Source organism: Chiloscyllium punctatum, chromosome 21 (genome assembly GCF_047496795.1).
Source record: "Chiloscyllium punctatum isolate Juve2018m chromosome 21, sChiPun1.3, whole genome shotgun sequence".
In the NCBI taxonomy this organism is placed as follows: Eukaryota; Metazoa; Chordata; class Chondrichthyes; order Orectolobiformes; family Hemiscylliidae; genus Chiloscyllium; species Chiloscyllium punctatum.
Window position 1 is genome coordinate 1,986,451 of NC_092759.1, and position 137,375 is coordinate 2,123,825.

The window sequence follows — 137,375 nt, forward strand, 5'->3', positions numbered from 1 at the left end:
CAATCACTGAAGGTGCTGGATTCTGGGTGATCCTCACTTCTCCAGGCTCTTTGTGGAATTGAGGTCCTGCATTCCTGAGCCCATTGCCATTCACTATCCCTGAATCCACTTCCTCTCCTCAGTCCCTTTCCTTAAAGTGTGGAGCCCAACTCTGGGACTGAGGCATCCAGCCAGGCTCTTAATTGCAGGAATTCTGAGTTTCTCAATCAGCTCTTTCCCGATTAATGACCATAAGATGTAGGAGTAGGCCATTCAGGCAATCCAATCTGCTCTGCCCCACAATGAGATCATGGCTGATCTGATCACCCTCAACTCCACTTTCTTGCTATTATGGCCTAAGTTACCAGAAGCTAACTTTAACTTATTAAACAATCTCAAGGACACTGAAACAACTATTTTCAACTTTATTGCATGGAGCAACCCTGTCAAATTAGGAAGTGAAACTGCATCAACCAATTCTCAGGGCTCGTTCCCGGATTGAGGATTTAAAGTTCAGATGAGACTGCAAAAAGCAGAAGAGGTTTTCTTAAACAGGCTGGAAGTTTGCAATGAATAGGTCCTGAAGCATCCAGAATTGCCCCAAACCTTTGATCATTTTATAGCGTTTCTGTAACGATATTCTGTGCTAGCAAGACTTATTTTAATCTGATCGGCATCGCAACTGAATCATAAAAGGTTATTAAAATGGCTGCCCTGGGCATGAGCCAGGCATTTCACTGAACTCACATGATTTTCTGTCAATGTACGCAATCCCCCCTTTCTCCTCTCTCTCTCTCTCCTTCAGTTACTCTCTCCCCCTCCTCCCTCTCTGTACCTTCTCCCTAACCCCTGCCTCCCCCTCACTTCATTTTCACCCTGCACCTCTGCTTTCCTCTTTCCCCTCCCCTTCCCTGCTCCTCTCCCCCTTTGTACCCCTTCCCCATCTCTTCCATACCCCGTCCTCCCCACTACTCCCCCTCCTACTCCCCCACCACTTCCCCCTCCCCCCACTCTCCACCCCTCCCCCTCTTCTCTGTACCCCCTGTCCTCCCACCACTCTTCCTCCACTTCCCCCTCCCCAATCACTCCCCCCCCGCTCTCCCCTCTCCTCTATACCCCCTTCCCTCCCACTTTCTCCCTTTCCTCCCCCTTCCACCATCCCACTCCCTTCCCTCCTCTCAACCCCTCCCTCTCTCACTTCCCTCTCCCCTTTGCCTCCTGATGCCCCCATCCCCCTCCCTATCCCCGTCTCCTCTTGCCCCTCCCTGCTCTCCATTTCCCTCACCCTCCACTTCTCCCTGCCCCCTACACCCTGCCATCCCCTTCCCATCCCTCTTCCCTGTCCCCGTCCCCACTCCCCCCGCCTCTTACCCCACCATACGCTTTCCCCTGCCACCTCCATTCCCCTCCCCCTCCCACACCCCTTCCATCCTCTTCCCTTCTCCCTTCCCACTATTCCCTCCCTTTCCGCCTCTGCTCTCCCCCTTTTCTACCACCCCCTCCCCTCATCTTTCACGCCCTCTCCTTGGCTCCCCTTCCCTCTTCCCACTCCTCCCATAGCCACACCACTTTCCACCCTTCTCTCTTCCCTCTTCCCCCTTACCTTCTTCCTTCTCTCCCTCTTCCCCCACGTCCCCCTCACCTTCTTCCCCCAATTTCCCTCAGCCTCTTTTCCCCTTCCCCTCCCCATCTTTCTCTCCCCGTCCCCTCTCCCCCTCCCTCCCCATTTCCCCCCTCCCCCACTTCAATCCCCCTCTCCCTCCCACTCTCACCCTTCCCTCCCCATCCCCCCCATCGCCTCCCTCACCCCTCCCCACTCCCCTTGCCCTTCCCCTCCCCTCACCCCTACTTCCCTCACCTCTCCCACTACCCGCTCGCCCCTCCTAATTCTCCCCTCACACTAACCCACTCCACCCCTACCCTCCCCATCTCCCCCCCTGCACACTACCCATTTCCTCTCCCTTGCCCTCTCCCCACCCCCCACTAATCTCCCCTTTCCATCCACTACCCTCTTCCCATTCTCCCTAACCACCCGCCCCCTTCCCTCTCTTCCCCCCCACTTCCCTTCTCCTCTCCCCCCCCCCCCTTCCCTTCTCCTCTCCCCCTCCTCGTCTCTCTCCACTCCCGTCACTCTGCCTCTCCCCCCACCCCCACCCCCCGCCCTTCCTGTCTCTCTCTCTCTCTCTCTCTTTCACCGTCTCCGCACACAGACACATTGTTGATGTATGTGTTCCGCAATTCACACAGGAAGTTGTGCAACAAGAAGTGGGCCGGTCGGACGGTAAGTGACAGAAATCATCTGAACTCTAGTGAAGCAAGAGAACTCTGGTGTTTTAGCTTTCTCCTGGTCGCTCGGAGAAAGCTAAAACACATTGCCCGTCAATATTCAGAGCTGGCTCTGGGAGGTCGACTGCAGGGAGAGATCACCCCTTTGAGCAGAAGGACGGGAGGAACTGACTGAGAAGCTGAAGGACCGTGCACCGACAGAGAGTGAGCCGATCTGGGACCCCACTGAAGCAAGGGATCAGCACATTGGTTGGGTTTGACATTAAGGTAATCTCATCCATCTCTCTCCCTGACGCGCTAGAGTGAATTTGTGGTTGGGGAGGGGTGGAAGGGCGCAACAATAGAGATGGCCATTCGCTCCCCCCCCCCTTCCCAACTACCTCTTTGGCTCAAGTCGAGAACCATAGACCACTCTTGGCCATGTGGACAGGAAGGGGCGCAGGGGCTGAAAGTCAGGGTCAGTAGATGTGAGGCTGGAAGAGCACAGCAGGTCAGACAGCATCCAAGGAACAGGAAGATCAACGTTTCGGTCAACAGGAAGGTCCAAAAGCTTTCATCAGGGCTGGGGAGGGGGAGCCCAGAAGTCTATAGAAGGAGGGGATTTGTCCTGGGGGTAAGGTAGATGGGATGATGGTAGGTGGAAGCAGTGGGAAGGGTGGACAGCTGAGCAGGATAGGTTAGGTCAGGTCAGGGAGGCAAGGAAGAGGGGGAAGGCTAGACATGGAATTAGGCTGCGGGGGAGGGTGGGGGAATTTTGAAGCTGCTGAAGTCAATGCTGAGGCCACTGAACTTATGCCCGAAACGGTGGTTCCCCTGCTCCTCAGACGCTGTCTGACCGGCTGTGCTTTTTCCAGCATCACGCTTTTTGAGACCTTGCTCAGCAGACCATGGGATGGACATGGCACCGGAGAGGAAGAGGAGGGGGAATTAAGGCAGATGGTAACCAGAAGGTCAGGTTGGTTGGTGCAAACGGAGTGCAGATGCTCAGCGAGTCTGCGTTTGGTCTCCCCCTAATACAGGCTGAAGGGGACTCTCAATCCTTATTGTCGTTGTGGGCGGAGGGGGAGGAGGGTGTGGGGCAAGAGTGCAGGAGATCTGAGGATGAGGCCATCCTCAATTACTGAGGAAGGGAAACTGTGGTCCCTAAAGTAGGATGATGTCTGGGATGTCCTGGAGTGGAATGCCTCATCCAGATGGGGCAGAGGAATTGGGAATATGGGCTCCCATTTTGCAGGCAGGTGGATGAGTGGAGGTGGATTCGAGATAGTTGTGGGGAAGGTTCAGAGGGATATGGGCCAAACGCTGCCAACTGGGACTAGATTGATTGAGGATATTTGACCGAGTTGGACTGAAGGGTCAGTATTCGGGCTGTAGGACTCTATGAGAGGGGAAGGGGACAGGTGAACAAACGAAGGGTGAAGCAAGAGGAGACGTTACCACCCAGCGAGTGTTTAGGGTCTGACGGGCAATGAGGTGGGGGTGTGTGGAGCAGGTTCAACTGAAGAGGGGACAATGGTTGTTAGGGTAGGAGGGGTGTGCAGGGGGAAATGGAGGCTGGCACAGAGAGTTATGCAGCATGGCACTTTCGGAATGGGCTGAACGGCTAACTGAAAGCTAACCTGCTGATTGGTTGACATCTAGATCATGGCGACGCAAGAGCTGGCACCACCACCAGAAGGCACAATGCAGGGCACCGCCACCCTCCACCGGCAGCTGGATCCCAATGAGCTCCAGTCCATCATGCCCTTGCTGAACTTCAACATGGCAGAGTTTGTGGCACAGGTGGAGGAGGAAGACGCAGCCTTTTGTCGGCAGAGGGTGAGGGGCTACAATGCTCGGATGAGGAGCGAACTGAGGAGGCTGAAGAGCTTCGAGAGCTACCCGTCGTTCTCCACCTGGAGTCCCGAGGAGATGGCGGACGCGGGTTTCTACTATACGGGCACCAAGACCTACATGCAGTGTTTCTGCTGCGGGGGAGTCCTCTCCAGCACCAGCCTCACCAAGACCCCGTGGTCGGAACACAGGCAGTTCGAGCCCGACTGTGGCTTAGTCAAGGCACTGGACGTTGGTGATGTCCCCAAGTATGCCTTGCGGGTCCAGCCACCCAGCAAGATCCTGCAGAGCCAACGGCAGCAGCTAGTGGAAGAGAGGAGCCGGCTGGAGAGCTTCGGGAGCTGGCCTTTTTACGCACCAACAGAGCCCGCTCTGTTGGCGGGAGCTGGGTTTTTCTACACAGGTGACCACTGGTGGGATAGAAACGTACGGGAATTGGCCGTTAGAATCACACACCCCTCTCCGGCTGTGTAGGCATCACTGGCTGGCCTGACATTGTCAGTCCCTAATTGCCCTTTGTGAAGCTGAAGGGGGGGGTTGGTGCAACACTTTCTTGAACCCAGTTGAGTGACTCCATTGGGCCATTTCAGAGAGTGGCTGATTAGGGGCCAATTGCTGAGATTCTCAGGGTCACATGTAGGCCCCAAACAGGCAAGGGGAAGTGACAGCCCGCTGCTATCGTTGCTGGACTGTCCATCCAGAAACTGCGGTTATCTCTTGGGGACCCAGGTTTGATTCCCACCTTGGTGGGATTTGAACTTGATGTTAAAAATCTGGGATTAAAAACCGAAAGATGACCATGGGACCATTATTGGAAAATACCCTTCATGCCTTGAGGGAAAGAAACTACCATCCTTATCCGGTCTGGTCTACAGGTAACTCCAGACCCACAGCCCAATGTGGTTGACTCTAAACTGCCCTTCTAGGCAATAAATGTTTGACCTGCTGTTCAACAAATTAAAATTCCCTTGCCCTTTTTGGTGAATCAGTTGGGGTTTTTAATGTCACTCCAGCTCGGGACGTCCCCAGCCGCAGTCCAGACTGAGAAGCAGACAGTGTCCCCCACCCATGGAGAAGGGGAGGAGGTGGGGAGGGCTAAGCATTTTATAGTGGGAGCTTTCGGAAGAGGTGGCAGAGGGATGGGGACTCGCGGGATTGTGGGAGAGTTCAGGGAAGACAATCTGGGAGGGCCAAAGCGAGGGGTCAGTACGATATCGATTTCAAGTGCACAGGCCATGACTACTCCTTATCTCCCCTCACACGACAGGCAGCAAGGACCAAGTGCAGTGTTTCTCCTGTGATGGCAGCCTTGCCAACTGGGAGGAAGGAGATGACCCATGGCAGGAACACGCCAAGTGGTTCCCGCAGTAAGTGGACTCTTCATTTCCTCTCGGATCCTCTGCGTTTTTCCGGAGCACACACTTCCATTAGAGCGAGGCACTATCCCAATGGAGACCTGAGCGTGAAGGCTCCTCGTTCCACAGGAAGAGGCGGTGACCTCTCGAACCACACCCGATGCCAGGCACAGCAGATATTGGCCACAGATTTGGTGAACATCAGGCCAACAGCTTCATGCACTGCCCAGGCATGGGGTGTCAACACCGTGGGTCCCTTGGACATGAGGGAGTGAGGGTTCTGTGTGTTCCCTGGACATGGGACTGTGAGGGTTGCGTGTGTTTCTTGGACATGAGTGAGGGTTCTGTGTGCTCCCTGAACACAGGGGAGTGAGGGTGGCGTGTGTTTCCTCAACACGGGAGAGCGACAGTTCTGCGTGTTCCCTAGACACGGGAGAGTTAGGATTCTGTGTGTCCCCTGGACACAGGAGTGTGAGGGTAACGTGTGTTCCATGGACACAGGAGAGTGAGGGTTATGCGTGTTCCTTGGACATGGGAGAGTGAGGGTTGCATGTGCTCCCTGGACACGGGAGTGTGAGGATTCTGTGTGTTCGGTGGACACAGGAGAGGTAGCAGAGTATGATTCCTGGACACAGGGAGTGTGCACTGTGTCCATTGTCCCCTCCCAGAGTGACAGCGATGCAGTGAAATCCCAGTTTGGGGACCGACGTATAATTCTATGGTCTGATCCCACACTCCAATGGCTCTGTTGTCTTTCCAAGGTGCGAGTATCTTCAGGGACAGAAATCCGAGGAAGAAAGGGACCAGTACTGCCGGAGCTACATCGGATTTCCTGGAGTCACGGTGAGAGTTTCACTGAAGCACAGACGAGGCCATTCAGCCCAATGGTGCCAGAGCTGGCCTCAGTAAATCCTGGGAGAGCTCCTCAGGTGAATTGGATGCCCCAATCTGTTTGAGATAGGACCCACAGGAGAGAGAAGGGTTCTCCTCCAGTCAGATGAGGCAACAGTGACGAAGCGCTAGGTGGCAAGGAGTTACATTTCACTCCTGGAGTCTTACACAGATGTAGCGTGACAGGAAAGGCTTGGCTGCGCACGTGTGGCTAACTGTGAATCTCTCCTGTTCTCCCTGCTAACATGCGCCAGATGACATCACAGGCTGGTGCCCTCCAACTAGTTAGGTGCACCATGGGTGCTCCGCACTCGGCATGGAGTGGGACTCCATCGCACAGACCCCACGCTCCCAGCTCAGAGGTGGGGGCACTACCCACAGTGGCCAGAACTGGAAAAGGCTCTGGCAAACAGATGTCAAGAGGTAGGGTGAGGGCTGAGACCATTCTGGGGAGTCCATTGATGCTTTCCCAGCCAGCAATCCCCAATTCCACAGAAGGAATCCCACCTTCTTCCATGGGACCCATTGGGCATCTTCCCAGGTGCCAATCCTGACACAGATCTGACGGTTAAGGGTGGGGGTGGGGGGGCTCCCCTTCTCCCAGATTTCCTGAGGAGTTTCTGTTTCCGCAGGCCGCCCACTTTCTGAGCCTCCCGGCATTGGATGACCTTCCCCCATCACCATTGACCTGCAGCGAGGATCCGGTCTCACGTGAGTTGGCTTCAAGTCCTTTGGGCAGGGGGATGGGGCAAGATGGTGGGGTGGGGGCCAGTCCACCCACCCTCCGCAACCCAGAGAGTGGGGGGACATTGGCAGTGAAGGGAGCACCCTCACGACACTGTGAGATACTCATCCTCACGCCGACCAAATTTGGTCCCCTCATGGAATCACACTTCACAGAGGAGACCCTTCGGTCCATCCGACCTACCCAAGTCCCACTTTCCCGCAACCGCCTTGAATGTGATGACGCCTCTACAGGGAGAGACTGAATAGGATGGGGCTATTTTCCCTGGAATGCCAGAGGCTGAGGGGCGACCTTATACAGGTTTATAAAATCATGAGGGGCGTGGATAGGGTGAATAGACAAGGTCTTTTCACTGGGGTGGGGGAGTCCAGAACTAGAGGGTCATAGGCTTAGAGTGAGAGGAGAGATTTAAAAGGGACCTGAGGGGGCAACGTTTTCTCACAGAGGGTGGTGCGTGTATTGAATGAGCTGCCAGAGGTAATGGTGGAGGCTGGGACAATTACAACATTTGAAAGGTAGCCGGGTGGGTACATGAATAGTGAAGATTTAGAGGGATGTGGGTCAATGTATATTCCACAAACACACCACCCTCTGTGTGAAAAAGTTGCCCCTTTGGTCCCTTTTAAATCTTTCCCCTCTCACCTTAAATCTTTTTCCCAGTAGTTTTGGACTCTGCTGCCCTGGGGAAAAAGCCTTATGTATTTACCGTCTATCCCATCATGATTTTACTAACATGACGAAAAGTCAATTGTTGGGAAAAACCCATCTGACTCGCTAATATCCTATCGGGAAGGAAACTACTGTCTTTATCTGGTCAGGGCCTACACGTGATTCCAAACCCACAGCAATATGGTTGACTCTTAACTTTACTCAGGGCAATAAATCCTGTGAATGAGTTAAGAGTTGATGAGGAATTGTGCAAACACTGTCATGTTGCATGAGAGGGCCACCTTCAGGAGAACATTTGTATTTCACCCTTGAAATTTTAAGAAAACCTTATTTCAGAGGGAGATCTCAAGATGAAGGGGACATATTTTAGGGTAAGAGAAAAACATTTTTAAAAAGACACGAGGGGCAACTTTTATATTCAGAAAGCTGTTCAGTTCCAACTTTTCAAAGGTATTGAGGTAAGATGAATAAGAAAGGTTTAGCAGGATGTGGGGCCAAGTGCAGGTAGGTGAGACTAGTTTAGTTTGGGATTGTGGTCAGTATGGACTGGTTGAACCAAAGGGTCTGCTTCCACACTGAATGGCTTTATCTGCTGTGGCAGGATTTGAACCTGCACCCACCTCCCCTCTGCCCGAACATCATCAGGGTCTTTGGAGTAACAATCCAGTGCTAATACCAAAAAGCCATCAGTTCTCCCTGATCTTGAATGTTCCTGCACTGAATCTGCTCTAATTCTGTTTTCATTTCATCTATAAAGATCTTGAAAACATCAGAGCAGAAATTAGGCCATTCAGCCCATCAAGTCTGCTCTGCCAATCAATCATGGCTGATAAGTTTCGCCATACCATTCTCCTGCTTTCTCCCTGATAAAGATCACAAAACTTTGGAGCAGAAATTAGGCCAATTCAGAGTGACACCTTTCCAACTTTCTGTAGGTTCCATAAACTGCTCACTGAGATATACAGAGTTACACTTGTCCGTCCATTCCCCAGTGGAAACAACTCTGTGATTCTCACAGAGTCCCATCACCTGCTCGGGAAGGGCTCATTCTGAGGTGCATTTCCCACATATCGTCGCACCCTCATTGAGTCTGTCATCCAAAGGCCCAAGCTTTGGACACTGTGATCTCAGCCCAGACCCTCCTTGGCTCATAACGGTTTTCCTCTCTTCTTCATGTGTGATTAGGGCCAGACCCTGGCTGGGGTTGGAATATTTTCGTGGCTGAGAGGACCCGGCTGGAGTCGTTCCACACCTGGCCATCATGGTGCAGCGCCAGCCCGGCTGAGTTGGCAGAAGCTGGATTCTTCTACGAAGGTTAGCGGGATTCCAAGCTGGTGGGCATCATCGCTGCTGGGAGCTACAAAGGGTTGGCAGGGGTCAGGGAGTGAGGTGGGGATGCAAGAGAGAAAGGTTTGCACTTCTGTAGAGCCTTCCGGGTAACTGGTCAGCGAACCTCACGACGCCCGGTTAAGATTAGCCATGCAATTGTGACCCGATCAGCCTTTGCTGTGGGATAAATGCCAGCCCAAGGTGGCAGTGTGGGCTGAAATCTCCCGCCCCTCCCCGGCTCTCCTTCCTCCCAGTATTCCTGAGTCTCTCCCCTGTTTCCCATGGAGCGGGAGGTTAGTGCCCGGATCTTGGCTGAAATTCATGGCACTGGCTAAGGAGGTGCTGCCGTGGGGTGAAGTAGGGCTGGCAGGGCGAAGTGGGCCAGGTGCAGTGGGCACTTGCATCGTTGGTGCAGGGAACAGGGCACCGTCTCATAGCTTCTCTCTTTACATCTCCAGGTTTGGGGGACAAAATTCAGTGTTTCTGCTGCGGCGTTCATCTACACAAATGGGAGGAAGGGGATAACGCTTGGACGGAACACCAGAGACACTCGCCCCAGTAAGGAGAAACACGAGGCTGCACTTGTTCAGGCCACCACACGTGCACATGCCCCAGCTTTCAGATAGAGCAATCAGCTATAAACACCCACTCCAGAACCAGTGTCTTCCTGCTGGAAGTGGGATTAGTTTGAGGGGGGGGCACTCAGGCCAAGGGGTCTCTGGCTGTACTGGAAGACCCTCAGCAATCTCAATTCAGATTTCACACTAAGGAAGGAATTTTTTTTAAGTGCAGCAGGTTATCACTCCTCTCTGGACGTTTCCTCAATCAAACTGCTCCAACTTATAGAGTCATAGACATGTACAGCATAGAAACAGACTCTTCGGTCCAACCCGTCGATGCCGCCCAGATATCCCAACCCAATCTAGTCCCACCTGCCAGCACACGGCCCATATCCCTCCAAACCCTTCCTATTCATATACCCATCCAGATGCCTTTTAAATGTCGCAATTGTACCAGCCTCCTCTGGCAACTCATTCCACACACATACACAATGGTGTCAGTTTTTTTCCCCCCTCTCCTGCACTGACCGCACCATGTGCTTCCTTTGTCTGTTCTTCTTACTTTTAAAACCGCTATTGTTTTGACTTTTTTTCCCCAAAGTTCCAAAAAAATGCATAGCATATAAAACAGTAATTGCTGCTCCTGGAATTCGAGGATATCATCTCCAACACCTAAAAGATCTCAAAAAAGGATCAGCTGTTACAACCAAAACTTTTTCCCGTCCTCCATCTTGGATTACCCAGAATCCTCTCATGAAACACCTTTGGAGCTAGTGAGTCTTGAACCACTACCACTACGCTACCAAAGCCCTGAGTAAATGCCCTGAATATTTTCTATTATTTTCCACTGGATTTTCCCTGTGTCTGCTTTTATCTTAAACAATTTTTCTAACCGACTTTTTAGTTGTTGGTTTTGAACAGGGCTTTTTAAGGGTGTGAAAGCATCGTAAAGTAAGACAGCACAGAAACAGACCCATCAGTCCATGGTGAATGTAATCCCAAACTAAACTAGTCCCCACCTACCTGCTCCTGGCCCATATCCATCCAAACCTGTCACTTTTTGGAATTCTCTTCCTCGGACACCAGTGCAGGATGGGTAATCCAATGTACCCGAGGCCTGAGATTCTGGTCCACTGGGAATTTTATACAAAGGACAGCTTCTTTCCCGTTCTTCCTCTCAGGTTGTTGACGAACGCAAGAGATTCCAACTCAAACTGATTCTGATTTTGCATTCCAGGTGCCCGTACCTTCAGGCGAGAGACAAGGACGGCGGAGATGTGGGTCGGGTGCGGATTCAGGAATCATCCCCCACCATGCCGGTAAAGTGGACCTGTCCCTTTGCCCCCAGAAGTGGACAGTCTCTTTCAGGGGCTTGTTGGCAGCTGGATGATGACAGCACCCACACCCCCTCCCCCCCAAAGCCCACTCAACCACCAGTTCTTCCCCTTTGACCCTGACAAAAGCCGCCAGGGGCACGTGAGAGTGACTCAAAATGTTGATTTTCCTGCTCCTCAGATGCTGTGCTTTTCAAGCACCCCTCTAATCTAGACTCTGGTTTCCAACATCTGCAGTCCTTACTTTTGCCCAGAGTGACCCTGACCGCAATCGATCTTTGCAAGCATACTCCCGCCATATGCAAATGGTTAGCAAGGACAACATTTGTTGGCCATTAGTTGGGTGCCAATGTTGGTGACAAGGCTGGCTGGGCCAATGAGACTGGCCATTTGGATTGCCTTATGTTGTTAACCTACTCAAGAGGGCCCTTAATTCAACACTGCACTAGGAGGAATCCCCCAAACCCCTTCCTCAGATAGTGTCAGCCCTGGTTCCATGTTGTAGTGTTGGGACAGGTCTTGTACTATCTAGGCCAAAGGTGGCACAGTGGTTGGTACTCCTGTCTCGTGGCACCAGGGACCAAGATTTGATCCCACCCTTGGGTAACTGTGTGGAGTTTGCGTGATCTTTCTGTTCCTGTGTGGGTTTCCTCCCACAGTGCAAAGATGTGCAGACCCAAAGGGTGGATTGGCCATGCTATATTTCCCCACAGTGTCATAAAGATGTGCACACTAGGTGGGTTAGCCATGGGAAATGCAGGGCCACAGGTTTGGGGCTGAGGTGGTTGAACGCTGTTCAGAGGGGCGGTTTGAACTTGATGGGCCAAACGGCATGCTTCCACCCTGTCGCTCTTCTATATCCGAGCACCTTTCCTCGCATTACCAATAATGGCCTAGGTACAATTGCAGAAAACCTAATACACACCCAAACTATTGAAGGGGTGGAGGCAGAGCTGACAGCGCTGGATGAGGGAGGTACAAGTTTGCTTAATGTTCTTAGCCTGACACATACAGAATGAGGAGCAGCTAGCATGATTAGATAACTTCTCACCAAGTGATCCACGGATAATATACCTCAGGAGTAGGTGGGACTTGAACCCAGACATTACCACTGGGCCACAAAAGCCCTCTGTTCACTCTCTATTCGCTGGAGTTCAGAATAGTCAGAGGGATTTCTCAGAGACAGGGTAAAGGCAGGAAGGATGTTCCCAATCACCGGAGGAGTCTAGAACCAGGGGGGGCACACTCTGAGGACTGAAATGTCTTCACCCAGTGAGTGGGGAGCCTGTGGAATTCTCTGTCACAGAACGTGGTTGAGACCAAAATACTGAATGTTTCCGAGAAGGAAGTGGATGTAGTTATAGATTCAGACGCACAGCACAGAAACGGACCCTTCAGCCCAACCCATCTACGCTGGTCAGATATCCTAAACTACTCCAGACTCATTTGCCAGCAGTTGGCCTATATCCCTCTAAAGCCTTCCTATCCATCTAATCATCCAGACGCCTTTTAAATGCTCTAATTATATCAGCCTCCATCACTTCCTCTGACAGCTCATTCCATACACCCTCTGCGTGAAAATGTTGCCCCTTAGGTCCCCTTTAAATCTTTCCCCACACATCCTAAACCTATGCCTTCTAGTTTTGGGTTTCCCACCGCACGCGAAAACACCCGGTCTATTCACCCTATCAATGCTGCTCATGATTTTATAAACCTCTGACGCTCCAGGGAAAACAGTCCCAGCCTATTCAGCCTCTCCCTACAGCTCAAACCCTCCAACCTTGGCAGCATCCTTGTGAATCTACTCTGAACCCTTTCAAATTTCACAACATCGTTCCTATAGCAGGGAGACCAGAACCGAATGCAGTATTCCAAAAGTGGCCAAACCAATGTCGTGTCCAAACCCCTGTACTCAGTGAACATCCCACCTCCAGTATTCAATACGTTACTCTCTAGAATATCCAGCACAGCAACAGACTTGTTGGCCCTGACTCTGTGCGTGTGTCTGTGTCAGAAAGAAACCGTGAGAGAGAGAGAGAGAGACTCCCATATCTAAAGCGACCAAAGGTTATGGGGGAGAAAGTGAGAACATGGGCCTGAGTTGGGTGATCAGTCCGTGATTATTCTGACAGGCAGAACAGGCCCAAGGGGCTGAATGGCCTCGTCCTCCTCCTAACCCTAACTCACTGAATGGTGGAATAGGCTCGAGAGCTGAAAGGCCTACTCCAACTCCAACTTACTATATCTTAATGCACTCTTGTCTGAGATTTGTGCAGCTTGAAGGCATTTCTCACGGTGCTTGTTGTACAATTGGGTCAGGACTCCTGGAGCTCTGTGTGACGTAAATCTTGTCTCTTGAACAGGATGTGGAAACCCAGGAGAAGGAGGATCCCTTTGCTGGAGGTGAGTCTGTCACAACGAATTGATCCCCTACCAATCACTGCTGATGTTCCCCAGAGTCTCTCTTACATACAGCAACTAGTTAGATGGTGTGGTGTGTTAATGTCAGTGTCCAGTCTAATGTGCTGGAGATGTGGGTTCGAATCTCACTAGGACAGATGGTGCAATTGGAACTCAATAAATGCTGGACTCAGTAGCTGACCTAATGGCAAACACTGTCTATTGCCATAAAATCCCTCTTGCCCATTCAGGAAGGAAATCTGCCATCCTTACCCGGTCTGGCCTACATGTGACTCTAGACCCAAGGCCAATTCGGTTGACTGCTTTCTGAAATGGAGCAATTAGGGATAGATAATAGTGATGTCCACAGCTCATCAATAAATATCAATGCCCCTACAGTGCCTCCACATCCTGTGGCAATGTAGGCTTCCACATCTCAAGGCATGTTTGATGACTGTGTATCTTAGCCAAAGAGGGAAATCCATCACAGTCTGTCGCTCAAACTGAACAGAACCCGAATTATGATCCAAAAGAGAAAGCAAACCTGAAGTCACGTGTAGGCCAGGCCAGGTCATGACAACAGATTCCCATCCTGAGAAAGGATCCGGTTGGGTCTTGAATGACAATGGACCATCGTCACCATGGTCACTGTTGTCAAGAGTGGTCCCGAAGTGACCACCCTACAACTGGTCCAAGTGAAGGATTGCCACAGGAATGAGAAGTGGCCATTCCTCCCCTCTCTGTTGCTGCTGTCCCCTGCTCCTCCCTCACAGCCCCATTGAGAATTGTATAACCCCCTGGCAGAAAGGAAGCCCATACAGAGAGAGGGAGAATGTATGGACCCATTCTCTTGCCCTGAACTCTACAATAACGCCAATACTCCAACCCCCTAATCCAAGTGAAGCAGACCCCCCCCCCCATCCCAAGTTAATCCACACTGCCGACATTCTGACAGCTTTAGAAGCACGTTTCGGGCGATGGGATGCCCTCCGGTCGCAAACGGTGCTATCAAAATGCAGCTCTCTCCATGCTCCATGAGCAAGAGTCGGGCATTCCATAAGATGGCGGGCCGATCTGACTTTTAGCCCTAATAATCTTTCACCCCCTATTTACCTCCACCTTAAAAAAACAAATCTAAAGCTTCAGCCTTTGCAGGAAGGAAATTGCAAAGATCCACAACCTTGTGAAAAGTAAAAATGGTTTCTTCATCTCTGTTTTAAATGGGCGGCTCTGAATGTTTGAACTCTGACCCCTCTAGATCTAGATTCTCCCAGAAGATGGACCATCCTTTCCACATCCGCCTGGTCAAGTCCCCTCAGAATCTTATAAGTTGTATTTAAGTCACCTCTGCTCCTCCACACCCAAGAGGATAGAGACCCCTGGCCTCTCTAGCCATTCCTTCATCAGGCTAACCACACTTTTCAGGTAGTAAACCTTCTCTGACGCCTTCCAACACATTAACATCCCTACCTGAATATGGAGGACCAGTGATGTACACAGTACTCCTGCTGTAACTCACTGATGCTACATATCAGAGAGGCATTAACTCACTAATCTCTTGCGTTCACTCGTCCTCCCAATAACATATAAAATTCGAAGAGTTTTCCTGATTATTTGTTGTCCCTGCATGCTAACCTTCGGAGATTCCTGCACAGGGACACCCAGATCCCTCTGTTTCATCACTGTGTGTGTCAGGTTTCACCTGCTGTGTCGCGTCTCAGAGTCATACAGCATGGAAGCAACCAGTCCATGCCGAACATAATCCCATACCAAACCAGTCCCACCTGCTTGCTCCTGGCCCATATCCCTCCAAACCTTTCCTATTCATGTACTTATACAAACATCTCTTCAATGTAACTGTGTCCGCATCCACCACTTCCTCAGGAAGTTAATTCTACACATGAACCATCCTCTGTTTAAAACATGTGCCCCTCAAGTCCTTTTCAAATCTTTCTCCTCTCACCATAAAACTATGCCCCCTGGTCTTGAAATCTCCCAACTTATCCATACCTGTTATGATTTTACAATAGCACATCTCAAACCCCTCCACTCCAACGAGAAAAGTCCCAGCCTATCTAGCTTTTCTTTGATTTCAAACCTTCCGTACCCAGCACAATCCTGCTAAATCTCTCCCGTGTCCTCTTCAGCTTAATAATATCCTTCCTATAACAGAGCGGCCAGAACTGGACACAGTACTGCAGAAGAGGCCTCACCAACATCCTGTAAAACCTCAACATGACTCCTATACTCAAAGCATTCAGCAATGAAGGCATCTGTGTTAAATGCCTTCTTAACCACCCAGTCTAAATGTAATGCAAACCTCAAAGAATTATGTACCTGAATCTCTTGGTCTCTCTGTACTACAACACCATCAAAAGCCTGAATTTTAAATACAGTCATAGAGATGTACAGCACTGAAACAGACCCTTAGGTCCACCTCGTCCATACTGACCAGATATCCCAACCCAATCTAGTCCCAACTGCCAGCACCCGGCTCATATCCTTCCAAACTCTTCCTATTCATATACCCATCCAGATGCCTTTTAAAAGTAGCAATTGTACTAGCCACCACTTCCTCTGCCAGCTCATTCCATACACGTACCAGTGTCTGTGTGAAAAAGTTGCCCCTTCGGTTTCTTTCCACTGTCACCCTAAACCTATGCCCTTGAGTTCTGGAGTCCACCACCCCAGGGAAAAGACCGCGTCTATTTATCCTATCCATGGCCCTCATGATTTTATAAACCTCTATAAGGTCATCCCTCAGCCTCCGACGCTCCCAGGGAAAGCTGCCCATGCTTATTCAACCTCTCGCTATAGCTTAAATCCTCCAACCCTGGCAACGTCCTTAGAAGTCTTTTCTTTCTGAACCCTTTCATGATTACATTCCTTACAGTGTGGAAACAGGCCTTTTGGGCCCAACAAGTCCACACCGACCCTCCGAAGAGTAACCCACCTAGACTCATTCCCCTACATTTACTCCTGACTAACACACCTTACACTATGGGCAAATTAGCACAGCCAATTCACCTAACTTGCACATCTTTGGACTGTGGGAGGAAACCCACGCAGTCACAGGGAGGATGTGCAAACCCCACGCAGACAGTCGCCCGAGACAGGAATCGAACCTGGGTCCCTGGCGCCGTGAGGCAGCAGTGCTAACCACTGAGACACCGTGCCCCCCCCCCCTCATTATATCAGTCCTGCCAGTGTTTGTTTTGCTAAAATGCGAAACCTCACATTTATCCAGATTGAACTCCATGTGCCACTTTTCTCAGCCCCTTGGCCCCCATTTGATCAAAAAGCATCCAAGGAACAGGAGAATTGACGTTTCGGGCCGATCGACGTTCCTGAGGAAGGGCTGATGCCCAAATTCTCCTGCTCCTTGGATGGGATTACAGAGGGACCCTGATCAAATGGGGAGAAAGTGAGGACTGCAGATGCTGGAGTATCAGAGCTGAAAATGTGTTGCTGGAAAAGCGCAGCAGGTCAGGCAGCATCCAAGGAACAGGAGAATTGACGTTTCGGGCCGATCGACGTTCCTGAGGAAGGGCTGATGCCCAAATTCTCCTGCTCCTTGGATGGGATTACAGAGGGACCTTGATCAAATGGGGAGAAAGTGAGGACTGCAGATGCTGGAGTATCAGAGCTGAAAATGTGTTGCTGGAAAAGCGCAGCAGGTCAGGCAGCATCCAAGGAGCAGGAGAATCGACGTTCCGGGCCGATCGACGTTCCTGAGGAAGGGCTGATGCCCAAATTCTCCTGCTCCTTGGATGCTGCCTGACCTGCTGCGCTTTTCCAGCAACACATTTTCAGCTCTGATACTCCAGCATCTGCAGTCCTCACTTTCTCCCCATTGGATCAAGGTCCCTCTGTAATCTGCCACCTTCTCCTGACGAGATGCCACCTTCCAAGGAGGTCCATTGACTTTTTGTCTTATATATTTTTTTGTAAACAGGGATCCCGTCCAGTGAGGGGGACTGGGCCGAGACCGTCAGGGGGATGAGGAGGCGTCTGCGGGAGCTGTACCTCTCCTCCGAATTCGCCACCGTCTCCTTCAACGGCTGCGTCTCCGTCGACCTCCGCCGCTGCTACGCGGAGCCGTGCCTGGCGCTGAGGGACCTGGCGGGCAGGGAGGTGCGCCGCCTGGTCCTGCCCGAGCTGCTGCGTGACCTCCGCCGGGTGACCCTGCTGGAGGGCGAGGCGGGCACGGGCAAGTCGGCCCTCCTCAGGCAGGTGGCGCTGCTCTGGGCGTCCGGCCGCTGCCCCCTGCTGTCCCGCTTCGCGCTGGTGCTGCACGTGCCCGGCGGCGGCGCGGGCCCCGCCCCCGGCGGGCGCTGCCTCGCCGCTCTGGCCGCCCGGCTGGGCGAGCGGCTGCTGGTCCTGCTGGACGACTCCGGCGAGGCCGGCCCGCCGCCCGTCGAAGAGGAGGAGCTGGTGCGCGCCAACCACCGGAGCGGCGGCGCCGCCGTCCTGCTGGCCCTGAGGACCGACAGGGCCGCCGGCGCGCGGCGCTTCGCCGACGCCGCGGTCTCCGTCGTCGGATTCCCGCTCTACAGCTGCGCGCGCCTCCTGAAGGCCATGTTCGCCCACGACGTGCCGCGCCTGCGCAGGTTCGTCCAGGACATCGGCTATTCCGAGACGCTCAGGGGGGCCCTGAAGAGCCCGCTGTTTGCCCTGGCCCTCTGCCAGCACTGGGTGAGGGAGCCGTTGGACGCCGGCGTCAGCTGCGTCACTCTGTTTCGCGCCTTCCTGGAGCACGCCGTCGGCCGGCGGGGCGGGGCCGAGCCGGCGAGGACCACCCTGGCGTCCTGCGGGCGCCTGGCGCTGACCGGCTTCCTCGCCTGCCGCCGCGACTTCGCCGACGGCGACCTGCACCGGGCCGGAGTGGCCGCGGAGCCCGCCCTGGCTCTCGGCCTGCTCAGCAAGTTCACCGCCCAGCGGCTGAGCCCCGTCTACCGGTTCCCGCACGCCTCCTTCCAGGAGTACCTGGCCGGCACGCGGCTGGGCAGCCTGCTGGGGTCGGAGGTCGCGGCCGAGCGGGAGGAGGGGTCCTCCGCCCTCAGCCGGGCGCGCACCTTCCTCGAGCTCTTCACCCGCTACCGTTACCTCCTGGTGTACGCCGCGTGCCAGTGCGGCCAGGCCGCCTCGCTCATCGCCGCCCACGTCCTCGACCTGGCCGGGAGGCCGTCGTCCTTCGACTGCGGCGCCGACACCAGCCTCGCCCTGGCGCACCACCCCGACTTGGAGCCGTACCGAGACCTCTTCGTCCAGTGCTCCCGGATAATGGAGCCCGAGCAGCTGTCGGACGTGACCACGGGCCTCCTGCTGGACTTTGTCCTGTTGCTGACCAAGGCGGAGACCCGGGCCTCCATCGCCCCGGTCCTGCGGGGTTTCCTGAGCGGGAAATGCTTGACGGTGTCCACGTCTGGCCACCACCGGCAGAGCACGTTCGAGTTCCTCAAGGTGTACCCCGAGATGCTGGCCGTCCTCGGCTCCCTGCAGGTCTCGGTCAGCGGGACCAGGAAAGCGGCGGCGACCAGTTACTCCGAAATGGCGCAGGCCATGAGCCACTTCGGCGTGCCCAGGGTGGAGGAGGACTATGCGTCTGCCTTCCAGTCCCTGGAGCGAACGTTCCTCAGCACCCGGGAGAAGGAAGAGCAAATAAGCAGCTTCGCGGCCCTCGCCTGCCACAGCATCCCGGACTCCTTCGTGGCGACGCTGGCCTCAGTCGCGGCCCCCCACAAGGCGCCGGCGCTCAAGCTCCACGTCCACTCCGTCGACGCTTTCCGGCGCGGGGACTCGGAGCGCCTGCTGCGGCTGTGCTCCCTCTCCGACCGCGTCGAGCTCACCGTCTGGGACGCTGACGGAGCCCTGGGCCAGCTGGGAGAGGCCGTCGCGCGGCGCGGCGAGAGCTTCCGGGCGCTGTGCCTGCACCGCACCGCGTTGAGCCACCGCGAGCAGGAGCTGGTCGCCGCCATGAGCGGCCTGGAGGCGCTGGAGCTGAATTTCGACGACGACCAAGCCCCAGGTATTGAGCCGTGGCATTGACGTGGCGCCGGGCGCTGCCCATGTTTGACCAACCCGCGCGCCGGGGCGGGGTAGGGGTTTGCCGGACAGTCACCCAACTGGGGACGTGCAGGGGGAGGTGTCCAAACTGGTGGCTGTCAGCTTGCCCCTTCGGTAGGGGGGACAGATGTATAAAGTGTTTGAGAAGGCATATGGGACACTACAGGTTAAGAACAGGGAGTTGCTGCTGGAACTGTATAGACTGTTGGTTCGGTCACACTATGAAGCATTGGCATCCACCTTTATAAGAGGCATCTGACAGCACTGGAGTGAGTGTAGAGGAGATTTACTAGGCCGTTGCCCAGTCTGGGGAAATTTACTAGAATGTTGCCCGGTGTGGAAAGATTTACCAAGATGTTGCCTAGTCCTAGGAGATTTGACTTCGCAGGATGCTAGGCAAAAGTGAGGACTGCAGATGCGGGAAACCAGAGTTTTTAGGTCAGAGTGGTTCTGGAAAAGCACAGCAGGTCAGGCAGCATCCGAGCAGCAGGAAAATCGAAAAAGGACAGCAGGTCAGACCTGATCTGATCTGAGCAGGATGTTGCACAATCTGGAGAGATTTACCAGGATGTTGCCTGTGATGGAATGTTTCAGTTATGAAGAGAGATTGGACAGACTGGGGTTGTTTTCCCTTAGAGCATAGGAGATTGAGAAGGGGCATGATTTAATGGATAAAACAGTGATGAGGGGCATTGACAGGGTAGGCAGGAAGGAGCCTTTCCCCTTGTTGGGGGGAAATCAATGACCCAGGGAGGCATAGACTGAAGCTGAGGAGCAGGAGGTTCCAAAAAGGGACATGGGGACCAGATGAAGGGCTCCTGCCTGAAATGTCGATTTTTCTGCTCCTTGGATGCTGCCTGATCTGCTGTGCTTTTCCAGCACCACACACACTCGACTCTATGCCAGGTCTCACAATCAATTGGAAATGTTTGGAAGTCCTTTGGTAGATTTAGCCACTGATGCCATGGGAGATTTGGTTAAATCTGGCACAGGAAGTCATGATCTGTCTCCATTTGACGACACATTAGCTAGTAGTTAGTCAAGTGCCAGTGCAGTAGGGGGCAAATATGTCTGTGGCACGTGTTTGCCGATCGTAGGACTTGAGATCAGAGTCATCGAAAATGTAAGCTAGGGAGAATGGCCTCTGGGCATTTTTTCGGGGAAACAGTTACTGCTGTTAGGAAGCGGGTTCTTCAATTTGGGCTCAGTGGTTCAGGGGCAGTTGAGAGTGATGATTGACAAGGCAGCTAGGGAGATCCAGGGGCTAGCAGTGTAGGAGTGTTAGCCTTTGCAAATTGGCCAGCAAGTTTGATGTTCAAGTATCCGAGGGCCCAGTCACATCTTCCAGGTCAAGCAGCACTTTATCTACACTTCCCACAATCTAGTTGTAGAGGTGTACAGCACGGAAACAGGCCATTTGGTCCAACTGTTGAGAGGGAGGTGACAGCCTAGTGGTATTCTCGCTAGATTGTTAATCCAGAGACCCAGGTAAGGCTGGGTTCAGAATCCACCACAGCAAATGGTGGAATTTGAATTCAACAAATAGAAAGGTCTGGAATTAAGAGTCTAATGATGACAATTGACGATTGTTGGAAAAACCCATCTGGTTCACTAGTGTCCTTCAGAGAAGGAAATTGCCATCCTTACCTGGTCTGGCCTACACATGACTCCAGACGCTCAGCCAATGTGGTTGACACTTAACTGCCTCTGGGCCATTAGGGATTAATCTATTTCCATTTGCCAGCATTTGGCCCATAATTCGTCTAAACCCTTCCCACTAAAATGCTCTTCAAATGTTGTCAATGTACCAGCCTCCACCACTCCCTGTGCAACTCATTCCATATACATCCCATTCACTGTCCAGGTTCTTTTAAATCTTTGTCCTCTAACTTTAAAACTATGCCCTCTAGTTTTAGACTTCCATCACCTTGGGGGGAAAGAGCTTGCCTATTCACCCTATACCCCCAATAAGGTAACCCTTCAGCCTCCAACGCTCCAGGGAAAGTAACCCCAGCCTATTCAGCTTCTCCCTGTAGCTCAAATCCTCCAGTCCTGGTAACACCCTTGTAAATCTTTTCTGAACCCTTTCAAGTTTCACAACATCCTTCCTATAGCAGGGACCAGAATTGCATCAGTATTCCAAAAGTGGCCTAACCAATTTCTGAAAAGCCGCAACATGATCTCCTATGCTCAATGCATGGACCGATAAAGGCAATCGTACCTAACGCCGCCTTCACTATCCTGTTTACCTGCGATTCCACTTTCAAGAAACTCTGAACCTTCACTCCAAGATCTTTTTGTTTAGCAACACTCCCCAGCACCTTCCCGACTATTTACCAACTACTACATTCGCTCCTCACAATGTGGTCTTCTCTAGAATGGGGAAATGAAGTGTAGGCTGGGTGACTGCTTTGCGGAACATCTACGTTCTGTCTGCAGAAATGGCCCTGAGCTTCTAGTTGCCTGCCACTTTAACACACATCCCCGTGTTCCTTGGGCAACAGGCTTGCTACAGTGCTCCAGCGAAGCTCGGAGAACAGCTCTTTGATTTCCGCTTGGTGGAGTCTGCAGGACTCAATGTCGAGTTCGATAATTTCTGGGCCTGAGTACCTTTCTCCCATGTCCTTATCTCCCCCCCCGCCACGCACACCAAGTCTTGTCATCATCACTGCTACCATAGACGCCCCATTGTCAGTCACGAACTGTCCCCATTGTTTCTTCAACCCTAATCACTACCCATTGCTTTTCCTGCATGTCTTTGAACTAGGGGAGGAAACTGGAACAAACCCACACAGACACAGAGAGAACATGCAAACTCCAGACTGTCACCCAAGGCTGAAATTGAACACAGTTCCCTGGTGCTGTGAAGCAGCAGTGCTGACCACTGTGCTACCAAATGTATTTACTCTGCCTGGAAATGTAGGGTAGCTGAAAATGTGGTGCTGGAAAAGCGCAGCAGGTCAGGCAGCATCCAAGGAGCAGGAGAATCGACGTTTCGGGCATCAGCCCTTCTTCAGGAATGAGGAAAGTGTGGCTGATGCCCGAAACGTCGATTCTCCTGTTCCTTGGATGCTGCCTGACATGCTGCGCTTTTCCAGCAACACATTTTCAGCTCTGATCTCCAGCATCTGCAGTCCTCACTTTCTCCTGGAAATATAGGGCAGGCAGGTTCAAGAAGGGCACTGGATGATGGAGAGAGTGTGCAGGGATATGGGGGATGGCCACTGGGTAACAGAACTGGGGTAGGCACGAAAGACCAAATGGCCTCCTTCTGCCCCAGAATACCTCCATGACTCTGCAATAGCTGGCTCCAGAGAAGTGACCAAAAACTTGATCGAAGAGATGAGAGGTTTTAGGGAGCATCCATGAAGCCGGGAGAGAGAGAGACAAATTTAGGAGAGGGGGAGATTCCAGAACCCAGGATCCAAGCAGCCAAAGGCATGACCACTAACGGTGGAGTGAGGGGAATCTATTGGGGGATGCTCAAAAGGCCAGAATGGGAGGAAAGGACCAGAGATCTCAGAGTTGTCAGGCCTGGAAGAAGTTGCAAGGGTAGAGAGGGGCAAGGCCCAGAGAAACGAGGATGAGTTTGGAATCCATTGCTGGATTAGGAAGTAATGCAGGTCAGCGATGGGTGCACTGTGTGATAGGATACAGGGACCAGGGCAAGTCCAGGTTGGTGGAAGGGAATAAAATGGCCACACAAGTAAGGAAAACCTTGCAGGTAACTTTCCTGTTCGAAGTTGCCAGTTCGAATAGTTAGTTAGCGCTGTGGCCTCTCAGCACTGGGGGCCCAGGTTCGATACTGTCTGTGTAAAGTCTGTACACTCTCCATTGTCTGTGTGGGTTTTCATCCCACAGTCCAAATATTTGCAGGTAAGGGCAGATTGGCCATGCTGAATTGTCCCATAGTGTCCAGGAATGTGTAGGTTAGGGTGGTTTGGCCATGTTGAATTGTCCCATGGTGGCCAGCGATGCACAGACTAGGTGAGTCAGCCGTGGGAAATGCAGGGTTATATGGTGAGTCTGGGTGAGATGCTCTTTGGAGGGCTAGTGTGAAGTTGATGAGATGAATCGCCCTGCTCCACTGTCTAGGGATTTTATATTTTCTTCCCCCCCCCACTCTACTGCTAACTGCGTTAATAATTCTATAATGATACGAAGAGTGCATCGGCTTCTCATGATGAACTAAAGGACCAATCTCTTTGTGGTAGAGTACCTGCTGAGCCGATTGGACAAGTTGGAACACCTGAAAAAACTCAAGATCGAGGTGAAGACTGGTTCGTCTCGGAGAATCATTGACCAGATTTCCAAGGGCTTAGCGACACTGCAGAACATGGAAAGCCTCACTTTGTCTGGAGTCAACTGCATGCAGGATTCTTCAAAACTCGGTAGGGCCCATAGTTCTTTAATAAGTCAAACAAACATGAGGTCCCCAACCCTGCTGTACTACCTATTCAGCCTCTCTCTCTAGCTCAAATCCTCTAACCTTGGCAAAGCCGTTGTAAATCTTTTCTGAACCCCTTCAAGTTTCACAACATCCTTCCAATAGGAAGGAGATATGAAAGGTTTGGAGGGATATGGGCCAGGAGTAGGCAGATGGGGCTAGTTTAGTTTAGGATTACAGTCGGCATGGACTGGTTGGTCCGAAGGCTCCATTTCCATGCTGCACACATCCCCTTAAGGAAATGCTTGAGGAAATATTCAATAGTTTAAAAATAGATTGAGAGGCTGCCTGACAGAGGTTTGGTTACCCCGTGGAGAGATGAAATGCTTGACTTGGAACACAAACATCTGCTGTGATCCTACTGAATGGCAGAGCAGGTTTGAGGGTGCGCATCTGCCTCTAATTCACATTTTTTAAGCAAGCGATTGTCAGCAATCCATTGACAACAAAGTAACCCCTCGGTGCATTTGTAAAGAATGACACCAGTTCCTGCTGTTATGGACTAGTTCATACCCCCCTCAAAATATTTTAAGAAGGTAGCCTAGACCCTAACTTTTTCTTATTTTAAAGGTAGATGTGAAGTGTGTTGCAGATGCAATGCAACTGGTCAAACCACTCAACATTAAGAAAAACAAAATTTATTGAAACACTGTAGTTAAAATACAAAGAAAGAAAGAGGAATTTAGAATAACAACAGATTGGGAATTTAACTGAATAATAGATACAGTAACTGGTACTAATTAACTGATCCAATACAGTAACATCCCATAAACATGCCCCTCGGCAGAAAAAGGTAAATTCAGACACAGATTCTCACATGCAGTTCTCCAACCCAGGAGGAAGAAAACATTTGTGAGAAAATTCAGAGAGAGTAGCAGCCAGGAGACATTCACTGGAGCTCTCAACTCTTGAGAACCCAATGGTTTCTGCTTAAAGCTAAACCTAAGAACTTCAAATAAGCTAGGAAGCCTGGTTTGTGAGAGCTGGCCACATCCATCCAAGCTGCTTCTATTGTTCCAACTTTAAAAAAACACACCAAGGCCTCATAAGCTGTTTACCTTCTTAGAGACAGCTCTGCCTTATAGCCTCTCTTCAAACAAAAACCAGGACAAAATAAGCTCTTGAAAGGCGTCGCATTGTCGCAATCTGTCCCTGTCACTGTCTCCACAGCTCACCACCTCCAGAATTTTTCGCAGCTCCGAGTCTTCCACCTGAAGTGCACCAGCAGCTTCCCAGAGTTTGAGGATCTCAGCCAGGCTTTATCATCGTGCTCGCATCTGGAGGAACTAGTGCTAAGTGCGCTTCACCTGTCTCCGAATGAAACTTTGGCGTTCAGTAAGTGAACTAAGGTCTCAACCCTGATGTCTTGTCTGGTTTGTTGACTGATTGACTGGTTTGTTCATGAGCTCACAGGGAGAGACAAAGTGACTAGATTGACCGGATGGCCACAAGTCACTCCTACGCGATAAAGAAAGTTGCGTGATTATGCAGATTGCAATCGATTAGCAGTGAGCAGACTGTTAATTGCAGGAGAATGAGCAAGCGAGGCAACTTGCCAAGTCATTAGCTTCATTCACGTAATGTCTGGACAGCATTGGTTAGTAGCTGATACGCAAGTGTTAGTATACAATAGATCCTTGCAAAGAGATGAATAGGTCCATGCAAAGAAAAGGATTTGTTTATCAGGTATTAGTACCACTGCAAGGAGGTCCCAGCACAACTGCTCGAGCTTCCCTTCTCAATGGTCTCCATTACTGTTGCTGTCTGCTGATGGAGGTCCCATAACACAAACTCACCCAGTCACACAAACACTCACACATAAAAACTCTCACATGCACATTCTCATACACACTCTCTCTCACATGCGCACGCACGCACAAACACATATTCACTCTCACAACCTCATTCAAACTCTCACTAACAAATACACTCTTACCCACACAAACACACATGCACATACACATACTCCGACACATGCATCAACACACCCCCACCTACACAAACTCTCATACAAACATGTACACATACACATGCAAATTTGCTCTCAAACTCACATACATATACTCTCACGCATGCACAGTCACATGTACCCTATTAGCACACACCCAGAGGTGTACCTGCAGCAATAAGTTGGACAGTCTCTCCAGGAGAATGCACATATGCTGGCACACAGGCAAACTAGTGTACGCACACAGAAAACCTAAATGCAGAGGTACTCAAACACGCACTGACGCACATTACAAACACACATACTGTCCCGAATCCTTTAAGGAGAGAGTGGATGAGGGAGAAAAAGATGGAAGGATGCTCTCTCAGGGGTGAGCTAAGGATCTTAAAGGGAGTGGGGAGGTTTTGTGTGGAGCATGAGCACCTGTAGAGAAGGCAAGGGCTGAATGGTGTTATTCTGTTCTGTTATTTTTCCCATTACTCCTCTATCTTCTAGCTGCTTCACTGAGCAAACTCCAGAACCTCAGAGTATTGGAAGTTCCAGGCATCAACTTTTCAAATGCAGAGGAATCAGAAGCTTTTGGTAAGTTGCTTTTATCCTGATCTGCGATGGTGATTAGTAGATTGACATAGATTAATCCATTGGAGTCTAGGGGTGAGGTGATTTTTGATGTTTTCTGTTCCCTGCACTCTTCTCATTTTTCTTTTCCAACTTAATTCAGTCCCTTCTCCCTCTTCTGCTGACCTTCATAGTCCTTAAGGAGCAGCAGGTTTTGGGAACATTATCCCCAGCAAGTTCCCCTCTGAGCCACTCGCCATCCTGACTTGGAAATATATCGACTTTTCCTTCAGTATCACTGGGTCAGGATAGCTCCCTTTCTAACGGCACTGTGTGGGTGTCCCTACACCACGTGAGATTGGAGTGGCTCAAGAAGGCAGCTCATCACCACCTTATTAAAGGGGCAGTTAGGGATGTGCAGTAAATGCTGGGACCAGCCAGCGATGCCCACGCCCCACGCTGAATTAAGAAAGAACTTCCAGCTTTGCCTGCTCCATGTGGGACCAAATTCTAATTTCCTTCATCCCCTAATTGGGAACATTACTCAGGAAATCCTGATTGGATTTCCTAAGGGCAATCATAGTCTAGAGCCTTTAGTTCTGCTTGTATGTACCTGTCTGTGTGTGGCTGTATTTTGATTTTTGCTTAAATTTATGTTCTCTAGTTCTGGACTCCCCGTCCCCAGGGAAAAGATTTTGCCTTTTTACCTTATCCACGCCGCTCAGAATTTTGTAAACCTCTATAAGGTCACCTCCCACCCCCGGCCTCCGACGCTCCAGGGAAAACACCCCTGGCAACATTCTTGTAAATCTTTTCTGAACCCTTTCAAGTTTCACAACATCTTTCCGATAGGAAGGAGACCAGAATTGCACATTACTAAATTCAAATTTGATTGGAGTTTGGTATCTGGGATATAATTTAAATTGATTGGCTGAATTTGAATTTGCTTTTGTATCATGACAACTCATCTGCATTATTGGTTTCACAATGAAATGTTACCATTTTAAATTCTTTCAGCACACTGTGTGCCTCTCTAAGTCCATGCCAGCTTCCAGTCTCCCTTAAAAGTACAGTACACATTCCCTTTGACATATTGCTATGAAAATGTAGAGGCCAAGTGAAGGAGTTAAGTAAGGAAAATTGAGTGATTTGAGTGAGGGGATCAAGTGAGAAAGATGAGGGAGAGTGAGAGCATCGTGTGAGTCAAGTGAAGATGTTGAATTAAGATGCTGAGTGAAGGAGTTCTGTAAGGTGTTCAAATTAGGTGACGTGGTGGGGGGGGGGGAGGTGGGGAGGGGGGAGAGAGGTGAGAGGTGAGAGGTGGAGGGTGGATAATGTCGAGTGAGAAGCTAAAACATTGTTTAGGGACAGCAAAGACTGACCTGAATTGGGAGGTAAATTCAGAAATGATGGAGATGATTAAGTAGCTTTAGAGGGAGAGAATAAGGGATATTATCTGGTTAAAATGGGGAAAAGAGTGTTGTTTTGGAATCATTCTTCCCAAATGTGAATTTTACTCCTCTCCTAGCTCGTGCTGTTGGCTCTCTCGCACTGCTGGAAGTATTTCGCCATTGCTACAATGATGGAATAATCACTGCTGTGTCCCAACTAACTCAACACTTACCGAACCTGCAACACCTCAGGGAGCTCTCCATCAAAAAGATCATGGACGACCAGAGTCTGTTAGAGCTGGGTGAGTATGTTGTTGCAGTGTTGAACACTTCTGTAACAACCATAAAGGGTTTACATTTACTGAGCACCTCTGAAATAGCGCAAGATCTCTTGAGATGGTTTGGCACGAACTACTATTGAGCAACATGAGCTCTCAACTGTGTTGGGAGATATGAAAAAAGCTGACCAAATGCTCAGTCAGTGAGGAAGGTCCCAGGGAAAACTTTTTTAGGAGGAAACGAGAGAATCCAATCAGTTGGAGGAGGGATTTTCAAAGATCCTGGCAGCTGGGACCACAGCCATAAATTGCAGAGTCAGTAAAATGCAGGCATCCCAAGGGACCATGATTGGAGGTGCACAGAGAGTTGTAGAGGCTGGATGAGGTTAGAGAGATAGCGAGGGTTGTTGGGGCTAGAGGAGGTGACCGAAGTAGGAAGGGCTACAGGGCTGGAAGAGGTTACAGAGATATGGAGGTGTTTAGGGGACAGAGGAAGTTACAGGGGTAGGAAGGGTTGTAGGGTCTGGAGGAGGTAACAAGGATAGGGAGAGGTGTAGGGCTGGAGGAGGTAACAGAGATAGGGAGGGGTGTAGGAGATGGAGGAGCTTACAGAGATAATGAAGTCTAGGGGCTGGAGGAGGTTTCAGAGGTACGGTTGGATGTAGGGGATGGAGGAGGTAACACAGATAGGGCGGGGCGTTGGGGAACATATAGGAGGTTATGAAGATATGGAAGGGGTATTGGGGCTGGAGGAGGTAACCACTCCAACACCAGTACCCAGGCTAAATCTGAGGGTTCCAATGCAGTTGTTGGAATTGAAGTTGAATTTGTAAATCTGGGATTGAAAGCTTGTCTCTGCGATGGTGACTGAAACTATCATCAAATTGTGTGAAAACCCATTTGCGCTCAAATTGTCCTTTAGGGAGGGGAGTCTGCCATCTTTTCAGTCTTGGCCCACACGTGATTCCAGTCTAACAGTAATGGAGTTAACTCTGAACCAGGGTTGCTATGAGAGGGCCAAGTATTTCTGAGGGGGTACTGAGGGACGGCAACAAAATGCCACATCTGATTTTAAAAATTGCAAAATAGTGCTGCTTCTGCTTCGTGAATTGAATCAGAGTATGACTTCCCTTGAGATATCACTGTTCTGGCCCGCATTTGTAATTCCTCAAAGTTGGTGTCCTTTTTAAAGAATATTGGCGTTGGAGGCAGGTCAGAGAAGGTTCACGAGGATGATCCCTGAAATGGAGGGATTGTCGTATGAGCAAAGGCTAATCAGTTTGGGGTTGTAGCCCCTGGAGGATAAGTCAGAGAGTTGTACAGCGCGAACAGACCCTTTGGCCTAACTTGTCTATGCCGACCAGATACTCTAAATTAATCTAGTTCCATTTGCCAACATTTGGCCCATATCCCACTAACTCCTTTATTTTCATATACACATCCAATCCCTTTTAAACGCTGTAGTTGTACCAGGTTCCACCATGACCTCTGGCAGCTCATTCCATATGCGTGCCACCCTTTGTGTGAAAACGTTGCCCCTTAACTCCCTTTTAAATCTTTCCCCTCACCTTAAACCTATGCTTTCCAGTTTTGGACTCCCCTACCCTGGGGAAAAGACCTTGGCTATTCACCCTATCTATGTTTCTCATGATTCTATGAGACTTGATAAAGGAAAGTAGTCCCAGCCTCTCCCTAAAGCTCAAAACCTTCAACCCTGGCAAACATCCTCGGAAATATTTTGTGCACCTTTTCAAGTTTAACAATATCTTTCCCTTAATAGGGAAGCCAAAATTTAATGCAGTGTTCCAAAAGTGGCCTAACCAATGTCCTCTACAGACACAACATGAATTCCTAACCCCTGTACTCAATGCACTGAGCAATAAAGGCAAGCGTACCAAACACCTCCTTCACTATCCTTTCTACCTTCAACTCCACTTTCAAGGAACTATGAACTTGTAAGGTCTCTTTATTTGGCAACACTCCCCAGGACTCTATCATTAAGTTGTGTAAGTCCTGCCCTAATTTATCGTACCAAAATACAAGGCCTCACATTTACCTAAAATAAATCCCATTGAAACATCTAGGATGCTTAGAGGACCTGACGGGTTCAATGCTGAGAGGATCGTTCCCTGCATGGGAGAGTCTAGGACCAAAGGGCACAGTCTCAGAATAAAGTGGCACAATTTAGGACTGACATGAGGAGGAATTTTTTCATCAGAGGGTTGTGAGTCTTTGAAACTCTTTGCCAGAGAGAGTTGTGGGGGTCCAGCCCTTGTGTATATCGAAAACTGCGTGAGATAGATTCTTGATCAAGGGTTACAGGAAAAAGGCAGCAAAATGGCCGTGAGGATTGTTGAATCAGCAGTGATCCTATTGAATGACAGAGCAGGTGCAAGCGGCTGAATACCCTACTCCTATTCCTATTTCTTCTGGTCTCCTGAAAGTTACCTCATCTCTTACCAACTAATTTTCTTCCAAACCGTGTTCTACCCCACAGCCAAAGCAGCCAGAAGCGGTCATCTTCGGAAACTGAATGTTCTCGATCTGAGCTTGAATGAGGAGCTCAGCGACCTGGGCTGGAGGGATTTCTTCCTGACCCTGGATGACATGAGCGAGCTGAGGGATCTGAATATTTCCCGTCTGTACACCAACCAATTGAAGCCCCAGGCAGACACGTTCAAGGCCTTTGTGCAGTGTGTCTCTCGGCTCCCGGCCCTGGTGATCATCCGCATGCTGAGCTGGATGTTGGATGACATGGACTTCAACTTGTTCAACTCCATGAAGGAGAGCCACCCCCAGTCTCGCCGCCTGTTCTTGTGGTGGCAATGGGCGCTCCCATTCACGCCTATCATCCAGGCCGACGAGTAGAAATGGTTTAGGGTGTTGGCACATGAAAGATGCACCATTCCAACGGCTGCTTCCCTTCCCTCACCATCATTCCCCCAACCCTAACCCTGGCTAAAGAATGTTGAACCAGAGATTTTGCCCTGGGATGGGGAGAAAGATGAGTTTTGAGAAGATTTGTAGCTCAGGTTGAGGTTCTGAATGTAGCTTTGTTCACTGAGCTGGAAGGTTTGTTTTCAGATGTTTCACCACCATACTAGGGAAAATCTTCAGTGAGGCTCCAGACTACTCAGACCCCTTGGCATCATGGTAGCCCACAAACTCACCAACACACTAAAATAGCAGCACATGGACTTGGAAGATCCATACAGATAACAAGCAAAACTAATGTTATTTACAAAATACCTTGCAAGAACTGTAACAAATACAACAGTGGACAAACAGACAAATAGAAAGTGGGATGCACCAGTAGTGCTTCATCTGGAGGCTCGCTGAAGATGTTACCTAGTATGGTGATGAAAGGTCTGAAAATGAACCTTTCAGCTCAGCGATCAACCTACATCCATGAGGAGAAAAGGTACAGGCAACTATTGGTAGGGTGGAAGATTAGCTGTGATTTGACATGAATGGAGGGGTAGCCTCAAAAATGCACTTCTACTGTTCTTAATGTTTAAAGGTTTAAAATGATGTAACCGTGTGGGACCTGCTTTTCCATTGCTACTGTAATGAAAGATGTGTGATTTGCATATCAATATCATTTGTTTTAGACTTTGGAGTTTAAACTAATAACATATGGGTATTTGTTCTTGTGAAGGGTTAAATAATTAACTAGGTCATAATTAACTAATTAATATTATAAAGCCATGACTTTAAACCTATACGTGCCTCATGTACTGTCCGTGGAAGTTTGTTTATATTTATTTGGGGAGAAACAATAGGAAAAAGAAAACATTGAAAGGCATTATCTTGCTTCTGTGTTTAGAATAATCGGATTAATTTCAACATAGAAAAGCCAAGAGCTTGGAAAGCGTTTGGGCATTTTAAAGGGGATCTGACTGAATTCAGATGGGAGTGTTGTCTCTCCTGGACAAAGCAGATTATTCAGAGCAGTTAAGGATACATCTGTTATTTAATGCTGAGAAAGTCTAAGCTCTCAGTCATGTAATTGGGAGAGGTAAAAGACCTCGCAGCTCTCCAGACCTGAACTGAGAGAAAGCAATTAAGTTGAACCTGCTAATTTGATAGGGTAGGGAAATTTATTGGATTTTTGTAATGTTGGAGATGTGATTTTGTTTTGTCATTTGTTTTTCTTAGTTTTCTCTCTTTTGTCCTGGTTTATTTTGTTAATAAACCTTTATTATAAAAAGCAAATCTGCAACCTTAATTACATATGAAAGACTGCCCCCTTACATTATAGTAGTAACAAGATATGATCTATCAAGCATTTTGGTACAACAAGCAAGGAGAAAGTGAGAACTGCCGATGCTGGAGATCGGAGTCAGATTCCTGCTGAAGGACTTGTGCCCAAAAGATCCATTCTCCTGCTCCTCGGATGCTGCCTGACCTGCTGTGCTTATCCAGCACCACAGTCTCCACTATAAACAAGTGTAGGGTTTATACAATTAAAGGCAAGGCCTCGGGTAGTGTTGTAAAATGGACGGACTTAGGGGTGCAGGTACATAATCCTTCCAAGTTTATGTCACATATAAACAGAATGGTTAAAAGATATTTTGCAAGTTTGCCTTCATTGCTCAGTCCTTTGAGTGTCGGAGTTGGAATGTGATGTTGAGGTTGTACAGGATACTGGTGACAGCTCGTCTGGAGTACTGTGTCCAGTTCCGGCCGCACTGTTATAGGAGGGATATGAATTAAGCTGGGAAGGATGCAGGAGACATTTACCAGACTGTTGCCAGAAATGAAGAGTTTCATTTGTAAGGAAAGGCTGGGACTTACTTCACTGCTCCCAAGGGAACTAGCCCAAACTCTCACACCTCACTCTGTTTCTTACTTACTATCCTGCCATCCAGCCATTCAATGCCAGCCCTGCTGCAGCTATTGATCAACGGCACGGGGTGGGGAGTTAAAAATTGCGCAATGCCAACAGGTTGATTTGGAAGCACTGGCTTTCGGAGCGCTGCTCCTTCAGTGATGCAACCTGATGAAGGAACAGCGCTCCAAAGGCTAGGGCTTCCAAATAAACCTGTTGGAAACTTGGTGTTGTGTGATTTTTAACTTTATCACCCCAGTCCAACACCATCACTTCCACGTATGTCTGTCAATGATCTGGGTGAACATTGGGGCTCTCTTCTCTCTGCAATCAAATGAAGTACAGCGATGCATAGACACTCACTCTGCAGCTGCTTTTTTTGGCTGAGAGCTCTAAGACAGCGTGCTGCTGCCTTTGCCATGGGCATTGGGGAAGGGTATGGGCAGCACACATTCACACTCACACACACACACACAGACACAATCGGCAAAGTGCGGATTTGCAAATCGTCCTGGAGCAGTGGTCGCTCAAATCCTGGCAGGAGGAGGATCGGTGTCAACTTGATCACAAGGTCACACTCCAGTTTTTCATGAATTCAAAACACAGCCCTTACTCTTAGGACTGGGAGTCTAACCCACACCTCCAGGGGAAACTGCGACCTGAATGCAGCGCCTTAGACCGCTTGGCCATTCAAACCAATGCTAGTCACTGGCTCCACAATGCTCACTGGAAGTCTCAGTCCAGGCAGTATCAGTCCACACATATCTATCAAACGTTCTCACGCACACATACATTTTGCAGTCTGTTGCTTTGTCAGGCAACGGGTGCACAAATATTGTCAAACAATTAATTCACCTCCATCATGGTCCTTCACAATCCGGTCTGGTCCATCAACCGAGGTTGAATAATTTCACATGAGTTTTGTTAGGTTAGCTCCCCTCCAGCGGGGGGGTTAGTCGGCGATGAGGTGAAGCACTGCGGGAGATGGATGGAGAACAGTGTTGGAGAGATGGTAGCTCTGCTTCACACTGGGCTCAACAGGGAATAGGTTATTGCTGGAGCTTTCTCACTCACTCAGTGATACCTTGACATACCTCCCACTGGCTCATATTGTTGTCCATTCCCAATCCATCCAATCCCCTCAGCGAGAACTCCTTCCCACCCCCACCCCATGCCAGCCCGGACTAAATGGGCAGAACGGTCACCTCTATGAATACTAGAAGGAGCTCCCCTCCCATACAGCATTTCCAACATTAGTGCGATTTTAAAAAAAACCGGAATGATCGCTGGGGCAATCACAGGGACCGACCTCACAACAGCAACTCATGAGCAAGCACCCAGCATCATCTCTGGCTGGCTCAGTTGGCGACAATGTGAGAAAACCTTGATCTCAGGGGATGTGGCTTCAAGGCCCATGATGGGTGGCTGATGCCTTTTGGAAACACTCACCTTATTTCCATCAGCTCTCGAACCCACTCTGCGATTTCCCCTGACCTCTCACTGACCCTGCCTCACATATCCTGCTCTCAGGAATCAGCTCTCCGCTTCTGATGGCGGGTTATGAAAGTTTTGACCAATTTCCTGAGCGAAGGGAAAAACAAAGCATCGTCTTCCCACCCAGGATCAAACTGGGGACGTTACGCGCGTGAGGCGCACATGATAACCACTATATTATGGGAACTACGTTACGTTTTAAGGCTTTGTTCATGTCAATTTCGGCCTGGGGGGCAGCTCTGCACTTCAAAGTGAACAGATATCATCTCAGCTCCGGGACATTGGCTGCGTGCAGACTGATACCCCGAGAGTCTCTCTGTGTCTATATCTCTTTCTCCCTCCCTATCTCTCTGTAGCTTCCCCCGCTTTCTGTATCTCCATCTCTCTCTGTATCTTTATATTCCTCTTTTTTTCCTCTCTGTACAGGGCCCTGGTGAGACCACACCCTGGAGTATTGTGTGCAGTTCTGGTCTCCAAATTTGAGGAAAGACATTCTGGCTATTGAGGGAGTGCAGCGTAGGTTCACGAGTTCATTACGCTGAAAGACTGGAGCGATTGGTCTTGTATACCCTTGAGTTTAGAAGACTGAGAGGGGATCTGATTGAGACATATAATATTATTAAAGGATTGGATACTAGAGGCAGGAAACATGTTTCCGCTGATGAGTGAGTGCCGAACCAGAGGATACCGCTTAGAAAGAAAGAGTTGGATAGAGCTCTCAAGGATAGTGGAATCAAGGCAGGAACAGGATGCTGATTAAGGATGATCAGCCATGATCATATTGAATGGTGGTGCAGGCTCGAAGGGCAGAATGGCCGGCTCCTGCACCTATTGTCTCTGTCTAGATTCTTGTCTCCGTAATCTCCCTCTCTCTCTGTTTGACTCTCTGTATGTGTACCTGTCTCTCTTCCTCTGTGTGTGTGTGTGTGTGGTGGGGGGGGGGGGGGGGGGGGGGAGGAGAGAGAGACGGACAGAGAAAGAAGTTTCCTTGGGCTGAGGAAGTGGGCTGAAAGTGTGAAGAGAACAGAGTGGAGTGGAGAAGGAGCCCTGGGCTATCTTTTCCAAGATCACTCCTTATTTTCGATAACCCAATCTGATCCTCACAGGAAAGTGAGGCATAATGTTCCCACCCAGAATCGAACAGGGGACCTTTCGCGTGTAAAGCGAACGTGATAACCACTACACTATGGAAACAACTTGCACAGATAGCCGTTGTCCATGCCCCTGTCCACCTTGTGCGCGTTTTGCGATTCACTGTGAACAAACACATCGTCAGTTCCAAGACAGACGCTGTGTTCAAACTCATCCACCCGAAGTCTGTCGATGTCTCTGTATCTCTTCCTCTCTTTCTGTAGCTTCCTGTCTGTATGTCTGTCCCCCTGTGTTTCCCTCTCTGTCTCGATTTCAGCCTCCATATCTCTTTCTTTCTCTGTCTGTGAGTGTGCGCGTGTGTGTTTCACTGTTGGGACGGTGTCGAGAGATCTGTGTGAATGCTGCAGGTTGTGAGTGTTTGCGGTGACTGTGTGAGAGGGAGGTGGTTGCAGGTTGTCCGACAGCAGGAGGAGGAAGAACCTTGAATGAGTTTGGTCCAATCCAAGCATTGGGTTGTAGATATTGTTGGTTTCAATTTCCGATTCATCTTTCCCTCTCCCTCTCTGTATCTCCCTCAGGAGGAGGAGGAGCCTGGATGAGTTATGTCCAATCCAAGCTGTGGATTGTAAATTCAGTTGTTTTTAATTTCTGATTTCCAGCAGCAGTAGGCACTTTTACATTGGAAACAGAAAACGTCGTAGATATAATCTCAGTTCCGGGAGATTGGCTGTGTGCAAACTCATACACCGAGAATCTCTGGCTGTGTATCTCCATCTGACTCCCTCTCCATCCCGATCTCGATTTCTGTCTTTGTATCTCATCCACCTCTCTCACTCTTCACAACATCCACTTCCACTCTGCCTCTGTCACTGATCCGAGTGAACATACAGGCTCCTTTCTCTCTGCTGTCTGACGGAATACAGTGACGCCACAAACTCTCTCTGCAGCCGCTCGTTTTGCTGAGAGCTCCATGACCGAGTGCTGCCGCCTTTAACCGTCGACAGTGGGGGAAGGTTTGGGCCGTGCTCAGGGAGGCTGCACGTTGTCACACTCACTCACAGACACAAGCGAGAAAGTGTGTTTTTTTTTGTGTCAATCGTCCCTGGTCGGAAGAGGGATCGTGTCGATTTTACGACACAATCGCACACCCGTCATTAATGATGTTTCAAGCAAAAGTGAGCATTGTCAGGAGTGGGATTCGAACCCACGCCTCCAGGGGAGACTGCGACCTGAACGCAGCGCCTTAGACCGCTCGGCCATCCTGACGCCGACAACGCACTCTGTTGCCGCCATGCTCACAGGAAATCTCAGTCCAGGCAGTATCAGTTCACGTGCATATCTATCAAACTTGCTCACACACAAACATTTTCAACCTATTGTGTTGTCAGACAAGATGGGCCCAAAACATCTCAAACAAGTAATCTCCCCTCCCCCAAGAGTGTACCTTAACAATCCCGTCTGGTCCATCAAATGAGGTTTATAACCAGGGCTGATAGTCTTATTCCGGAAGGTTATTGCAGTGAGTATGAAGGAGGGAGGTTGCTGCAGGTTCCCCCGTCAGGAGGAGGAGCCCGAGTGAGTTGTGTCCAATCCGGCCTGTTTTAATTTTGTTGTTTGATTTAAAATAACACTCACCTTTTTAAAAAAAGCTCGCACCCTTTTGGACACTCTCCCTATCATTAACTACTCTGACCGAATCAAGGCCTTCAATTCTCCCTGCAGTCTAATGGAGTGCAAACTTAAACGGGATTGGTGGTGCTGGAAGAGCACAGCAGTTCAGGCAGCATCCAACGAGCAGCTTGAACTGCTGTGCTCTTCCAGCACCACTAATCCAGTATTTGGTTTTCAGCATCTGCAGTCATTGTTTTTACCTTGCAAACTTAAACGTCATACCACACCAGTTAAAAGTCCAACTGGTTTATTTGGAAGTACAGAACAAGCTTATGAAGGTGTTACATTTAAAGGCATTCATGACTTTAAAGTCAGACAGCCCCCCCCAACTCCCGACAGACAGAGACAGTCATAGACACAGACACAAAGGGGGTTTCTCGCTCACTCAGCGCCACCTTTTGACAGCTCCCAATGGCTCACGTTGCTGTCCATTCCCATTTATCCAACCCTTCAGCGAGAATCCCTCCCCACCGCTCGCCCATGCTGACCCCACACAAAACCCGGGGGGGGGGGGCGATGAGGTGAAGCAGATGAAGGGCAGTGTTGGGGTAATGATACAGCTCTGCTTCACACTGGGCTGAACAGGGAATGGGGCGCTGCTGGAGCTTTATCACTCACTCAGCGCTACCTTGATACACCTCCCAGTGGCTCATCTTTGCTGTCCATTCCCATTGCATCCAACTACCGCAGCGAGAAACCCCACCCCCCCCCCCCCACGCCTGTACGGACAATGTGGGCCGAATGGGAGGAGCCTGAATGAGTTTTGTCCAATCCGGCCTGTTTTAATTTCCGATTCCCAACAGCAGCACTTTTACATTGAAAACAGGAATCGAAATTAGTGGAAAAATAGAGGAAACAAAGTGACTACGAAAATGGATATGCCAGTTTGTGCACAGTGAAGAGAAGCCCGGCTTGTTCAGTCGGTAGAGCGTGAGAAGTATTGTTAGTTCAAAAACATATCCGTCAAACAGACAGACAAACACATTTTACAACCCGTTGCTTTATCAGGACAAGGGGTGCACAAATATTCTGAAACAATTAATTCGCCCCACCCCCATCGTGGTCCTGCACAATCCCGTATGGTATCAAATGAGGTTGAATAATTCCGCACGAATTTTTTTAGGTTTGCTCCCCTCCAGCTGGGGTGGGGGGGGGGGGGGGAGGGGGGGTTTATCGGCGATGAGGTGAAGCACTGCGGGAGATGGATGGAGAAACAGTGTTGGGGTAATGATACAGCTGTGCTTCACACTGGGCTGAACAGGGAATGGTTCGATGCTGCAGCTTTCTCACTCAGTCAGCGCTGCCTTGACACACTGCCGTCTTTTCAAACACGCACCTTCTTTCTAACTTTCTCACCCTCTCGGCGTTCTCCCCTGACCTCTCACTGACCCTGCCCCACAGCTCCAGCTCTCAGGAATCAATTCTCAGCTTCGGATGGTGAACGGGTGAGTTTGGGCCAGTTTCCTGAGGGAAGGGAAAAACAGGAAGTGAAGCATAATTTATCCCGCCCAAGATCTAACGGGGGGGGGGGGGGGGGCGTTTGGCGAGTCAGGCCAATGTGAGAACCACTACACTATGGAAACTGCACTGAATCATTGCCATTGAACATGCTCGATCCTGCGATTCACCGTGAATAGATCCAATCTCAGCTCCAAGCCATTTGCTGTGTGCAGACTCATACACCCAGAGTGTCTCTCGGTCTCTGTATCTCTCTCTCTCTCTCTCTCTGTATCTTCCTCTCTGAATCTCTGTCTCCGTCTCTATTTCTGTCCCCGTATCTCCCCCATTCCCTTTCTCCATCTCCGTGTGCGTTATCGGCGGGGCGGTGCTGAGAGCTGGGTGTGAATGCTGCAGGTCGTGATTGTTTGCAGTGAGTGTGTGGGAGGGGGGCGCTTGCAGGTTCCCCCGACAGCAGCATTTGGAGGAGGAGGGGCCTGGATAAGTTCTGCGGGAGTTCTAACCCCCACCCCTGCACAATCCAAGCCATGCCATTGCAAGTTCTGATCGGAATGAACCGACAGGCTCGTTTTCTCTGCAGCCGCACGTTTTATTCAGTGTACTGCTGCCTTTCCAATCGACACTTGGGGGACTGTGTGGGCGCACACATTCGCACACACTCCAGACGCAAACGGTAAAGTTTTTGTTTTGCAAATCGTCCTGGAGCAGCGGGAGCTCAAATCGTGGCCTCGGGAGGGACACTGACAACTTGATCACGATGTCACTCTCCAGTTATTAATGAATTTTTAATAAAAGCCCGCCCTGTTTGGGGGGGGGGCGCGAAGAGGGGACTCGAGCCCACACCGCAGAGGCGATGGTGACCTGAACACGACCCCTGAGACCATTCGGCCACCCTGACCCATGGGAACCGGTGTGGTACTTCACAATGCTCACCGGAAGTCGCAATCCAAGCAGTATGAGTCGACACAAATGTCTACCAAATTCTCTCTCTCTCTCTCTCTTCTCTCACACACATGCATACATTTTATAACCTGTTTTCTTTTTGTCTGGCGAGGGGATACACAAATGTTCTCAAACAGTTAATTCCGAACTACCCCCCACCCCGCACAGGGGGAGATGGATGCAGAAAAGTGTTGGCGTGATGACACAGCTCTGCTTCACAATAGGCTGAACAGGGAATGAGGTAAAAACAATGACTGCAGATGCTGGAAGGCAAATACTGGATTAGTGGTGCTGGAAGAGCACAGCAGTTCAGGCAGCGTCCAACGAGCAGCGAAATCGACGTTTCGGGTTCGGTGCTGGAGTTTCCTCACTCCCTCAGCGATGCCTTGATGCACTGTGGTCCTGATGAAGGGCTTTTGCCCGAAACGTCGATTTCGAAGCTACTTGGATGCTGTGCTCTTCCAGCACCACTAATCCAGAGTCTTTACCATCGACACTGGCGGAGGGTGTGGGTCGTTCACACAGTCACGCTCACTCAGACACAAACATTAAAGTGCGATTTTTGTAATCACCCGTGAAGCAGCGGTAGCTCAAATCCTGGGCAGGGAGAAGGATCGTGTCAATTTGATGATACTTCAGTCATTGGTGAATTTAAAACAGAACCCGCGCTGCTAGGAGTGAGACTATGACCTGTATGCATCTCCTTAGACCACTCGGCCATCCTGACGGACTACATGCATGTGTCTGAAACTTGGCCACCCTGACACGTACAAGCCACTGGCTCCACAAAGCTCACAGGAAGCCTCAGAGCAGGTGGAATCGGTTCACACACAACTGTCCACCTGCACCTATCTTGCTCTCTGTCACATGTATTCACCATATCCGCCTGTTCCTGCCCCCACTGAACTCATTTCCTCCAAGTAAAGACAGACATGGACAGGTAGAAAGTTAAAAATAACACAACACCAGGTTATAGTCCAACAGGTTTAGTTAGAAGCACGCTAGCTTTCAGAGCGACGCTCCTTCGTCAGGCTCTGCGATTCTCAGTGAATCTTCTGTTCCCCATCTTGAAAACAACTTCCACTTGTCTGCATCTCTCACGGATCTGAGCCAACGTGTAGGCTCGTTGCCATCTGCAGTCTGATGGAGTGCAGTGACACACGGACTCACTGAGAGCTCCATTACCGAGTGCTGCTGCCTTTTACCATCGACACTGGCGGAGGGTGTGGATCGTGCACACAGTCACACTCACTCAGACACAATCACCCGATGAAGGAGAGTCGCTCCGAAAGCTAGTGTGCTTCCAATTAAACCTGTTGGACTATAACCTGGTGTTGTGTGATTTTTAACTTTTTCAATTTGTTCTTTGTAATGTTAAGACATGCAATGTATATAACTATGAACGACATGGAAAATTGTACAAGTACCAAAGATTTATTTACATGAATAAAGTATATTTTGAAATTTAAAAAAAATTAACTTTGTACATGCCAACACCGGCATCTCCGAATCATGGTTCCTCATGGTCAAGAGGTTCAAGGGTTCCCGGGGAGAACGCGGGAGATGGGGGTGAGAAACTTATCAGCCATGATTGAACAGCAGACGTGATGGGCCGAATGGCCTAATTTCTGCTTTAGTGTCTTAAGGTCTTTCTCGCAACCTGCAGCTTTCACACTGTCTCTCAGCATTGCCACACCGGACAAGCTCACACACACAGTCACAGAGACAGACACAGACAGAGGGGGAGAGAGAGAGGGGGAGATACACAGTGAGAAATACAGACAAAGAGAAGAGTGGGGACAGAGAGAGATACAGCGCGAGAAATACAAGTAGAGAGAGCGATGCAAAGACAGAGAGGGAGATAGCGAGAGAGACAGGGAGATTCAAATAGAAAAATAGAGAGAGACACACACACACACACGCCTTCTCTCCAATAGCTCTCTGACCCACTCCGCAATCTCCCCGAACCTCTCACTGTCCCCAGGAATCAATTCTCATTTTCGGATGGGGGAATGTGTGAGTTTGGGCCTGTTTCTCGAAAGAAAGATAAAGTTGTGCAGCATAACGTTCCCACTCAGGATCGAACTGGGAACTTTCCGCGTGTGAAGTAAATGTGACAACCACATGCACTATGGAAAAGCAACAGAGCTGCTCTTTTGCACATGTCCCTCCCTGCCTGGGTAGGGGGGAGGGGGTTGCCCTGCGATTCACGGGGAATTTATCCAATTTCAGCCCCGGGATACCTGCTGCTTCCGTGTAGAGTCATGCAAACTCAGACACTAAGAGTCTGTGTCAGTGTGTGTGTCAGTGTGTGTGTGTGTGTTTGTGTCAGTGTGTGTGTGTCTGTGTCTGTGTGTGTCTGTGTGTTTGTGTGTGCGTGTGTCTCTGTGCCTATGTGTGTGTGGCTGTGTGTCTCTGTGTGTGTGTCTGTGTGTGTATCTGTGTGTGCGTGTGTGTCTGTGTGTGTGTCTGTGTGTGTGGCTCTGTGTCTGTGTGTGTGTCTGTGTGTGTGGCTGCGCGTGTGCGTGTGGCTGTGCGTGTGTCCGTGTGCCTGTGTGTGTGTGAGTGAGCTTGGCCGGTGTGACGGTGTGAATGCTGCAGGCTGTGTGTGTTTGAAGTGAGTGTGTGGGAGGGGGATGATTGCAGGTTCCCCCAACAGCAGCAGCAGGACGAGGAAGAGGAGGGACCTGGATGAGTTTTGTCCAATCCAAGCTGTGGAGCGTAAATTATGTTGGTTTTAATTTCCGATTCATAACAGCGGCAGTAGCATCACTTTTACATTTAAATTGGAAAACGCTCAATCGCTGAGCGTAGAGCCCGGCTAGCTCAGTCGGTAGAGCATGAGACTCTTAATCTCAGGGTCGTGGGCTCGAGCCCCACGTTGGGCGATGCGCTAGTTTTCAAATACATCTTGACGCACCACCTCCAACCTTTAACAACAAGTACTCGATACCTGCAGCCGGCAGTTTTACAGAGAGCTCCATTAACGTGACCTGCTGTTTTAATCATCGACCCTGGGGGGATGGGTCGTACACAGAGGCTGCACACAAGTCACACTCACTCAGGCACAAACATTAAAGTGTGTTTTTGTAATCGCCCGTGAAGCAGCGGGAGCTCAAATCCTGGCCGGGGAGAAGGAGAGTGTGAATTTGATGACACTCCAGTCATTGGTGAACGCAGCGCCTTAGACCGCTCGGCCATCCTGACGCACACAGCCGGCTACGTCCTCACGGGAAGACTCAGTCCACGCAGGAACAGTCCACACACATCTCTCTGAAACTCGTCCACCCTGATACATAAACGCCACTGGCTCCACAAAGCTCACAGGAAGCCGGTGGAATCGGTTCACACACATCTGTCCACATGCACCTATCTAACCCTCTGTCACATGTACTCACCCTATCAGCCTGTTCCTGCCCCACTGAACTCATTTCCTCCAAGTTAAGACAGACATAGATAGATAGGTTCCTCGTGGTCAAGAGGATCAGGGGTTCCCGTGGAGACCGCAGGAGATGGGGGTGAGAAACCTATCAGTTTCACACAGAGACTGCACAGTCACACTCACTCACAGACAGAAATGGTAACCGGTGGGCTCTGTAAACCCGCCTGGGGCAGGGGAAGCGAGTCTGACTTCCCAGCAAACGTGATAACCAACATACTAGAGAAACTGTGGAAAAGAGTTTTGTGACAAGTTCATGCCTGACCGGAGACAGACCTGTGATTCAATGTGATTAGGTACAATGGCAGCCCCAGGATATTGGCTGTTTCTGTGCACAGAGCTGTGCAGACGCTGACACTGAGAGTCTCTCTGTGCCTCTGTCTGTCTGTATCTCCCTTTCTGTCTCTGTATCTGTACCCGTATCATCCCCCCCCCCCCCCCCCCCCCACGACTCTCTCTCTGTATTGTTCACACACAGAGTCTGTGTATCGCTGCACTCCATCAAACTGCAGGGAGAATTTAGGAGAAAGTGAGGGCTGCAGATCCTGTGATGACTCAAAAGACAGAAGTCTGTTTCTTTCACAACTCAAGTCAAGAGGAGTGTCATAACTCCTTCCCAGAGCTTGTATCTGTTCGCAGTTAATGTGGGGGTGTCCACAGGCAGGAAGGGAGATATACAAGCGTCGCTGGACAGTTATGTTTCCATTGCGTAGTGGTTATCACATTCGCTCTCACACGCGAAAGGACCCCCGTTCGATCCTGGGTGGGGGCATTATGCTGCATTTTTATGTCTCTCTCCTCCCTCAGGGAACTGACCCAAACTCTCCCACCTCATTCTGTTTGTCCCGACTGTTCCATTCTAGAACTGGGACAGTGCAAGGTGTCAAAGGAGACCAGCGCTGGGGATGACCCCTCATGGGAAGCTGAGAATTGATTCCTGAGAGCCGGAGATGTGAGGCAGGGTCAGGGCAGACGGCAGAGCGGGTCAGAGAGTTATTGGAAAGAAGGTGCGTGTTTCAAAAGACGTCAGTCACGCAACATGGGCCTTGGAGATCCAGGCTCTCTCACATTGTCAACCAACTGAGGCAGCCAGAGATGATGCTGGGTGTTACCTCATCAATTTCTGTCGTGAGGTAATCCTTTGTGATTTCTCCAGCGATCACTTCAGGGTTTTTTTTATTTCGCTGATGTTGGAAATCTCCTGCTCAAAGCGAGAGTGCTGGCAATGCTGTAACAGATACTGGATTAGTGGTGCTGGAAGAGCACAGCAGTTCAGGCAGCATCCAACGAGCAGCGAAATCGACGTTTTCCTCCTCTCTCTCCAAGAATCTCAGGGAGTCCCTCTCCCACTGCAATTCCCAGGTCATTTCCTCTGCTCTGAAGCTCTTCAACCATGCTGTGACAGAATCAACTCATTGAACCCGACCCACCTCGAAATGGGAATGGCTCCTTGTAGTCATAGAGGAGACCTTTCTGCCCGTTTAGTCCGTGCTGATGGAAGTGGGGAGGAAGGGAGGGATTCTCACTGAGGGGGTTGGATAAATTGGAATGGACAGCAGCATGTGGTAAGGTTCTGGGGAGTGTTGCTGAACAAAGAGACCTTGGAGTGCAGGTTCATAGCTCTTTGAAAGTGGAGTCACAGGGAGATAGGATAATGAAGAAGGCATTTGGTATGCTATCCTTTATTGGTCAGGGTATTGAACACAGGAGTTGGGAGGTCATGTTGCGGCTGTACAGGACATTGGTTAGGCCACTGTTGGAATATTTCACGCAATTCTGGTCACCTTCTTTTCGGAAGGATGTTGTGAAACTTGAAAGGGTTCAGAAAAGATTTAAAAGGATGTTACCAGGGTTAGAGGATTTGGACAATTGGGAGAGGTTGAATACGCTGGGGCTGTTTTCCCTGAAGCATCAGAGGCTGAGGGATGACCTCATGAAGGTTTATAAAATTATGAGGGGCATGGATAGGATCACATTAGATTCCCTACAGTGTGGAAACACTCCCTTCGGCCCAACCTATCCACACCGACCCGCGGGAGAGTAACCCACCCACCCCGTCTCACTAATACACCTCACATTCATGGGCAATTCAGCACGGCCAATTCATTTCAACCTGCACATCTTTGGACTGTGGGAGGAAACCGGAGCACCCACATGCAGACAACGTGCAAACTCCATACAGACAGTCGCCCAAAGCGGGGATCGAACCCGGGACACTGGCGTTGCGAGGTAGCAGTGGTAACCACCGTACAGCGTTGTTTGAGTCGATGTGTATTCAAGGTGGGGGCTGACAAAGAAACAGGCTGGAATGTGGGTAAGTGAGAGAGTTTGGTGGAAGTCTGTGTGAACAGGGAGGGGTGTGCAGACACTGACTGGACTGAGCCTTCGTGTGAACATTGACAACGGAATGAGGGGCTAGTATGATCAGGCTGGCCGAGCGGTCTCAGGTGCTGGTTTAAGTTGCAGCTTGTCTTTGAACTGGTGGTTTGAGTCTCACTCCTGATTGCGCGGGTTTAATTATTTTCAACTCATAAACGAACTGGAGGCTGAACAAATGATAAAATTGACACCCAGGGCACCTGCCGCTGGGAAGTCAGACTCGTTTCCCCTGCCCCAGGCAGGTTTACAGAGCCGCAGGTTAGTGTTTGTCTCTGTGAGTGAGTGTGGCTTATATGCACGGCGCACACCCTTCCCCCAGTGTCGATTATAAAGGCCCTCTGTAATGGATCTCTCAGTAAAATGAGCGGATGCGGAGAGAGAGTGTCTGTGCGCCCCCTCACACCATCACTGAACTCAGATCAGTGACAGTGTCTTTAAAAAGCAACGTGCTCAACCGACGGAGCTAGCCGGCCCTCACACTGCCGGCTGCGCCTACCTTGCGCCTGGTTGTGGTCAATTTGTTCCCTCTATTTCCCCAGTGATGTTTTCTGTTTCAAATATACAAGTGCTGCTGCTGGGAATCGGAAAATAAAACCGACATTATTTACAACCCACAGCTTGGATTTGACACAACTCATCCAGGCTCCTTCTCCTGCTGCTGCTGACGGGGGAACCTGCAATCACCTCCCTCCCACACACTCACTGTAAACTCTCACAACCTGCAGCATTCACACTGTCACAACCGGCCAAGCTCCCTCTCTCTCTCACACACACACAGAAAGAGAGAGAGTTGGGGGGCGGGGGGGGGAGATACAGAGACAGAAATAAATAGATAGAGACACACACAGAGACAGAGAGAGAGAGACTCTTGGTGTCTGATTTGCACAACTCTGTACATAGAAACAGCAAGTATCCTGGGGCAGAGATTGCATAAATTCTCCGTGAATCACTGTTTAGCGCCCCCCCCCCCAACCCCACCCCAAGGCAGTAAGGAACATGTAGTGGGGCAATATTGTCGTGGTGTTTCCATAATGTAGTCGTTATCACGTTGACCTCACACGCGAAAGGTCCCTACTTCGATCCTGGGTGGGAACACTATGCTGCCGAACTTTATCTTCCTATCATGAAACAGGCCCAAACTCACACATTCCCCTATCCGAAGCTGAACATTGATTCCTTGGAGCAGGGTCAGTGAGACGTGAGGGGAGATTGCAGAGTGGGTCAGAGAGCTCGTAGGAAGAAGGTACGTGTTTCAAAAGACATCAATCACCCAACCAGGAACTTGAAGCTGCATCTCTGAGACCCAGGCTACCTCACATTGTCGGAGAGAGTGAGGGCTGGAGATCAGAGTCCTGACTGTGGTGCTGGAAAAGCACAGCAGGTCAGGCAGCATCTGAGGAGCAGGGGAGTCAACATTTCGAGCATAAGCCCTTCATCAAGAATGATGGGGTAGGGGTGACCCATGGGGCTGAATGATAAATGGGAGGTGGCGTGGGGCTGAGGCGGAAGGTAGCTGGGAATGGTAGGTAGATGAATTGGAAGGTGATAGGTCAGAGCAGAGTATGGAGCAGATAGGTGGGAAGAAAGATGGACAGGTAGGACAGTTCAAGAGGGCGGTGCTGAGTTGGAGGGTTGGATCCGGGATAAGGTGGGGGGAGGGGAGATTGGGAAACTGCTGAAATTGACATTGGGTCTGTGTCGTTGGAGGGTCCCAAGGCAGAAGATGAAGCGTTCTTCCTCCAGTCATCATGTGGCTAGGATTTGGCAGTGGAGGAGGCCCAGGACTTGCATGTCCTTGGCAGAGTTAGAAGGGCACTTGAAGTGGTCTGTGTGATTGTATAGTTTGTGTGTCCCAGGTATGTTCTCAGGAACATTCCACAGGTTGGCATCTTGTATCCCCAATGTAGAGGAGGCCACATCAAGAACAATGGACATAGCAGATGAGGTGTTTGGATGTGCAGGAAAATTTCTACCAGATGGGGAAGGATCCTTTCGGGCCTTGGATGGAGGTGAGTGGGGAGGCGTAGGTACAGGTTGTACACTTCTTTTGGTGGGTGGGTTGGTGGGGAGGTGTGGTCCTAATAAGGGAGTCACAGAGGGAATGGTCACTGCAGAATGCTGAAAAAAGTGGAGAAGGAACTTTATCTCTGGAGGTGGAGTCTGACTGTAGGTGGGGAAAATGGTGTAGGATGATGCATTGTATCCAGAGATTGGTGAGGTGGAAGGCGAGGACTGGGCGGTTCTATCCTTGTTGCAGTTGGAGGGGTGGGATTGAAGGGCAGAGGTGCGGGAAGTAGAAGAGATGCATGGGAGGGCGTTGGTGACCACATTGGAGGGGAAATTATGGTCCTTGAGGTAGGGGGTCATCTGGGATGTTCTGGAGTGGAATTGATTCTCCTCGGAGCATATACAGTGGAGGCAGAGAAATAGGGACTGATGGGTTGCATTTCGACAGGAGGTGGGGTGGAGTTGATGGGCCAGCTTTGACAAAGGGTCAGTTAGACTTGAAACGTCAGCCCTTTTCTCTTCTTACAGATGCTGCCAGACCTGCTGAGATTTTCCAGCATTTTCTCTTTCGGTGGGTGTTGATGGGTTTGAAGTAGATGTCCGATTGAGTCTGTTTACCAGAAATGGAGATGGCGAGGCCCAGGAAGTGGAGGAAGGTGTCTGAAATGGTCGAGGTGAACTTGAGGTCAGATTGGAATGCGTTCATGAAGTTGATAAACTGTTCAACCTATTTGTGGGACCATGAGGTGGCGCCGATACAGTCATCGACGTAGTGGAGGAAAAGATGGCAAATTGTGCCAGGTTAACTTTGGAAGATTAACTGTTTCACTTACCTAATGAACAGACAGGTATAGCTGGGGCACATACAGGTGCCCTATCACTACCCCATTGGTCTAAAGGATTCAAAGGAGAGGGGATGCTTTTGAGGTGATGACTCAGCTCTGCTTCACACTGGGCTGAACAGGGAATGGATTGGTGTTGGAGCTTCCTAACTCACTCAGCGCTGCCTTCACACATCCCACGGGCTCATGTTGCTGTCCATTCTCATTTATCCAAACCCTTCAGCAAGAACCCTCCCTCTTCCTCCAGCACAGACTAAGTGGGCAGAATGGTCACTTTGATGAATGTTTTTTTACTCTGAGTTGAGGAAATTATAATCTCCTGGTTGTATTTTTTGGTGAAATTCTCCTGGTTATGGATGGTAAAGGCAGCAGCACTGGGTAACGGAGTTCTCAGTGAAGCGAGCGGCTGCAGAGAGAGAGTCTGTGTGTCGCTGCACTCTATCAGACTGTAGGGAGAATTTAGGAGAGAGTGAGGACTGCAGATGCTGGAGATCAGAGTGGAAGTGTGTGGTGCTGGAAAAGCACAACCAATCAGGCAGCATCCAAGGAACAGGAGAGTCGACATTTCGGCCATCAGCCCTTCATCAGGCACCTGAGAGTATTGAACCTCCTGATTCACTCAGACAGTGAAAGATCAGGGCGCATCCAAATGGGAGAGAGCTGTTGTTAGGGAAAGGGTGTGTCTGTTTTCAAATGGAGCACATCACCCAACGTGGGGCTTGAGCCCAATGACCCTGAGATGAAGTGTCTCATGACGCCCCCATCTCATGAACCATCACCAACCACATCCATCACGGCATCTGTGGACAGTGTTAATTTTATCACAAGGTCACACTCCAGTAGTTTATGACATTAAAATGAGCCCTCACTGTTAGGAGTGGGCTGAAGCTTTCAAATCAGCCTGTTGGGCTATGACCTGATATTGTGTGTCTTGTAACTTTGTCAACACTAATCTAACACCGGCACCTCTGCATCGTTAGTAAATAAAAAAGGCCCAGTTCTCTCTGATGGGGTGCAGTGAACACATAGTCGCTTTATTGAGAGCTCTATTAGTGCTGCCTTTATTATCGACACACTGCGGAAGGCTGGGTCGCAAAGCCAGAGTCTGCACACATTCACACTCACTCACAGACACAAACAAACAGCTGGGCCAAAAACAGAAATTGCTGGAAAAGCTCAACAGGTCTCACAGTATCAGTGGAGAGAAATTAGAGTTAACCCTTCCTCAGTTCTGAAATTTGTGAGAAAAGCACAGCAGGTCTCGTGGCCTCTTGTGGAGACCAAGCAAAATTAACTTCTCAGTTCTGAATTTTTCACCAAAATCTGCTTCTGTTTCTGATTTACAGCATCTGCAGTTCCTTCGATTTTTATTTAATTTCTGACACCACATCAGCAGGGTGTGTGTTCTAGTCCTGAAGTGTCAATTTTATTACAAGGTGACACTCCAGTCATTCATGACTTTAAAATGAGCTCGCAATGTCAGGGTGGGATTCAAACCTGCATCTCCAGGTGAGACTGTGACCTGAATGCAGTGCTGTTAACTGCTTGAGCATCCTGACACATACCAGCCATGGGCTCTACAATGCTCACAGTCCGGGCAGAATCGGTTCATAAAGGTCAGTCCACATCTCTCAAACTCTAATTCTCTCACACATTTGCCCATTGTACCAATCTGTTCCTGCCCCACTGAGCTCATATATCCCTAACCTCGCCTCCATTCTCTACCCGTTTGTCCAGTCCCTATCTAACTGCAGCGAATGCCCTCCACCATATCGACAATTTCCAGTCCCCTGGTCGTAACGGCCTCCTGTTCACCAAAATGTCCAATCCGTCTACACCTCCATTCCCCACCAGGGTAGTCTGAGATCTCTCAGCTTCTTCCTCGAGCAGACACCTGAACAATCCCCATCCAACACCCTCTCCTCCACCCGGCTGAACCTGGTCTCTCACTGAAAGATTTCTCCTTTAATTCATCTCACTTCTGCAAAGCAGTGGCTTTGGGCACCAGCATGGGTCGCACAGTTACTTCTGCCCCTTTATGGGGTATGTGGAACAAGGACCACTGGCTCCCTCCCACAATTCTGTGTTTTGGTACAGTGATGACTGTTTCTGTGCTACCTCATTCTGGTCCTTGAAAAATCTGTTCATTTTGTCTCCAATTTCATCCCCTCTATAATTTTCACATTGTCTATCTCCGACATTTCCTTTCCTATTCTTGACCTCGCTCTCTCCATTTTGGAGAATAAACGCTCCACCTCCATCCACTACACAGCCACTGATTCCCAGAGCTACCCATACCAGAGCTCATCACACTCCACGTCCTGGAAAGACTTCATCCCATTCTCCCAGTCCCTTCATGTTCCTTCACCTAGTCGCATCTGTTCGAATGATGCCACCTTCCAGCTCAGTGCTGTTGACATGGCTTGCTTCCTCCATGACTGTGCTTTCCCACCCACTGTGGTTGACAGGGCCCTCAACCACATTGTGCACATTGGCACAAATGACATAGGTAGAAATAGGGATGAAGTCCTGCAGAGTGATTGTAGAGAGCTGGGAATAAAAGAAATAAACCAGGACCTCCTTGGTGATAATCTCTGGATTACCTCCAATTCCACATGTTAGGTAGGGTAAGAACAGGAGGATATGGCAAATGAATGCATGGCAAAAGAATTGATGCAGGGGCAGGGATTCGGATTTTTTGATCTTTTCTGGGGCAGAGGTGACCTGTTCAAGAGCAACGGGTTGCATCTGAACTGGAGGGGGACCAATATCTTGGCATTCAGGTTTGTTAGTGCTGCAAGGGAGGATTCAAACTGGATTGTCAGAGGGAATTGGATCCTCAACAGCAGCAAGGCAAATGCTGGAAGGAAATACAGTAATTAGAAATAGTAGGTTGAAGAGACAGGTCAGGCTGGAACAAGACAGGAATCAAGGAATGTCTGTCAGATTAAATTGCATTTAGTTCAATGCAAGAGGGCTGACAGGTCAGGCCGATGAACTCAGGGCGTGGATCGGTTCATGGCACTGGCCATTACAAAAACATGACTAAGGCAGAGACAGCACTGGCAGGTTAATGTATCATGTTACAAGTGCTTTAGGCAGGGTAGAGGTGGTGGAAGGAGAGGAGTGGTGTTTGCATTTACGATTAAGGTGAATGTCACAGCAGTAGTCAGAGATGGAGTATGTTAAGTGTCATCCAGTGAGGTTTTGTAGGCGTAGCTAAGAATTAAGGAGAGGATGGTGACGTTATTGGCCCCCAAATAGTCAACGGGCATTAGAGGAAGAAATATGCAGGGAGACTGGGTAGACTTGCAAGAGTAATAGGTTTGTCATAGTAAGGGACTTTAATTTTCCTAACATAGCATTAAGGGTTTTGATGATACAAAGGGTTCTACACGGGATTTGGCAAAACTCAACCTACTCTTGGGAAATAGGGCAGGACAGGTGATGCAGCTGACAGTGGGGGAGCACTTTGAGACCAGTGACTGCAGTTGTATTCATTTTAAAATTGTTATGGAGAGAGGCAAAACTGGTCCAAAGGTTCGAGTTGTAAACTGGGGCAAGGCGGATTTGGATGGGATTAGACAAGGGCTTGCAGGAATTGATTGGAGGAGTTTGTTTGCAGGCAAAGGGACCTCTGGCAAGTGGGAGACCTTTTTAAGTGAGATATCCAGAGTTCAAGGTCTATATGTTCCTGTGAGGGTGAAAAGGCAAGGGTGGCAATAGTAGGGACCCCTGGATGACAAGATATATTGAGGCTTTGAACAGAAAAAAAGGACGTGTGGCTCAGATACATACAGCTAGGGTCATGGGAATCTCTGGAGGTACACCGGGTATACAGGAGTTTACAGAAGAAGAAAATCAGGAGAGCGAAAAGGGGGCATGAGATAGCCTTGGATGAGAAGATTAGGGTGATTCCAAAGTGGTACGTTCAGTATATTAAAGGAAAAAGAATAACTAGAGGGAATAGTGTCCCTCAATCACACAGCACCATAACCTGGCATCGTGTAATCAGATCTCGTGTTAGGGTTCCTGGTGACTTGAACAAAGTGCCTTTCCCATCCAGGGTATTCTGGAGGCCCTTGCTCACTCTCACTGTCCTGGGCCATACACACACACTCACAGGGGGTTTCTCACTGACGCAGCGCTGCCTTTACACACCTCCCACTGGTGCTGCTTATTCCCATTTATCCAAACCCTCAGTGAGAACCCATCCCCACCTTCCCACCTCCTCCAGCTGGAACTAATGAATACAAGAGTGAGCTCCTCTCCCAATGGGGGGAGCCAACACCTCATTTGTTGGAGGGTCGGGTTTGATGAGAGGATGGAAAAGGTCATTTGTTCAGATCTCCAGCAGCCCTGCAGAGAGATTTGATGACACAATGCCAGGTGATGGTGCTGAGTGATTGAGGGCCTTGTGGGACCATATTCTTTCTCTTGTTATTCTTTTTTTGATTAGACATATTTAAAGTACCTCTTTGGAATCACCCTAATCTTCTCAGCCAAGGCTATCTCGTGTCCACTTTTCACCCTCCTGATTTCCTTCTTCAGTAAACCCGCATCCCCTCTTTACTTCCAGCGATTCCCTTGTCCATCTCTTCCTTCCAACCTATCCGCTCCACCCTCCTCTCCGATCTCTCACCATTTACCTATATCACTCTCCGCTACCTTCCCCCACCCCCAACCCCTATAATGCACCACCCCCCTCGGCTCACAGCCTCATTCCTGGTGACGGGCTTTTGCCCAAAATGTTGCTTCACCTGCTCCTGTTGCTTCCTGACCGGCTGTGCTTTTTCCAGCACCACACTCAGGACTCTTGACCGCCAGCATCTGCAGTCCTCATTCTCTCCGACAATGGGAGAGAGCCTGGATCTCAGGGATGTGGCTCCAAGTTGGGTGACTGACGTCCTTTGAAACTGGCACCTTCTCTCCAACAGCTCTCTGTCCCCACTCTGCAACCTCCCCTGACCTCTCACTGACCCTGTCCCCAGGAATCAATTCTCAGCTTCGAATGGGGAAGTGTGAGTTTTTTTGGGCCTGTTTCCCGTAAGGAAGAAAAAGACAGAAAGCTGCACAGCTTTCCCACCCAGGATCGAAGGAGGGACTTTTTGCATGTGAGGCGAACGTGATAACCACGACACTACGGGAAACGGCTCTGGAGCACGGCTTTTGTCCCTTCACATCTAAGCCAATCTATGTAATTTCAACCCCGGAATACTTGCTGTTTCTGTGCACAGAGTTGTGCAAACTCAGACACCAAGAGTCTCTCTCTCTTTGTCTCTGTCTCTCTATCCATTTCTGTCTCTGCATCTTCCCACTCCATCTCTCTCTCTTTCTGTGTGCGTGTGTGAGAGAGAGAGCTTAACGGTTGTGACAGTGTGAATGCTGCAGGTTGTGAGAGTTTACAGTGAGTGTGTAGGAGGGAGGTGATTGCAGGTTCCCCCGTCAGCAGCAGGAGGAGGAGGAGCCTGGATGAGTTGTGTCAAATCCAAGCTGTGGGTTGTAAATAATGTCGGTTTTATTTTCCGATTCCCAGCAGCAGCACTTGGTATATTTGAAACAGAAAACATCACTGGGGAAATAGAGGGAACAAATTGACCACAACCAGGCGCAAGGTAGGAACAGCCGGCAGTGTGAGGCCCGGCTAGCTCAGTCGGTTGAGCACGTTGCTTTTTAAAGACACTGTCACTGATCTGAGTTCAATGATGGTGTGAGGGGGCGCACAGACACTCTCTCTCCGCATCCGCTCATTTTACTGAGAGATCCATTACAGAGTTCAACTGCCTTTATCATCGACACTGGGGGAGGGTGTGGGCTGTACACAGACATTGGAGGATTGTTTTTGTAGATCGTCAGGGAGCAATAATGTCAACATGATCACAGTCCAGTTAGTGGTGAATTTGAAAACAAGACGCTCATCGTCAGGAGTGGGACTCAAACCCACGCCTCCACGATAGAGTGCTACCTGAACGCAGCGCCTTAGGCGGCTTGACCACCCGGACTGACACAAATCCCACATTTTCCCCCGCCCCCCAACAAGTAAACTCAATCCACGCAGTAGCAGTTCTCTCCAATTCGGCCACACTGACACGCCCAAGCCACTGGCTCCACAAAGCGGGAGAAAGGGGTTGAGAAATTTATCAGCCAGGATTGAATGGCAGAGCAGACTCGATGGGCCGAATGGCCTAATTTCTGCTCCAGTGTCTTCCTCACAAACGGCATCTTTCACACTGCAGTTAACGGGATCACAGACCAGGCATTGGGGAATTTGAAAACAAAATACCCGTTGTCAGGAGTGGGATTCGAACCCACGCCTCCAGAGGAGACTGCGACCTGAACGCAGCGCCTTAGACCGCTCGGCCATCCTGACCTGCACGATCCACTGCCTCCTCACAGGTAAACTAGTTAAGGACCGGTTCCACCACAGAACATACCAGATGGCCTCCTTCTTTGGAGACCGCAATTTCCCTTCCCACGTGATTAAAGATGCCCTCCAACGCATCTCGTCCACATCCCGCACCACCGCCCTCAGACCCCACCCCTCCAACCGTAACAAGGACAGAACGCCCCTGGTGCTCACCTTCCACCCTACCAACCTTCACATCAACCAAATCATCCTTCGTCATTTCCGCCACCTCCAAAAAGAACCCACCACCAGGGATATATTTCCTTCCCCACCCCTTTCCGCCTTCCACAAAGACCGTTCCCTCCGTGACTACCTGGTCAGTTCCATGCCCCCCTACAACCCACCCTCCCATCCTGGCACCTTCCACTGCCACCGCAGGAACTGTAAAACCTGCACCCACACCTCCTCCCTCACCTCTATCCAAGGCCCTAAAGGAGCCTTCCACATCCATCAAAGTTTTACTTGCACATCCACTAATATCATTTATTGTATCCATTGCTCCCGATGCAGTCTCCTCTACATTGGGGAGACTGGACTCCTCCTAGAAGAGCGCTTTAGGGAACATCTCAGGGACGCCCGCACCAATCAACCACACCGCCCGGTAGCCCAACATTTCAACTCCCCCTCCCACTCTGCCCAGGACCTCCATGTCCTGGGCCTCCTTCACCGCCGCTCAGTCACCACCAGACGCCTGGAGGAAGAACGCCTCATCTTCCGGCTCGGAACACTTCAACCCCGGGGCATCAATGTGGACTTCACCAGTTTCCTCATTTCCCCTTTCCCCACCTCACTCTAGTTCCAAACTTCCAGCTCAGCACTGTCCCCATGACTTGCCCTACCTGCCTATCTTCTTTTCCACCTATCCACTCCACCCTTCCCCCCGTGACCTATCACCTTCATCCCCTCCCCCACTCACCTATTGTACTCTATGCTCCTTTCTCCCCACCCCCACCCCCCTCTCATTTATCTCTCCACCCTTCAGGCTCTCTGCCTGTATTCCTGATGAAGGGCTTTTGCCCGAAACGTCGATTTTACCGCTCCTCGGACGCTGCCTGAACTGCTGTGCTCTTCCAGCACCAATAATCCAGAATCCACGCAGTAACAGTCCACACACTTCTCTCAAATTCGGCCACACTGACACATCCACGCCACTGGCTCCACAAAGCGGGAGAAAGGGGTTGCGAAACTTATCAGCCAGGATTGAATGGCAGAGCAGATTCGATGGGCCGAATGGCCTAATTTCTGCTCCTGTGACTTCAGGTCTTTCTCGCAACCTGCAGCTTTCATACTGTCTCTCAGCATTGCCACACCGGCCAAGCTCACACACAGACACATACAGAGAGAGAGAGAGAGAGAGAGAGAGGTGCACAGTGAGAAATACAGACACAGGATGAGTGGGGAAAGAGACAAAGAGAGAGATACAGCGAGAGAAATACAGACAGAGAGAGGGAGATGCAGAGACAGAGAGGGACATAGCGAGAGAGACAGACAGAGAGAGAGGGAAATTCAGGGGGAGAAAAATATAGGAAGAGAGAGACAGGGTGTGATACAGACATCGAGACAGAGGTGGAGATACAGAGAGGCAGAGGCACAAAGAGACTCTCAGTGTCAGCGTCTGCACAGCTCTGTGCACAGAAATAGCCAATATCCTGGCGCTGCCATTGTATCTAATCACATTGAATCACAGGGCTGTCTCCGGGCAGGAATGAACATGTGACAAAAGTTGTGTGGTGGTTATCATGTTTCCCTCACATGCAAATGGTTCCCCAGTTTGATCCTGGGTGGAGACATTATGCCTTGCTTTCTGTCTTTCTCCTCCCTCAGGGAACTGCCCCAAACTCACACCCCTCACTCCTATTTTCCCTTACTGTCCTGCCACCCAGTCGTTCAATGCAGATTTCGGACTGAACAATGTGTCAAAGGAGAGTCATCGAGTCCTACCCCATAGTTAATCCATTTGCCTGCAGACTATGCGGTAATTGAGCAGGGCCAGTCCACCCGACGACTGAGGGGCTCACGCAGTCTTTGGGCTCTGCTGACACCTCAGCTAAATATATGGACATATGGTACAAACGTACAGACCTGTATATTCAAATGCTAAATTCTGATCTCTGTCTGCAAATGTTTACGTATGTATGACATGACCAACTGTTTTATGAATAAAGTATATTTTTGAAATAAAGAAAGAGACTGGAGGGAGAAAGCCTCCTGTTTCACATTTGGACCCTTTAGCCACACGCGATGTGGATTTCACTAGTTTCCTCATTTTCCCCTCCCCCCCCCCACCTTATCCCAGATCCATGCTTCTAACTCGGAACTGCCCTCCTCTCTGACTTATCACCATTGCCCCCACTTCCATCGACATATCGCACTTTCAGCTACTTTACCCCCAAACCCACACCCCCTCCCCCTCATCTCTCCACCCCCCTCGGCTCACAGCCTGCTTCCTGATGAAGGCCGTTTGCCTGAAACTTTGATTCCCCTGCTCCTCGGATGCTGCCTGACCTGCTGTGCTTTTCCAGCACCACACTCAGGAGTCTGATCTCCAGCATCTGCAGTCCTCACTCTCTCTGACAGTGAGAGAGAGCCTGGTTACTCAGGGAGGTGGCTCCAAGGCCCATGTTGGGAGACTGACGTCTTTAGAATCACACACACCTTCTCTCCAACAGCTCTCTGTCCCCACTCTGCAATCTCCCCTGACCTCTCACTGACCCTGTCCCCAGGAATCAATTTTAAGCTTCGGCTGGAGGAATGTGTGAGTTTGGGACGGTTTCCTGAAAGAAAGTTAAAACTCCGCAGGACCATGTTCCCACCCAGGATCAAACAGGGGGAACCTTCCCGCGTGTGAGGCAAACGTGATAACCACCTACACTGCGGAAACTGCACGGAAGCTAGGCGTTTGTACATGTCCGTTTCTGCCTGGGTACAGCCTGCGATTCACGGGTAATCTATCCAATTTCAGCCCCACTTTTCATCGACATATCACACTTTCAGCTACGTTCCCCCCAACCCCACTCCCCCTCCCATTTATCTCTCCACCCAGTTGGCTCACAATCCTCATTCCTGACGAAAGGCTTTTGCCTGAAACGTCGATTCTCCTGCTCCTCGGATGCTTCCTGACTTTCTGTGCCTTTCCAGCACCACAGTCTCGACTATGATCTCCAGTATCTGCAGTCCTCACTTTCTCCCAGCTTTAAACTTTGAGCACCGTTCACTTCCTCTTTGATCAACTGATTCCACATAAACTCTCTCTTTCTCTTCTCTTTCTCTTTGGTCTCTCTCTCATTTACTCCTCCCTGCCAACCTCTCTTCTATATAAAAAAAAACATCCTTTTTTTAATTCGGAGGTGCAGTGTTGGGCTGGGGTGTACAAAGTTAAAAATCATATAACACCAGGTTCTAGTCCAAGCGGTTTGATTGGAAGCATTAGCTTTCAGAGCGCTGCTCCTTCATCAGGTGGTTAGACAATAGACAATAGACAATAGGTGCAGGAGTAGGCCATTCAGCCCTTCGAGCCTGCACTGCCATTCAATATGATCATGGCTGATCATTCCCAATCAGTATCCTGTTCCAGCCTTATCTCCATAACCCTTGACTCCACTATCTTTAAGAGCTCTATCCAATTCTTTCTTAAATGAATCCAGAGACAGGGCCTCCACTGCCCTCTGGGGCAGAGCATTCCACACAGCCACCACTCTCTGAGTGAAGTAGTTTCTCCTCATCTCTGTCCTAAATGGTCTACCCCGTATTTTTAAGTTGTGTCCTCTGGTTCGGCACTCCCCCATCAACGGAAATATGTTTCCTCCTGCCAGAGTGTCCAATCCTTTCATAATCCTATACGTTTCAATCAGTTGTGGAGGACACAATTGTATGACACAGAATTTATAGCAAAAGTTTACAGTGTGATGTAACTGAAATTATACATTGAAAAATACCTTGATTATTTGTTAAATCTCTCATCTGTTAGAATGACCATGATAGTTTCACTTCTTTCATATGTAAATCACAAAGCCCTATCCAAAAGTTACATTCTCAGGTTAACTGTAACAATTGGTATCTGCCCAGATAGGATGTTGAAGGTGTTAGCCCCCTGTGTTCTGTGCCATAATGTTCAGACTGATTCTAACCTAAAAAAATGAGTTAACGAGGTTTAGATGGATTCATGCAGGTTTTGAGCTGTGCTCTTCCAGCACCACTAGTCCAGAATCTGGTTTCCAGCATCTGCAGTCATCGTTTTTACCTCGTTGATTTTAACCCTACTGCGAATCCTCTTGCAAGGATGCCTGCCTTGAAGAAGTTTTCCTCCTCTCTCTACAGGAATCTCAGGGAGTCCCTCTCCCACTGCAACATCTCTCCACGCTTCAGGCTCACTGCCTTTATTCCTGATGAAGGGCTTTTGCCCGAAACGTCGATTTCGAAGCTACTTGGATGCTGCCTGAACTGCTGTGCTTTTCCAGCACCACTAATCCAGAATCTGGTTTCCAGCATCTGCAGTCATTGTTTTTACCCCTATAATGTAACTCTGCAAGTTCAAATTCGCCCCACAAATGTATATGGGTGTATGGGTTTTTCTCTTTCTCATGCAACTCAGCCAGCATTGTCCATCTTATACGTTGCAGGCTAGGATGCCCTGAGGTATGGTACTTTGGTGAACCGAGCAGAGGCTACGGCAACGGATGAATGAGCACCACACAACAATCAACAGACAGGAGTGCACTCTCCCAGTTGGAGAACACTTCAGTGGTGCAGGACATTTGATCTCGGACCTTCGGATGACCATCCTCCAAGGTGGACTTCGGGACAGGCGGCAGTGAATAGTGGCCAAGCAGAGGCTGATAGCTAAATGCGGTACCCATAGATTAGATTCCCTACAGTGTGGAAACAGGCCCTTCAACCCAACATGTCCACACCAACCCTCCGACGAGCAACCCACCCAGACCCATTCCCCTACACCTAACACTTGGGGGGAAGTTAGCATGGCCAATTCACCTGACCTGCACATTTTTGGACTGTGGGAGGAAACCAGAGCACCCGGAGGAAACCCACGCAGACATGGGGAGAAGTGTGCAAACTCCACACAGACAGTTGCCTGAGGTGGGAATTGAACCCGTGTCTCTGGCAGTGTGAGGCAGCAATGCTAACCACTGTGCCACCGATAGCTAAAACTGGCACCCATCGGGAGGGTGTCAACCAAGACCTTGTGTTCATGTCACACTATGGATGACCACCATTGCACTATACACACACAGACACTCCTACACACACACAAACACATACACTCACCCCTACAGACAGATACACTCCCAAACTCACATGTGCACACTCTCACAGACTTAAACCCCTTTACACTCACACACATGTATACACTCTTTCTCTCACAGACACTCACAAACACCACGCCAGACACACACAAACACACACACACACAGAGACAAGCCCACACGCACATATATACATATATGTTTGTGGGGTGAATTTGTGGGCAATAAGTAATGGATCTAAATAAGGGTTAGGAATTGGCTCAGGATCAGTGCGCCTGTTCCTGAGTTGAATTGTATTGCATCAGTAAATGAATACACTCAAGATATTTCTGTTCCTGTGAGCTACTCAGTGTCCTGCCATTCATGAAATGCTCCCTCACCTTGTTTCTTCTTTCAATATCAGAGTATATAAAATTATGGGGAGCAGGGATAGGGTGGGATAGACAGGGTCCCTTTCGCCAGAGTGGAACTGTCAAATACTAGAGGGCATTGGTTTAAAGAGAAGGGCAGGACTGATTTAAAAGACATGTGAGAGGCATGGCTTTTGTCCAGAGTTTCTGGCCCAGCAGCATCAGTTCACACATGCACGCACACACACAAACACACACATACACACAGACACACAGACACACATGCACACACACAGACACAAACAGACACACACACACATAGATGCACACATACACACACACAGACAGTCACACACACACAGGCACACACAGACAGACACATACACATACACACACACAGAACTCACACACACATACAGAAACACACAGAGACACACACACAGACTCTCTCACACACACAGACACACACACACAAACACACGCAAGACACACACACAGTCACACACACAGTCACACACACAGACACACACACAGACACTCTCACACACACAGTCACACACACACGTACACACTCACACACAAACTCATAGACGCTCACACACAAACACACAGCTATCAAATGCACTCTGTCTCATCCATTTTACAACCTGTTGCTTTGTCAGAAAAGGGGGAGAAAAAATATTCTCAAACCATTAATGCACACTACCACCACGCCCACACACCATGGTCCTTAACAATTCCGCCTGGTCCATGAAATGAGGTTGAATGATTTCCCACCAGTTTTGTGAGTTAGCTCACCTCCAGCAGGATGGAAGGGAGAATTATTAGTGGTGAGGTGATGCACTGCAGGAGAGAGATGTAGAACAGTGTCAAAAGGGTAGTAGTGGGGTGGGAATTGGTGGGTTTCAAGTGAATGTCTGCATTGAGTCAGTCACCAGAAATGGAGATGGAGAGGTCCAGGAAGTGGAGGAAGGTTTCTGAGATGGTCCAGGTGAACCTGAGGTCAGGGTGGAAGGTATTGGTGAAAAGCGCAATAGGTCAGGTGGCATCCGAGGAGAAGGGGAGTCAACATTTCAAGCATAAGCTCTTCATCAGGAATGTAGTGGCCCATGTGGGCTGAGAGACAAATGGTCGAGGGAGTGGAGCTTGGGGTGGGGGAGGTAGCTGAGAGTGTGAAAGGTAGATGAAAGTAGAAAGTGATGGTGATAGGTCAGAACAGTGTGTGGAGCAGATAGGTGGGAAGGAAGATGGACAGGTAGGACAGTACAAGAGGGTGGTGCTGAATTAGAGGGTTGGATTGGGATAAGATAGGAGGGAGGGAAGATTAGAAAACTGTTGAAATTGACATTGATTGTGTGTGGTTAGAGTATCCCAAGGCAGAAGATGAAGCATTCTTCCTGCAGTTCTTGGGTGACTAGGATTTGGCAGTGGAGAAGGCCCAGGACTTGCATGTCCTTGGCGGAGTGGGAGGGTAGTTGAAGTGGTTGGCCACAGGTAGGCACAGTTGATTAGTGTGTGTGTCCCGTAGATGTTCTCTGGAACATTCCACAAGTTGACAATCTGTCACCCAATGTAGAGGAGCCCACATCGAGAGCAATGGACACAGCAGGTGAGGTATTTGGTTCTGCAGGAAAATCTATTACAGATGTGGAAGGATCCTTACAGCCCTTGGATGGAAACGAGTGGGGAGGTGTAGGTGCAGATTTTACACCTCTTGAGGTGGCAAGGGAAGGTGCCAGGACTGGTGGGTGGGTTGGTGGGCTGCGTAGAACTAATGAGGAAATTAATGCTTGGTGCAGAATGGTGAAAAAGGTGAAGAGGGAACTATATCTCTGGCGGTGGAGTCTGACTGTAGGTGACGGAAATGGTGGAGGATGATGCATTGTATCCAGAGATTGGTGAGGTGGAAAGTGAGCACAAGGGGGTTTCTATCCTTGTTGCTGTTGGAGAGGTGGGGTTCAAGGGCAGAGGTGCGGGAAGTGGAGGAGTTCTCCTGGAGGGCATTGTTGACATTCTGGGAGGGAAAATTATGGTCCTTGAAGTAGGAGGTCATCTGGAATGTTCTGGAGTGGAATTGATTCTTCTGGGAGCAGATGCGGTGGAGGCAGAGAAATTGCGACTGATGGGTTACCCTTTTACAGGAGACGGGGTGGGAGTTGGTGGGTTTGAAGTGAATGCCCACTTTGAGTCAGTCACAGGATATGGAGATGGAGAGGTCCAGGAAGTGGAGGAAGGTATCTGAGATCGGTGTATTTGGAAGCAAAAGCTTTTGATACAGACAGACTCTCACCTCACACTTTTGGAAATAGAAACAGAGGGTTGAGCTACTGCAGGCATTTGTGGATTGCCCGTGTAGTGTGTTTGACCGGAACTATGCCTTCACAAGATAGGGCTGTGTTTGGGCAGGTTTCACAGACTGTACCAGACTGAGATCTGGTCAATCTTCGTTTTTATTCAGAGTAAAGCTTCGACGAGGCCTGGGATTTGTATCCAGGTCCCAGACGGGGGCAGCAGAGAGTCAGATAACCGCAGGTTCACAGAGAGTGGACTGCTGGAGAGCACTTGTGGATGCTCTCTCCTGACCTTACAAGGGAATGGATGAGGTTGGTGATGGTTCATGGGATGGGGGCGTCGCCTGGCGAGGCCAGAGGGTGTTACCCGTCCCTAATTGGCCCTTGAAGTGAGTGGCTTGTTGGCGACACAGAGCTACGTAGACTCAGACTCTGAGAGTCACTCTCTGTCTCTGCATCTCTTTCTCTCTGTGGATCTGTGTTTTTGCAGAGTGTTTGGGAAAAAGTTAATTGCCAAGTGCCCCCCAGAAGTAGCGGGTGTGACGTTGGCGACGACCGGCTAGCTCAGTCAGTAGAGCATGAGAGTCTTAATCTCAGGGTCGTGGGTTTGAGCCCCACGCTGGCGGTGTATTTCGCTGTTAGCACACTCGTAACGTTCCGAACACCTGGTCTCTCCCATTTGGACGCGCCTTCATCGTTACTGGTCCAAGTCAATCAGGAGGTTCCACACTCCCGGGTTCCTCATGAAGGGCTTCTGCCCGAAACATTGACTCTCCAGCTCCTCGGACGCTGCCTGACTGGCTGTGCTTTTCCTGCACCACACACTTCCCCTCTGACCTCCAGCATCTGAAGCCCTCACTTTCTCCTAAATTCTCCCTGCAGTCTGATGGAGTGCAGCGACACACACACTCTCTCTCTCTGCAGCTGCTCGCTTCACTGAGAGCTCCATTACCCAGTGCTGCTGTCTTTCCAATCGACACTGGGGGAGGGTGTGGGCCGTACACACAGAGGCTGCACACACTCACAGATACAAACAGTAACCTGCGGCTCTGTAAACCCGCCTGGGGCAGGGGAAACGAGTCTGACTTCCCAGAAGCAGGTGCCTTTGCTAACTGATGGAAATGGTGGAGGATGATGCATTGTATCCAGAGATTGGTGAGGTGGAAGGTGAGCACAAGGGGGTCTCTATCCTTGTTGCTGTTGGAGAAGTGGGGTTCAAGGGCAGAGGTGCGGGAAGTGGAGAAGTTGTCTTGGAGGGCATTGTTGACATTCTGGGAGGAAATATTATGGTCCTTGAAGTAGGAGGTCATCTGGAATGTTCTGGAGTGGAATTGATTTTTCTGGGAGCAGATGCGGTGGAGGCAGAGAAATTGCGACTGATGGGTTACCCTTTTACAGGTCCAGGAAGTGGAGGAAGGTGTCTGAGATAGGCGTATTTGGAAGCAATGGCTTTTGATACAGACAGACTCTAACTTCACACCTTTGCAAATAGAAACAGCAGGTTGAGCTGCTGCAGGTATTTCTGGATTATCAGTGCAATGTGTTTGACTGGAGCTATGCCTTCACAAGATAGGGGTGTGTTTGGGCAGGTTCACAGGCTGTACCAGACTGAGATCTGGTCAATCTGTTTTGTTCAGAGAAAAGCTACGACGAGGCCTGGGATTTGTATCCAGGTCCCAGACATGGGCAGCAGGGAGTCAGATAACTGCAGGTTTACATAGAGTGGCCTCCTGGAGGGCAGCTGTGGATGCTCTCTCCTGACCTTACAAGGGAATGGATGAGGTTGGTGATGGTTCATGGGATGGGGGTGTCGCCTGGCGAGGCCAGAGTGTGTTACCCGTCCCTAAATACCCCTTGAAGTGAGTGGCTTGCTGGCGACACAGAGCTATGTAGATTCAGACTACGATAGTCACTCTCTCTCTCTGCATCCCCAGAGTGGATCTGTCAAATACTAGAGGGCATTGGTTTAAAGAGAGGAGCAGGGCTAGTTTGAACGACACATGTGAGGCAAGGCTTTTGTCCAGAGTTTCAGTCCCGGCAGCATCAGTTCACATACACACACACACAAACACAAACACACATGTATCATATTCTCTCTCTCTCTCTCTTAGACACACATTTTACAACCTATTGATTTGTAACACAAGGGGGAGCACAAATATTCTCAAACAATTAATCCACATTACCCCATGCCTACACAACATGGTCCTTAACAATTCCACCTGGTCCATAAAATGAGGTTGAATAATTTCCCACCAGTTTTGTAGGTTAGCTCCCCTCCAACAGGGTGGAAGGGACAGGTAAGTGGTGGTTTAGATTAGATTACTTACAGTGTGGAAACAGGCCCTTCGGCCCAACAAGTTCACACCGCCCCGCCGAAGCGCAACCCACCCATACCCCTTACCTAACACTACGGGCAATTTAGCATGGCCAATTCACCTGACCTGTACATCTTTGGACTGTGGGAGGAAACCGGAGTACCCGGAGGAAACCCACGCAGACACGGGGAGAATGTGCAAACTCCACACAGTCAGTCGCCTGAGGCAGGAATTGAACCCGGGTCTCTGGCGCTGTGAGGCAGCAGTGCTAACCACTGTGCCACCGTGCCACCCAGTTTTGTAGGTTAGCTCCCCTCCAGCAGGGTGGATGGGACAGGTAAGTGGTGGTGTGGTGAAGCACTGCAGTGGAGAGATGTAGAACATTGTCAAAAGGGTAGCGGTGGGGTGGGAGTTGGTGGGTTTGAAGTGAATGTCTGCATTGAGTCAGTCACCGGAAATGGAGATGGAGAGGTCCAGAAACTGGAGGAAGGTATCTGAGATGGTCCAGCTAAACCTGAGGTCAGGGTGGAAGGTGTTGGTGAAAAGCGCAACAGGTCAGGTGGCATCCGAGGAGAAGGGGAGTCAACATTTCAAGCATTAGCTCTTCATCAGGAATGTAGTGGCCCATGGGAGCTGGGAGTTAAATGGGAGGGGGCTTGGGTGGGGGGGAGGGGGGTTAAAGTAGCTGAGAATGCAATAGGTCGATGAAGTGGAAAATGATGGTGATAAGCCAGAGCAGTGTGTGGAGTGGATAGCTAGGAAGGAAGATGGACAGATAGGACAGTTCAAGAGGGTGGTGCCAAGTTGGAGGGTTGGATCTGGGATAAGGTGGGGGGGTGGGGAAGAGATTGGGAAACTATTGAAATTGACATTGACTCTGTGTGGTTGGAGGTTCGCAAGACGGAAGCTGAAACATTCTTCCTCCAGTCGTCGGGTGGCTGGGATTTGGCAGTGGAGACGACCCAGGACTTGCATGTCCTTGGCGGAATGGGAGGGTAGTTGTAGTGGTCAGTACAGTTGTATAGTTTGTGTGTCCCAGAGATGTTCTCTGGAACATTCCACAAGTTGGCATCTTGTATCCCTAATATAGAGGAGACCACATTGAGAGCAACGGACACAGCAGATGAGGTGTTTAGGTGTGCAGGAAAATCTCGACTAGATGTGGAAGGAGCCTTTCAGGCCTTGGATGGAGGTGAATGGGGAGGTGTAGGTGCTGGTTTTACACATCTTTCGGTGGCAGGGGAAGGTGCCAGGAGTGGTGGGTGGATTGGTGGGAGGTGTGGGCCTAATGCGGGAATCACAGAGGGAATGATCACTGCAGAATGCTGAAAAAGGTGGAGAAGAAACTTTATCTCTGAAGGTGGGGTCTGACTGTACGTGGCGGAAATGGCGGAGGATGATGCATTGTATGCAGAGATTGGTGAGGCGGAAGGTGAGGACTGGGGGGGTTCTATCCTTGTTGCAGTTAGAGGCATGGGATTCAAGGGCACAGGTGCGGGAAGTGGAGGAGATGCATTGGTGGGCATTGCTGACCTCATGGGAGGGGAAGTTATGGTCCTTGAAGTAGGGGGTCATCTGGGATGTTCTGGGGTGGAATTGATTCTCCTCGGAGCCAATGCTGCGTAGGCAGAGAAATTGGGACAGATGGGTTGCATTTTTACAGGAGGTGGAGTGGGAGTTGATGGGTTTGAAGTAGATGTCCGCATTGAGTCCGTTACCAGAAATGGAGATGGAGAGGTCCAGGAAGTGGAGAAAGGTGTCTGAAATGGTCGAGGTAAACTTGAGCTCAGGGTGTTCATGAAGTTGATGAACTGTTCAACCTCCTTGTGGGAGCACGAGGTGGCGCTAAGACAGTCATCCATGCAGTGGAGGAAAAAATGGCAAATGGTGCCCGATTAACTTGTTTCATGTACCTGATGAACAGACAGGCATAGCTGGGGCACATACGGGTGCCCATCGCTACCCCTTTAGTCTGAAGGATTCAAAGGAGAGGGCATGTTTTTGGGGTGATGACTCAGCTCTGCTTCACACTGGGCTGAACAGGGAATGGGTTGATGCTCGAGCTTCCTCACTCACTCAGCACTACCTTTTGACACATCCCCCACTGGCTCATGTTGCTGTCCATTTTCATTTATCCAAACCCTTCAGCGGGAAACCTCCCTCTTCTTCCACCATGGCCTACATGGGCAGAATGGTCACATTGATGAATTTCTTTTCTCTGAGTTGAGGAGCTTATAATCTCCTGGTTATATATTTTTTGAAATTCTCATGGTTATTCTTTTTTTTACCTCACACTACTGCCGATCTGCACTGTGAATGCAAGAAGAAGCTCACCTCCCATTAGGGAGTGCAAACACCTCATCTGGAGGAGGGTCAGGATAAATGAGTTGATTCTATTACAGCATTGCCAGCAGCCAAGGATTGAGCTGGAAATTTCCAACGTCATCGATATATACTTTTTAAACCCAAAATGTTCACTGAGGAAATCACAGGGAACTACCGCACCACAACAACTGATGAGATAGCACAGTGGTTAGCACTGCTGCCTCACAGCGCCAGAAACCCGGGTTCAATTCCTGCCTCAGGCGACTGACTGTGTAGAGTTTGCACGTTCTCCCCGTGTCTGCGTGGGTTCCCTCCGGGTGGTCCGGTTTCCTCCCACAGTCCAAAGGTGTGCAGGCCAGGTGAATTGGCCATGTTAAATTGCCTGTAGTGTTAGGTAAGGGGTAGATGTAGGGGTATGGGTGGGTTGCGCTTCGGCGGGGCGGTGTGGACTTGTTGGGCCGAAGGGCCTGTTTCCACACTGTAAGTAATCTAATCATCCAGCATCATCTCTGGCTGGCTCAGTTGGTGACAATGTGAGAGAGCCTGGATCTCAGGGATGTGGCTCCAAGGCCCATGTTGGGTGACCGACGTCTTTTGAAACAAGCACCTTCTTTCCAACAGCTCTCTGACCCCATTCTGCAATCCCCCCTGACCTCTCACTGACCCTGCCCCACATCTCCTGCTCTCAGGAATCAATTCTCAGCTTCCCATGAGGGGTCATACCCAGCGCTTGTCTCCTTTGACACCCTGCACTGTCCCAGCTCTGGATGGGGCAGTCGGGACAAAACCTCAAGAGTGAGGTGTCAGAGTTTTGGCCAGCTCCACGAGGGAGGAGAAACGCCTAAGATGAAAGACGATGTTCCCACCCAGAATCAAACTGGTAACTTTTCACGTGTAAGGCGAACGTGATAACCACTGCACTATGGAAACCGCGTGGTTGTTGTAATTTTGTACATGTCCCTTACTGCCTGTACCTCTGAACAGGTACAATGTCTGGGGAGGAAATGTGACGCTCCTCCTGACTTCATTTGTGAAAGAGGTAGACTTGTCTCTTTTGATCAATCACAGGCAGATAGAGAGAGCATTTCACTTCCTCCCAGCTGCTTTGACTAGTGTATTTCTCCTCCATACCCAGTGAGGTCTGTGCTGTGTCATCAAATGTCAGAAAGACATTTTGTAAATAGAAGCAGTAGGTTGAGCTGCTGCAGGTATTTGTAGTTTGTCAGTGCAGTGTGTTTGGTTGCAGCTGTTCCTTCACAAGATAGTTAAAAATCTCACCACACCAGGGTATAGCCCAACAGGTTTATTTGGAAGCAATGGCTTTTGAATGTTGCTCCTTCATCAAGTAGCTGTGGAGCAGGATCATAAGAAACAGAATTTATAGCAAAAGGTCACAGTGTCATGCAACCGAAATAATATATTGAACAAACCTAGCTTGCTGTAACGTCTTTCATCGTTCAGAATGGGTTGCAGGTTTCGGTTCATTAACACGTAAATCCCACAACTTCTTTGAAGTCTCATTCTCGAGATAACAAGGTTTCATGAATAAAAGGTGAATTCTCAGCTCAGACAATGCATTGAAAGTGTGAGGCAAAGTGTGTGTGAGAGTGTGATGGAGTATTAGTCTGTGAGAGAGTATGTGCGTGGGTGTGTCTTGCGGGGGTGATGTGTGTGTGTGTGTGTGTGTGTGTGTATGAGAGTCTTGGCTGGGACTTCGAGTTCATGTCACACTATAGGTGACCCCACTATGCTATATATTCTCTCATACACATAAACACACACATACACACACACACACACAGAAACACAGACACTCATACACAAACACATGTACACACACATACACACAGACACACATACTCATACACACACAGACACGCACACACACAGACACACACACAGACACACACACTCATACACACACACAGACACACATACACAGACAGACACACACACAGACACACATATGCACACACACATACACACACACAGACACACATACACAGACAGACACACACACAGACACACATACGCACACACCCAACCTGGGGCTCCAATCCACGACCTTGAGTTTAAAAGTCATATGCTCTACCGACTGAGCGAGCTGGGCGCCACACCAGGGAATGTGTTTGCCTTATCTGGTTGTGGTCAATCTGCTTCCACCACTTATCCAGTCATGTTTTCTGTGTGAAATGCAAAATTGCTGCTACTGCTGTATGGATCGGGAATTAAAACCATAATATCTTACAATCCCGCAGGTTGGGTTTGACAAAACGCCTCCAGGCTCCTCCTCCTGCTGCTGTCGGGGGGGCCTGCAATCACCCCCCTCCCACAGACTCACCACCGGCCACACACACATAAACACAGAGAGAAAGAGAGAGAGACTCTTGCTGTCTGAGTTTGCACAACTCTACACAGAAACAGCAACAATCCCAGGGCTGAAATTGGATACATTACGCCTGGCTCGCAGGGCTCCCCCAGGCAGGAAGGGATGTGTATAATCTGCGTCCAGCCGTGTTGTTTCCATAGTGTAGTGGTTATCACGTTCACCTCACACGCGAAAGGTCCCCAGTTCGATCCTGGGTGGGAACTTTTTCAAGCAGGACCGCACAGAACAAGAAGTTCTGAAGATGCCCACTATTGATCCTCATATCTGCACCCTCAAATTTCTGTGACCAGTTGCATGTCCAGCTGTCTCTTAAATTTGCACAACTGCTGCTGGCAACGCATTCCGTGCGCGCACAACTCTGTGTGTGAAGAGTCCACTTCTGACATCCCCTCTCTACTTTCCTGCAACCAGGTTCAAACTGTGATCCCTCGTATTAGCCATATCTGCCCTGAGAAATACTTTCTGGCTATCGACTCTATCTATGCCTCTTATTATCTAGTGTACCTTAATTATGTCCCCTCTCCTCCTCCTTTTCTCCAATTAAAAAAGTCCAAGCTCAGTCAAACTCTCCTCATAAAATAAGCCCTCCAGTCCAAGCAGCATCCTGGTAAACCTCATCTGAACCCTCTCCAAAGCATCCACATCTTTCCTTTAATAGCGCGACCAGAACTGGACACAGTATTCCAAGTGTGGTCTAATCAAAGTTTTATAGAGCTGCAACAAGATCTCACGGCTCTTAAACTCAATGCCCCTGTTAATGAAAGCCAAAACACCATATGCTTTCTTAACAACCCTGTCCACTTGGGTGGCCATTTTAAGGAATCTATGTACCTGCACACCAAGATCCCTCTGTTCCTCCACACTGCCAAGAATCCTATCCTTAATCCTGTACTCAGCTTTCAAATTCGACCTTCCAAAATGCATCATCTCGCATTTATCCAGGTTGAACTCCATCTGCCAAGTCTCTGCCCATCTCTGCATCCTATCAATGTCCCGCTGCAGCCTACAACAGCCCTCTGTACTGTCAACGACACCTCCAACCTTTGTGTCGATGCAGCACAACGTTTTCTTCCTTTCGGGAAACGGGCCCAAACTCACACATTCCCCCATCCGAGGCTGACAATTGATTCCTGGGGTCAGGGTCAGTGAGAGGTCAAGGGAATTTGCAGAGTGGGTCGGAGAGCTGTTGGAAAGAAGATGCGTGTTTCAAAACACCTCGGTCACCCAACCTGGATCTTGGAGCCACATCCCTGAGATCCAGGCTCTCTCTCATTGTTGGAGAGAATGAGGGCTGGAGATCAGAGTCCTGAATGTGGTGCTGGAAAAGCACAGCAGGTCAGGCAGCATCAGGAGCAGAAGAATCAACCTTATAGGCATTCCCTTAATCAGGAATGAGGATTGTGAGCCAACAGGGTGGAGAGATAAATAGGAGGGGGAGTAGGAGTGGGAGTGGGAGTGGGGTTGGGGGAAAGGGAGCTGAAATTGCGATAGGTAGATGGGTTTGGGGGTAATGGTGCTAGGTCAGAGAGGAGGGTAGAGCGGATAGGTGGGAAGGACGGTGGACAGGTGGGAAACGTAAGGAGGGCAGTGTCACATTGATGGCTCATGGGATGGGTGCGTCGCCTGGCGAGGCCAGAGGGTGTTGCCCGACCCGAATGTAGACTCAGACTCTGAAAGTCACTCTTTCTCCCTGTGGATCTGGATGTTTGCAGAGAGTGTATGGGAGGGAGCTAATTGCCAAATGCCCCCACAGCAGTAACTGAGATTCCTCCCCGGCGTGCCCGGCTAGCTCAGTTGGTAGAGCATGAGACTCTTAATCTCAGGGTCGTGGGTTCGAGCCCCACGTTGGGCGAGCTGCTCCTTTTTAAAAACACCACACCCCCTTCCGATCAGCTCTCTCCCATTTGGACGCGCCCTGATCTTTCATTGGTCTGAGTCAATCAGGAGGCTCAATACTCTCGGGTTCCTGATGAAGGGCTTCTGCCCGAAACGTTGACTCTCCTGCTCCTCGGACCCTGCCTGACCGGCTGTGCTTTTCCAGCACCACACACTTCGACTCTGACCTCCAGCATCTGCAGCCCTCACTTTCTCCTAAATTCTCCCTGCAGTCTGATGGAGTGCAGCGACACACAGACTCTCTCTCTCTCTCTCTCTGCAGCCGCTCACTTCACTGAGAGCTCCATTACCCAGTGCTGCTGCCTTTCCAATCGACACTGGGGGAGGGTGTGGGCCGTACACACAGAGGCTGCACACACTCACAGACACAAACAGTAACCTGCGGCTCTGTAAACCCGCCTGGGGCGGGGGAAACGAGTCTGACTTCCCAGCAGCAGGTGCCTGTTGGAGGTTGGGGGATGGGGGATGGGGGTTGAGGGTGGGTGTCAATTTTATCACAAGCTCACACTCCAATTCGATCATGAGTTTACAAAAAATTAAACCCACACAATCAGGAGTGAGACTCAAACCGTCAGTTCAAAAACAAGCTGCAACTTACATCAGCACCTGAGACCGCTCGGCTAGCCTGACGCATACTAACCCCGCCGAATTCCGATGTCAATGTTCACACGAAGGCTCAATCCAGTCAGTGTCTGCGCACACCTCTCTGTTCACACAGACTCTGTTCTCACTCACCCACATTCCAGCCTGTTGCTTTGTCAGCTCCCCCCCACCCCCTTGGGTACAAATGTACACAAACAATGATGCTTTGTCCCCCCTCGGTGCTGAAGGACCCTGTCTCGCCAATCAAGTCTTGTAGCAGAGCTCCTGGAGACCTGAGCGAAGTGCCTTTCCCATCCAGGCCACTAGGAGGCCCCTGTGCACTTACATTGAACTGGGCACAACACTCAGTCTCTCTCTCACACACAGACACACAGTCTCACATACTCACACAGACACAGTCTCACACACACACACACACACACACACACACATTAAGGGAGTTTCTCACTCACTCAGCGCTGCATTTGCACACCTCCCACTGGCTCATGTTGCTGTACATTCCCACTTATCTAACCCCTCAGCGAGAACCCCTCCCCCACTTCCGCCAGCGCAGACTACAGCTATAAATGGGCAGAATAGTCTCCTTGATGAATACAAGAAGAAGCTCCCATTGGTGAGTGCAAACACCTCATTTGGAAGAGGGTCGGGATCAATGAGTTGATTCTATTCCAGCATTTCCAACATCAGCGAGATTTGTTTTAAAAATGCCCGAAATGACGGCTTTTGAACGACCTCACGACAGCAACTGATGAGCTAGCACCCAGCATCATCACTGGCTGGCTCAGTTAGTGACAATGTGAGAGAGCCTGGATCTCAGGGATGTGGCTCCAAGGACCATGTTGGGTGACTGACGTCTTTTGAAACAAGCACCTTCTTTCCAACAGCTCTCTGACCCACTCTGCAATCTCCCCTGACCTCTCACTGACCCTGCCCCACATCTCCTGCTCTCAGGAATCAATTCTCAGCTTCCCATGAGGGGTCATCCCCAGCGCATGTCTCCTTTGACACCCTGCACTGTCCCAGTTCTGGATGGGGCAGTCGGGACAAAGCCTCAAGAGTGAGGTGTCAGAGTTTTGGCCAGCTCCATGAGGGAGGAGAAAAGCCTAAGATGAAAGACGATGTTCCCACCCAGAATAAAACTGGTAACTTTTCGCGTGTAAGGCGAACGTGATAACCACTACACTATGGATACCGTGTGGTTGTTGTAATTTTGGACATGTCCCTTCCTGCCTGTACCTGTGAACAGGTACAATCTCTGGGGAGGGACTGTCACACTCCTCCTGACTTCAGTTGTGAAAGAGGTAGACTTGCCTCTTTTGAGCAATCACAGGCAGATAGAGAGAGCATTTCACTTCCTCCCAGCTGCTTTGACTGGTGTATTTCTCCTCCATACCCAGTGAGGTCTGTGCTGTGTCATCAAATGTCAGAAAGACGTTTTGCAAATACAAGCAGTAGGTTGAGCTGCTGCAGGTATTTGTGGTTTGTCAGTGCAGTGTGTTTGGTTGTAGCTGTACCTTCACAAGATAGAGTTAAAAATCTCACCACACCAGGGTATAGCCCAACAGGTTTATTTGGAAGCAATGGCTTTTGAATGTTGCTCCTTCATCAGGTAGCTGTGGAGCAGGATCATAAGACACAGAATTTATAGCAAAAGGTCACAGTGTCATGCAACCGAAATAATATATTGAACAAACCTAGCTTGCTGTAACGTCTTTCATCGTTCAGAATGGGTTGCAGGTTTCGGTTCATTAACACGTAAATCCCACAACTTCTTTGAAGTCTCATTCTCGAGATAACAAGGTTTCATGAATAAAAGGTGAATTCTCAGCTCAGACAATGCATTGAAAGTGTGAGGCAAAGTGTGTGTGAGAGTGTGATGGAGTATTAGTCTGTGAGAGAGTATGTGCGTGGGTGTGTCTTGCGGGGGTGATGTGTGTGTGTGTGTGTGTGTGTGTATGAGAGTCTTGGCTGGGACTTCGAGTTCATGTCACACTATAGGTGACCCCACTATGCTATATATTCTCTCATACACATAAACACACACATACACACACACACACACAGAAACACAGACACTCATACACAAACACATGTACACACACATACACACAGACACACATACTCATACACACACAGACACGCACACACACAGACACACACACAGACACACACACTCATACACACACACACAGACAGACACACACACAGACACACATATGCACACACACATACACACACACAGACACACATACACAGACAGACACACACACAGACACACATACGCACACACCCAACCTGGGGCTCCAATCCACGACCTTGAGTTTAAAAGTCATATGCTCTACCGACTGAGCGAGCTGGGCGCCACACCAGGGAATGTGTTTGCCTTATCTGGTTGTGGTCAATCTGCTTCCACCACTTATCCAGTCATGTTTTCTGCGTGAAATGCAAAAGTGCTGCTATTGCTGCTATGGATCGGGAATTAAAACCATAATATCTTACAATCCCGCAGGTTGGGTTTGACAAAACGCCTCCAGGCTCCTCCTCCTGCTGCTGTCGGGGGGGCCTGCAATCACCCCCCTCCCACAGACTCACCACCGGCCACACACACATAAACACAGAGAGAAAGAGAGAGAGACTCTTGCTGTCTGAGTTTGCACAACTCTACACAGAAACAGCAACAATCCCAGGGCTGAAATTGGATACATTACGCCTGGCTCGCAGGGCTCCCCCAGGCAGGAAGGGATGTGTATAATCTGCGTCCAGCCGTATTGTTTCCATAGTGTAGTGGTTATCACGTTCACCTCACATGCGAAAAGTCCCCAGTTCGATCCTGGGTGGAAACATTTTCAAGCAGGACCGCACAGAACAAGAAGTTCTGAAGATGCCCACTATTGATCCTCATATCTGCACCCTCAAATTTCTGTGACCAGTTGCATGTCCAGCTGTCTCTTAAATTTGCACAACTGCTTCTGGCAACGCATTCCGTGCGCGCACAACTCTGTGTGTGAAGAGTCCACTTCTGACATCCCCTCTCTACTTTCCTGCAACCAGGTTCAAACTGTGATCCCTCGTATTAGCCATATCTGCCCTGGGAAATACTTTCTGGCTATCGACTCTATCTATGCCTCTTATTATCTAATGTACCTTAATTATGTCCCCTCTCCTCCTCCTTTTCTCCAATTAAAAAAGTCCAAGCTCAGTCAAACTCTCCTCATAAAATAAGCCCTCCAAACCAGGCAGCATCCTGGTAAACCTCATCTGAACCCTCTCCAAAGCATCCACATCTTTCCTTTAATAGCGCGACCAGAACTGGACACAGTATTCCAAGTGTGGTCTAATCAAAGTTTTATAGAGCTGCAACAAGATCTCACGGCTCTTAAACTCAATGCCCCTGTTAATGAAAGCCAAAACACCATATGCTTTCTTAACAACCCTGTCCACTTGGGTGGCCATTTTAAGGAATCTATGTACCTGCACACCAAGATTCCTCTGTTCCTCCACACTGCCAAGAATCCTATCCTTAATCCTGTACTCAGCTTTCAAATTCGACCTTCCAAAATGCATCATCTCGCATTTATCCAGGTTGAACTCCATCTGCCAAGTCTCTGCCCATCTCTGCATCCTGTCAATGTACCGCTGCAGCCTATAACAGCCCTCTGTACTGTCAACGACACCTCCAACCTTTGTGTCTATGCAGCACAACTTTTTCTTCATTTCGGGAAACGGGCCCAAACTCACACCTTCCCCCATCCGAGGCTGACAATTGATTCCTGGGGTCAGGGTCAGTGAGAGGTCAAGGGAATTTGCGGAGTGGGTCGGAGAGCTGTTGGAAAGAAGATGCGTGTTTCAAAACACCTCGGTCACCCAACCTGGATCTTGGAGCCACATCCCTGAGATCCAGGCTCTCTCTCATTGTTGGAGAGAATGAGGGCTGGAGATCAGAGTCCTGAATGTGGTGCTGGAAAAGCACAGCAGGTCAGGCAGCATCAGGAGCAGAAGAATCAACCTTACAGGCATTCCCTTAATCAGGAATGAGGATTGTGAGCCAACAGGGTGGAGAGATTAATAGGAGGGGGAGTGGGAGTGGGCTTGGAGGAAAGGTAGCTGAAATTGCGATAGGTAGATGGGTTTGGGGGTAATGGTGCTAGGTCAGAGAGGAGGGTAGAGCGGATAGGTGGGAAGGACGGTGGACAGGTGGGAAACGTAAGGAGGGCAGTGTCACATTGATGGCTCATGGGATGGGTGCGTCGCCTGGCGAGGCCAGAGGGTGTTACCCGACCCGAATGTAGACTCAGACTCTGAAAGTCACTCTTTCTCCCTGTGGATCTGTATGGTTGTCGAGAGTGTATGGGAGGGAACAAATTGGCAAATCCCCCCCACAGCAATTACTGTAACGAACTCCGCGTGATGTGCCCGGCTAGCTCAGTCGGTAGAGCATGAGACTCTTAATCTCAGGGTCGTGGGTTCGAGCCCCACGTTGGGCGAGCTGCTCCTTTTTAAAAACACCACACCCCCTTCCGATCAGCTCTCTCCCATTTGGACGCGCCCTGACCTTTCATTGGTCTGAGTCAATCAGGAGGCTCAATACTCTCGGGTTCCTGATGAAGGGCTTCTGCCCGAAACGTTGACTCTCCTGCTCCTCGGACCCTGCCTGACCGACTGTGCTTTTCCAGCACCACACACTTCCCCTCTGACCTCCAGCATCTGCAGCCCTCACTTTCTCCAAAATTCTCCCTGCAGTCTGATGGAGTGCAGCGACACACAGACTCTCTCTCTCTCTCTCTGCAGCCGCTCGCTTCACTGAGAGCTCCATTACCCAGTGCTGCTGCCTTTCCAATCGACACTGGGGGAGGGTGTGGGCCGTACACACAGAGGCTGCACACACTCACAGACACAAACAGTAACCTGCGGCTCTGTAACCCCGCCTGGGGCAGGGGGAAACGAGTCTGACTTCCCAGCAGCAGGTGCCTGTTGGAGGTTGGGGGATGGGGGTTGAGGGTGGGTGTCAATTTTATCACAAGCTCACACTCCAATTCGATCATGAGTTTACAAAAAATTAAACCACACAATCAGGAGTGAGACTCAAACCGTCAGTTCAAAAACAAGCTGCAACTTACATCAGCACCTGAGACCGCTCGGCCAGCCTGACGCATACTAACCCCGCCCAATTCCGATGTCAATGTTCACACGAAGGCTCAGTCCAGTCAGTGTCTGCGCACACCTCTCTGTTCACACAGACTCTGTTCACACTCACCCACATTCCAGCCTGTTGCTTTGTCAGCTCCCCCCCACCCCCTTGGGTACAAATGTACACAAACAATGATGCTTTGTCCCCCCTCTGTGCTGAAGGACCCTGTCTCGCCAATCAAGTCTTGTAGCAGAGCTCCTGGCGACCTGAGCGAAGTGCCTTTCCCATCCAGGCCACTAGGGGGCCCCTGTGCACTTACATTGAACTGGGCACAACACTCAGTCTCTCTCACACACACAGACACACAGTCTCACATACTCACACAGACACAGTCACACACACACACACACACACACACATTAAGGGAGTTTCTCACTCACTCAGCGCTGCATTTGCACACCTCCCACTGGCTCATGTTGCTGTCCATTCCCACTTATCTAACCCCTCAGCGAGAACCCCTCCCCCACTTCCGCCAGCGCAGACTACAGCTATAAATGGGCAGAATAGTCTCCTTGATGAATACAAGAAGAAGCTCCCATTGGTGAGTGCAAACACCTCATTTGGAAGAGGGTCGGGATAAATGAGTTGATTCTATTCCAGCATTTCCAACATCAGCGAGATTTGTTTTAAAAATGCCCGAAATGACGGCTTTTGAACGACCTCACGACAGCAACTGATGAGCTAGCACCCAGCATCATCACTGGCTGGCTCAGTTAGTGACAATGTGAGAGAGCCTGGATCTCAGGGATGTGGCTCCAAGGACCATGTTGGGTGACTGACGTCTTTTGAAACAAGCACCTTCTTTCCAACAGCTCTCTGACCCACTCTGCAATCTCCCCTGACCTCTCACTGACCCTGCCCCACATCTCCTGCTCTCAGGAATCAATTCTCAGCTTCCCATGAGGGGTCATCCCCAGCGCATGTCTCCTTTGACACCCTGCACTGTCCCAGTTCTGGATGGGGCAGTCGGGACAAAGCCTCAAGAGTGAGGTGTCAGAGTTTTGGCCAGCTCCATGAGGGAGGAGAAAAGCCTAAGATGAAAGACGATGTTCCCACCCAGAATAAAACTGGTAACTTTTCGCGTGTAAGGCGAACGTGATAACCACTACACTATGGAAACCGCGTGGTTGTTGTAATTTTGGACATGTCCCTTCCTGCCTGTACCTGTGAACAGGTACAATCTCTGGGGAGGGACTGTCACACTCCTCCTGACTTCAGTTGTGAGAGAGGTAGACTTGTCTCTTTTGATCAATCACAGGCAGATAGAGAGAGCATTTCACTTCCTCCCAGCTGCTTTGACTGGTGTATTTCTCCTCCATACCCAGTGAGGTCTGTGCTGTGTCATCAAATGTCAGAAAGACGTTTTGCAAATTGAAGCAGTAGGTTGAGCTGCTGCAGGTATTTGTGGTTTGTCAGTGCAGTGTGTTTGGTTGTAGCTGTACCTTCACAAGATAGAGTTAAAAATCTCACCACACCAGGGTATAGCCCAACAGGCTTATTTGGAAGCAATGGCTTTTGAATGTTGCTCCTTCATCAGGTAGCTGTGGAGCAGGATCATAAGACACAGAATTTATAGCAAAAGGTCACAGTGTCATGCAACCGAAATAATATATTGAACAAACCTAGCTTGCTGTAACGTCTTTCATCGTTCAGAATGGGTTGCAGGTTTCGGTTCATTAACACGTAAATCCCACAACTTCTTTGAAGTCTCATTCTCGAGATAACAAGGTTTCATGAATAAAAGGTGAATTCTCAGCTCAGACAATGCATTGAAAGTGTGAGGCAAAGTGTGTGTGAGAGTGTGATGGAGTATTAGTCTGTGAGAGAGTATGTGCGTGGGTGTGTCTTGCGGGGGTGATGTGTGTGTGTGTGTGTGTGTGTGTGTGTATGAGAGTCTTAGCTGGGACTTCGAGTTCATGTCACACTATAGGTGACCCCACTATGCTATATATTCTCTCATACACATAAACACACACATACACACACACACACACAGAAACACAGACACACATACACAAACACATGTACACACACATACACACAGACACACATACTCATACACACACAGACACGCACACACACAGACACACACACAGACACACACACTCATACACACACACAGACACACATACACAGACAGACACACACACAGACACACATACGCACACACACATACACACACACAGACACACATACACAGACAGACACACACACAGACACACATACGCACACACCCAACCTGGGGCTCCAATCCACGACCTTGAGTTTAAAAGTCATATGCTCTACCGACTGAGCGAGCTGGGCGCCACACCAGGGAATGTGTTTGCCTTATCTGGTTGTGGTCAATCTGCTTCCACGACTTATCCAGTCATGTTTTCTGTGTGAAATGCAAAAGTGCTGCTATTGCTGCTATGGATCGGGAATTAAAACCATAATATCTTACAATCCCGCAGGTTGGGTTTGACAAAACGCCTCCAGGCTCCTCCTCCTGCTGCTGTCGGGGGAACCTGCAATCACCCCCCTCCCACAGACTCACCACCGGCCACACACACATAAACACAGAGAGAGAGACACTTGCTGTCTGAGTTTGCACACCTCTACACAGAAACAGCAACAATCCCAGGGCTGAAATTGGATACATTACGCCTGGCTCGCAGGGCTCCCCCAGGCAGGAAGGGATGTGTATAATTTGCGTCCAGCCGTATTGTTTCCATAGTGTAGTGGTTATCACGTTCACCTCCTACGCGAAAAATCCCCAGTTCGATCCTGGGTGGGAACATTTTCAAGCAGGACCGCACAGAACAAGAAGTTCTGAAGATGCCCACTATTGATCCTCATATCTGCACCCTCAAATTTCTGTGACCAGTTGCATGTCCAGCTGTCTCTTAAATTTGCACAACTGCTGCTGGCAACGCATTCCGTGCGCGCACAACTCTGTGTGTGAAGAGTCCACTTCTGACATCCCCTCTCTACTTTACTGCAACCAGGTTCAAACTGTGATCCCTCGTATTAGCCATATCTGCCCTGGGAAATACTTTCTGGCTATCGACTCTATCTATGCCTCTTATTATCTAGTGTACCTTAATTATGTCCCCTCTCCTCCTCCTTTTCTCCAATTAAAAAAGTCCAAGCTCAGTCAAACTCTCCTCATAAAATAAGCCCTCCAGTCCAAGCAGCATCCTGGTAAACCTCATCTGAACCCTCTCCAAAGCATCCACATCTTTCCTTTAATAGCGCGACCAGAACTGGACACAGTATTCCAAGTGTGGTCTAATCAAAGTTTTATCGAGCTGCAACAAGATCTCACGGCTCTTAAACTCAATGCCCCTGTTAATGAAAGTCAAAACACCATATGCTTTCTTAACAACCCTGTCCACTTGGGTGGCCATTTTAAGGAATCTATGTACCTGCACACCAAGATTCCTCTGTTCCTCCACACTGCCAAGAATCCTATCCTTAATCCTGTACTCAGCTTTCAAATTCGACCTTCCAAAATGCATCATCTCGCATTTATCCAGGTTGAACTCCATCTGCCAAGTCTCTGCCCATCTCTGCATCCTGTCAATGTACCGCTGCAGCCTACAACAGCCCTCTGTACTGTCAACGACACCTCCAACCTTTGTGTCGATGCAGCACAACGTTTTCTTCCTTTCGGGAAACGGGCCCAAACTCACACCTTCCCCCATCCGAGGCTGACAATTGATTCCTGGGGTCAGGGTCAGTGAGAGGTCAAGGGAATTTGCGGAGTGGGTCAGAGAGCTGTTGGAAAGAAGATGCGTGTTTCAAAACACCTCGGTCACCCAACCTGGATCTTGGAGCCACATCCCTGAGATCCAGGCTCTCTCTCATTGTTGGAGAGAATGAGGGCTGGAGATCAGAGTCCTGAATGTGGTGCTGGAAAAGCACAGCAGGTCAGGCAGCATCAGGAGCAGAAGAATCAACGTTACAGGCATTCCCTTAATCAGGAATGAGGATTGTGAGCCAACAGGGTGGAGAGATAAATAGGAGGGGGAGTGGGAGTGGGAGTGGGGTTGGGGGAAAGGGAGCTGAAATTGCGATAGGTAGATGGGTTTGGGGGTAATGGTGCTAGGTCAGAGAGGAGGGTAGAGCGGATAGGTGGGAAGGACGGTGGACAGGTGGGAAACGTAAGGAGGGCAGTGTCACATTGATGGCTCATGGGATGGGTGCGTCGCCTGGCGAGGCCAGAGGGTGTTACCCGACCCTAATGTAGACTCAGACTCTGAAAGTCACTCTTTCTCCCTGTGGATCTGTATGGTTGTCGAGAGTGTATGGGAGGGAACAAATTGGCAAATCCCCCCCACAGCAATTACTGTAACGGACTCCGCGTGATGTGCCCGGCTAGCTCAGTCGGTAGAGCATGAGACTCTTAATCTCAGGGTCGTGGGTTCGAGCCCCACGTTGGGCGAGCTGCTCCTTTTTAAAAACACCACACCCCCTTCCGATCAGCTCTCTCCCATTTGGACGCGCCCTGACCTTTCATTGGTCTGAGTCAATTAGGAGTCTCAATACTCTCGGGTTCCTGATGAAGGGCTTCTGCCCGAAACGTTGACTCTCCTGCTCCTCGGACCCTGCCTGACCGACTGTGCTTTTCCAGCACCACACACTTCCACTCTGACCTCCAGCATCTGCAGCCCTCACTTTCTCCTAAATTCTCCCTGCAGTCTGATGGAGTGCAGCGACACACAGACTCTCTCTCTCTCTCTCTCTGCAGCCGCTCGCTTCACTGAGAGCTCCATTACCCAGTGCTGCTGCCTTTCCAATCGACACTGGGGGAGGGTGTGGGCCGTACACACAGAGGCTGCACACACTCACAGACACAAACAGTAACCTGCGACTCTGTAAACCCGCCTGGGGCGGGGGAAACGAGTCTGACTTCCCAGCAGCAGGTGCCTGTTGGAGGTTGGGGGATGGGGGAATGGGGGATGGGGGATGGGGGTTGAGGGTGGGTGTCAATTTTATCACAAGCTCACACTCCAATTCGATCATGAGTTTACAAAAAATTAAACCACACAATCAGGAGTGAGACTCAAACCGTCAGTTCAAAAACAAGCTGCAACTTACATCAGCACCTGAGACCGCTCGGCCAGCCAGACGCATACTAACCCCGCCCAATTCCGATGTCAATGTTCACACGAAGGCTCAGTCCAGTCAGTGTCTGCGCACACCTCTCTGTTCACACAGACTCTGTTCACACTCACCCACATTCCAGCCTGTTGCTTTGTCAGCTCCCCCCCACCCTCTTGGGTACAAATGTACACAAACAATGATGCTTTGTCCCCCCTCTGTGCTGAAGGACCCTGTCTCGCCAATCAAGTCTTGTAGCAGAGCTCCTGGAGACCTGAGCGAAGTGCCTTTCCCATCCAGGCCACTAGGGGGCCCCTGTGCACTTACATTGAACTGGGCCCCACACTCAGTCTCTCTCTCACACACACACACACACATTAAGGGAGTTTCTCACTCACTCAGCGCTGCATTTGCACACCTCCCACTAGCTCATGTTGCTGTCCATTCCCACTTATCTAACCCCTCAGCGAGAACCCCTCCCCCCCCCTCCGCCAGCACAGACCACAGCTATAAATGGGCAGAATAGTCTCCTCGATGAATACAAGAAGAAGCTCCCATTGGTGAGTGCAAACACCTCATTTGGAGGAGAGTCGGGATCAATGAGTTGATTCTATTGCAGCATTTCCAACATCAGCGAGATTTGTTTTAAAAATGCCCGAAATTACGGCTTTTGAACGACCTCACGACAGCAACTGATGAGCTAGCACCCAGCATCATCACTGGCTGGCTCAGTTAGTGACAATGTGAGAGAGCCTGGATCTCAGGGATGTGGCTCCAAGGCCCATGTTGGGTGACTGACGTCTTTTGAAACAAGCACCTTCTTTCCAACAGCTCTCTGACCCACTCTGCAATCCCCCCTGACCTCGCACTGACCCTGCCCCACATCTCCTGCTCTCAGGAATCAATTCTCAGCTTCCCATGAGGGGTCATTCCCAGTAGGTTGAGCTGCTGCAGGTATTTGTGGTTTGTCAGTGCAGTGTGTTTGGTTGTAGCTGTGCCTTCACAAGATAGAGTTAAAAATCTCACCACACCAGGGTATAACCCAACAGGCTTATTTGGAAGCAATGGCTTTTGAATGTTGCTCTTTCATCAGGTAGCTGTGGAGCAGGATCATAAGAAACAGAATTTATAGCAAAAGGTCACAGTGTCATGCAACCGAAATAATATATTGAACAAACCTAGCTTGTTGTTACATCTTTCATCGTTCAGAATGGGTTGCAGGTTTCGGTTCATTAATATGTAAATCCCACAACTTCTTTGAAGTCTCATTCTCGAGATAACAAGGTTTTATGAATAAAAGGTGAATTCTCAGCTCAGACAATGCATTGAAAGTGTGAGGCAAAGTGCGCGTGAGAGTGTGATGGAGTATTAGTCTGTGAGAGAGTATGTGCGTGGGTGTGTCTTGCGGGGGTGATGTGTGTGTGTGTGTGTGTGTGTGTGTGTGTGTGTGTGTGCATGAGAGTCTCAGCTGGGAATTTGAGTTCATGTCACACTATAGGTGACCCCACTACGCTATACATTCTCTCATACACACAGTCACAAATACACAGACAGACACACTCTTACATACTCACACACTCACGCAGACCCTCTATCATACACACGCTCTCTTCTGCCCCTGCCACCCTCACCTGATGAAGGAACAGCACTCTGAAAGCCAGTGTTCCCAAATAAACCTGCTGGACTATAACCTGGTGTTGTGTGATTTTTAACATTGTACACTTCAACAACGACATCTCCAAATCATTGCTGATGGAGAGCTCATGCTCAACACGTTGATTCTCCTGCTCCTCAGATGCTGCCTGACTGGCTGTGCTTTTCCAGCACCACACCATTTGACTCTGATCTCCAGCATTTGCATCTGTGTGGAATGCTCTACCCCAGAGGGCAGTGGATTCCCAGTCTCTGGATTCATTTGAGAAAGAGTTGGATAGAGCTCTCAAGGATAGTGGAATCAAGGGTTATGCAGATAAGGCAGGAACAGGATACTGATTAAGGATGATCATCCATGGTCATACTGAATGGTAGTGCAGGCTCGAAGGGCAGAATGGCCTACTCCTGCACCTATTGTCTATTGTCTATTGTCCTCACTTTCTTCCTGTGTGGTCAAGTGGCAGAAAGACATTTTGCAAATAGAAACAGCAGGTTGAGCTGCTGCAGGTATTTGTGGTTTATTAGTGCCGTGTGTTCAATTGTAGCTGTGCCTTCACAAGATAGGGCTTTACTTACTCGTGATGTGGAGGTGCTGGTGTTGAATCGGCTTGGACAAAGTTACAAGTCACACAATGCCAGGTTATAGTCTAACAGTTTTATCTGAAAGCTTCACTTACAACTAAACCTATTTGACTGTAACCTGGTGTTGTGTGATTTTTAACTTGATTCACTACGATCAGTGAAAGATCAGTCAATGGGGACTGAGCTGCTGATTGAAAAGGAAGGCTTCACCAAACATAGACCTTGAACCCACAACCTTAATCCTTGGCTTTAAAAATCTCATATTCTACTGACTGAGGTAGCCGACCATACATTACCTACTGCTGTTACTGCGAGTCGGAAATTAAAACCAATATAATGTACAACGCACAGCTTGGATTGGCTAAAATTCATCCAAGCCCCTACTCCTGCTGCTGTTGGGTGAACCTGAAATCATCCCCCTTCCACACACTCCCACATTCACAACCTGCAGCATTCCCACTGTGACACCGACCATATATACACACACAAACACACACACAGACACACTCAGACATACACACAGACACACACACATACACACACACAGACACATACACAGACACATACACAGACACACACACATACACACACACATACACATAAACACACACATACATACACAGACACACACACACAGACACAAAAACATGTACACACACATACACACGGACACACATACTCATACACACACACTGACATGCACACACACAGACACACACACAGACACACACAGACACGCACACACACATAGACGCACACACAGACACACATACACACACAGACACACACAGACACACAGACACACATACACACACATAGACACACATACACATACACATACACAAACAGACACACACAGACACACATGCACATACACATACACACAGACACACACATAGACACACACAGACAGACACATACACACACATATACACATACACACACAGACACGCATACACACATACACATACACACACACATCCCACACAGACACACATACACATACACATACACACAGACACACAGACACACACACAGACACACATACACACACAGAGATACACTTAAACATACATACACACACAGATACACATACACACAGAGACACACATACACACACACAGACACACATACATACACAGACACACCAACACACACATGCATACACACAGACGCACACACCGACACACATACACATACACACACATACACACGCACAGACATACATACAGACACACATACACATACACACACATACACAGACACACATACACATACACACACACACACATACACACACATACATATACACATACACACAGACATACATGCACACACATACACACACATACACATACACACACACATATACCCACACACATACACACAGACACACACACACCTACACACATACACATACACACACATACACACATACATACACATACACATACACACAGACACACATACACACACATACACACACATACACATACACACACAGACACACATACTCACACATACACATACACATACACCCACACACATACACACAGACACACACACCGACACACATACACACACAGACACACATACACACACACATACACACATACAGATACACGCACACACACACACACATACACACATTCATATACACATACATACACAGAGGCACACACACACACACACACACACACACACACACACAGACACACACACATTCACACACCCAGGTCACCCAGCCTGGATCTTGGTGGCACATCCCTGAGATCCAGGCTCTCTCTCATTGTTGGAGAAAATGAAGCCTGGAGATCAGAGTCCTGAATGTGGTGCTGGAAAAGCACAGCAGGTCAGGCAGCATCAGGAGCAGAAGAATCAACGTTACAGGCATTCCCTTAATCAGGAATGAGGATTGTGAGCCAACAGGGTGGAGAGATAAATAGGAGAGGGAGTGGGAGTGGGATTGTGGGTAAGGGAGCTGAAATTGCGATAGGTAGATCGGTTTGGGGGTAATGGTGCGAGGTCAGAGAGGAGGGCAGAGCGGATAGGTGGGAAGGACGGTGGACAGGTGGGAAACGGAAGGAGGGCAGTGTCAAATTGATGGCTCATGGGATGGGGGCGTCGCCTGTCGAGGCCAGAGGGTGTTACCCGACCCGAATGTAGACTCAGACTCTGAAAGTCACTCTTTCTCCCTGTGGATCTGGATGTTTGCAGAGAGTGTATGGGAGGGAGCTAATTGCCAAATGCCCCCCACAGCAGTAACTGAGATTCCTCCCCGGCGTGCCCGGCTAGCTCAGTTGGTAGAGCATGAGACTCTTAATCTCAGGGTCGTGGGTTCGAGCCCCACGTTGGGCGAGCGGCGCCTTTTTAAAAACACCACACCCCCTTCCGATCAGCTCTCTCCCATTTGGACGCGCCCTGATCTTTCACTGGTCTGAGTCAATCAGGAGGCTCAATACTCCCGGGTTCCTGATGAAGGACTTCTGCCCGAAGCGTCCACTCTCCTGCTCCTCGGGCGCTTCCTTACCGAATGTGCTTTTCCAGCACCACACACTTCCCCTCTGACCTCCAGCATCTGCAGCCCTCACTTTCTCCTAAATTCTCCCTGCAGTCTGATGGAGTGCAGCGACACACAGACTCTCTCTCTCTCTCTCTCTCTTCACTGAGAGCTCCATTACCCAGTGCTGCTGCCTTTCCAATCGACACTGGGGAAAGGTGTGGGCCGTACACACAGAGGCTGCACACACTCACAGACACAAACAGTAACCTGCAACTCTGTAAACCCGCCTGGGGCAGGGGGAAACGAGTCTGACGTCCCAGCAGGTGGGGTTGGGGTTGGGGTTGGGGTTGGGGGTGAAGGGTGGGTGTCCATTTTATGACAAGCTCACACTCCGATTCGTTCATGAGTTTACAAAAAATTAAACCCACACAATCAGGAGTGAGACTCAAACCGTCAGTTCAAAAACAAGCTGCAACTTAAATGAGCACCTGAGACCGTTCGGCCAGCCTGACGCATACTAACCCCGCCCCATTCCGTTGTCAATGTTCACATGAAAGCTCAGTCCAGTCAGTGTCTGCACACACCTCTCTGTTCACACACACTCTGTTCACACTCACCCACATTCCAGCCTGTTGCTTTGACAGCCCCCACCCCCACCCCTTGAGTACAAATGTACACAAACAATGATGCTTTGTCCCCCCTCTGTGCTGAAGGACCCCGTCTCGCCAATCAAGTCTTGCAGCCGGGCTCAGTGAGACTTGAGCAAAGTGCCTTTCGCATCCAGGCCACTAGTGGGCCCCTGTGCACTTACATTGAACTGGGCACCACACTCAGTCTCTCTCACACACACAGACACACACAGTCTCACATACTCACACAGACACAGTCTCACACACACACACACATTAAAGGAGTTTCTCACTCACTCAGCGCTGTCTTTGCACATCTCCCACTGGCTCATGTTGCTGTCCATTCCCACTTATCTAACCCCTCAGCGAGAACCCCTCCCCCCCTTCCGCCAGCACAGACTATAACTGGAAATGGGCAGAATAGTCTCCTCGATGAATACAAGAAGGAGCTCCCATTGGTGAGTGCAAACACCTCATTTGGAGGAGGGTCGGGATCAATGAGTTGATTCTATTCCAACATTTCCAACATCAGCGAGATTTGTTTTAAAAATGCCCGAATTGACGGCTTTTGAACGACCTCACGACAGCAACTGACGAGGTAGCACCCAACATCATCACTGGCTGGATCAGTTAGTGTCAATGTGAGAGAGCCTGGATCTCAGGGATGTGGCTCCAAGGACCATGTTGGGTGACTGACGTCTTTTGAAACAAGCACCTTCTTTTCAACAGCTCTCTGACCCATTCTGCAATCCCCCCTGACCTCTCACTGACCCTGCCCCACATCTCCTGCTCTCAGGAATCAATTCTCAGCTTCCCATGAGGGGTCATCCCCAGCGCATGTCTCCTTTGACACCCTGCACTGTCCCAGCTCTGGATGGGGCAGTCGGGACAAAGCCTCAAGAGTGAGGTGTCAGAGTTTTGGCCAGCTCCATGAGGGAGGAGAAAAGCCTAAGATGAAAGACGATGTTCCCACCCAGAATAAAACTGGTAACTTTTCGCGTGTAAGGCGAACGTGATAACCCCTACACTATGGAAACCACGTGGTTGTTGTAATTTTGGACATGTCCCTTCCTGCCTGTACCTGTGAACAGGTACAATGTCTGGGGAGGAACTGTCACACTCCTCCTGACTTCAGTTGTGAAAGAGGTAGACTTGCCTCTTTTGAGCAATCACAGGCAGATAGAGAGAGCATTTCACTTCCTCCCAGCTGCTTTGACTGGTGTATTTCTCCTCCATACCCAGTGAGGTCTGTGCTGTGTCATCAAATGTCAGAAAGACGTTTTGCAAATTGAAGCAGTAGGTTGAGCTGCTGCAGGTATTTGTGGTTTGTCAGTGCAGTGTGTTTGGTTGTAGCTGTGCCTTCACAAGATAGAGTTAAAAATCTCACCACACCAGGGTATAGTCCAACAGGTTTATTTGGAAGCAATGGCTTTTGAATGTTGCTCCTTCATCAGGTAGCTGTGGAGCAGGATCATAAGACACAGAATTTATAGCAAAAGGTCACAGTGTCATGCAACCGAAATAATATATTGTACAAACCTCGCTTGTTGTTACATCTTTCATCATTCAGAATGGGTTGCAGGTTTCGGTTCATTAACACGTAAATCCCACAACTTCTTTGAAGTCTCATTCTCGAGACAACAAGGTTTCATGAATAAAAGGTGAATTCTCAGCTCAGACAATGCATTGAAAGTGTGAGGCAAAGTGTGTGTGAGAGTGTGATGGAGTATTAGTCTGTGAGAGAGTATGTGCGTGGGTGTGTCTTGCGGGGGTGATGTGTGTGTGTGTGTGTATGAGAGTCTTAGCTGGGACTTCGAGTTCATGTCACACTATAGGTGACCCCACTATGCTATATATTCTCTCATACACATAAACACACACATACACACACACAGAAACACAGACACACATACACAAACACATGTACACACACATACACACAGACACACATACTCATACACACACAGACACGCACACACACAGACACACACACAGACACGCACACTCATACACACACACAGACACACATATGCACACACACATACACACACACAGACACACATACACAGACAGACACACACACAGACACACATACGCACACACCCAACCTGGGGCTCCAATCCACGACCTTGAGTTTAAAAGTCATATGCTCTACCGACTGAGCGAGCTGGGCGCCACACCAGGGAATGTGTTTGCCTTATCTGGTTGTGGTCAATCTGCTTCCACGACTTATCCAGTCATGTTTTCTGTGTGAAATGCAAAAGTGCTGCTATTGCTGCTATGGATCGGGAATTAAAACCATAATATCTTACAATCCCGCAGGTTGGGTTTGACAAAACGCCTCCAGGCTCCTCCTCCTGCTGCTGTCGGGGGGGCCTGCAATCACCCCCCTCCCACAGACTCACCACCGGCCACACACACATAAACACAGAGAGAAAGAGAGAGAGACTCTTGCTGTCTGAGTTTGCACAACTCTACACAGAAACAGCAACAATCCCAGGGCTGAAATTGGATACATTACGCCTGGCTCGCAGGGCTCCCCCAGGCAGGAAGGGATGTGTATAATCGATGTCCAGCCGTATTGTTTCCATAGTGTAGTGGTTATCACGTTCACCTCACACGCGAAAGGTCCCCAGTTCGATCCTGGGTGGGAACATTTTCAAGCAGGACCGCACAGAACAAGAAGTTCTGAAGATGCCCACTATTGATCCTCATATCTGCACCCTCAAATTTCTGTGACCAGTTGCATGTCCAGCTGTCTCTTAAATTTGCACAACTGCTGCTGGCAACGCATTCCATGCGCGCACAACTCTGTGTGTGAAGAGTCCACTTCTGACATCCCCTCTACTTTACTGCAACCAGGTTCAAACTGTGATCCCTCGTATTAGCCATATCTGCCCTGGGAAATACTTTCTGGCTATCGACTCTATCTATGCCTCTTATTATCTAGTGTACCTTAATTATGTCCCCTCTCCTCCTCCTTTTCTCCAATTAAAAAAGTCCAAGCTCAGTCAAACTCTCCTCATAAAATAAGCCCTCCAGTCCAAGCAGCATCCTGGTAAACCTCATCTGAACCCTCTCCAAAGCATCCACATCTTTCCTTTAATAGCGCGACCAGAACTGGACACAGTATTCCAAGTGTGGTCTAATCAAAGTTTTATAGAGCTGCAACAAGATCTCACGGCTCTTAAACTCAATGCCCCTGTTAATGAAAGCCAAAACACCATATGCTTTCTTAACAACCCTGTCCACTTGGGTGGCCATTTTAAGGAATCTATGTACCTGCACACCAAGATTCCTCTGTTCCTCCACACTGCCAAGAATCCTATCCTTAATCCTGTACTCAGCTTTCAAATTCGACCTTCCAAAATGCATCATCTCGCATTTATCCAGGTTGAACTCCATCTGCCAAGTCTCTGCCCATCTCTGCATCCTATCAATGTCCCGCTGCAGCCTACAACAGCCCTCTGTACTGTCAACGACACCTCCAACCTTTGTGTCTATGCAGCACAACGTTTTCTTCCTTTCGGGAAACGGGCCCAAACTCACACATTCCCCCATCCGAGGCTGAGAATTGATTCCTGGGGTCAGGGTCAGTGAGAGGTCAAGGGAATTTGCGGAGTGGGTCAGAGAGCTGTTGGAAAGAAGATGCGTGTTTCAAAACACCTCGGTCACCCAACCTGGATCTTGGAGCCACATCCCTGAGATCCAGGCTCTCTCTCATTGTTGGAGAGAATGAGGGCTGGAGATCAGAGTCCTGAATGTGGTGCTGGAAAAGCACAGCAGGTCAGGCAGCATCAGGAGCAGAAGAATCAACGTAACAGGCATTCCCTGAATCAGGAATGAGGATTGTGAGCCAACAGGGTGGAGAGATAAATAGGAGGGGGAGTGGGAGTGGGGTTGGGGGAAAGGGAGCTGAAATTGCGATAGGTAGATGGGTTTGGGGGTAATGGTGCTAGCTCAGAGAGGAGGGTAGAGCGGATAGGTGGGAAGGACGGTGGACAGGTGGGAAACGTAAGGAGGGCAGTGTCACATTGATGGCTCATGGGATGGGTGCGTCGCCTGGCGAGGCCAGAGGGTGTTACCCGACCCTAATGTAGACTCAGACTCTGAAAGTCACTCTTTCTCCCTGTGGATCTGTAAGGTTGTCGAGAGTGTATGGGAGGGAACAAATTGGCAAATCCCCCCCACAGCAATTACTGTAACGAACTGCGCGTGATGTGCCCGGCTAGCTCAGTTGGTAGAGCATGAGACTCTTAATCTCAGGGTCGTGGGTTCGAGCCCCACGTTGGGCGAGCTGCTCCTTTTTAAAAACACCACATCCCCTTCCGATCCGCTCTCTCCCATTTGGACGCGCCCTGACCTTTCATTGGTCTGAGTCAATCAGGAGTCTCAATACTCTCGGGTTCCTGATGAAGGGCTTCTGCCCGAAACGTTGACTCTCCTGCTCCTCGGACCCTGCCTGACCGACTGTGCTTTTCCAGCACCACACACTTCCCCTCTGACCTCCAGCATCTGCAGCCCTCACTTTCTCCTAAATTCTCCCTGCAGTCTGATGGAGTGCAGCGACACACAGACTCTCTCTCTCTCTCTCTGCAGCCGCTCGCTTCACTGAGAGCTCCATTACCCAGTGCTGCTGCCTTTCCAATCGACACTGGGGGAGGGTGTGGGCCGTACACACAGAGGCTGCACACACTCACAGACACAAACAGTAACCTGCGGCTCTGTAAACCCGCCTGGGGCAGGGGGAAACGAGTCTGACTTCCCAGCAGCAGGTGCCTGTTGGAGGTTGGGGGATGGGGGATGGGGGATGGGGGATGGGGGTTGAGGGTGGGTGTCAATTTTATCACAAGCTCACACTCCAATTCGATCATGAGTTTACAAAAAATTAAACCACACAATCAGGAGTGAGACTCAAACCGTCAGTTCAAAAACAAGCTGCAACTTACATCAGCACCTGAGACCGCTCGGCCAGCCAGACGCATACTAACCCCGCCCAATTCCGATGTCGATGTTCACACGAAGGCTCAGTCCAGTCAGTGTCTGCGCACACCTCTCTGTTCACACAGACTCTGTTCACACTCACCCACATTCCAGCCTGTTGCTTTGTCAGCTCCCCCCCACCCTCTTGGGTACAAATGTACACAAACAATGATGCTTTGTCCCCCCTCTGTGCTGAAGGACCCTGTCTCGCCAATCAAGTCTTGTAGCAGAGCTCCTGGAGACCTGAGCGAAGTGCCTTTCCCATCCAGGCCACTAGGGGGCCCCTGTGCACTTACATTGAACTGGGCACAACACTCAGTCTCTCTCACACACACAGACACACAGTCTCACATACTCACACAGACACAGTCACACACACACACACACACACACACACACACACACATTAAGGGAGTTTCTCACTCACTCAGCGCTGCATTTGCACACCTCCCACTAGCTCATGTTGCTGTCCATTCCCACTTATCTAACCCCTCAGCGAGATCCCCTGCCCCCCCTCCGCCAGCACAGACCACAGCTATAAATGGGCAGAATAGTCTCCTCGATGAATACAAGAAGAAGCTCCCATTGGTGAGTGCAAACACCTCATTTGGAGGAGAGTCGGGATCAATGAGTTGATTCTATTGCAGCATTTCCAACATCAGCGAGATTTGTTTTAAAAATGCCCGAAATGACGGCTTTTGAACGACCTCACGACAGCAACTGATGAGCTAGCACCCAGCATCATCACTGGCTGGATCAGTTAGTGACAATGTGAGAGAGCCTGGATCTCAGGGATGTGGCTCCAAGGCCCATGTTGGGTGACTGACGTCTTTTGAAACAAGCACCTTCTTTCCAACAGCTCTCTGACCCACTCTGCAATCCCCCCTGACCTCTCACTGACCCTGCCCCACATCTCCTGCTCTCAGGAATCAATTCTCAGCTTCCCATGAGGGGTCATACCCAGCGCTTGTCTCCTTTGACACCCTGCACTGTCCCAGTTCTGGATGGGGCAGTCGGGACAAAGCCTCAAGAGTGAGGTGTCAGAGTTTTGGCCAGCTCCATGAGGGAGGAGAAAAGCCTAAGATGAAAGACGATGTTCCCACCCAGAATAAAACTGGTAACTTTTCGCGTGTAAGGCGAACGTGATAACCACTACACTATGGAAACCGCGTGGTTGTTGTAATTTTGGACATGTCCCTTCCTGCCTGTACCTGTGAACAGGTACAATGTCTGGGGAGGAACTGTCACACTCCTCCTGACTTCAGTTGTGAAAGAGGTAGACTTGCCTCTTTTGATCAATCACAGGCAGATAGAGAGAGCATTTCACTTCCACCCAGCTGCTTTGACTGGTGTATTTCTCCTCCATACCCAGTGAGGTCTGTGCTGTGTCATCAAATGTCAGAAAGACGTTTTGCAAATTGAAGCAGTAGGTTGAGCTGCTGCAGGTATTTGTGGTTTGTCAGTGCAGTGTGTTTGGTTGTAGCTGTGCCTTCACAAGATAGAGTTAAAAATCTCACAACACCAGGGTATAGTCCAACAGGTTTATTTGGAAGCAATGGCTTTTGAATGTTGCTCCTTCATCAGGTAGCTGTGGAGCAGGATCATAAGAAACAGAATTTATAGCAAAAGGTCACAGTGTCATGCAGCCGAAATAATACATTGAACAAACCTAGCTTGGTATTATGTCTTTCATCGTTCAGAATGGGTTGCAGGTTTCGGTTCATTAATATGTAAATCCCACAACTTCTTTGAAGTCTCATTCTCGAGATAACAAGTTTTTATGAATAAAAGGTGAATTCTCAGCTCAGACAATGCATTGAAAGTGTGAGGCAAAGTGTGTGTAAGAGTGTGATGGAGTATTAGTCTGTGAGAGAGTATGTGCGTGGGTGTATCTTGGGGGGCTGATGTGTGTGTGTGTGTGTGTGTGTGTGTGTGTGTGTGTGTGTGTGTGCGTGTGTGAGTGTGTGTGTGTGTGTATAAGAGTCTCAGCTGGGAATTTGAGTTCATGTCACACTGTAGGTGACCCCACTACGCTATGCATTCTCTCATACACACAGTCACAAATACACAGACAGACACACTCTTACATACTCACAAACTCACGCAGACCCTCTATCATACACACGCTCTCTGCTGCCCCTGCCAACCTCACCTGATGAAGGAACAGCACTCTGAAAGCCAGTGTTTCCAAATAAACCTGCTGGACTATAACCTGGTGTTGTGTGATTTTTAATTTTGTACACTCCAACAACGGCATCTCCAAATCATTGCTGATGGAGAGCTCATGCTCAACACGTTGATTCTCCTGCTCCTCAGATGCTGCCTGACCGGCTGTGCTTTTCCAGCACCACACCATTTGACTCTGATCTCCAGCATCTGCATCTGTGTGGAATGCTCTGCCCCAGAGGGCAAGTGGAGGCCCAGCCTCTGGATTCATTTAAGAAAGAGTTGGATAGAGCTCTCAAGGACAGTGGAATCAAGGGTTATGGAGATAAGGCAGGAACAGGATACTGATTAAGGATGATCAGCCATGATCATACTGAATGGTAGTGCAGGCTCGAAGGGCAGAATGGCCTACTCCTGCACCTATGGTCTATTGTCTATTGTCCTCACTTTCTTCCTGTGTGGTCAAGTGGCAGAAAGACATTTTGCAAATAGAAACAGCAGGTTGAGCTGCCGCAGGTATTTGTGGTTTATTAGTGCAGTGTGTTCAATTGTAGCTGTGCCTTCACAAGATAGGGCTTTACTTACTAATGATGTAGAGGTGGCAGTGTTGAATCGGCTTGGACAAAGTTACAAGTCACACAATGCCAGGTTATAGTCTAACAGTTTTATCTGAAAGCTTCACTTGCAACTAAACCTGTTTGACTGTAACCTGGTGTTGTGTGAGTTTTAAGTTGATTCACTACGATCAGTGAAAGATCAGTAAATGGGGACTGAGCTGCTGATTGAAAAGGAAGGCTTCACCAAACATGGACCTTGAACCCACAACCTTAATCCTTGGCTTTAAAAATCCCATATTCTACTGACTGAGGTAGCCGTCCATACATTACCTACTGCTGTTACTGCGAGTCGGAAATTAAAACCAATATAATGTACAACGCACAGCTTGGATTGGCTAAAATTCATCCAAGCCCCTACCCCTGCTGCTGTTGGGGGAACCTGCAATCATCCCCCTCCCACACACTCCCACATTCCCAACCTGCAGCATTCCCACTGTGACACCGGCCAAGCTCGCTCACACACACACACGCACACACGCACACACGCACACACAGACACATATATACACACACATACATACACACACGCACACACACACACAGACACATATATACACACACATACATACACACATACACACTCACACACAGACACACAGACATACACACAGAGACACACACACAGACACACACACAGACACATATACACATACACACACAGAAACACATAGACATGCACACACAGACACACACAGACTCACATACACATTCACACACTTACACACACATACACACACAGACACACACACATACGCACAACAGACACCCAGACACAAATACACAAACACATATACACACACAGATACGCATACACACAGAGACATGCACACATACACACGTGGACAAACATACACATACACACACTCATACACACAGACACACACACAGACACACACATACACACACCTCGGTCACCCAACCTGGATCTTGGAGCCACATCCCAGAGATCCAGGCTCTCTCTCATTGTTGGAGAGAATGAGGGCTGGAGATCAGAGTCCTGAATGTGGTGCTGGAGAAGCACAGCAGGTCAGGCAGCATCAGGAGCAGAAGAATCAACGTTACAGGCATCCCTTCATCAGGAATGAGGATTGTGAGCCAACAGGGTGGAGAGATAAATAGGAGGGGGAGTGGGAGTGGGGTTGGGGGAAAGGTAGCTGATATTGCGACAGGTAGATGGGTTTGGGGGTAATAGTGCGAGGTCAGAGAGGAGGGTAGAGCGGATATTTGGGAAGGACGATGGACAGGTGGGAAACGTAAGGAGGGCAGTGTCAAATTGATGGCTCATGGGATGGGGGCGTCGCCTGTCGAGGCCAGAGGGTGTTACCCGACCCTAATGTAGACTCAGACTCTGAAAGTCACTCTTTCTCCCTGTGGATCTGGATGCGTGTGGAGAGAATATGTGAGGGAGCTAATTGTCAAATCCCCCCCGCAGCAATAGCTGCAACAAACTCCGCGTGCAGTGCCCGGCTAGGTCAGGCGGTAGAGCATGAGACTCTTAATCTCAGGGTCGTGGGTTCGAGCCCAACGTTGGGCGAGCTGCTCCTTTTTAAAAACACCACACCCCCTTCCGATCAGCTCTCTCTCATTTGGACGCGCCCTGATCTTTCACTGGTCTGAGTCAATCAGGAGGCTCAATACTCCCGGGTTCCTGATGAAAGGAACGAAACGTCCACTCTCCTGCTCCTCGGACCCTGCCTGACCGGCTGTGCTTTTCCAGCACCACACACTTCCACTCTGACCTCCAGCATCTGCAGCCCTCACTTTCTCCTAAATTCTCCCTGCAGTCTGATGGAGTGCAGCGACACACAGACTCTCTCTCTCTCTCTCTCTCTCTGCAGCCGCTCGATTCACTGAGAGCTCCATTACCCAGTGCTGCTGCCTTTCCAATCGACACTGGGGGAGGGTGTGGGCCGTACACACAGAGGCTGCACACACTCCCAGACACAAACAGTAACCTGCGGCTCTGTAAACCCGCCTGGGGCAGGGGGAAACGAGTCTGACTTCCCAGCAGCAGGGGGGTTGGGGTTGGGGTTGGGGGTTGGTGTTGGGGTGGGGGAGGGTGTCAGTTTTATCACAAGCTCACACTCCAATTCATTCATGAGTTTACAAAAAATTAAAACCACACAATCAGGAGTGAGACTCAAACCGTCAGTTCAAAAACAAGCTGCAACTTAAATCAGCACCTGAGACCGCTCGGCCAGCCTGACACATACTAACCCCGCCCCATTGCGTTGTCAATGTTCACACGAAGGCTCAGTCCAGTCAGTGTCTGCACACACCTCTCTGTTCACACAGACTCTGTTCACACTCACCTACATTCCAGCCTGTTGCTTTGTCAGCCCCCCCCCCCCTTGGGTAAAATGTACACAAACAATGATGCTTTGTTCCCCCTCTGTTCTGAAGGACCCCGTCTCGCCAATCAAGTCTTGCAGCAGAGCTCCAGGAGACCTGAGCAAAGTGCCTTTCCCATCCAGGCCACTAGTGGGCCCATGTGCACTTACATTCAACTGGGCCCCACACTCAGTCTCTCTCACACACACAGACACACACAGTCTCACATACTCACACAGACACAGTCTCACACACGCACACACACACACATTAAGGGAGTTTCTCACTCACTCAGCGCTGCCTTTGCACACCTCCCACTGGCTCATGTTGCTGTCCATTCCCACTTATCTAACCACTCAGGGAGAACCCCTCCCACCCTTCCGCCAGCACAGACTACAGCTGTAAATGGGCTGAATGGACTCCTCGATGAATACAAGAAGGAGCTCCCATTGGTGAGTGCAAACACCTCATTTGGAGGAGGGTCGGGATCAATGAGTTGATTCTATTCCAGCATTTCCAACATCAGCGAGATTTGTTTTAAAAATGCCCGAAATGACGGCTTTTGAACGACCTCACGACAGCAACTGATGAGGTAGCACCCAACATCATCACTGGCTGGCTCAGTTAGTGACAATGTGAGAGAGCCTGGATCTCAGGGATGTGGCTCCAAGGACCATGTTGGGTGACTGACGTCTTTTGAAACAAGCACCTTCTTTCCAACAGCTCTCTGACCCGCTCTGCAATCCCCCCTGACCTCTCACTGACCCTGCCCCACATCTCCTGCTCTCAGGAATCAATTCTCAGCTTCCCATGAGGGGTCATCCCCAGCGCTTGTCTCCTTTGACACCCTGCACTATCCCTGCTCTAGATGGGGCAGTCGGGACAAAACTTCAAGAGTGAGGTGTCATAGTTTAGGCCAGCTCCATGAGGGAGGAGAAAAGCCTAAGATGAAAGACGATGTTCCCACCCAGAATCAAACTGGTAATTTTTCGCGTGTAAGGCGAACGTGATAACCACTACACTATGGAAACCGCGTGGTTGTTGTAATTTTGTACATGTCCCTTCCTGCCTGTACCTGTGAACAGGTACAATCTCTGGGGAGGAAATGTGACGCTCCTCCTGACTTCATTTGTGAAAGAGGTAGACTTGCCTCTTTTGAGCAATCACAGGCAGATAGAGAGAGCATTTCACTTCCTCCCAGCTGCTTTGACTGGTGTATTTCTCCTCCATACCCAGTGAGGTCTGTGCTGTGTCATCAAATGTCAGAAAGACATTTTGCAAATTGAAGCAGTAGGTTGAGCTGCTGCAGGTATTTGTGGTTTGTCAGTGCAGTGTGTTTGGTTGTAGCTGTACCTTCACAAGATAGAGTTAAAAATCTCACAACACTAGGGTATAGTCCAACAGGTCTATTTGGAAGCAATGGCTTTTGAATGTTGCTCCTTCATCAGGTAGCTGTGGAGCAGGATCATAAGACACAGAATTTATAGCAAAAGGTCACAGTGCCATGCAACCAAAATAATATATTGAACAAACCTAGCTTGTTGTTACGTCTTTCATCATTCAGAGTGGGTTGCAGGTTTCCGTTCATTAATATGTAAATCCCACAACTTCTTTGAAGTCTCATTTTCGAGATAACAAGGTTTTATGAATAAAAGGTGAATTCTCAGCTCAGACAATGCATTGAAAGTGTGAGGCAAAGTGTGTGTGAGAGTGTGATGGAGTATTAGTCTGTGAGAGAAATTGTGCGTGGGTGTGTCTTGGGGGGTGATGTGCGTGTGTGTGTGTGTGTGTGTGTGTGAAAGTGTGTGTGTGTGTGTGCATGAGAGTCTCAGCTGGGAATTTGCGTTCATGTCACACTATAGGTGAACCCACTACGCTATACATTCTCTCATACACACACTCACAAATACACAGACAGACACACTCTTACATACTCACACACTCACGCAGACCCTCTATCATACACACGCTCTCTTCTTCGCCTGCCAACCTCACCTGATGAAGGAACAGCACTCTGAAAGCCAGTGTTTCCAATTAAACCTGCTGGACTATAACCTGGTGTTGTTTGATTTTTAACTTTGTACACTCCAACAACGGCATCTCCAAAGCATTGCTGATGGAGAGCTTAAGCTCAACACGTTGATTCTCCTGCTCCTCAGATGCTGCCTGACCGGCTGTGCTTTTCCAGCACCACACCATTTGACTCTGATCTCCAGCATCTGCATCTGTGTGGAATGCTCTGCCCCAGAGGGTAGTGGAGGCCCAGTCTCTGGATTCGTTTAAGAAAGAGTTGGATAGAGCTCTCAAGGATAGTGGAATCAAGGGTTATGCAGATAAGGCAGGAACAGGATACTGATTAAGGATGATCAGCCATGATGATACTGAATGGTAGTGCAGGCTCGAAGGGCAGAATGGCCTACTCCTGCACCTATTGTCTATTGTCCTCACTTTCTCCCTGTGTGGTCAAGTGGCAGAAAGACATTTTGCAAATAGAAACAGCAGGTTGAGCTGCTGCAGGTATTTGTGGTTTATTAGTGCAGTGTGTTCAATTGTAGCTGTGCCTTTACAAGATAGGGCTTTACTTACTCGTGATGTGGAGGTGCTGGTGTTGAATTGGCTTGGACAAAGTTACAAGTCACACAATGCCAGGTTATAGTCTAACAGTTTTATCTGAAAGCTTTACTTACAACTAAACCTATTTGACTGTAACCTGGTGTTGTGTGATTTTTAACTTGATTCACTATGATCAGAGAAAGATCAGTCAATGGGGACTGAGCTGCTGATTGAAAAGGAAGGCTTCACCAAACATGGACCTTGAACCCACAACCTTAATCCTTGGCTTTAAAAATCTCATATTCTACTGACTGAGGTGGCCGGCCATACATTACCTCCTGCTGTTACTGCGAGTCGGAAATTAAAACCAATATAATGTACAATGCCGAGCTTGGATTGGCTAAAATTCATCCAAGCCCCTACCCCTGCTGTACTGGGGGAACCTGCAATCATCCCCCTTCCACACACTCCCACATTCACAACCTGCAGCATTCCCACTGTGACACCGACCATATATACTCACACAAACACATACACAGACACACTCAGACATACACACAGACACACACACATACACACACACAGACACATACACAGACACACACACATACACACAGACACACACACAGACACACACACATACACACACACAGACACACACATATACACATAAACACACACATACATACACAGACACACACACATACGCACACACAGACACACACACAGACACACAGACACAAACACATGTACACACACATACAGACGGACACACATTCTCATACACACACACAGACACGCACACACACAGACACACACACACTCATACACACACAGACACGCACACACACATCGACGCAAACACAGACACACATACACACACAGACACACACAGACACACAGACACACATACACACACATAGACACACACACATACACAGATACACATACAGACACACATACATGCACACATACACAGACACACACAGACACACATGCACATACACATACACACAGACACACACATAGACACACACACACAGACACATGCACACACACATACATATACACACACCGACACGCATACACACATACACACACATACACATACACATGCACATACACACACATCCCACACAGACACACATACACATACACATACACACAGACACACATACACACACACAGACACACACACAAACACACAGACACACATACACACACACAGACACACACAGAGATACACTTAAACATACATACACACACACAGACACACATACACACACAGACACACAAACACACACATACACACACACACACATACATACACACAGACACACACACCGACACACATTCACATACACACACACATACACACATACACACAGACAGACATACATACAGACACACATACACACACATACACAGACACACATACACATACACACACACATACACACATACACACACACATACACATACACATACACATACACACAGACACACATGCACACACATACACACACATACACACACATACACCCACACACATACACACAGACACACACACACCGACACACATACACACACACACATACACACACATACACACATACACAGCCACAGACATACATACAGACACACATACACATACACACACACACACACACATACATACATATACACATACACACACATACACATACACACAGACACACACACACAGACACACATACACATACACACACATACACCCACACATATACACACAGACACACACACACCGACACACATACACACACAGACACACATACACACACACATCCACACACACATACACACATACAGATACACGCACACATACACACACTCATATACACACACATACACACAGACACACACACACACACACAGACACACACACAGACACACACCCAGGTCACCCAGCCGGGATCTTGGAGCCACAGCCCTGAGATCCAGGCTCTCTCTCATTGTTGGAGAGAATGAGGGCTCGAGATCAGAGTCCTGAATGTGGTGCTGGAAAAGCACAGCAGGTCAGGCAGCATCAGGAGCAGAAGAATCAACGTTACAGGCATTCACTGAATCAGGAATGAGGATTGTGAGCCAACAGGGTGGAGAGATAAATAGGAGGGGGAGTGGGAGTGGGAGTGGGGTTGGGGGAAAGAGAGCTGAAATTGCGATAGGTCGGTGGGTTTGGGGGTAATGGTGCTAGGTCAGAGAGGAGGGTAGAGCGGATAGGTGGGAAGGCGATGGGCAGGTGGGAAACGTAAGGTGGGAAACGTAAGGAGGGCAGTGTCAAATTGATGGCTCATGGGATGGGGGCGTCGCCTGGCGAGGCCAGAGGGTGTTACCCGACCCTAATGTAGTCTCAGACTCTGAAAGTCACTCTTTCTCCCTGTGGATCTGTATGTTTGCAGAGAGTGTATGGGAGGGAACAAATTGCAAAATGCGCCCCACAGCAGCAACTACAACAGAGCATGCCCGGCGTGCCCGGCTAGCTCAGTCGGTAGAGCATGAGACTCTTAATCTCAGGGTCGTGGGTTCGAGCCCAACGTTGGGCGAGCTGCTCCTTTTTAAAAACACCACACCCCCTTCCGATCAGCTCTCCCCCATTTGGACGCGCCTTCATCCTTTACTGGTCTGAGTCAATCAGGAGGCTCAATACTCCCGGGTTCCTGATGAAGGGCTTCAGCCCCGAAACGTTGACTCTCCTGCTCCTCGGACGCTGCCTGACCGACTGTGCTTTTCCAGCACCACACACTTCCCCTCTGACCTCCAGCATCTGCAGCCCTCACTTTCTCCTAAATTCTCCCTGCAGTCTGATGGAGTGCAGCGACACACAGACTCTCTCTCTCTCTCTCTCTGCAGCCGCTCGCTTCACTGAGAGCTCCATTACCCAGTGCTGCTGTCTTTCCAATCGACACTGGGGGAGGGTGTGGGCCGTACACACAGAGGCTGCACACACTCACAGACACAAACAGTAACCTGCGGCTCTGTAACCCCGCCTGGGGCAGGGGAAACGAGTCTGACTTCCCAGCAGAACTCACTGCAAACATTCACAACCTGCAGCATTCCCACCGTAACACCTGCCAAGCTCTCTCTCACACAGATACACACACACACATACACACACAGAGACAGACAGACAGACAGACAGACAGACACTCACACACACACACAGTGAGAGAGATAAAAACACACAGAAAGAAGGACAGAGAGAGAGAAAGCGAGAGAGGGAGATATGGAGACACAAACCGAGACAGAGAGGGAGACACAAGGAGACAGAGATACAGAGAGGAAGATACAGAGAGAGAGAGAGAGGGGAGAGAGAGAGATCCAGAGATATAGAGAGAATCTCGGTGTGTGAGTCTCCATATAGTCAATGTCCCGGTGCTGAGATTGTATCTATTCACTGTGAATTGAAGGGCTCCTCCCAAGCAGGCAGGGACGTGTACGGACGCTTGGCGTCCGCACAGTTTCCATAGCGCAATGGTTATCACGTTCGCCGTCCATGCGAAAGGTCCCCACTTCGACCCTGTGTGGGGACATTATAGAGCCGTACCGCACAGAGCAAGATGTTCTGCTGGCTATTGACGCTCATCTATGCACCCGCAAATTTCTGTGACCAGATGCATGTCCAGCTGTCTCTTAAATTTGCACAACTGCTACTGGAACGCATTCCATGTTCTCACAACTCTGTGTGTGAAGAGTCCACTTCTGACATCCCCTCTCTACTTTCCTGCAACCAGCTTCAAACTATGAACCCTCGTGTTAGCCATATCTGCCCTGGGAAATACTTTCTGGCTATCCACTCTGTCTATGCCTCTCATTATCTTGTATACCTCAATTAGGTCCCGTCTCCTTCTCCTTTTCTCCAATGAAAAAAGTCCGAGCTCAGTCAACCTCTCTTCATAAAATAAGCCCTCCAAACCAGGCAGCATCCTGGTAAACCTCATCTGAACCCTCTCCAAAGCATCCACATCTTTCCCATAATAGGGCGACCAGAACTGGACGCAGTATTCCAAGTGCGGTCTAACCAAAGTTTGATAGAGCTGTAACAATATCTCACCACTCTTAAGCTCAATCCCACAGTTAATGAAAGCGAAAACACCATATGCTTTCTTAACAACCCTGTCCACTTTGGTGGCCATTTTAAGGGATCTATGTACATGCACACCAAGATCCCTCTGTTCCTCCACACTGCGAAGAATCCTACCCTTAATCCTGTTCTCAGCTTTCAAATTCGACCTTCCAAAATGCACCATCTCGCATTTATCCAGGTTGAACTCCATCTGCCAAGTCTCTGCCCATCTCTGCATCCTATCAATGTCCCGCTGCAGCCTACAACAGCCCTCTATACTGTCAACGACACCTCCAACCTTTGTGTCCTATGCTGCACAACTTTTTCTTCCTTTCGGGAAACGGGCCCAAACTCACACATTCCCCCATCCGAGGCTGAGAATTGATTCCTGGGGTCAGGGTCAGTGAGAGGTCAAGGGAATTTGCGGAGTGGGTCGGAGAGCTGTTGGAAAGAAGATGCGTGTTTCAAAACACCTCGGTCACCCAACCTGGATCTTGGAGCCACATCCCTGAGATCCAGGCTCTCTCTCATTGTTGGAGAGAATGAGGGCTGGAGATCAGAGTCCTGAATGTGGTGCTGGAAAAGCACAGCAGGCCAGGCAGCATCAGGAGCAGAAGAATCTACGTTACAGGTATTCCCTTAATCAGGAATGAGGATTGTGAGCCAACAGGGTGGAGAGATAAAGAGGAGGGGGAGTGGGAGTGGGAGTGGGATTGTGGGTAAGGGAGCTGAAATTGCGATAGGTAGATGGGTTTGGGGGTAATGGTGCTAGGTCAGAGAGGAGGGTAGAGCGGATAGGTGGGAAGGACGGTGGACAGGTGGGAAACGTAAGGAGGGCAGTGTCAAATTGATGGCTCATGGGATGGGGGCGTCGCCTGTCGAGGCCAGAGGGTGTTACCCGACCCTAATGTAGACTCAGACTCTGAAAGTCACTCTTTCTCCCTGTGGATCTGGATGTTTGCAGAGAGTGTATGGGAGGGAGCTAATTGCCAAATGCCCCCCACAGCAGTAACTGAGATTCCTCCCCGGAGTGCCCGGCTAGCTCAGTTGGTAGAGCATGTGACTCTTAATCTCAGGGTCGTGGGTTCGAGCCCCACGTTGGGCGAGCGGCGCCTTTTTAAAAACACCACACCCCCTTCCGATCAGCTCTCTCCCATTTGGACGCGCCCTGATCTTTCACTGGTCTGAGTCAATCAGGAGGCTCAATACTCCCGGGTTCCTGATGAAGGGCTTCTGCCCGAAGCGTCCACTCTCCTGCTCCTCGGACGCTTCCTTACCGACTGTGCTTTTCCAGCACCACACACTTCCCCTCTGACCTCCAGCATCTGCAGCCCTCACTTTCTCCGAAATTCTCCCTGCAGTCTGATGGAGTGCAGCGACACACAGACTCTCTCTCTCTCTCTCTCTCTCTCTGCAGCCGCTCGCTTCACTGAGAGCTCCATAACCCAGTGCTGCTGCCTTTCCAATCGACACTGGGGGAGGGTGTGGGCCGTACACACAGAGGCTGCACACACTCACAGACACAAACAGTAACCTGCGGCTGTGTAAACCCGCCTGGGGCAGGGGAAAACGAGTCTGACTTCCCAGCAGGTGGGGTTGGGGTTGGGGGTTGGGGGTTGGGGGTTGGGGGTTGGGGGTTGGGGGTTGGGGGTTGGGGTTGGGGTTGGGGTTGGGGGTTGGGGTTGGGGGTTGGGGTTGGGGGTTGGGGGTGAAGGGTGGGTGTCCATTTTATTACAAGCTCACACTCCGATTCGTTCATGAGTTTACAAAAAATTAAACCCACACAATCAGGAGTGAGACTCAAACCGTCAGTTCAAAAACAAGCTGCAACTTAAATGAGCACCTGAGACCGCTCGGCCAGCCTGACGCATACTAACCCCGCCCCATTCCGTTGTCAATGTTCACATGAAAGCTCTGTCAGTCAGTGTCTGCACACACCTCTCTGTTCAGACACACTCTGTTCACACTCACCCACATTCCAGCCTGTTGCTTTGACAGCCCCCACCCCCACCCCTTGAGTACAAATGTACACAAACAATGATGCTTTGTTCCCCCTCTGTGCTGAAGGACCCCGTCTCGCCAATCAAGTCTTGCAGCCGGGCTCAGTGAGACTTGAGCAAAGTGCCTTTCCCATCCAGGCCACTAGTGGGCCCCTGTGCACTTACATTGAACTGGGCACCACACTCAGTCTCTCTCACACACACAGACACACACAGTCTCACATACTCACACAGACACAGTCTCACACACACACACACACACATTAAAGGAGTTTCTCACTCACTCAGCGCTGTCTTTGCACATCTCCCACTGGCTCATGTTGCTGTCCATTCCCACTTATCTAACCCCTCAGCGAGAACCCCTCCCCCCCTTCCGCCAGCACAGACTATAACTGGAAATGGGCAGAATAGTCTCCTCGATGAATACAAGAAGGAGCTCCCATTGGTGAGTGCAAACACCTCATTTGGAGGAGGGTCGGGATCAATGAGTTGATTCTATTCCAGCATTTCCAACATCAGCGAGATTTGTTTTAAAAATGCCCGAAATGACGGCTTTTGAACGACCTCACGACAGCAACTGACGAGGTAGCACCCAACATCATCACTGGCTGGATCAGTTAGTGACAATGTGAGAGAGCCTGGATCTCAGGGATGTGGCTCCAAGGACCATGTTGGGTGACTGACGTCTTTTGAAACAAGCACCTTCTTTTCAACAGCTCTCTGACCCATTCTGCAATCCCCCCTGACCTCTCACTGACCCTGCCCCACATCTCCTGCTCTCAGGAATCAATTCTCAGCTTCCCATGAGGGGTCATCCCCAGCGCTTGTCTCCTTTGACACCCTGCACTGTCCCAGCTCTGGATGGGGCAGTCGGGACAAAACCTCAAGAGTGTGGTGTCAGACTTTAGGCCAGCTCCATGAGGGAGGAGAAAAGCCTAAGATGAAAGACGATGTTCCCACCCAGAATCAAACTGGTAACTTATCGCGTGTAAGGCGAAAGTGATAACCCCTACACTATGGATACCGTGTGGTTGTTGTAATTTTGGACATGTCCCTTCCTGCCTGTACCTGTGAACAGGTACAATCTCTGGGGAGGGACTGTCACACTCCTCCTGACTTCAGTTGTGAAAGAGGTAGACTTGTCTCTTTTGATCAATCACAGGCAGATAGAGAGAGCATTTCACTTCCTCCCAGCTGCTTTGACTGGTGTATTTCTCCTCCATACCCAGTGAGGTCTGTGCTGTGTCATCAAATGTCAGAAAGACATTTTGTAAATAGAAGCATTAGGTTGAGCTGCTGCAGGTATTTGTGGTTTGTCAGTGCAGTGTGTTTGGTTGCAGCTGTGCCTTCACAAGATAGAGTTAAAAATCTCACCACACCAGGGTATAGTCCAACAGGTTTATTTGGAAGCAATGGCTTTTGAATGTTGCTCCTTCATCAGGTAGCTGTGGAGCAGGATCATAAGACACAGAATTTATAGCAAAAGGTCACAGTGTCGTGCAACCGAAATAATATATTGTACAAACCTCGCTTGTTGTTACATCTTTCATCGTTCAGAATGGGTTGCAGGTTTCGGTTCATTAATATGTAAATCCCACAACTTCTTTGAAGTCTCATTCTCGAGATAACAAGGTTTTATGAATAAAAGGTGAATTCTCAGCTCAGACAATGCATTGAAAGTGTGAGGCAAAGTGTGTGTGAGAGTGTGATGGAGTATTAGTCTGTGAGAGAGTATGTGCGTGGGTGTGTCTTGGTGGGGATGTGTGAGTTTGTGTGTGTGTGTGTGTGTGTATATGAGAGACTCAGCTGGGAATTTGAGTTCATGTCACACTATAGGTGACCTCACTACGCTATACATTCCCTCATACACTCACTCACAAATACACAGACAGACACACTCTTACATACTCACACACTCACGCAGACCCTCTATCATACACACGCTCTCATCTGCCACTGCCAACCTCACCTGATGAAGGAACAGCACTCTGAAAGCCAGTGTTCCCAAATAAACCTGCTGGACTATAACCTGGTGTTGTGTGATTTTTAATTTTGTACACTCAACAACGGCATCTCCAAATCATTGCTGATGGAGAGCTCATGCTCAACACGTTGATTCTCCTGCTCCTCAGATGCTACCTGACTGGCTGTGCTTTTCCAGCACCACACCATTTGACTCTGATCTCCAGCATCTGCATCTGTGTGGAATGCTCTGCCCCAGAGGGCAAGTGGAGGCCCAGCCTCTGGATTCATTTAAGAAAGAGTTGGATAGAGCTCTCAAGGACAGTGGAATCAAGGGTTATGGAGATAAGGCAGGAACAGGATACTGATCAAGGATGATCAGCCATGATCATACTGAATGGTAGTGCAGGCTCGAAGGGCAGAATGGCCTACTCCTGCACCTATGGTCTATTGTCTATTGTCCTCACTTTCTTCCTGTGTGGTCAAGTGGCAGAAAGACATTTTGCAAATAGAAACAGCAGGTTGAGCTGCTGCAGGTATTTGTGGTTTATTAGTGCAGTGTGTTCAATTGTAGCTGTGCCTTCACAAGATAGGGCTTTACTTACTAATGATGTAGAGGTGGCAGTGTTGAATTGGCTTGGACAAAGTTACAAGTCACACAATGCCAGGTTATAGTCTAACAGTTTTATCTGAAAGCTTCACTTACAACTAAATCTATTTTACTGTAACCTGGTGTTGTGTGATTTTTAACGTGATTCACTACGATCAGTGAAAGATCAGTCAATGGGGACTGAGCTGCTGATTGAAAAGGAAGGCTTCACCAAACATGGACCTTGAACCCACAATCTTAATCCTTGGCTTTAAAAATCTCATATTCTACTGACTGAGGTAGCCGGCCATACATTACCTACTGCTGTTCTTGCGAGTCAGAAATTAAAACCAATATAATGTACAACGCACAGATTGGATTGGCTAAAATTCATCCAAGCCCCTACTCCTGCTGCTGTTGGGGGAACCTGCAATCACCCCCCTTCCACACACTCCCACATTCACAACCTACAGCATTCCCACTGTGACACCGACCATATATACACACACATACACACTCACAGACACACACAGACATACACACAGACACACACACATACACACACACAGACACATACACAGACACACACACAGAACACACACAGACACACACACATACACATAAACACACACATACATACACAGACACACACACATACGCACACACAGACACACACACACACACACAGACACAAACACCTGTACACACACATACACACGGACACACATACTCATACACACGCACAGACACGCACACACACAGACACGCACACACGCAGACACACACAGACACACACACTCATGCACACACAGACACGCACACACACATAGATGCACACACAGACACACACAGACACACAGACACACATACACACTCATAGACACACACACATACACAGATACACATACAGACACACATACACAGACACACACAGACACACATGCACATACACATACACACATACAGACACACATACACAGACACACACAGACACACACAGACACACATGCACATACACATACACACACCGACACGCATACACACATACACACACATACACATACACATACACACACATCCCACACAGACACACATACACATACACACACTCACACAAACACACAGACACACATACACACACACAGACACACAGACACAGACACACACACATACGCACACACTCAGACATACACAGACACATACACATACACACACAGACACATACACAGACACACACATACACACACACAGACACACACACATACACATAAACACACACATACATACACAGACACACACACATACGCACACACAGACACACACACAGACACACAGACACAAACAGATACACATACACACACACACAGACACACATACACAGACAGACACACACATACATACACACAGACACACACACCGACACACATACATATACACACACATACACTCATACACACGCACAGACATACATACAGACACACATACACATACACACACACATACACACATACACATACACACACACATACACATAGACACACATGCACACACATACACATACACGCACACATACACCCACACACATACACACAGACACACACACCGACACACATACACATATACACACATACACACCTACACACGCACAGACATACATACAGACACACACACACACACACATACATACACATACACATTCACACAGACACACATACACACACAGACACATCGACACCGACACACATACTCACACATACACATACACACACAAATACACCCACACACATACACACAGACACACACACATCGACACACATACACACACAGACACACATACACACACATATCCACACACACATACAGATACACGCACACATACACACATAGACACACATACACACACTCATATACACACACATACACACAGACACACACACACACACAGGCACACACACGCAGACAAAGTTACAAGTCACACAATGCCAGGTTATAGTCTAACAGTTTTATCTGAAAGCTACACTTACAACTAAACCTATTTGACTGTAACCTGGTGTTGTGTGAGTTTTAACTTGATTCACTACGATCAGTGAAAGATCAGGCAATGGGGACTGAGCTGCTAATTGAAAAGGAAGGCTTCACCAAACATGGACCTTTGACCCACAACCTTAATCCTTGGCTTTAAAAATCTCATATTCTACTGACTGAGGTGGCCGGCCATACATTACCTACTGCTGTTACTGCGAGTCGGAAATTAAAACCAATATAATGTACAACGCACAGCTTGGATTGGCTAAAATTCATCCAAGCCCCTACTCCTGCTGCTGTTGGGAGAACCTGCAATCACCCCCCTCCCACACACTCCCACATTCACAACCTGCAGCATTCCCACTCTGACACCGACCATATATACACACACAAACACACACAGAGACACACTCAGACATACACACAGACACACACACATACACACACACAGACACATACACAGACACACACACATACACACACACAGACACACACATACACACACACAGACACATACACAGACACACACACATACACATAAACACACACATACATACACAGACACACACACATACGCACACACAGACACACAGACACAAACACCTGTACACACACATACACACGGACACACATACTCATACACACACACAGACACACACACACAGACACACACAAACACTCACACTCATTCACACACAGACATGCACACACACATAGACGCACACACAGACACACATACACACACAGACACACAGACACACACATAGACACACACACATACACAGACACACACAGACACACACAGACACACACAGACACACATGCACATACACATACACACAGACACACACATAAACACACACACAGACACATACACACACACATACACATACACACACCGACACGCATACACACATACACACACATACACATACACATACACACACATCCCACACAGACACACATACACATACACACACTCACACAAACACACAGACACACATACACACACACAGACACACAGACACAGACACACACACATACGCACACACTCAGACATACACAGACACACACACATACACACACAGACACATACACAGACACACACATACACACACACAGACACACACACATACACATAAACACACACATACATACACAGACACACACACATACGCACACACAGACACACACACAGACACACAGACACAAACAGATACACATACACACACACACAGACACACATACACACACAGACACACACATACATACACACAGACACACACACCGACACACATACATATACACACACATACACTCATACACACGCACAGACATACATACAGACACACATACACATACACACACACATACACACATACACATACACACACACATACACATAGACACACATGCACACACATACACATACACGCACACATACACCCACACACATACACACAGACACACACACCGACACACATACACATATACACACATACACACCTACACACGCACAGACATACATACAGACACACACACACACACACATACATACACATACACATTCACACAGACACACATACACACACAGACACATCGACACCGACACACATACTCACACATACACATACACACACAAATACACCCACACACATACACACAGACACACACACATCGACACACATACACACACAGACACACATACACACACATATCCACACACACATACAGATACACGCACACATACACACATAGACACACATACACACACTCATATACACACACATACACACAGACACACACACACACAGGCACACACACGCAGACAAAGTTACAAGTCACACAATGCCAGGTTATAGTCTAACAGTTTTATCTGAAAGCTTCACTTACAACTAAACCTATTTGACTGTAACCTGGTGTTGTGTGAGTTTTAACTTGATTCACTACGATCAGTGAAAGATCAGGCAATGGGGACTGAGCTGCTAATTGAAAAGGAAGGCTTCACCAAACATGGACCTTGGACCCACAACCTTAATCCTTGGCTTTAAAAATCTCATATTCTACTGACTGAGGTGGCCGGCCATACATTACCTACTGCTGTTACTGCGAGTCGGAAATTAAAACCAATATAATGTACAACGCACAGCTTGGATTGGCTAAAATTCATCCAAGCCCCTACTCCTGCTGCTGTTGGGAGAACCTGCAATCACCCCCCTCCCACACACTCCCACATTCACAACCTGCAGCATTCCCACTCTGACACCGACCATATATACACACACAAACACACACAGAGACACACTCAGACATACACACAGACACACACACATACACACACACAGACACATACACAGACACACACACATACACACACACAGACACACACATACACACACACAGACACATACACAGACACACACACATACACATAAACACACACATACATACACAGACACACACACATATGCACACACAGACACACAGACACAAACACCTGTACACACACATACACACGGACACACATACTCATACACACACACAGACACACACACACAGACACACACAAACACTCACACTCATTCACACACAGACATGCACACACACATAGACGCACACACAGACACACATACACACACAGACACACAGACACACACATAGACACACACACATACACAGATACACATACAGACACACATACACACACACATACACAGACACACACAGACACACAGACATACACATAGACACACACACACAGACAAATACACACACACGTACACATACACACACCGACGCGCATACACACATACACACACATACACATACACACACACATCCCACACAGACACACATACACATACACACAGACACACAGGCACACATACACACACACAGACACACACACACATACACACGGACACACATACTCATACACACACACAGACACACACACACAGACACACACAAACACTCACACTCATTCACACACAGACATGCACACACACATAGACACACACACACAGACAAATACACACACACGTACACATACACACACCGACGCGCATACACACATACACACACATACACATACACACACACATCCCACACAGACACACATACACATACACATACACACAGACACACAGGCACACATACACACACACAGACGCACACACACACATACACACGGACACACATACTCATACACACACACAGACACACACAAACACTCACACTCATTCACACACAGACATGCACACACACATAGATGCACACACAGACACACATACACACACAGACACACACAGACACACAGACACACACATAGACACACACACATACACAGATACACATACAGACACACATACACACACACATACACAGACACGCACACACACAGACACACACAGACACACACACTCATACACACACAGACACGCACACACACATAGACGCACACACAGACACACATACACACACATAGACACACACACATACACAGATACACATACAGACACACATACACAGACACACACAGACACACATGCACATACACATACACACATACAGACACACATACAGACACACATACACAGACACACACAGACACACATGCACATACACATACACACAGACACACACATAAACACACACACAGACACATACACACACACATACACATACACACACCGACACGCATACACACATACACACACATACACATACACACACATCCCACACAGACACACATACACATACACACACTCACACAAACACACAGACACACATACACATACACACACTCACACAAACACACAGACACACATACACACACACACACTCACACAAACACACAGACACACATACACACACACAGACACAGACACACACACATACGCACACACTCAGACATACACAGACACACACACATACACACACAGACACATACACAGACACACACATACACACACACAGACACACACACATACACATAAACACACACATACATACACAGACACACACACATACGCACACACAGACACACACACAGACACACAGACACAAACAGATACACATACACACACACACAGACACACATACACACACAGACACACACATACACACACATACATACACTCAGACACACACACAGACACACACACATATACACACCCAGGTCACCCAGCCTGGATCTTGGAGCCACATCCCTGAGATCCAGGCTCTCTCTCATTGTTGGAGAGAATGAGGGCTGGAGATCAGAGTCCTGAATGTGGTGCTGAAAAAGCACAGCAGGTCAGGCAGCATCAGGAGCAGAAGAATCAACGTAGCAAGCATTCCCTTAATGAGGAATGAGGATTGTGAGCCAACACGGTGGAGAGATAAATAGGAGGGGGAGTGGGAGTGGGATTGTGGGTAAGGAAGCTGGAATTGCGATAGGTAGATGGGTTTGGGGGTAATGGTGCTAGGTCAGAGAGGAGGGTAGAGCGGATAGGTGGGAAGGACGGTGGACAGGTGGGAAACGTAAGGAGGGCAGTGTCAAATTGATGGCTCATGGGATGGGGGCGTCGCCTGGCGAGGCCAGAGGGTGTTACCCGACCCTAATGTAGTCTCAGACTCTGAAAGTCACTCTTTCTCCCTGTGGATCTGAATGTTTGCAGAGAGTATATGGGAGGGAGCTAATTGCCAAATCCCCCCCACAGCAATTACTGCAACGGATGGCACACGTGGTGCCCGGCTAGCTCAGTCAGTAGAGCATGAGACTCTTAATCTCAGGGTCGTGGGTTCGAGCCCCACGTTGGGCGAGCTGCTCCTTTTTAAAAACACCACATCCCCATCCCTTCAGCTCTCTCCCATTTGGACGCGCCCTGATCGTTCACTGGTCTGAGTCAATCACGAGGCTCAATACTCTCGGGTTCCTGATGAAGGACTTCTGCCCCGAAACGTCGACTCTCCTGCTCCTCGGACGCTGCCTGACCGGCTGTGCTTTTCCAGCACCACACACTTCCCCTCTGACCTCCAGCATCTGCAGCCCTCACTTTCTCCTAAATTCTCCCTTCAGTCTGATTGAGTGCAGCGACACACAGACTCTCTCTCTCTCTCTGCAGCCGCTCGCTTCACTGAGAGCTCCATTACCCAGTGCTGCTGCCTTTCCAATCGACACTGGGGGAGGGTGTGGGCCGTACACACAGAGGCTGCACACACTCACAGACACAAACAGTAACCTGCGGCTCTGTAACCCCGCCTGGGGCAGGGGGAAACGAGTCTGACCTCCCAGCAGCAGGTGCCTTGGGGGGTTGGGGTTTGGGGTTTGGGGTGGGGGTGGGAGTGGGGGAGGGTGTCAATTTTATTACAAGCTCACACTCCGATTCGTTCATGAGTTTACAAAAAATTAAACCCACACAATCAGGAGTGAGACTCAAACCGTCAGTTCAAAAACAAGCTGCAACTTAAATCAGCACCTGAGACCGCTCGGCCAGCCTGACGCATACTAACCCCGCCCCATTCCATTGTCAATGTTCACACGAAGGCTCAGTCCAGTCAGTGTCTGCACACACCTCTCTGTTCACACAGACTCTGTTCACACTCACCCACATTCCAGCCTGTTGCTTTGTCAGCCCCACCCCCCTTGGGTACAAATGTACACAAACAATGAGGCTTTGTTCCCCCTCTGTGCTGAAGGACCCCGTCTCGCCAATCAAGTCTTGCTGCTCGCCCTCCACCTCCTCCAAGACGTCCGTTTCCCCGGCCCCCAACGCCTTATCTTCACCATGGATATCCAATCCCTCTACACCTCCATCCGCCATGATCAGGGCCTCCAAGCCCTCCGTTTTTTCCTCTCCAGACGTCCCCAACAGTACCCTTCCACTGACACTCTCATTCGTTTGGCCGAACTGGTCCTCACCCTTAACAATTTCTCCTTTGAATCCTCCCACTTCCTCCAGACCAAAGGCGTAGCCATGGGCACACGTATGTGCCCCAGCTATGCCTGTCTCTTTGTTGGCTATGTAGAACAGTTGATCTTCCGTAATTACACCGGCACCACTCCCCACCTCTTCCTCCGCTACATTGATGACTGCATTGGCGCCACCTCGTGCTCCCGCGAGGAGGTTGAGCAATTCATCAACTTCACCAACACATTCCACCCTGACCTTAAATTTACCTGGACTATCTCTGACACCTCGCTCCCCTTCCTGGACCTCTCCATCTCCATTAGTGACGACCGACTTGACACTGACATTTTTTACAAACCCACTGACTCCCATAGCTACCTGGATTACACCTCTTCCCACCCTACCTCTTGCAAAAATGCCATCCCGTATTCCCAATTTCTCCGCCTCCGCAGTATCTGCTCCCAGGAGGACCAGTTCGACCATAGGACACACCAGATGGCCTCCTTCTTTAGAGACCGCAATTTCCCTTCCCACGTGGTTAAAGATGCCCTCCAACGCATCTCGTCCACATCCCGCACCTCCGCCCTCAGACCCCACCCCTCCAACCGTAACAAGGACAGAACGCCCCTGGTGCTCACCTTCCACCCTACAAACCTTCGCATCAACCAAATCATCCACCGACATTTCCGCCACTTCCAAAAAGACCCCACCACCAGGGATATATTTCCTTCCCCACCCCTTTCCGCCTTCCGCGAAGACCGTTCCCTCCGTGACTACCTGGTCAGGTCCACACCCCACTACGACCCACCCTCCCATTCTGGCACCTTCTCCTGCCACCGCAGGAACTGTAAAACCTGTGCCCACACCTCCTCCCTCACCTCTATCCAAGGCCCTAAAGGAGCCTTCCACATCCATCAAAGTTTCACCTGCACATCTGCTAATATCATTTATTGTATCCGTTGCTCCCGATGCGGTCTCCTCTACATTGGGGAGACTGGGCGCCTCCTAGCAGAGCGCTTTAGGGAACATCTCCGAGACACCTGCACCAATCAACCAAATCGCCCCGTGGCCCAACATTTCAACTCCCCCTCCCACTCTGCCGAGGACATGGAGGTCCTGGGCCTCCTTCACTGCCGCTCCCTCACCACCAGACGCCTGGAGGAAGAACGCCTCATCTTCCGCCTCGGAACACTTCAACCCCAGGGCATCAATGTGGACTTCAACAGCTTCCTCATTTCCCCTTCCCCCACCTCATCCTCTTTTCAAACTTCCAGCTCAGTTACTGTCTCCTTGACTTGTCCGACCTGCCTATCTTCTTTTTCACCTATCCACTCCACCCTCTTCTCCTTGACCTATCACCTTCATCTCCTCCCCCACTCACCCATTGTACTCTGTGCTACTCTCTCCCCACCCCCACCCTCCTCTAGCTTATCTCTCCACGCTTCAAGCTCACTGCCTTTATTCCTGATGAAGGGCTTTTGCCCAAAACGTCGATTTCGCTGCTCGTTGGATGCTGTCTGAACTGCTGTGCTCTTCCAGCACTACTAATCCAGTATCAAGTCTTGCAGCAGAGCTCCAGGAGACCTGAGCAAAGTGCCTTTCCCATCCAGGCCACTAGTGGGCCCCTGTGCACTTACATTAAACTGGGCCCCACACTCAGTCTCTCTCACACACACAGACACACACAGTCTCACATACTCACACAGACACAGTCTCACACACACACACACATTAAAGGAGTTTCTCACTCACTCAGCGTTGCCTTTGCACACCTCCCACTGGCTCATGTTGCTGTCCATTCCCACTTATCTAACCCCTCAGCGAGAACCCCTCGCCCCCACCCCTCCGCCAGCACAGACTATAACTGTAAATGGGCAGAATAGTCTCCTTGATGAATACAAGAAGAAGCTCCCATTGGTGAGTGCAAACACCTCATTTCGGGATCAATGAGTTGATTCTATTCCAGCATTTCCAACATTAACGAGATTTGTTTTAAAAATGCCCGAAATGACGGCTTTTGAACGACCTCACGACAGCAACTGATGAGCTAGCACCCAACATCATCACTGGCTGGCTCAGTTAGTGACAATGTGAGAGAGCCTGGATCTCAGGGATGTGGCTCCAAGGACCATGTTGGGTGACTGACGTCTTTTGAAACAAGCACCTTCTTTCCAACAGCTCTCTGACCCGCTCTGCAATCCCCCCTGACCTCTCACTGACCCTGCCCCACATCTCCTGCTCTCAGGAATCAATTCTCAGCTTCCCATGAGGGGTCATCCCCAGCGCTTGTCTCCTTTGACACCCTGCACTGTCCCAGTTCTGGATGGGGCAGTCGGGACAAAGCCTCAAGAGTGTGGTGTCAGACTTTAGGCCAGCTCCATGAGGGAGGAGAAAAGCCTAAGATGAAAGACGATGTTCCCACCCAGAATAAAACTGGTAACTTTTCGCGTGTAAGGCGAACGTGATAACCACTACACTATGGAAACCGCGTGGTTGTTGTAATTTTGGACATGTCCCTTCCTGCCTGTACCTGTGAACAGGTACAATCTCTGGGGAGGGACTGTCACACTCCTCCTGACTTCATTTGTGAAAGAGGTAGACTTGTCTCTTTTGAGCAATCACAGGCAGATAGAGAGAGCATTTCACTTCCTCCCAGCTGCTTTGACTGGTGTATTTCTCCTCCATACCCAGTGAGGTCTGTGCTGTGTCATCAAATGTCAGAAAGACATTTTGTAAATAGAAGCATTAGGTTGAGCTGCTGCAGGTCTTTGTGGTTTGTCAGTGCAGTGTGTTTGGTTGCAGCTGTGCCTTCACAAGATAGAGTTAAAAATCTCACCACACCAGGGTATAGTCCAACAGGTTTATTTGGAAGCAATGGCTTTTGAATGTTGCTCCTTCATCAGGTAGCTGTGGAGCAGGATCATAAGACACAGAATTTATAGCAAAAGGTCACAGTGTCGTGCAACCGAAATAATATATTGAACAAACCTAGTTTGCTGTTACGTCTTTCATCGTTCAGAGTGGGTTGCAGGTTTCGGTTCATTAATATGTAAATCCCACAACTTCTTTGAAGTCTCATTCTCGAGATAACAAGGTTTTATGAATAAAAGGTGAATTCTCAGCTCAGACAATGCATTGAAAGTGTGAGGCAAAGTGTGTGTGAGAGTGTGATGGAGTATTAGTCTGTGAGAGAGTATGTGCGTGGGTGTGTCTTGGTGGGGATGTGTGAGTTTGTGTGTGTGTGTGTGTGTGTATATGAGAGACTCAGCTGGGAATTTGAGTTCATGTCACACTATAGGTGACCTCACTACGCTATACATTCCCTCATACACTCACTCACAAATACACAGACAGACACACTCTTACATACTCACACACTCACGCAGACCCTCTATCATACACACGCTCTCATCTGCCACTGCCAACCTCACCTGATGAAGGAACAGCACTCTGAAAGCCAGTGTTCCCAAATAAACCTGCTGGACTATAACCTGGTGTTGTGTGATTTTTAATTTTGTACACTCAACAACGGCATCTCCAAATCATTGCTGATGGAGAGCTCATGCTCAACACGTTGATTCTCCTGCTCCTCAGATGCTACCTGACTGGCTGTGCTTTTCCAGCACCACACCATTTGACTCTGATCTCCAGCATCTGCATCTGTGTGGAATGCTCTGCCCCAGAGGGCAAGTGGAGGCCCAGCCTCTGGATTCATTTAAGAAAGAGTTGGATAGAGCTCTCAAGGACAGTGGAATCAAGGGTTATGGAGATAAGGCAGGAACAGGATACTGATCAAGGATGATCAGCCATGATCATACTGAATGGTAGTGCAGGCTCGAAGGGCAGAATGGCCTACTCCTGCACCTATGGTCTATTGTCTATTGTCCTCACTTTCTTCCTGTGTGGTCAAGTGGCAGAAAGACATTTTGCAAATAGAAACAGCAGGTTGAGCTGCTGCAGGTATTTGTGGTTTATTAGTGCAGTGTGTTCAATTGTAGCTGTGCCTTCACAAGATAGGGCTTTACTTACTAATGATGTAGAGGTGGCAGTGTTGAATTGGCTTGGACAAAGTTACAAGTCACACAATGCCAGGTTATAGTCTAACAGTTTTATCTGAAAGCTTCACTTACAACTAAATCTATTTTACTGTAACCTGGTGTTGTGTGATTTTTAACGTGATTCACTACGATCAGTGAAAGATCAGTCAATGGGGACTGAGCTGCTGATTGAAAAGGAAGGCTTCACCAAACATGGACCTTGAACCCACAATCTTAATCCTTGGCTTTAAAAATCTCATATTCTACTGACTGAGGTAGCCGGCCATACATTACCTACTGCTGTTCTTGCGAGTCAGAAATTAAAACCAATATAATGTACAACGCACAGATTGGATTGGCTAAAATTCATCCAAGCCCCTACTCCTGCTGCTGTTGGGGGAACCTGCAATCACCCCCCTTCCACACACTCCCACATTCACAACCTACAGCATTCCCACTGTGACACCGACCATATATACACACACATACACACTCACAGACACACACAGACATACACACAGACACACACACATACACACACACAGACACATACACAGACACACACACAGAACACACACAGACACACACACATACACATAAACACACACATACATACACAGACACACACACATACGCTCACACAGACACACACACACACACACAGACACAAACACCTGTACACACACATACACACGGACACACATACTCATACACACGCACAGACACGCACACACGCAGACACACACAGACACACACACTCATGCACACACAGACACGCACACACACATAGATGCACACACATACACACACAGACACACAGACACACATACACACTCATAGACACACACACATACACAGATACACATACAGACACACATACACAGACACACACAGACACACATGCACATACACATACACACATACAGACACACATACACAGACACACACAGACACACACAGACACACATGCACATACACATACACACACCGACACGCATACACACATACACACACATACACATACACATACACACACATCCCACACAGACACACATACACATACACACACTCACACAAACACACAGACACACATACACACACACAGACACACACACATATGCACACACTCAGACATACACAGACACATACACATACACACACAGACACATACACAGACACACACATACACACACACAGACACACACACATACACATAAACACACACATACATACACAGACACACACACATACGCACACACAGACACACACACAGACACACAGACACAAACAGATACACATACACACACACACAGACACACATACACACACAGACACACACATACATACACACAGACACACACACCGACACACATACATATACACACACATACACTCATACACACGCACAGACATACATACAGACACACATACACATACACACACACATACACACATACACATACACACACACATACACATAGACACACATGCACACACATACACATACACGCACACATACACCCACACACATACACACAGACACACACACCGACACACATACACATATACACACATACACACCTACACACGCACAGACATACATACAGACACACACACACACACATACATACACATACACATTCACACAGACACACATACACACACAGACACATCGACACCGACACACATACTCACACATACACATACACACACAAATACACCCACACACATACACACAGACACACACACATCGACACACATACACACACAGACACACATACACACACATATCCACACACACATACAGATACACGCACACATACACACATAGACACACATACACACACTCATATACACACACATACACACAGACACACACACACACAGGCACACACACGCAGACAAAGTTACAAGTCACACAATGCCAGGTTATAGTCTAACAGTTTTATCTGAAAGCTACACTTACAACTAAACCTATTTGACTGTAACCTGGTGTTGTGTGAGTTTTAACTTGATTCACTACGATCAGTGAAAGATCAGGCAATGGGGACTGAGCTGCTAATTGAAAAGGAAGGCTTCAACAAACATGGACCTTGGACCCACAACTTTAATCCTTGGCTTTAAAAATCTCATATTCTACTGACTGAGGTGGCCGGCCATACATTACCTACTGCTGTTACTGCGAGTCGGAAATTAGAACCAATATAATGTACAACGCACAGCTTGGATTGGCTAAAATTCATCCAAGCCCCTACTCCTGCTGCTGTTGGGAGAACCTGCAATCACCCCCCTCCCACACACTCCCACATTCACAACCTGCAGCATTCCCACTCTGACACCGACCATATATACACACACAAACACACACAGAGACACACTCAGACATACACACAGACACACACACATACACACACACAGACACATACACAGACACACACACATACACACACACAGACACACACATACACACACACAGACACATACACAGACACACACACATACACATAAACACACACATACATACACAGACACACACACATACGCACACACAGACACACAGACACAAACACCTGTACACACACATACACACGGACACACATACTCATACACACACACAGACACACACACACAGACACACACAAACACTCACACTCATTCACACACAGACATGCACACACACATAGACGCACACACAGACACACATACACACACAGACACACAGACACACACATAGACACACACACATACACAGACACACACAGACACACACAGACACACACAGACACACATGCACATACACATACACACAGACACACACATAAACACACACACAGACACATACACACACACATACACATACACACACCGACACGCATACACACATACACACACATACACATACACATACACACACATCCCACACAGACACACATACACATACACACACTCACACAAACACACAGACACACATACACACACACAGACACACAGACACAGACACACACACATACGCACACACTCAGACATACACAGACACACACACATACACACACAGACACATACACAGACACACACATACACACACACAGACACACACACATACACATAAACACACACATACATACACAGACACACACACATACGCACACACAGACACACACACAGACACACAGACACAAACAGATACACATACACACACACACAGACACACATACACACACATACATACACACAGACACACACACCGACACACATACATATACACACACATACACTCATACACACGCACAGACATACATACAGACACACATACACATACACACACACATACACACATACACATACACACACACATACACATAGACACACATGCACACACATACACATACACGCACACATACACCCACACACATACACACAGACACACACACCGACACACATACACATATACACACATACACACCTACACACGCACAGACATACATACAGACACACACACACACACACATACATACACATACACATTCACACAGACACACATACACACACAGACACATCGACACCGACACACATACTCACACATACACATACACACACAAATACACCCACACACATACACACAGACACACACACATCGACACACATACACACACAGACACACATACACACACATATCCACACACACATACAGATACACGCACACATACACACATAGACACACATACACACACTCATATACACACACATACACACAGACACACACACACACAGGCACACACACGCAGACAAAGTTACAAGTCACACAATGCCAGGTTATAGTCTAACAGTTTTATCTGAAAGCTACACTTACAACTAAACCTATTTGACTGTAACCTGGTGTTGTGTGAGTTTTAACTTGATTCACTACGATCAGTGAAAGATCAGGCAATGGGGACTGAGCTGCTAATTGAAAAGGAAGGCTTCAACAAACATGGACCTTGGACCCACAACCTTAATCCTTGGCTTTAAAAATCTCATATTCTACTGACTGAGGTGGCCGGCCATACATTACCTACTGCTGTTACTGCGAGTCGGAAATTAAAACCAATATAATGTACAACGCACAGCTTGGATTGGCTAAAATTCATCCAAGCCCCTACTCCTGCTGCTGTTGGGAGAACCTGCAATCACCCCCCTCCCACACACTCCCACATTCACAACCTGCAGCATTCCCACTCTGACACCGACCATATATACACACAGAGACACACTCAGACATACACACAGACACACACACATACACACACACAGACACATACACAGACACACACACATACACACACACAGACACACACACAGACACACACATACACACACACAGACACATACACAGACACACACACATACACATAAACACACACATACATACACAGACACACACACATATGCACACACAGACACACAGACACAAACACCTGTACACACACATACACACGGACACACATACTCATACACACACACAGACACACACACACAGACACACACAAACACTCACACTCATTCACACACAGACATGCACACACACATAGACGCACACACAGACACACATACACACACAGACACACAGACACACACATAGACACACACACATACACAGATACACATACAGACACACATACACACACACATACACAGACACACACAGACACACAGACATACACATAGACACACACACACAGACAAATACACACACACGTACACATACACACACCGACGCGCATACACACATACACACACACATCCCACACAGACACACATACACATACACACAGACACACAGGCACACATACACACACACAGACACACACACACATACACACGGACACACATACTCATACACACACACAGACACACACACACAGACACACACAAACACTCACACTCATTCACACACAGACATGCACACACACATAGACACCCACACACAGACAAATACACACACACGTACACATACACACACCGACGCGCATACACACATACACACACATACACATACACACACACATCCCACACAGACACACATACACATACACATACACACAGACACACAGGCACACATACACACACACAGACACACACACACACATACACACGGACACACATACTCATACACACACACAGACACACACACACAGACACACACAAACACTCACACTCATTCACACACAGACATGCACACACACATAGATGCACACACAGACACACATACACACACAGACACACACAGACACACAGACACACACATAGACACACACACATACACAGATACACATACAGACACACATACACACACACATACACAGACACGCACACACACAGACACACACAGACACACACACTCATACACACACAGACACGCACACACACATAGACGCACACACAGACACACATACACACACATAGACACACACACATACACAGATACACATACAGACACACATACACAGACACACACAGACACACATGCACATACACATACACACATACAGACACACATACAGACACACATACACAGACACACACAGACACACATGCACATACACATACACACAGACACACACATAAACACACACACAGACACATACACACACACATACACATACACACACCGACACGCATACACACATACACACACATACACATACACACACATCCCACACAGACACACATACACATACACACACTCACACAAACACACAGACACACATACACATACACACACTCACACAAACACACAGACACACATACACACACACACACTCACACAAACACACAGACACACATACACACACACAGACACACAGACACAGACACACACACATACGCACACACTCAGACATACACAGACACACACACATACACACACAGACACATACACAGACACACACATACACACACACAGACACACACACATACACATAAACACACACATACATACACAGACACACACACATACGCACACACAGACACACACACAGACACACAGACACAAACAGATACACATACACACACACACAGACACACATACACACACAGACACACACATACACACACATACATACACTCAGACACACACACAGACACACACACATATACACACCCAGGTCACCCAGCCTGGATCTTGGAGCCACATCCCTGAGATCCAGGCTCTCTCTCATTGTTGGAGAGAATGAGGGCTGGAGATCAGAGTCCTGAATGTGGTGCTGAAAAAGCACAGCAGGTCAGGCAGCATCAGGAGCAGAAGAATCAACGTAGCAAGCATTCCCTTAATGAGGAATGAGGATTGTGAGCCAACACGGTGGAGAGATAAATAGGAGGGGGAGTGGGAGTGGGATTGTGGGTAAGGAAGCTGGAATTGCGATAGGTAGATGGGTTTGGGGGTAATGGTGCTAGGTCAGAGAGGAGGGTAGAGCGGATAGGTGGGAAGGACGGTGGACAGGTGGGAAACGTAAGGAGGGCAGTGTCAAATTGATGGCTCATGGGATGGGGGCGTCGCCTGGCGAGGCCAGAGGGTGTTACCCGACCCTAATGTAGTCTCAGACTCTGAAAGTCACTCTTTCTCCCTGTGGATCTGAATGTTTGCAGAGAGTATATGGGAGGGAGCTAATTGCCAAATCCCCCCCACAGCAATTACTGCAACGGATGGCACACGTGGTGCCCGGCTAGCTCAGTCAGTAGAGCATGAGACTCTTAATCTCAGGGTCGTGGGTTCGAGCCCCACGTTGGGCGAGCTGCTCCTTTTTAAAAACACCACATCCCCATCCCTTCAGCTCTCTCCCATTTGGACGCGCCCTGATCGTTCACTGGTCTGAGTCAATCACGAGGCTCAATACTCTCGGGTTCCTGATGAAGGACTTCTGCCCCGAAACGTCGACTCTCCTGCTCCTCGGACGCTGCCTGACCGGCTGTGCTTTTCCAGCACCACACACTTCCCCTCTGACCTCCAGCATCTGCAGCCCTCACTTTCTCCTAAATTCTCCCTTCAGTCTGATTGAGTGCAGCGACACACAGACTCTCTCTCTCTCTCTGCAGCCGCTCGCTTCACTGAGAGCTCCATTACCCAGTGCTGCTGCCTTTCCAATCGACACTGGGGGAGGGTGTGGGCCGTACACACAGAGGCTGCACACACTCACAGACACAAACAGTAACCTGCGGCTCTGTAACCCCGCCTGGGGCAGGGGGAAACGAGTCTGACCTCCCAGCAGCAGGTGCCTTGGGGGTTTGGGGTGGGGGTGGGAGTGGGGGAGGGTGTCAATTTTATTACAAGCTCACACTCCGATTCGTTCATGAGTTTACAAAAAATTAAACCCACACAATCAGGAGTGAGACTCAAACCGTCAGTTCAAAAACAAGCTGCAACTTAAATCAGCACCTGAGACCGCTCGGCCAGCCTGACGCATACTAACCCCGCCCCATTCCATTGTCAATGTTCACACGAAGGCTCAGTCCAGTCAGTGTCTGCACACACCTCTCTGTTCACACAGACTCTGTTCACACTCACCCACATTCCAGCCTGTTGCTTTGTCAGCCCCACCCCCCTTGGGTACAAATGTACACAAACAATGAGGCTTTGTTCCCCCTCTGTGCTGAAGGACCCCGTCTCGCCAATCAAGTCTTGCTGCTCGCCCTCCACCTCCTCCAAGACGTCCGTTTCCCCGGCCCCCAACGCCTTATCTTCACCATGGATATCCAATCCCTCTACACCTCCATCCGCCATGATCAGGGCCTCCAAGCCCTCCGTTTTTTCCTCTCCAGACGTCCCCAACAGTACCCTTCCACTGACACTCTCATTCGTTTGGCCGAACTGGTCCTCACCCTTAACAATTTCTCCTTTGAATCCTCCCACTTCCTCCAGACCAAAGGCGTAGCCATGGGCACACGTATGTGCCCCAGCTATGCCTGTCTCTTTGTTGGCTATGTAGAACAGTTGATCTTCCGTAATTACACCGGCACCACTCCCCACCTCTTCCTCCGCTACATTGATGACTGCATTGGCGCCACCTCGTGCTCCCGCGAGGAGGTTGAGCAATTCATCAACTTCACCAACACATTCCACCCTGACCTTAAATTTACCTGGACTATCTCTGACACCTCGCTCCCCTTCCTGGACCTCTCCATCTCCATTAGTGACGACCGACTTGACACTGACATTTTTTACAAACCCACTGACTCCCATAGCTACCTGGATTACACCTCTTCCCACCCTACCTCTTGCAAAAATGCCATCCCGTATTCCCAATTTCTCCGCCTCCGCAGTATCTGCTCCCAGGAGGACCAGTTCGACCATAGGACACACCAGATGGCCTCCTTCTTTAGAGACCGCAATTTCCCTTCCCACGTGGTTAAAGATGCCCTCCAACGCATCTCGTCCACATCCCGCACCTCCGCCCTCAGACCCCACCCCTCCAACCGTAACAAGGACAGAACGCCCCTGGTGCTCACCTTCCACCCTACAAACCTTCGCATCAACCAAATCATCCACCGACATTTCCGCCACTTCCAAAAAGACCCCACCACCAGGGATATATTTCCTTCCCCACCCCTTTCCGCCTTCCGCGAAGACCGTTCCCTCCGTGACTACCTGGTCAGGTCCACACCCCACTACGACCCACCCTCCCATTCTGGCACCTTCTCCTGCCACCGCAGGAACTGTAAAACCTGTGCCCACACCTCCTCCCTCACCTCTATCCAAGGCCCTAAAGGAGCCTTCCACATCCATCAAAGTTTCACCTGCACATCTGCTAATATCATTTATTGTATCCGTTGCTCCCGATGCGGTCTCCTCTACATTGGGGAGACTGGGCGCCTCCTAGCAGAGCGCTTTAGGGAACATCTCCGAGACACCTGCACCAATCAACCAAATCGCCCCGTGGCCCAACATTTCAACTCCCCCTCCCACTCTGCCGAGGACATGGAGGTCCTGGGCCTCCTTCACTGCCGCTCCCTCACCACCAGACGCCTGGAGGAAGAACGCCTCATCTTCCGCCTCGGAACACTTCAACCCCAGGGCATCAATGTGGACTTCAACAGCTTCCTCATTTCCCCTTCCCCCACCTCATCCTCTTTTCAAACTTCCAGCTCAGTTACTGTCTCCTTGACTTGTCCGACCTGCCTATCTTCTTTTTCACCTATCCACTCCACCCTCTTCTCCTTGACCTATCACCTTCATCTCCTCCCCCACTCACCCATTGTACTCTGTGCTACTCTCTCCCCACCCCCACCCTCCTCTAGCTTATCTCTCCACGCTTCAAGCTCACTGCCTTTATTCCTGATGAAGGGCTTTTGCCCAAAACGTCGATTTCGCTGCTCGTTGGATGCTGTCTGAACTGCTGTGCTCTTCCAGCACTACTAATCCAGTATCAAGTCTTGCAGCAGAGCTCCAGGAGACCTGAGCAAAGTGCCTTTCCCATCCAGGCCACTAGTGGGCCCCTGTGCACTTACATTAAACTGGGCCCCACACTCAGTCTCTCTCACACACACAGACACACACAGTCTCACATACTCACACAGACACAGTCTCACACACACACACACATTAAAGGAGTTTCTCACTCACTCAGCGTTGCCTTTGCACACCTCCCACTGGCTCATGTTGCTGTCCATTCCCACTTATCTAACCCCTCAGCGAGAACCCCTCGCCCCCACCCCTCCGCCAGCACAGACTATAACTGTAAATGGGCAGAATAGTCTCCTTGATGAATACAAGAAGAAGCTCCCATTGGTGAGTGCAAACACCTCATTTCGGGATCAATGAGTTGATTCTATTCCAGCATTTCCAACATTAACGAGATTTGTTTTAAAAATGCCCGAAATGACGGCTTTTGAACGACCTCACGACAGCAACTGATGAGCTAGCACCCAACATCATCACTGGCTGGCTCAGTTAGTGACAATGTGAGAGAGCCTGGATCTCAGGGATGTGGCTCCAAGGACCATGTTGGGTGACTGACGTCTTTTGAAACAAGCACCTTCTTTCCAACAGCTCTCTGACCCGCTCTGCAATCCCCCCTGACCTCTCACTGACCCTGCCCCACATCTCCTGCTCTCAGGAATCAATTCTCAGCTTCCCATGAGGGGTCATCCCCAGCGCTTGTCTCCTTTGACACCCTGCACTGTCCCAGTTCTGGATGGGGCAGTCGGGACAAAACCTCAAGAGTGAGGTGTCAGAGTTTTGGCCAGCTCCACGAGGGAGGAGAAACGCCTAAGATGAAAGACGATGTTCCCACCCAGAATCAAACTGGTAACTTTTCACGTGTAAGGCGAACGTGATAACCACTGCACTATGGAAACCGCGTGGTTGTTGTAATTTTGTACATGTCCCTTACTGCCTGTACCTCTGAACAGGTACAATGTCTGGGGAGGAAATGTGACGCTCCTCCTGACTTCATTTGTGAAAGAGGTAGACTTGCCTCTTTTGATCAATCACAGGCAGATAGAGAGAGCATTTCACTTCCTCCCAGCTGCTTTGACTAGTGTATTTCTCCTCCATACCCAGTGAGGTCTGTGCTGTGTCATCAAATGTCAGAAAGACATTTTGTAAATAGAAGCAGTAGGTTGAGATGCTGCAGGTATTTGTGGTTTGTCAGTGCAGTGTGTTTGGTTGCAGCTGTTCCTTCACAAGATAGTTAAAAATCTCACCACACCAGGGTATAGTCCAACAGGTTTATTTGGAAGCAATGGCTTTTGAATGTTGCTCCTTCATCAGGTAGCTGTGGAGCAGGATCATAAGACACAGAATTTATAGCAAAAGGTCACAGTGTCATGCAACCGAAATAATATATTGAACAAACCTAGCTTGTTGTTACATCTTTCATCGTTCAGAATGGGTTGCAGGTTTCGGTTCATTAACACGTAAATCCCACAACTTCTTTGAAGTCTCATTCTCGAGATAACAAGGTTTTATGAATAAAAGGTGAATTCTCAGCTCAGACAATGCATTGAAAGAGTGAGGCAAAGTGTGTGTGAGAGTGTGATGGAGTATTAGTCTGTGAGAGAGTATGTGCGTGGGTGTGTCTTGCGGGGGTGATGTGTGTGTGTGTGTATGAGAGTCTTAGCTGGGACTTTGAGTTCATGTCACACTATAATTGACCCCACTATGCTATACATTCTCTCATACACATAAACACACACATACACACACACACACACACACAGACACACACATAGAAACACAGACACACATACACAAACACATGTACACACACATACACACAGACAAGCATTCTCATACACACACACAGACATGCACACACACAGACACACACACACAGACACACAGGGGAAACGATTCTTACTTCCCTACACCAGGGGCCTTGGGGGTGGGGGTTGGGGTTGGAGTTGGGGGGTGGGGTGGGGGAGGGTGTCACTTTTATCACAAGCTCACACTTCAATTCGTTCATGAGTTTACAAAAAATTAAACCCACACAATCAGGAGTGAGACTCAAACCGTCAGTTCAAAGACAAGCTGCAGCTTAAATCAGCACCTGAGACCGCTCGGCCAGCCTGACGCATACTAACCCCACCCCATTCCGTTGTCAATATTCACACGAAGGCTCAGTCCAGTCAGTGTCTGCGCACACCTCTCTGTTCACACTCACCTACATTCCAGCCTGTTGCTTTTTAACCCCCCCCCCCACCCCGGGTACAAATGTACACAAACAATGATGCTTTGTTCCCCCTCTGTGCTGAAGGACCCCGTCTCGCCAATCAAGTCTTGCAGCCGGGCTCAGTGAGACTTGAGCAAAGTGCCTTTCCCATCCAGGCCACTAGTGGGCCCCTGTGCACTTACATTGAACTGGGCCCCACACAGTCTCTCTCACACACACAGACACACACAGTCTCACAAACTCACACAGACACAGTCTCACACGCACACACACACACACACATTAAGGGATTTTCTCACTCACTCAGCGCTGTCTTTACACACCTCCCACTGGCTCATGTTGCTGTCCATTCCCACTTATCTAACCCCTCAGCGAGAACCCCTCCACCCCCTTCCGCCAGCACAGACTACAGCTGTAAATGGGCAGAATAGTCTCCTCGATGAATACAAGAAGAAGCTCCCATTGGTGAGTGCAAACACCTCATTTGGAGGAGGGTCGGGATCAATGAGTTGATTCTATTCCAGCATTTCCAACATCAGCGAGATTTGTTTTAAAAATGCCCGAAATGACGGCTTTTGAACGACCTCACGACAGCAACTGATGAGCTAGCACCCAGCATCATCACTGGCTGGCTCAGTTAGTGACAATGTGAGAGAGCCTGGATCTCAGGGATGTGGCTCCAAGGACCATGTTGGGTGACCGACGTCTTTTGAAACAAGCACCTTCTTTCCAACAGCTCTCTGACCCCATTCTGCAATCTCCCCAGACCTCTCACTGACCCTGCCCCACATCTCCTGCTCTCAGGAATCAATTCTCAGCTTCCCATGAGGGGTCATCCCCCAGCACTTGTCTCCTTTGACACCCTGCACTGTCCCAGTTCTGGATGGGGCAATCGGGACAAAGCCTCAAGAGTGAGGTGTCAGAGTTTAGGCCAGCTCCATGAGGGAGGAGAAAAGCCTAAGATGAAAGATGATGTTCCCACCCAGAATCAAACTGGTAACTTTTCACGTGTAAGGCGAAAGTGATAACCACTACACTATGGAAACCGCGTGGTTGTTGTAATTTTGGACATGTCCCTTCCTGCCTGTACCTGTGAACAGGTACAATCTCTGGGGAGGAACTGTGACAATCCTCCTGACTTCAGTTGTGAAAGAGGTAGACTTGCCTCTTTTGATCAATCACAGACAGATAGAGAGAGCATTTCACTTCCTCCCAGCTGCTTTGACTAGTGTATTTCTCCTCCATACCCAGTGAGGTCTGTGCTGTGTCATCAAATGTCAGAAAGACATTTTGTAAATTGAAGCAGTAGGTTGAGCTGCTGCAGGTATTTGTGGTTTGTCAGTGCAGTGTGTTTGGTTGCAGCTGTGCCTTCACAAGATAGAGTTAAAAATCTCACAACACCAGGGCATAGTCCAACAGGTTTATTTGGAAGCAATGGTTTTTGAATGTTGCTCCTTCATCAGGTAGCTGTGGAGCAGGATCATAAGAAACAGAATTTATAGCAAAAGGTCACAGTGTCATGCAGCCGAAATAATACATTGAACAAACCTAGCTTGGTGTTACGTCTTTCATCGTTCAGAGTGGGTTGCAGGTTTCGGTTCATTAATATGTAAAGCCCACAACTTCTTTGAAGTCTCATTCTCGAGATAACAAGGTTTTATGAATAAAAGGTGAATTCTCAGCTCAGACAATGCATTGAAATTGTGAGGCAAAGTGCGTGTGAGAGTGTGATGGGGTATTAGTCTGTGAGAGAGTATGTGCGTGGGTGTGTCTTGGGGGGGTGTGATGTGTGTGTGTGTATAAGGGTCTCAGCTCGGACTTTGAGTTCATGTCACACTATACGTCACCCCAATACGGTATACATTCTCTCATACACTCACACAAATACACAGACAGTAACACTCTTACATACTCACACACTCACGCAGACCCTCTATCATACACACGCTCTCTGCTGCCCCTGCCAACCTCACCTGATGAAGGAACAGCACTCTGAAAGCCAGTGTTTCCAAATAAACCTGCTGGAGTATAACCTGGTGTTGTGTGATTTTTAACTTTGTGCACTCCAACAACGGCATCTCCAAATCATTGCTGATGGAGAGCTCATGCTCAACACGTTGATTCTCCTGTTCCTCAGATGCAGCCTGACCGGCTGTGCTTTTCCAGCACCACACCATTTGACTCTGATCTCCAGCATCTGCATCTGTGTGGAATGCTCTGCCCCAGAGGGCAGTGGAGGCCCTGTCTCTGGACTCATTTAAGAAAGAGTTGGATAGAGCTCTCAAAGGTAGTGGAATGAATGGTTATGGAGATAAGGCAGGAACAGGATACTGATTAAGGATGATCAGCCATGATCATACTGAATGGTAGTGCAGGCTCGAAGGGCAGAATGGCCTACTCCTGCACCTGTTGTCTATTGTCCTCACTTTTTTCCTGTGTAGTCAAGTGGCAGAAAGACATTTTGCAAATAGAAACAGCAGGTTGAGCTGCTGCAGGTATTTGTGGTTTATTAGTGCAGTGTGTTCAATTGTAGCTGTGCCTTCACAAGACAGGGCTTTACTTACTCGTGATGTGGAGGTGGCATTGTTGAATTGGCTTGGACAAAGTTACAAGACACACAATGCCAGGTTATAGTCTAACAGTTTTATCTGAAAGCTTCACTTACAACTAAACCTATTTGACTGTAACCTGGTGTTGTGTGATTTTTAACTTGATTCACTACGATCAGTGAAAGATCAGTCAATGGGGACTGAGCTGCTGATTGAAAAGGAAGGCTTCACCAAACATGGACCTTGAACCCACAACCTTAATCCTTGGCTTTAAAAATCTCATATTCTACTGACTGAGGTAGCCGGCCATACATTACCTACTGCTGTTACTGCGAGTCGGAAATTAAAACCAATATAATGTACAACGCACAGCTTGGATTGGCTAAAATTCATCCAAGCCCCTACTCCAGCTGCTGTTGGGGGAACCTGCAATCATCCCCCTCCCACACACTCCCACATTCACAACCTGTAGCATTCCCACTGTGACACCGGCCAAGCTCTCTCTCTCTCTCTCACACACACACACACACACAGACACTCACACACAGACACATTTATACAAACACATACATACACACATACACACACAGACACACACACAGACACATACACATACACACGCATACACACACAGACACACACATACGCACACACAGACACACACACAGACACACAGACACACATATACACAAACACATATACACACACATACACACAGACACACATATTCATACACACACAGTCACACACACACACATACACACACTCAGACACACCCTCATACACACACACGCAGACACACACACATACACACACAGACACACACACAGACACACACACACATACACATACACAGACGCACATAAACATACACACAAATACACACACATACACATACACACAGACACACATACACATACACACACACAGACACACACACAGACACACACAAACGCATACAAAGGCACACATACACACACACATACACATACACACACAGACACACACAGACACACAAACATACACATGCACACACACAGACACACACACATACACACACACAGACATACACACACACACACACACAGACATACACACAGACACACACACACATACACACACACAGACACACACACAGACACACACACAGACACACAGACTCACAGACACATACACATACACACACATACACACACAGACACACATACACAAACACATATACACATATACACACACAGACACACATATACACACAGACATACACTCATACACACATAGACACACATACACACACACATACACACAGTCACACACACACACACACACACCCAGGTAACCCAACCTGGATCTTGGAGCCACACCCCTGAGATCCAGACTCTCTCTCATTGTTGGAGAGAATGAGGGCTGGAGATCAGAGTCCTGAATGTGGTGCTGGAAAAGCACAGCAGGTCAGGCAGCATCAGGAGCAGAAGAATCAACGTTCCAGGCATTCACTGAATCAGGAATGAGGATTGTGAGCCAACAGGGTGGACAGATAAATAGGAGGGGGAGTGGGAGTGTGGTTGGGGGCAAGGAAGCTGGAATTGCGATAGGTAGATGGGTTTGGGGGTAATGGTGCTAGGTCAGAGAGGAGGGTAGAGCGGATAGGTGGAAGGGCGATGGACAGGTGGGAAACGTAAGGAGGGCAGTGTCACATTGATGGCTCATGGGATGGGGGCGTCGCCTGGCGAGGCCAGAGGGTGTTGCCCGACCCGAATGTAGACTCAGACTCTGAAAGTCACTCTTTCTCCCTGTGGATCTGTATGTTTCCAGAGAGTGTATGGGAGGGAACAAATTGCGAAATCCCCCCCACAGCAGTAACCGCAACGACGAACGCGTGGAGTGCCCGGCTAGTTCAGTCGGTAGAGCATGAGACTCTTAATCTCAGGGCCGTGGATTCGAGCCCAACGTTGGACGAGCGGCTCCTTTTTAAAAACACCACACCCCCTTCCGATCAGCTCTCTCCCATTTGGACGCGCCCTGATCTTTCACTGGTCTGAGTCAATCAGGAGGCTCAATACTCCCCGGTTCCTGATGAAGGACTTCTGCCCCGAAACGTCGACTCTCCTGCTCCTCGGACCCTGCCTGACCGGCTGTGCTTTTCCAGCACCACACACTTCCACTCTGACCTCCAGCATCTGCAGCCTCACTTTCTCCTAAATTCTCCCTGCAGTCTGATG

The 137,375-nt window shown here is 49.2% G+C and overlaps 1 protein-coding gene and 19 non-coding genes across 21 annotated transcripts; 17 read left to right on the forward strand and 3 right to left on the reverse strand.

Annotated features, from left to right (window-relative positions):
• The first annotated feature begins 2,141 nt into the window (after nt 1-2,141).
• LOC140492510 (baculoviral IAP repeat-containing protein 1-like) lies at nt 2,142-32,284 on the forward strand. Of its 2 annotated transcripts, none has more exons than XM_072591425.1 (15): nt 2,142-2,260; nt 3,907-4,501; nt 5,366-5,465; nt 6,215-6,296; nt 6,977-7,055; nt 8,944-9,072; nt 9,546-9,645; nt 10,885-10,966; nt 13,345-13,384; nt 17,337-19,409; nt 23,662-23,838; nt 25,065-25,229; nt 26,338-26,424; nt 27,929-28,093; nt 30,567-32,284. In XM_072591425.1, exons 1-15 carry the CDS (start codon nt 2,201-2,203, stop codon nt 30,935-30,937), a joined length of 4,305 nt encoding a protein of 1,434 aa, XP_072447526.1. In that variant the 5' UTR covers nt 2,142-2,200; the 3' UTR covers nt 30,938-32,284. The 2 variants fall into 2 exon arrangements, with proteins under 2 accessions (XP_072447526.1, XP_072447527.1); XM_072591426.1 differs by having other exon boundaries at nt 2,174-2,532.
• A 3,231-nt stretch (nt 32,285-35,515) lies between these two features.
• trnav-uac (transfer RNA valine (anticodon UAC)) lies at nt 35,516-35,588 on the reverse strand. Its single transcript has one exon. It is a non-coding gene; the product is annotated as a tRNA-Val (tRNA).
• A 1,081-nt stretch (nt 35,589-36,669) lies between these two features.
• Nucleotides 36,670-36,752, reverse strand: trnal-cag (transfer RNA leucine (anticodon CAG)). Its single transcript has one exon. It is a non-coding gene; the product is annotated as a tRNA-Leu (tRNA).
• A 5,620-nt stretch (nt 36,753-42,372) lies between these two features.
• Nucleotides 42,373-42,445, forward strand: trnak-cuu (transfer RNA lysine (anticodon CUU)). The gene has a single exon. It is a non-coding gene; the product is annotated as a tRNA-Lys (tRNA).
• A 12,066-nt stretch (nt 42,446-54,511) lies between these two features.
• trnal-cag (transfer RNA leucine (anticodon CAG)) lies at nt 54,512-54,594 on the reverse strand. Its single transcript has one exon. It is a non-coding gene; the product is annotated as a tRNA-Leu (tRNA).
• Nucleotides 54,595-69,694: 15,100 nt separating this feature from the next.
• trnav-cac (transfer RNA valine (anticodon CAC)) lies at nt 69,695-69,767 on the forward strand. Its single transcript has one exon. It is a non-coding gene; the product is annotated as a tRNA-Val (tRNA).
• A 1,576-nt stretch (nt 69,768-71,343) lies between these two features.
• On the forward strand, nt 71,344-71,416 carry trnak-cuu (transfer RNA lysine (anticodon CUU)). Its single transcript has one exon. It is a non-coding gene; the product is annotated as a tRNA-Lys (tRNA).
• A 3,417-nt stretch (nt 71,417-74,833) lies between these two features.
• Nucleotides 74,834-74,906, forward strand: trnav-cac (transfer RNA valine (anticodon CAC)). The gene has a single exon. It is a non-coding gene; the product is annotated as a tRNA-Val (tRNA).
• Nucleotides 74,907-76,474: 1,568 nt separating this feature from the next.
• Nucleotides 76,475-76,547, forward strand: trnak-cuu (transfer RNA lysine (anticodon CUU)). Its single transcript has one exon. It is a non-coding gene; the product is annotated as a tRNA-Lys (tRNA).
• A 3,410-nt stretch (nt 76,548-79,957) lies between these two features.
• On the forward strand, nt 79,958-80,030 carry trnar-ccu (transfer RNA arginine (anticodon CCU)). Its single transcript has one exon. It is a non-coding gene; the product is annotated as a tRNA-Arg (tRNA).
• Nucleotides 80,031-81,604: 1,574 nt separating this feature from the next.
• trnak-cuu (transfer RNA lysine (anticodon CUU)) lies at nt 81,605-81,677 on the forward strand. Its single transcript has one exon. It is a non-coding gene; the product is annotated as a tRNA-Lys (tRNA).
• A 5,179-nt stretch (nt 81,678-86,856) lies between these two features.
• trnak-cuu (transfer RNA lysine (anticodon CUU)) lies at nt 86,857-86,929 on the forward strand. Its single transcript has one exon. It is a non-coding gene; the product is annotated as a tRNA-Lys (tRNA).
• A 3,357-nt stretch (nt 86,930-90,286) lies between these two features.
• Nucleotides 90,287-90,359, forward strand: trnav-cac (transfer RNA valine (anticodon CAC)). Its single transcript has one exon. It is a non-coding gene; the product is annotated as a tRNA-Val (tRNA).
• Nucleotides 90,360-91,925: 1,566 nt separating this feature from the next.
• trnak-cuu (transfer RNA lysine (anticodon CUU)) lies at nt 91,926-91,998 on the forward strand. The gene has a single exon. It is a non-coding gene; the product is annotated as a tRNA-Lys (tRNA).
• Nucleotides 91,999-96,930: 4,932 nt separating this feature from the next.
• Nucleotides 96,931-97,003, forward strand: trnak-cuu (transfer RNA lysine (anticodon CUU)). The gene has a single exon. It is a non-coding gene; the product is annotated as a tRNA-Lys (tRNA).
• Nucleotides 97,004-102,862: 5,859 nt separating this feature from the next.
• On the forward strand, nt 102,863-102,935 carry trnak-cuu (transfer RNA lysine (anticodon CUU)). Its single transcript has one exon. It is a non-coding gene; the product is annotated as a tRNA-Lys (tRNA).
• Nucleotides 102,936-105,487: 2,552 nt separating this feature from the next.
• trnak-cuu (transfer RNA lysine (anticodon CUU)) lies at nt 105,488-105,560 on the forward strand. The gene has a single exon. It is a non-coding gene; the product is annotated as a tRNA-Lys (tRNA).
• Nucleotides 105,561-115,763: 10,203 nt separating this feature from the next.
• On the forward strand, nt 115,764-115,836 carry trnak-cuu (transfer RNA lysine (anticodon CUU)). The gene has a single exon. It is a non-coding gene; the product is annotated as a tRNA-Lys (tRNA).
• An 11,821-nt stretch (nt 115,837-127,657) lies between these two features.
• trnak-cuu (transfer RNA lysine (anticodon CUU)) lies at nt 127,658-127,730 on the forward strand. The gene has a single exon. It is a non-coding gene; the product is annotated as a tRNA-Lys (tRNA).
• A 9,309-nt stretch (nt 127,731-137,039) lies between these two features.
• trnak-cuu (transfer RNA lysine (anticodon CUU)) lies at nt 137,040-137,112 on the forward strand. The gene has a single exon. It is a non-coding gene; the product is annotated as a tRNA-Lys (tRNA).
• Nucleotides 137,113-137,375: the final 263 nt, after the last annotated feature.

What these genes read in the sequence shown, in the direction of transcription:
- LOC140492510 (XM_072591425.1), top strand. Translation starts at nt 2,201, where the DNA reads ATGTATGTGTTCCGCAATTCACACAGGAAGTTGTGCAACAAGAAGTGG. An exon ending in CAGCGAGGATCCGGTCTCAC is followed by an intron (nt 7,056 to 8,943) that starts GTGAGTTGGCTT and finishes ATGTGTGATTAG; the next exon opens with GGCCAGACCCTGGCTGGGGT. An exon ending in CACCAGAGACACTCGCCCCA is followed by an intron (nt 9,646 to 10,884) that starts GTAAGGAGAAAC and finishes TTTGCATTCCAG; the next exon opens with GTGCCCGTACCTTCAGGCGA.